Source organism: Pangasianodon hypophthalmus, chromosome 9 (assembly GCF_027358585.1).
Source record: "Pangasianodon hypophthalmus isolate fPanHyp1 chromosome 9, fPanHyp1.pri, whole genome shotgun sequence".
In the NCBI taxonomy this organism is placed as follows: Eukaryota; Metazoa; Chordata; class Actinopteri; order Siluriformes; family Pangasiidae; genus Pangasianodon; species Pangasianodon hypophthalmus.
Window position 1 is genome coordinate 23,311,382 of NC_069718.1, and position 121,436 is coordinate 23,432,817.

Here is a 121,436-nt window from a genome sequence, read left to right on the forward strand (position 1 = left end):
AGATTATCACAAAGAATGGGTTGTATTAGGGCATTTCCACTTAAATATGAATCTAGGGTTTTTTGTGGAACCTTGAAGAAACATCAGAAATTAAAAGGCAGTTAGAAGAAGAAGGTGATGGTCTGAACTTAAATTCCATAGCTGCCAGGATTCATGCGAACTGATAAGTTTTCTGTGGTTAGAAAACATTTGCCATATCAGTGAGAGTAGATGGTTCTCGGCCATGCTTATTGATTAAATGCACCAGACACACTAGCAAAGGATAGAGGTCAGGCTTGGACAAGATTAATTGTCTACCCTGGTTATGAACTGGTGGGGAGTGCACACCCTCTGCTGGTGATCAACTCAACAAAGGCATCCAGCACCAGACAGTGGAACACAAACTGTCTGAGGACATAATTAAATAAATGAATTTATTTTTTGTGTGCTTTGCAAAATTATTTTTATTTTTATGTTTGCAAGATTTACCAATGAATATATATATATATATATATATATATATATATATATATATATATATCAGATATCAGTTTTATGCAGATTATATATATATATATATATATATATATATATATATATATATATATATATAGAAATAGATATATATACTAAAATATATCACTGAATTTTTGAGGTTTTTTTTTTTTTTTAATATTATGAAAATGTGTGTAGCTTGTGTATTATAATTACACAATTGCTTGTGTAAACTGGCCTGTACATTATTAGAATAGATTATTATTACATACTGAGAGTCAAACCAATGCATCAATGCAAAAATAAAGTAAAAGCCAGACACACACACACACACACACACACATAAAACACATCAGACAATCAAATGAAATGTGCATTGTTTGTACAAGTTTTGATCTCTAACAACTCCAAAAAAGCTCTTCAAATTTAAAGTAAATTCAACAAAACAGAGTGTTTTTTTCAATCAGAAAAATAAAAACAACAAGTGCTATAACCCGTAATTATTTCCTGGGATGAAAGTGCAGCTTGTGGAAGTCTAGCAGTACAAAGAGCAGCTTGTGGCAAATTGACCTGAGCTCTGTTATCAGTCAGTAAAATAAAGGGATTGAACTATTAGCACCAAATGAGGTCGTGCACACAGTCATCCTCTCTGCCAAGCTATATGCTCATCTGCAGATAGAGATAAAGTCAAAGCATTACTGTTAAAATTGTAGGCTTATGCTTAATCTCAATGGCCTGCTGTTGGATGGTAACAATAGAGCTGGCGATTAGCAGGTGCCATTGTCAATAACGGTGTATAAAATTGGTTCTGAGAGATGGTATAAAATCCAAACAGTAGGCAGTGTTTACTGATAACGTCACGTCAGTGTCACTCTCATACCATGCAGCTGAACCAATAAAAAAACAACCAGGCACCAATCAGTTTTGCATTATTCAAATTTTGTTTTGTAGTTAGAATTATCATATGTAAAAAAGCACTACAAGGCCATAATATAAATTACTGGAAGATTATTGGATTATATTTAATGATTTTATCTATGAAACCTTATATTACATAAGGAGTCATATTTTGATGTAATAATATGTTGCAATAATTTTAGTGGGTGAAGACACAAAACAATCAGTTCATAACTATGCTTGAAAACTGTATTTAAAATTCATATGTTGTAAATAATTGTGGAGTGTGTTTGTGTGTGCGTTTCACTGCAAACCTGTTCAGGATAAAGCGATTATGGAAAAATAAATGCATGATAAATGGAATGCAAGTGAAAGGTCTGGGAGTGGCATGACACAATAGGCTTTAGAAATAAGATACACTGTGATTATTATGTGGTATTGCTTTGATGTACTGAGAGAAATGAGACCACAGCTGAGGATTTCTGCTGTTAATTGTTTTATATTTGGTTTTATATTTGCAAATTTAAAGCGCAACATATTGCTGTGTAATGGTATTCACAAAAGGACACCAGGACTCTGTTTCAGTACTGTTTCAGTTTAACATGCCCTTGTGATGATTTGTCATTGCCATTTCATTTCAATTCATTTCAATTTTATTTGTATAGTGCTTTTAACAACAGAAAATGCGACTCATTTATCTATCTTTTAGGAAAGCCGTGCATAAATGTTTGTGTAAGTCGAACTAAAAATTTTCGCCCTGAGTTACAAAGGTTTCTTTGTACTTTGTCTTCTTTGTACTTGTGTGCATATGTTGCGGAATGCCAATCACCCTTAAATTACCAGGCGCGTGCATAGCACAGCTGATTTGCATTTGGTGACACCCACAAAACTCCATAAAAGGCAAAGCTCACACAGCTGAAATGGCTAGTGAAAGGTAAAAATAGACTTTCTCAGAGGTAGAAGTGAAAGTTATGTTGACTCTCTGCCAATAAAAAAATATATTATTTTACAGCATAACAACATCTGAAAGGCCAAAGCCTAGAGCTGAATTACAGAAAAGGTGTTAGATGTACTATATATATATATTAGATTAGATGTACTATATATATATATATATATATATATGTATATATATAGCAGATATGAAGCTTTTAATGGTCTTAACAACAAATCGTTGGCCAGAAAATTAGCAAGAATGAAACAAATGCACTCCTGAGAGCTCGTGTGCCTCCATTTGCTCGTTTAATTTTGCTGCAGTGAACTGTTTGTTTGGGGAAAACCTAGAAACAGGGAAATTCACTTATATAGTCTTCTTGTACACAAAGTAAAATCATGATAATGACTAAATTCAATCTAACACGTCAAAATTTGGGTGTACAAAATTTTCAAAAAAATATCTTCTGGGATTTTTTTTTTCTTCCTTAAAAGATTAGTTATTTTTTGGTTCTCTGCCAAATCTGATGCAGCCCATAAAGGGCCACAAGGCTTAAACATTTAAAGAAATCAAAGGGAAAAGTTCTTTCTTTATCTATTTGCCTGTTCTCACTAATTTCCTGACCCATTTCTTTTGCCCAGGAATGTATTTCTATAATAAATATACACCAGTCAGCCATAACATTAAAACCACCTGCCTAATATTGTGTAGATCCCGTTGTGCCACCTTTAGAAGCAGATCCTTTAGATCCAGATCCTGTAAGTTGCGAGGTGGGGCCTCCACGGATCAGACTTGTTTGTCCGGTTGCATTATCCTGTGAAAGAAGCCACTGTCATTATGACGGGGTGTACTTGATCTGCAGCAATGTTTAGGTATATGGTATCTGTCAAAGTACCAGCTTGCCTTCTTCCCATAGTGCATCCTGGTGCCATCTCTTCCCCAGGTAAGTGACACACACACACCCGGCCGTCCACATGTATGATGTAAAAGAAAATGTGATTCATCAGACCAGGCCACCTTCTGCCATTGCTTCATGGTCCAGTTCTGGTGATCATGCCATTTTAGGCACTTTTGATGGTGGACAGAGGTCAGTATGGGCACTCTGACCGGTCTGCGGCTGCGATGCACTGTACATTCTGACACCTTTCTATCGTAGCCAGCATTAACTTTTTTAGCAATTTGTGCTACAGTAGCTCTTCTGTGGGATTGGACCAGGTGGTCTAGCCTTCACTCCCCACACGCATCAGTGAACCTTGGTTGGGTGCCGGGTCACTGGTTGTCCTTCCTTGGACCACCTTTGGTAGGTACTAACCACTGCATACCAGGAACACTCCACAAGACCTGCTGTTTTGAAGATGCTCTTTGTCCCTTGTCAAAGTGATTCAGATCGTTATGCTTGCCCGTTATTCCTGATTTAAACACATCAGCTTCGAGGACTGACTGTTCACTTCACTAATCAATGTTATTCACTTCACCTGTCAGTTGTTTTAATGTTTAATGATCAGTGTATACATGTCTAGATGTCTAGATAGATAGGTAAATATAGGTATATATACATGTACAATGTTGCCTGCCAAGACACTTCACTTCGAATTAAATATATATATATATATATATATATATATATATATATATATATATATATATATATATATATATATATTCAAAGTGAAGTGTTTTGGCAACATTGTACATGGCACACTCAGCACATTGCAGCTTGAGACATGCTAGATCAGTCATTTATTGGTCACTTCATGCTGGCTCAAATAAGGTGCTGCACAGCAATAAAAGAAAATGCTGTTTTATAACTGGGTTTTATAACTGGGTTTTATAAACGTTTTATTAAATGTGTGTGTAACTAAAAATGCATTGCAGTAACTCATTGCAATTTATATGAGTTAAAGCTGATTAACTGAGGTCTACATTTGTTAGTCTTCTTATGCGTGCTCAGGAGCGCGAGTATGTGGGGACATGAAAATTTTTTCCAAAATACGGGATTTTCACGAATACCAAATTTCTTGTGTAAATACTCCTATGAATGAATCACAAACAAACTCATTCGTATCCAGCTTGATGATTGTGGCCCAATTTATCAGAAATCTGGATGTAGATTAATATCCCTACTGAGCAAGCCAGAGGTGACAGTGGCAAGAAAAAACTCCCTGAGAGGAAGAAACCTTGAGAGGAACCAGACTCAAAAGGGAACCCATCTTATTCTGTGTGACACCGGATAGTGGGATTATAAATCATTACAGCATACAGTTGTAAAAGAGTAAAGGCGGTAGTAAGTGTGTTCAATATGTTCAGTATACACAATAAGTGAATAAGAGTCCTGGGATAATCACATGACAGTCTTTATGGTTACAGCAGAAGTTCTTAGATGCCACAACTTTACAGTATCCAGGTGATTATCCACTGAAGAAAGTGTGAGACTTGGACATTGCACTGTTTATGTAAAATTGCTTGTATTGAAAATGTAACAAAAATATATACTGTCCATCCTTATAGTTTACTTCTGTTCTACTGTTGATTTTCCGGCCAAGTATACTAAAACACATGAATCTTAGATTTGATCATGGAGTGGCATGCTACTCATTCAGCCCTCAAAGCTTCTGTATGGTGCTCCTACTGAGATGTCACATTAATGAAGTCTATGCTGGATGCTGGTCATATTTGTGTGTACTTTAGAACATCACCATTATATTTAATGACTCATATTTGTGTGTACTTTAGAACATCAGCATTATATTTAACGATTCTTACACTGTAATAATCTTTTCAGGCCTCATAATTTTATCCGTATCATTTAGATATCATAACTTGCAATAAAGTACTTGAAGATAGTTGCAAGGGGCAGCTGTTACAACTGATAACACTGTAAAGGGCCCATTTCACAAAAGTATGTAGGTACAGGGTAAAATGATTTTGGTAAGCCTTACAACCGATTGAAACACCTTTGTTGATGTAAATGTTGACATGCATGCTAGCATTGGTGATGAGTAGCTAGATAGACCGATCAGCCATAAAATTAAAACCACCTGCCTAATATTGTGTAGGTCCCCCTTGTGCCGCCAAAACAGCTCTGAGACGTCGAGGCATGGACTCCACAAGACCTCTGAAGGTGTGCTGTGGTATCTGGAACCAAGATATTAGCAGCAGATCCTTTAAGTCCTGTAAGTTGTGAGGTGGGGCCTCCATGGATCAGACTTGTTTTTCCAGCACATCCTACAGATGCTCGATTGAGATCTGGGGAATTTGGAGGCCAAATCAACATCTTAAACTCTGTGTCATGTTCCTCAAACCATTCCTGAACAATTTTTACAGTGTTGCAGGGTGCATTATTCTGCTGAAAGAGGCCACTACCATTAGGGAATACCACTGCCATGAAGGGGTTTACTTGGTCTGCAACAATGTTTAGGTAGGTTGTACGTGTCAAAGTAACGTCCACATGAATGCCAGGACCCGAGGTTTCCCAGCAGAACGTTGCCCAGAACATCACACTGCCTCCGCCAGCTTGCCTTCTTCCCACAGTGCATCCTGGTGCCATCTCTTCCCCAGGTAAGCGATGCACACGCAACCGACCGTCCACATGATGTAAAAGAAAACGTGATTCATCAGGCCAGGCCACCTTCTTCCATTGCTCCATGGTCCAGTTCTGATACTCACATGCCCATTGTAGGCACTTTCAGCAGTGGACAGAGGTCAGCATGGGCACTCTGACCGGTCTGCAGCTACACAGCCCCATACACAGCAAGCTGTGATGCACTGTGTGTCCTGACACCTTTCTATCACAGCCAGCATGAACTTTTTCAGCAGCTTGTGCTACAGTAGCTCTTCTATGGCATCAGACCAGACGGACCAGCCTTCGTTCCCCACATATCAATGAGCCTTGGGGGCCCACAACCCTGTTGCCACTTCACGGTTGTCCTTCCTTGGACCACTTTTTCTGGTACTAACCACTGCATACCGGGAACACCCCACAAGACCTGCCGTTTGTTAGATGCTCTGACCCAGTCGTCAAGCCATCACAATTGGTCACTTACGCTTTCCCATTTTTCCTGCATCCAACACATCAACTTCGAGAACTGACTGTTCACATACTGCCTAATATAACCCATCCCTTTACAGGTGGCATTGTAATGAGATAATCAGTTATTCACTTCACAAGTCAGTCATATGTCATGTCATGTCATGTTATGGCTGATCGGTGTATGTAGTTAATTGACAATTGAGTTAATGTATATTGCATTTATGTATTACATCAAACTGACTATATTGTTCATTTCCATTAATAGATTTACAAAATGATGAACTTGTGGATGGGTGAAATAGTCAATATAGATAAAACCTATATCACCAAGAGCATCCTCAGCATTAGCTAGTTGTATTTGGAGTTAAATGAGAGGTGAGTTAACACTTACAGTGAGCTTTATGAGAGTTATTGTTTGTTCTGTGTCATATGTAGTCCATAGTGAGGTAGCAGTAGGAATGTGAGAAGATCCTCATGAGGTACTTTGCAATCAAAGGAGCAACCAAATCATGAAAGCATGAATTCTCAGATATCTTTTATTTATGTAACGAACATACTTTCTCACAAATACAGACAGAGAGAGAGAGAAAGAGAGAGAGAGGGAATGAGAGAGAGAAGGGGGGGGGGGGGTATAAACTCGGTAGAATCGGAAAGGAGAGCTGCGCGCTGATTGGCCAGCAGGCTGCAGGGCGCGCGCGCGGATTGGAGCAGAAGCGCTCGAACGATCTGTTTGGAACTCAGGAGAGCAGCGCAGTGATGAGAGCCGGTATGAAAGAGCAGCGGCGCACCGGGGGATAACACTGATAACACCGAACACACACACTGATCACGGAGGACTGAGCACAGTTCAATGCACATCCCGACTACGTGCACAGAAGGAACACCCTAACGAGTGAGTACATCTCTCAGTGCATTTAGTGCATGTGTAGTAAGCCATGATTGTTGTATTGCATTCTGTGATGTGTGTGTCTTTGTACAAGAAAGTACAGGATGCACATTTAAATGCATGCATTTATTTATTGAGCTTGACTGTATTACACTCTCACCACAACCAACGAGTCTTTCTGTGACTCCTCAGTACAGGTGCATAACACTGCTGCAATAACACTGCATCAAATAACGGTTTCAGTGGAAACCAACTTCTGAGATATAAACCACTAAATATTATTTTGTGTGGATTTATATGAGTAGACTACATTACACATGTCCAGGCAGCTCTATGAAATAAAACTGTTATTGGTTTCCTAATAAAATGCATAAACATCTGGAATACAAATATCTTTTTTTTTTGCTTTCTTTCTTTTTTTTTTTTTTAAATTATGGAAAACCAGACATGATTTTTTCCCCCCTAATCTTTCCAGCAATCCTGGCCAACAGTCTCATTATGCTCTTTGTTAATATGGGTGGTGGTGTATGTTGAAAAAGGAAGAAATGGTATAATTTTAAATTGCATTTTACATAACATAATTTTTGTTATGACAATATTTCCTAATTGGAACTCAGGAGAGGAGCATATGTATTACACACACACACACACACACACATGTATTATTCTGCAGGAGTCAGGTTTGTATGCATGACAATTTTCAAGTCTGGTGTTGTGTGTAGCCAGAGATTGATTAGCTGATATGAAAAGGCTTTATAACCAGGTCAGATTTTATTACATTGGGTTTATCATAAATCAGGCACCTAAATTAGGTACCTCCACACCTACAGCGATGGAGGGATGAACTTGTTTATTTCTATTCTATCTATCTATCTATCTATCTATCTATCAACCTGTTTGTTTGTTTGTTTGGGGGATGGTGACTAAGTTCAGTGTCTTTGCACTTTCCGATGTTGACTGATTGCTAACAGAGAGATGGGCGGCGGAGGACACCGGGGTGAGCAGCTGGGGTCAGGAGAGAGCGGCTCATGCGCACAGTACACCTGGGAAGAAGTGCAGAAGCACAATCGCAGGGGTGATCAATGGCTGGTGATTGAGAGAAAAGTGTACAATGTGAGTGAGTGGACGAAAAGACACCCTGGAGGACGCAGAGTTCTAGCGCACTATGCTGGAGAGGACGCAACGGTAACTAGCCACCTCATCAGATATTCGTTTGGATTATGCATTAAATTAACCTTTTAAACAACTTATGCAATACTTTAAATAGCCATGGTGTGACTCTTTGACACAGCAAAGTCCTCACTGTTTAATTAACACTGTTAAGTTTGTGTTCACTTGCACCTAGGCCATTAAAACACGTTTTTCTAAATCATCTGAGATATTGATAGGCTAACAGTAGTATTTAGCAAGAAGATAAATATTGTTGCACTTTGTGGATACCTGAATGAACGTGCAGCTTTGTGCAGGATGCATTTACGGCCTTCCATCCGGATCAGCGATTCGTGCGGAAGTTCATGAAGCCGCTGCTGCTGGGAGAGTTGGCGCCTTCGGAGCCCAGTCAAGACCATGGCAAAAACGTATGGCTGCAACTACACACTACACAAATGTGTTTCCTTTACAGACATTATATGGAAAGGGGCATCAACTAAGGGGGAATGTAGCACCTTGCTTTTTGTGATTAGTGAAATTTGTTATCCATTTGTTTCAAATCAATTTATATTTGACAATTCAGTAGGGATGGCGCAATAGACAGTCACGTGATGCAAAGTGCTATCAGTAATTGCCATTAATCAATTTAGAAAGCTGATAAAAATAATAAACCTATATGGCTTTGTATGCTGTAGCATTACAATCACTTCACTGGAACTAAGAGGCCCGAACCTGTTCCAGCATGATAGTATGCCTGTGCAAATGCAAGGTCCATATTATGCCAAGGCTGGAGTGGAAGAACTCCACTTCAACCCCATTGAACACCTTTGGGATGAACTGGAACACCGACTGCGCACCAGGCCTCCTCACCCAACATCAGTGCCTGACCTCACTAATGCTCTTGTAGCTGAATGAGCTCAAATCCTCATAGCCATGCTCCAAAATCTAGTGCAAAGCCTTCCCAGAAGAGGTTATTGTAACAGCAAAGGGGGAATAGATCTGGAATAGGGTGTTCGAAAAGCACATCTGAGCATTATGGTCAGGTGTCCACAAAATTCTGACATATAGTGTATCTCTGTATGTCCTGATACATTATCAGTTACTGTTCACTGTTTCAGTTACTGACTGTATTAGTTTAGTTTTCCTAATGTTTATCACTCTGGATTCACTCGGACATAACTAACCTGTAGAGGACCTGCAGATAATAGGTCCAAGATAACACAAAGGATACAATTTCATGTCTATGGGATAGAATTTGATGCCTATATGTTACAAGTCGTTGGTAGAAATTACAAATCTGAACCAGATACAAATCTTTCTATATACTAGTACTGTATATGCAAATCTAGTATGTTATGCAATGTCAATTGCATTGACATAGACTTAAATGTCTCAAGTACTTTCCAACTTCTGAACCTCTGCATTACAAGTTGTCACTGATTTCCAGAGAGTTATTTAGATCACCTATGAAGAAAGAGAAAAAAAATTGTTATAATGTATTTTTAACTGCTTAGTAGATATAGATTTACAGACATAAAGACAACCTATTGACATTATGAGGGAAATAGCATTGATAGCACTCAAGAGTAAAGTATAGTACAAGTAGTAAATTAGTAAACATAAAATGAAATTAAAATAAAATAAAACACTAGTCAATTGTGGGCATCTGAGTTCTCATGTATACACAACAGGCCAGATAGTGCCTTCCTCTGAGTGTGTTACATTGCCCTGGGATGCAGCATGAGCAGCAGTTCAAAAAGATGCAGTGGCTGGCTTCGTGTTTCACGGAGTAAGCATTTGTTAACCTTCACCCGCTTGGTAGCTGTCATATAATGGGCAGAACTGGCTAGTGGGTGGGAATTGGCAAATTATCAAACTGGGAAGAAAATTAATAAAAAATAAAACACAAACGATTGAGAACTGGAATTTCCACCAGGCAGATGTATTTAAAATGTTTCCACTTGCCATAATTGCTAAATCAAACATTCCCAAAAATAATTGGTTAATGAGCAGAAAAAAGGTCTAAATTGGCTCCTATCCACATTTTGGACAGATTGACCAGATTGTAATAAGTGCTGTAACATCCACGTGCTGGAAGATCTTAGAAACAAAGCTGACTCAGAAGCATTTCTTCGCTTGCCCCTACAGAGGCACTGTCAGACCAGCTTGCACTGGGAAATACTAAATGAGGAATTTAACTGTTTGTCTAAAGCTGAAAGTTTGGCTGTGGGGTACAAACATACTAAAGGAATTAATTGGTAAAAATGTCTGTTGCCATAGAATCGGAATCTGGCCTGCCGGTTAGCCTGAACATAATGAAGGGAGTGATTGTGGTGGTATGAGGTGAGGTTTTTCTCTTGGTTCAGGCTTTGCCAGCGATTGGCTGTTAGGGTTTAAAATGCATGTGACTATGGCTGAGGTTACTTCGGGCCAAAATAATTCCTCTGTATCTACTGCCACCTGTTGCTTATTAATGGCAGTACATTTTGCCCCAGTTTGATGACTGAGGGTCATGTTACATTCTTTTACTCCACTGCAGCTTAAGCTTAAGGTCAGTAGCTCTTTCCATCTATCAGACAGGTTACAGATTTTTTTTTCTGTGAGTAATCTGCAAGGAAACATGTAAACACGAAAACTCCACATACTCCACGAGCCCTGGAGGTCCTCCACTCAGTTGTAGAACTATAGATACATACATAACCTTATGTAGTCTTAGGATAGTATATTTGACATACTTCACAATAATATATAATTATTAATTATACTATTTAATTATTAAAACTCAGTTCCTGTTGTTGTGGTTCTTGTCTCATCTATCTCAGGCTGCTTTAATGGAAGATTTCCGGGCCTTGCGTAAGCAGTTGGAGGCACAGGGCTTGTTCCGCACCAGCCCGCTGTTTTTTATCCTATACCTTGGACACATTCTGCTCTTGGAGGCCCTGTCTTTAGCACTCCTTTCGACATTTGGCAATGGCTGGATTATGACAATTCTAGTGTCTGTCATACTGGCCACTGCACAGGTACGATGGCTTCATTTTTAACATAGTCACCAGGATGGTGCTCATGGTAAACATGTTCTAGTAAATAGGGGAAACCAGGGATGGCTGTAACATTTTTTTTACATGGGTAAAAAAACCCATTTTATGGGTTATTTGTAACATAGCCCAGGGTTAAATGTAACATTATGAATGTTACATTTAACATTCATAACGTGTGTGTGTGTGTGTCTGTGTGTGTGTGTGTGTGTGTGTGTGGTTGAAAGTTAGAGAGTAATGTATTATCCATTATATACTATATAACGTGATTTTAATTGGCACAGCTTGTTCCTGATTGGAGAAATTAAGTGTTACAACTATCCCCTCTTACAACCATCCTGGTCTCCCATATAACCAAAGCATAGTGTGTTTGTGTATAATAATAAAGTCAGTCAAAAAGCACCAAATCATCTAACTCCTTAAAACAGGTAGTAGGCAACACAGACACTTGGAGAAAAATGAAATAAGGCATTAATAAAATATAGTTTTTCCAAAATCCCGGTTGGTAGCTGTGATATGATAAAGTGTGGCTGACTGGTGGAAGAGAATTGGCAGGTGACCAAATTGGGGGAAAATAAGGGAAAAAGTGGTACTGAGACCATATGTTGATGTGTGCTTTCTCTCCTTTGCCATACAGGCTCAGGCTGGCTGGCTTCAGCATGACTTTGGCCACCTGTCAGTTTTCAAAAATTCTACCTGGGATCACGTAGTGCACAAATTTGTCATTGGACACCTGAAGGTACCAGATCAAGATGCATACAACTACTTTTTACCAATAAAGATCATACACCGATGAGTCAATCCATTATCGCTATCTGCCTAATGTGCTGTTGGTCCTGCCAAAAAAGCTCTGACCCACCTAGGCATGGACTGTACAAGACCTCTGAAGGTGCCCTGTGGTATCTGGCACCAAGACATTAGCAGCAGATCCTTAAAGTCCTATAAGTTGCGAGGTGGAGCTGCACGGATCAGACTCATTGTACCCATTGTAGGCACTTTCAGCAGTGGACAAGGGTTGCTAGGGCACTCTGACTGGTCTGCGGCTATGCAGCCCCTATGCACTGCGTGTTGTGACACAGAAGCCCTTCTGTGGCTTTGGACTTAAGAGGACAGCCCCTGCCCTCGCGCGTTGATGAGTCTTGGGTGCCCCATCACCCTGTTGCTGGTTCCTGGTTTGTCCCTCTCGCATCATTGTCAGTAGGCTCTCACTGCTGAATAGGAGCACCCCATAAGCCTTGTCTTTTCGGAGATGCTCCAACCTAGTCATCTGGCCATAACGATTTAGCCACTGTCAATGTTGCTAAGGTTTCATGCTTGCCCATTTCTCCCACATCCAACACAACTATGAGAAGTGACCATTCACTTACCATCTAATATATCCCAGACCTTGATCTGCTCTGCTGTTATGAGATAATCAGTGTTATTCGCTTCATTTGCGAGTTGTCACAATGCTTTGACTCATCAGTGTATATTAAATTATACCTGTCGAAAACTTTCAAGATGTATGACTTTCTCCAGGAGTGCTCCAAACTATGTGTGCGTGTGTCTGTGTTTGTGAATATATAGGGGGCTTCTGCAAATTGGTGGAACCATCGCCACTTTCAGCACCATGCTAAGCCCAATGTGGTCAAGAAGGACCCTGACATCAACATGCTGAACATACTGGTCCTGGGAAACATCCTGCCTGTTGAGGTAAACTAAATGAATTCTGTGTTCACATATATGTCTTTACAGTAATTAATTAGCCTTCACATCTTCACGGATTTCACAGATTTTACACTGTGTATTTCATTTTTTGAAATTTTCTGTTTATCTATACTTTCTTTCTTTGTTACAGTATGGGACTAAAAAGTTGAAGCACTTGCCCTATAACCATCAGCACAAGTACTTCTTTTTGAGTATGTCATTCACTGCTATTTTCTTTAGACCAGTATAAACACAGAGATTGTTCAGAATAATGCAGTAGCTTTATGTTTAACATGTAAACCACCCCCTGTCCACATCTTGCTATTCTCTCTCTTACCCAGTTGGCCCTCCCCTGCTCATACCACTGTACTTTAACATGCACATTTTGCAAACGATGTATTTGCAACGGGATTGGGTGGTAAGTTGCCATGACAATGTCTTTTATTATTCATTATGCAATCAGCATTATGTGTAAACATACAATAGAACTACCTCTTGCTTATGTAAAGACCTACTTTTTAATATTATGTTTCTTTTTCTGTTGAGGATTTTGCATGGTATCTGTCCTACTATGCACGTTACCTCACGTGTTATGTTCCCTATTATGGAGTTCTGGGATCTTTCGTGCTTCTGACTTTTGTAAGGTAAGACTTCACCTGTCTTCTACATACCCCTTATTTTAGACATCATATTAGCATTCAGTGTATCACAATCATACACATGACAGAAAAAAATGCATTGTACTTTCTGTTACTGGTGTGATCTCCAGGTTTATGGAGAGTCACTGGTTTGTGTGGGTGACCCAGATGAACCACATTCCCATGGACATTGACTATGACAAAAATGATGACTGGCTCAGCATGCAGGTACATTTTTGGCTCAGTATTTAGGATCACTGGCTCCTAATCAGTGGGCAACTCAAGCTTTTGCAGAACTGTACTCTGTACACAATATTACTCAAACACCTGAAACTAGCGTTAATATTTGGGAATTTCTGTAAAGATTGTAGAGGACTGTGGACCATTCCAAAAATAGCCCCAAAGCATTAATGATGACGGACTGCAATTTTAAAAAAGATTTTTAGAAATAGATAGATAGATAGATAGATAGATTGAGAATACAGTGAGAAAGAAGTTTCAGAGAAAAAACACACAAGCCTCTCATGTGGCTGGGCTTAACAGTGGGCTTTACTCTCATTGGTCAGTGAGATTTGGATCGACAGCTTCCTGACTGCGAAGTAGAGACGCTCCTGAGAGCACATCTAGTTGTATGAGATTATCCAAACCTCAAATGTTAATTATGAACTAATATACTAAAAAATTAAGCAGTTTCTTTGTGTGAATCTATCTATCTATCTATCTATCTATCTATCTATCTATCTATCTAAAAATAGATGGGCCAAGCACAAAATGGCAAATTATTAAGCTTTTAATAGTTTTAACAACAAATCATTGGTCAGGAAATTAGCAAGAATTAAAATGATATAGCTTTTCTCTTTGATTTCTTTATATGTTTAAGCCTTGTGGCCCTTTATGGGCATCAGGTGTGGCAGAGAACCAAATAATGACTAATCTTTTAAGGAAAAAAAAAACGTCCCAGAAGACATTCTCGGAAAATTTTGCACACCCAGACATGAGTTAGATTTAATTTTACATCAAACATTTTAATCATTATCATCATTTTAACTTTGTGTACAAGAAGACTATATAAGTGAATTTCCCTGTTTCTAGCTTTTCCCCAAACAAACAGTTCACTGCAGCAAAAGGAAACCAGCAAATGGTGGCACAGGAGCTCTCAGGAGTGCATTTGTTTCAGTTCTTGCTCATTTTCTGACCAATGATTTGTTGCTAAGACCATTAAAAGCTTCATATTTGACATTTTGTGTATGTGTATATATATATATATATATATATATATATATATATATATATATATATATATATATGTCATATATATCACATTTTCCTTTGACAATGCATTGTTTGTTGTGAAAGTTGTGAAATCTTTCTACTCTGATTCCATTTAAAACCATTTAAAGTTCTATTATAGGATTTAATATATGCTTTTGTGGCTTTTTGTTTAGTTGAAAGCTACTTGTAATATTGAGCATTCAGCGTTCAATGATTGGTTCAGCGGCCATCTCAACTTCCAGATTGAGCACCAGTAAGTGAACTAGCATTGTAATGTTCATAGGTGCATGAATATTAGTAAGATATTTGTGTATGGTGCTCTTATATGATGTCTGTTCTGTTTTACTCCCCCCACCAGTCTCTTTCCCATGATGCCTCGCCATAACTATAGCCGTGCGGCTCCTCAAGTACGAAAACTTTGTGAGAAGTACGGAGTTAAGTATCAGGTCAAAGGCCTGTGGGAATCCTGGTGTGACATTGTCAGGTAGTTAATTTACCACTGCAGTTTATTTTTATATGCACACTGATTTAATACACACTCTAAAATACATGCTTGGTGCTTCAGGTCATGCTAACACTGAGATTTTATTCATATCCACTTCAGGTCTTTGAAGAAGTCTGGTGAGCTGTGGCTAGATGCCTACCTCCACAAATAATCATTATCTCACCTGTATTTCCTTCAACGATTGTTTAAAACCATGTCTACAGCGTAATCACAATTCAACAATATTCACATAGGGTTTTAATTCAATTGTTCTTGCCTTTAATTCACACTTTAATCTTCTCATTATCCAATGTCCTATATGCTGGAACTGATGTGTTATTTTGGTGCTTTATTTGTAAGTGAATTGGGACCACAAACCTCTCCTGGATGAAATTTTTTTCTTTCCATGCTGATGATAACATCAGACACAAATAAAATCAAATTACGGTGCTGGACTAAATCTAAATTCTACAAATGTTATAACGGTTTCTTATATTATAAATAGTTTTCTAATAATGCTTTTCTTTGTATTAACCAGTTTTTTAAAAGTAATTTACATTTGAAAACAGACATCTAATCACAGTAAAATTAGGTAGATAACACATTGAAATGCAATGTGAATTTTTGTAGAATTACTTATTAAATCTGAAACTGTTCCCCATTTTCTATGCTTCTTAAAGCTTGTCATTTATTTGATCTTTTTCATTTTTGGCAAATGTCTTCTTGTGAGCAACAATATTTAATCCTTGTTGTTTGAGACTGAGATCACGAAACGTAAAATGACCACAAAACATGATTACAAAACCAATATCATTATGATATATCAAAAAGGCCCTGTAATTTTTACAAGTGCAGGTACATTTGTGTATGTCATAGGCAAAATTGTGTTATATACGACCAATACTTATAATCTCTGTAATGTTTGCACACACCTGAGCATTGCTGTGTTAAACCTTTGGAGGGATGGTGATGGCATCTTAAGGGTTATCAAGTTGGTACCCACCTTTTTTTCCCTTTTCCACCCTCCTTCCACTGTTTCACTAATGATCCCTCTACAACTCCTAAGGGTTCAACAGCGAGACCAGTGACACCAGGTTCATTCCCTTTGATGCCTGGTGCCCAGGAGGGGTCCCACCTCTAGAGTCACTAACTACTCTTCACATGTAAGCCTCTTGCTCTCACAGGTGTCATCCACTGCATCTTTTCTGGGAACTATAAGCTATAATCTATGATGTCCATGAGGATCACAGTACAAGGTCTGGCCAGAGGTTTTATTGAAGCAATCTCAGCTGGGAAATAAAGCCTTCAGCGTCTTCCAATCCTGTGCTGGGCCCTGTTGCCCAGTCTCTGGTATAGATGTGAGGAGCTCGGAATGATTCTGGCTTTTTCTGACAAATAAAGAAGGTTAAAGAAGGTGGATTAGAGGAAGCAGAGGCAGGTATTGTGTAGACATGTGAGCACCTTGTTCTGCTGCCAGATGTATCAGCCATGTGTTAGACCTGTCTGGCAGCCGACCAGAATGTGTTTCAGTGTTGCTGGGGATAGGCAGAGTGGCAAATATAAAATAGGAGGATTGCAATAATTGCTACTTGGAATGACTTATTAACTCTGTACCTGCACCTTATTCTGTAAATAAATGTATTGATTTGAACCCCTTTGTAGTGTCAGGAGTGAGGCTTCTCTCACTACCTCCTTATAAACATACATGTGGCATCCAACTGAATAACAGTATATAATATAATGAATCATCTTTTTATTTTACTTTCTGGGGCATTGCATTTTAAATATTTTAACATGTGTATGATAGATTGTAAGCCTGGAAAATTGTGATAAGTAAAGAATAAAACACAAAGTGGCATCAAACCTTCCCCTTGTTTGTTATTTTCCTATGAAAGACCAATCACACTCAGCTTCCTGAATTTTGGACAAAGCGTCCTCACATTGAGTGATCCACAATGCGTCAATGAGTGGATGTGGACAACTCAGTAAAGTGTTATGGTAGGATGTTCGCTGCGTACAGGGAAGCTCCACTATTGCGATACAGATGAGGTAGCCCTCTACAATGCAGAGATAGACCCAGAGGTCATCAGTTTTGAGGTCTGATACTGAAAATGTAGCTGAAGCTGCTCTGAAACTTTGCTTCCATTACAAGTTGTCTAGCCACAAGGTGAAGAAGCTGTCCAGTGATAGCAAGTCATTGTGGCAGGCCAGTTTAGCTCTAAGTTCCTGCTTTCTCAGTTCCTCTCAAGACTCCTTGCCCTTACTCCTTGCTGCAACCAGCATCAGCTCATAGAAGGTACAAATCTAATCCAGTATATCCAAGTGATTATACACTGAATCAAAGGTGAGGCTTTGGCATAAACTGTTTTTGGACAGTTTAAATCTTTAGGGTATCCACGTGAAACCATTCACAGCAGCAGGAGGTAAGAAAATGAACAAGTGAAGAAAGCTCCAAGCAGAAAGAGAGTATCGGGATGAATCAGGTAGCTTGTTGTCATAGAAGTGGATATGGTTTTAACAAAGTAAACAGTACACTGGCAGAACTTGTGTCTCCTCTACAACTTTATTCAGTTATAGAGTGAGACTCACTCTGAATCAATATAAATCACCTCTTAGTCCATGTGGTCCAAACGAACACTTTAATTAAGTACAGGCGAGAGGAGCCACAACAGCAGACGTGTGTCAGGATCTGACAATGGCACATCAGGGAACAGGAGTCCATGTATAGCTCGACAGAGATAGTGGACTGATTATTAGATTTGCTCTTATCCTATAGTGGTCATTATAAAAGAGTGGCCATGATAATCAAAGTGCAAGCGGGGACTCCAGCAGGTCTAGCAACGACAGCATAACTAAAAGTGAAAGCCAGAAAGTAACACAGATATAAGGACACCTTGGGACATAGAGCATCCCACCACACTACTGTCAACAAACCTGATCTGTAGCTTTATCTAAGTGAAAAGCAAAATGTCTGACTAAACAAATACATTTTCAACCTAGACTTAAAGATTGAGATTGCGTATGAGTCCTGAACACTAATTGGAAGGTTGTTCCATAGTTGGGAGGATCTTGTGGCATCTTGCCACTGTGCCACGTTAAATCATGCTAATATTTTTAATGGTAGAATTTTTTGGCATGCTTCCTTTGGCATAATTTAGGCACAATTCCTGGAGCACATGTGTCATGTATTGGGAGTTTTTTTCTTCTGTCAGATATTGCTTTGAGAGATGGCTGTATTTACACTCGTATAAGGTGGCTACGGTGCATCCCAGGCCACTTCCTAACATGGTTTATTAGCGGATTGAAATCTGTTTCAAATGTGTTTGGCTGCATTTACACTTTTTTTTTATTTTATGTGGATAATCTCTATACAGACAGTAAGCTGATACTCAAAACACCTTAAATAAATATGTTTAAATGGGGTCAGTGATCAGGAGTGGTGGATCACCAGGATTATCTTTAGTGATATCTGCTGCCTTATATCATGCCATGTGATTTTGTTACTACTTACTTACTTACTACTTACCAGAGACTATGATGTATCTTGATAAAGGCTACTCATGCTATAGATTTATTTGTTCATAGAACAGGTTTTAGAAGAATACCTTAGTCCTTCTGTCTGGAAGAACTCCCCACAACCAAATATATATTCTCTTTATTCTCTTCATGTATTCTTAGATTACTCTGCAAAATTAACTTTTCTCACAAAATTTAACACCACTCTTAAAACATAGCCCATAATCATAATTTTGAACATTTTAAAAAATCCTCAAAATTTAAAACATTAACCATAATCCCATTTCCACTTTCCATTTGAAAATATCTAGCCATACTTCTAAATGTGCAAATTGTTTTTGCCTCAAGCAAGAGTTCATGTAACCTACTGAAGGCCACATAAGTTTATCTATATAATACTGACATCATACCTTGCGTACCTTACAACTGATAAGACTGCAATTGATTACTAGTGGGTGAAGCCTGTGCAAATGTGCAAAGTTTAAAACACATGGGAAGAAGGGGTTTCTTTATGACAAATTATAGTATGTTTTTGCATTAACAATAATATATTGAAAAAAAACAAATTATAGTTTAATTTTCCATCCTATGAAAGGCGGCACATGTGAAACATTGAGATCATTTTGCAAACAAGAAAACAAATGAAAGCATAAATAATCAAATATCTTTATAGCATTTATTTATTTATTTTTTAAAGGAAAATGGGAAAACAACAAAAACAGCTTTTTAATTTTTTTGTGAAATAGGAATATTACATCATTTTTAAAAAATTAAATATTGACTCCTTTTAATTGTTTCTACTTGTTTCATCACACAAAGTCTAGAAAATAAATGTACATGAATCCAAATATGAAAAAAAATGCCCAGTCACCCTGGAAGAACAAGTAGAGTAATGTACACTCCTGCGCAAAAAAAAAAAAAAAAAATGGGCCAAGTCCAAAATGGCAAATATGAAGCATTTAATGGTCTTAACAACAAATCATTGGTCAGGAAATGAGCAAGAATGAAACAGATGCACTCCTGAGAGCTCCTGTGCCAAAATTTGCTGGTTTCCTTTTGCTGCAGTGAACTGTTTGTTTGGGGAAAAGCTAGAAACAGGGAAATTCACTTATACAGTCTTCTTGCATGCATAAAAGATAAAATCATGATAATAATTAAAATATTTGATGTACAATTCAAACTAACACATGTCTGGGTGTACAAAATTTCCAAAAATATCTTCTGTTTTTTTTTTTTCTTAACCCTCCTATTATCCTCAAAATTACTAACATCTTTTATCCTTGTGGTCAATTTGACCCCAGAAATTTAAACCTCCAGAATATGATTTTTACCCAAGTTTGTGTGTCAAGTACTTTATGTTTATTTGTTGACTACGTAAATAGCCCTTTAAATAAAATATAGACCCTCACCCCACTTTATTCATCCAGAATACCGATTGCGTGACTATGGAAAAATACGCAAATCACCATAAAATCTCACTAATTGACCTACAATTGGAAAGAAAGATCTTTTTGGATTTTTAAAGGCTTTATATTATTTCTAAGTACAGATTTTTGTTTTATAACATTTGATTTATAACATTTGGAAAGAAGAAAAAATTCTGTTATCAAGGATAGTAACATGTATTATGTTCGGGGTCAATTTGACCCCAGGAAAAACCAAACACAATTTCAAACATTTTTATTTGTAAAACAGAAGGGGCCAACGAGCAGTCATGCATCGGCAGCTGTAGGTGGCCGTGACCTTGTCCAGATGATCAACCCCTCCCTTAGTCTTATTGTAATCCAAGAACATTTATGATTTCCTGTCTTCTCTGGTGCTCAGGACAGCATCTTTGTTCATGGTGCTCATCAGCAGGACATTTTTCCCTTTCTTGGGGCAATAGGAGATGACAGTGGCTCCGTCAGTGAAGGCAAAACATTGAAAATGTTACCTTCTTGTTCTTCATTGCAAGGAGCTCAGAGGGAAGCTCCAGCTTGTTTTTTTTTTTCTCATTGTCCCCTACATGGTAACCTTCCTTTTCAGCAGTTTTTCACCCAGGGTGTACGAAAAAAATTATCACATGTAATGTTATGACCATTCAGTCCTTCAGCCATGTCGAATACCACCCTCAGTGTATCTGGTGGGGCCTGGGACCATTTTGATGACATTAGCAGCGCTAAGTTTACCCTGCCGTTCAAGTGGGGTGAGGGACCACAATAACTTTGCATTTTTGGAAGGTAATGTGTCTGCTGGTGGTTGAGAGACAACAGGAAGGTCAATACTAAGAGTATCATTCTCATCAGAGGAGGATGCCTCATAATCAGGGTCCTCCTCAACATTATCCTCTGTCTCAGACACATTCTCCTCTATGTCACTTACACTGTCAAAGAACTGACAAAATGTCAGTTTTGCTAAACCTTTGCTAAAAGGTCATTTCAATTCATTTTCTATTTTTTTTTTTTTCATAAAAAGAGAGCCCACAGAGCACCAAGAGACATTTTAGAGAAGACTGCTGTGTAAGCTTTTATATGTTTGCTCCTCCCCTATATTGGGTGAACCATCAGTGTCCTCATGAGAACTGTGTTTACCCCTTCCCCATGTCATGTGACCTGTAAGTGGATCTCGCAATACTACAGGTATGGTTATGTTAGATTAGGGCCCTAAAGCAGAGGGAAGTTTTTTGAAGATTATAAAATTGTATGTTATAGTGACCCTCAATATGATCTAAAACAAATGTGTGTAAAATTTTGGTATTTCTTATAGGTTTTATGCAGCTAAAACAGCCTGGGGTCAAATTGACCCCAAGGAACACTGATGCTACAAAATGTGTACAGGACATTGAAAACATATCATGTTAATTTTATGTTTTCCCCGTTGTCCCCATTAAATTAGGAAAAGTCGTTAAATAAGAAGCAAAAAAAATGATGTCAGCCTTGTATTTAGAGACGTTAAACATTGAATGGGGTCAAATTGACCCCAAAGATAATAGGAAGGTTAACAGATTGGTCATTATTTGGTTCTCTGCCACACCTGATGCAGCCCATCAAGGGCCACAAAGCTTAAACATTTAAAGCAATCAAAGGGAAAAGCTTCTCATACTAACTTCCTTTATCTATTTGTTTAATTCTTGCTCATTTCCTGACCAATGATTTGTTGTTAAGGTGATTAACCCTCCTGTTGTGTTCGTTTCGGCTAACACTCATAGTGTTCGCGGTCATTTTTGACCAGGATCATTTCATTCCATTATAAATCCACAATAATACATATATTATCACCTAATGTTGTATTAGATCTTTTTATCAACTTCAGCTCTTGGAGAACATTACAAGTTTTGAACTTGTATTTGCTGTGTATGTACTGCAGGCCACATTTACCTGAGCTCATACCACTCGTTTTTTTAGGGAAAAAACATTACATAGATGAATTTTGAAACCAGTTATATTTTCTAAACTGTGGAACAAAATAACAACTTTTGTGTTCCTGGTCAAAACTGACCGGTATGATTTATTTATTGAAAACAAAAGCCCAAATGAACACAGGGAAAACTTAACTATATTACAAAATTAATGCTTGAACCATACACTGTATGAACACATTTACAATTTTCTCATGTAGCTCTGAAAAGACAGTGCCATAGTGTCATCCCAATGTTCCTCAGTTTTGTCCTCTCATTAGCATGTTGGGCAATATACTGAGGTCACTGCATGTTCTTTGCAAATATATACACCACATCTGTGGCACACAAAGCTTGTTTTTTTATCTCTTGGTGCACGCAGTTGGCACCTCTTTCTTTTGCCTCCTCCTTCTCTGGTTGGCGTGGATGTTGCTGCTTTTGCTTGCATGTCTCTCACCCATGCAGCAGAGGATGGCGTTCGTGGAAGGTGTCGGCACCCGTGAATGAGGGGCTCCACCATGCTTTTTCCAAGTTCTTCAAGGAACAGTCTCCTCTTGTAGTTTTTGCCCTCCTTCCAGCCTGGATTGATCTTGTCAGAAAAGTGGGAGGCAACTCAAGCTTGTTTTGTTTTTTGTTTTTTCTTATTGTTCCGACCATGGTCAGTTTTTTTTGGAGCAGCTCCTGATCCAGGGCATAGCTGGTGAAAAAATTATCACAGGTAATGTTGTGTCCTTGTAGCCCTGCTGTCATTTCTAGGACCACCCTCTTCCCCTGATTTTTCTCAGGAATACCATCAGCCGGTTTGCCTGTGTACACTTGCATGTTCCAGGCATAACTTGTCTTCGCATCACATGCTGCCCATATCTTTATACCATACTTAGATGGTTTGTTTGGCATATATTGCTTGAATGGGCACCGTCCCCTAAAACCGACTAGACACTCATCTACAGTGATGTGTGTGTGTGTGTATGTTGAGGTGTGGTAAGAGTGTAGAAATGTGCTTGAACTCTGTTTTATACACTAATTGTAGTCTTACCCATTCATTTCCAATGAGCGGTCATCACCGGGAACATCATGGGTGTATGCACGTTCCATAAAACACACAAATTTTTATAAAAATATTTCAAATTTATTTTATGTGTTCAAATGCCATGTGTGAACAAAGTCATGGAACCTCATGACAAACAGATGAAATTTACTGCACTTTTCTAGAGAGGAAACTTGTAAATCGGTCAGATTTGACCGGAACACAACAGGAGGGTTAAAAGCTTAATATTCTGCCATTTTGGGATTGGCCCTTTATATATATATATATATATATATATATATATATATATATATAGAGAGAGATAGAGAGAGAGAGAGAGAGATGGAGGAGAGGAGAGCAGTATTGGAAAGGAGAGCTGCGCGCTGATTGGTCAGCAGGCTGCAGGGCGCGCGCGCGGATTGGAGCAGAAGCGCTCGAACGATCTGTTTGGAACTCAGGAGAGCAGCGCAGTGATGAGAGCCGGTATGAAAGAGCAGCGGCGCACCGGGGGATAACACTGATAACACCGAACACACACACTGATCACGGAGGACTGAGCACAGTTCAATGCACATCCCGACTACGTGCACAGAAGGAACACCCTAACGAGTGAGTACATCTCTCAGTGCATTTAGTGCATGTGTAGTAAGCCATGATTGTTGTATTGCATTCTGTGATGTGTGTGTCTTTGTACAAGAAAGTACAGGATGCACATTTAAATGCATGCATTTATTTATTGAGCTTGACTGTATTACACTCTCACCACAACCAACGAGTCTTTCTCTGACTCCTCAGTACAGGTGCATAACACTGCTGCAATAACACTGCATCAAATAACGGTTTCAGTGGAAACCAGCTTCTGAGATATAAACCCACTTTCATTCAATACACTCCTGGGCCAAAAAAAAAAAAAAAAAAAAAGCCCAAACCTAAAATGGCAAAATATTAAGCTTTTAATGACCTTAACAACAAATCATTGGTCAGGAAATGAGCAAGAATTAAACAAATAGATAAAGGAGCTTAGTATGGGATAGCTTTGTGGCCCTTGATGAGCTGCATCAGATGTGGCAGAGAACCAAATAATGACTAATCTTTAAGAAAAAAAAATCCCAGAAGATATTTTTGGAAATTTTGTACACCCAGACATGTGTTAGTTTGAATTTGACATCAAACATTTGAATCATTATCATGATTTTAACTTTGCGTACAATAAGACTATAGAAGTGAATTTCCCTGTTTCTAGCTTTTCCCCAAACAAACAGTTTACTGCAGCAAAAGGAAACCAGCAAGTGGAGGCACAGGAGCTCTCAGGAGTGCATTTGTTTCATTCTTGCTCATTTCCTGACCAATGATTTGTTGTTAAGACCATTAAAAGCTTCATATTTACCATTTTGGGCTTAGCTCAATTTTGCTCAGGAGTTTATGTATATATATATATATATACCACAAGCCCCAAAATGGCAAATATGAAGCTTTTAATAGTCTTAACCACAGATCATTGGTCAGAAAAAAAAAAAAAATATATATATATATATATATATATATATATATATATATATATAAATACTGAGGTGTACAGTGGCACAACTCGTATTGTGTGCACCACACAACTCCAGTATCACATGCATGTTCCCTCCATGTGTGTGCTGCTTGCCTCTGGGTTCTCCAGTTTCCTCCCACCTCCCAAAAACCTGCATGTAACAGTTCATAAATGGCAATGCTAAACTATTGTGTGAATGTGTGTGCATGGTGCCCAGCAATGTACTGGCGTTTTAATCAGGGTGTATTCCCACCTCACGCAGTGTTCCCAGGATAGGCTGTAGGATAAAGCACTTACTGGTGAATGCATGAGTGATTTTAAATATTTTCATTATGACAATGGACCTCATTTATCAATCTTTTAGTAAAGTTGTGCGTAAATGTTTTCGTAGGCCACAACAACCTAAAACTTTTCTCCAGTTTTACAAGAGTACTCACATGTGTGTGTTGATGAATGCCAATCACCTGTATAGTGCAAAGCGTTTTCACGCTACAGCTCGTTTGCATTTAGTGACACCCACAAAACTCCATAAAAGGAAAAGCTCACCGAGAACTAAAAGCACAAAATGAGGATGAAATGATGAAAAGAAGTGGAAGTTATTTTGGCTCATATCTATGCCAATAGAAATATATAAGGTGCCTTTAGTGTCTTTAATACAACACTCAATTTTCATAAAAATATTGCAAGACAATTTTTCCATTGTTATTCTGAATAGTTAAACATTATTGAATACACCGATGATATTCACCTTAATATGCTGTTTACAAACTTTGTACCATTTTCTTTGGTTGGTTTTGTGGATTTTGACCCAAAAACTTAAAATGTTTTCTTGCAGCCATAAATGAGGTATTTCATAATTCAGGTCATTTTACCATTTATGTTGCACCTTTATCACAATATTGAACATTTTGTACGTGTCTGTGACATTGTCTAACCTGTCATAATGGGATAATCGCCTCTTTAAGACACCTGCCCTTTTACATGAGTGACATCACAACCACCATGTCGTTTTTCTTTTGATGGAGTGACAACAACTGCTGCATGCCCTGTTAAGTATCTACACTTTATATGTCTTGAATTTCATCATATTATGTTTGTAGCTGGATGTGGTCAAGCTTAAGCCCATCACGGTAAAATATCCAGTTACTTCATACAGTTTTAGAATATAAAAATGTATGTGTGAAACAGTGTGAGGTCATCTTTAACAATTCAATGTTTTGCTATCTGAAAGTCAACCATATGCTCATGAGACGCTAAAATGTCCACTCTGTCATCGTCCACCCTGTTATGTATCTTCCCCATGTATGCTTTCTCTTGCATTTAAAAAAAAAATAGTTGTTGTAATATATGTTATTTAATACAATTAAATAATGTAATTATGTAATCCACGTTATTAAAAAAAGAAAATAGAGATTATATAGATTTATTTCTTTTAGATCATCAGTTAAGTTTCGTTAAAGTCACTGGCATCTTCATCACTTGTTGTTTTGCTAAGCTAAACTAAAAAACTCCCATGCCCTACTGTATGTGGCATGAAATTCTGTCAGTGTACTGAAGAATATGTTGTAATCATTTCTATAACCTACAATACATTATAGGATCAAACTAAGTGAGAGAGAATTGCAGTAACTTATTGCAGTAAAATGCAGTAAAATTCTTTCAAGATTTGTTTGAGATTAAGATTTAATTGATTAAAATGTTCTTATGAAATGCCATTCATTACAACTCTTTCCTCATGTGTGTGTGTGTGTGTTTTTAATATGCCGTACTGTAGTGTAGTCATGGCTTTGTCCACCCTGTCCTGCCTACGTCCACCCTGTCATGTCCTTGTCCACCCTGCCGTGTCCTTGTCCACCCTGTCATCTTCATGTTTTATCAAAATAAACAAATCATTTCTATAAGTAAGTAAAACATTTTAAGTGATTATAAACAGCAAGGGGGCAAATCATATTATTTGACGTTTTGATCAAATATCTTTGCTGTTCGATTGTGTATAGGACAGAAAGTACAACTGGTGTGGATTTAGTAAAAAAAAAGTTAGTAAAAAAAAATTTAAAAAAATATATATATATATATTTTAGTAAATTTAATATTTCAAAATGATTTGAACAATACATAACTTAAACAATAACTATTGTGGTGACCAGTACTATTTTTCTGACCAAAGTTTTTTCTGTATTTGTTCATGACAGGGTAGACATATTTTGTAGTTTCTGCTTGTAGTCACAAAATAAAAAGTGTTTAGCTTGACGTGAATGTTTCTGGATCAGACTATAGTCTGATTAATATAATGAACCATCAAAGAAATGGAAAATCTGAATTTTTTTTTTTCCATGTTCTGAGATCCCAAAGGCACCCTATACTGACTTCGACCCCTATATATTATTTAGCAGCGTACATGAAACAGTGTACATCATAGCGTATATCAGTAACAGTACAAATAGCACAATACTAATAGCATACATCAGTAACACTACATGAAAAGGCTAAAACCAGGAGACCAATTGCAGACAAGGTGAAAATGGTTTGAGATCAAAACAGAAAAAAAAGATATGTACAATATCTGTGTTTAAAAGTCTTTGTGAGTGTCGCCCAGAGGTCTCTCACGCTAACGTGATCTTGAGTCTCTCCTGCACCTGTATACACAGATACCATGTTGGAAATGCAGGAGGGCGTATATTGTAAGGAAACCTGATATATTCAGTAAGTAGCTGATGTGGACACACAGCACACAAGTTAGTACATGGCACATTGAGACATACCAGATCGGTCACTTATCAGTCACTTCAGTGCTAGCTCTAAAGTCTTGCACAGCATTAAAAGAGATTCTGTGGCAAATGGAAGCAACCTATACGCCAGCTGAGACGTCCTCCTTTGATACAGCAGCATTTCTTTTGTCTTAATTGAATGACTGGTCTTATTTGTCTTAATTTATGGATTTGTGTTGGCTTGCTTTGTTTTCATTAATATATTTTTCCATATTTAATATTTCTTTAATTAAAGCCATTAATATGAAATGAATGGGTTTCATTAAATTTCATAAAATTTCATTAAATTTGTTTGTGCAATTGAAATAAATGAACTATTTAAACTTGGTGTGATACTGAAATTTCTTGCACAAATGCTCCTATTGAATAATTCATGAACATTTTTTTGTATCCAGCTTGATAAATGAGGCCCAGTGTTTGCTAATTTAGATTTTTTTTATTATATGAATATACTACATAATAAAGTTTTATTATGCTGCAGAAGTCAGGTTTCTACTCATTGTCTTTCATTTTCAGTGTTGTCATGTGTTGTGTGTTGCCAAACTGGATTAGCCAATATGAAAAGCCTTTATTATTTCCCAAACCAGGTCGGATTTTATAGGAGTGGGTTAGCTTAAATGACAATAGGGCTATTATAATTTATAAGTACACTTTGTATGTTATTAATGTAAAGTGTGGAACATAAAAAACAAGGAATAAAACAAATATTTTAAGCCCTACACCAACAGAAGAGAACACTGTGATGGAGTGAACTTGGAACTTGGATGAACTTGTTTCTTGTTTGTATCTATCTATCTATCTATCTATCTATCTATCTATCTATCTATCTATCGATCTATCTATCTATCTATTGATCTGTCTGTCTGGTTGATTGGGGGCAGGGGTATCTAACTTTTGTGCTTTTGTACCATCCTGCCTGAAAGTACCAATTTCCATTGAAATGGAAATAAAACTCACCCAGACAAACTGTAGAGCTGAAATGAAGGTGTTTGATGTTGCAGTAGTAAGAGTGAACCAGCAGTTTGGGTCAGAGCCTGCAGCGCGGTGCAGAGTGCAGGCAGAGTTATGGGCGGTGGAGAACACCAGGGCAAGCAGCTGGGGTCAGGAGAGAGCGGCTCATGCGCGCAGTACACCTGGGAAGAAGTGCAGAAACACGATCGCACGGGCGATCAGTGGCTGGTGATCGAGAGGAAAGTGTACAATGTGAGTGAGTGGACAAAGAGACATCCCGGAGGACACAGAGTTCTTGAGCATTACGCTGGAGAAGACGCAACGGTAACTAGCCACCTCATCGGATATTTTCCGTTCATTCATTTTCATTTACGTGGGTATCCCGGTGACCAGATACTCGTCTGAGGACAGGCCTGGCTACAGGGGGTGGGTCCTGGTAACCATAATCTGGGTACACTTAGTCTTTTTTGTACATTTTATACAGAAGGCCCTTCACTACAACACGGTCATTCCCCATGAAATGGTCAGATATGGTTAAATGGTTTGTCTTATGCTTTAGATGAACAGTTTAATCTACAATCTACTTATCTGCAAGTTTCAATGAATTTTTCAGCAAAAAAAAACATAGTATGAAATCACACAGCGAAATTTTCACTGTCAACAATTAACACCGTTCATGTTTGTTGTACGTAGGCCATATAAACTCATTTTTCTAACTCACTGGAGATACTGATATGAACACAGTAGCTACTAGCAAGATAAATATTGTTGCACTTTGTGGATACCTGAATGAAAGTGCAGCTTTGTGCAGGACGCATTTACGGCCTTCCATCCGGATCGGCGATTCGTGCGGAAGTTCATGAAGCCACTGCTGCTGGGAGAGTTGGCGCCCTCAGAGCCCAGTCAAGACCATGGCAAAAATGTACGGCTGCAACTACACACTACACAAATGTGTTTCCATTACAGATATATGGAAAATATATATATGGATATATGGATATATGGCATCATTCACAGTCAAGCCGATATTTAGGATATTTGGTAACCATTTGTTTCAAATCAATTTGACATTATTGTCATACGAGGCACACAGACATAGGCCTTGTCCAAATCCAATAAGACAAAAGCAGACTGGATTAGCATACTCCCCTGATCCCTGTGCAACTGTAAAGTGCTGGGCCACTGTTCCATGGTTTGCACTGTTGCTCTTAAATGCTAGGGTCAGGTATCGGCTGAAGTCTCCTCTCCAGCACTCAGATATATTGTCAGTTACTGTTCAATAACTGTTTCAGTTACTGAATAAGTTGGAATAAGTTAGTTATCTAACTTATCTATCTTAGTTATCTAATGTTTATCACTCAGCCATAACTAACCTGCAGACAATCTGCAGATAATAGGTCCAAGATAACATACAGACACAAAGGATTTTCTAATGTCTATGCGATACACGTGTTTGTTAGAAATTACAAATCTGAACCATTACTATATACTAGAGTCTAAAAAGATATTCAGCTGACATACAATTAAATGTATCAAGTTCTTATTGACCTCTGAACCTATATATTACAAGTTACCAGTGATTCCCACAGTACCATCCTTTTAACCCCAAGAGAATATGGTGCAGACAGTTCTTTCAATTATCTATGAAGAAAAGACAATACATATTTGTTATTACATATTTGTTATAATGTATTTTTCACAATTTGACAGCATGCTAGCCAATCTATCTATATATCTATATACAGTACTATGCAAAAGTCTTAGGCACTCTATTTTTTTCTGGAGAAACTTTGTTATAGATAGAATTGTTCTACATTATTGATTCAGTACAAAAACATTTTAGATTTCCAAACATTAGTTTTCCAGCAGAAAATTAAATGTTACAGAAAAATGTTTGTATGTCAGTAATGAAAGCAGCATATTACATAAGAGACACTTTTCACACACACACACACACACACACACACACAAAAAACATAATGAAAGCTGCTGGGTTTCGCTGCAAAAATAAGAAGCAAGTGTGACAGTCAAAGTTTCCAGAAGAACTGTGGCTGCTTCTGCAAGATGCTCAGTAACACTTACAGCTCATTTCCTTATAAAACTGCACTAATTGTACCTGAGACTACTATTTTTTTAAAGCAAAGTGTTGTCACACCAAATATTGTGTTTCCTTTATTACTGTTTACTGCTCTTAGTAGTTTTTTAAATGTAGAAACATTTAATTTCATTATTTTTGAAGGCATCTTTGCTCTACAGCATTTCTTTGCATGTGCCTAAAACTTTATATATATATATATAGGCATATATATAGGCTCTTATCCACATTTTAGACAGACCAGATTGTATTAATGCTACAGCATTAATATGCTGGAAGAAAAAAAAACCTGAATCAGTAGCAATTTTTGGTTTGCTCCGTTGAAGCACTGTCAGTTCATCAGGCCAGTCTGGGAAATACTTCATCAGGACTCTACAGGGTTGTCTAGCTGAAAGTTAAGCTGTGTGGATAGAAGCCCAGGAAAGTTATTAATCACTGAAAACTGTCTGTTGCTATAGAAACTGTTTGTGGCCTGCTGGCTTTTCTGAACATAATGAAGGCAGTCATTTAGGCAGTATCAGGTGAGGTTTTTCTTTTGGTTCAGACTCAGACAGCGACTGGCTGTTAGGGTGTACAATGCGTGTGACGCTGCTCAAGGTTACTTTAGTCCACTGGTCTTTTTTATCCCCACAATAATACATCTGTGTCTACTGCCACCTATTGCTTATTAGTGGCAGTACATTTTGGCCCAGTTTGTCTGACTGGGGGTCGTGTTACATTCTTTTATTTTAGCAGTTTAAGACAAACCAATAGTTCTTCCCATCCATCAGACACGTTACACTTAGATATTTCCTAGATGTCATAGATGATTTCATGTTTTCTTTATCACTTATCACTCATTGTGTTTCTAAACAATAAACACAGTTTTCATTATCTTATGATAGTATCTTTTACATCCTTCTCAGTATATTAAATAATATTGTATCTATCAGCCTCTTTTCCTCAAATTCCTATCAGTCTGACTAGGGTTGTAACCAGGACCAAAACAAGCAGCACATTGCAGAAATGTTGCACATTGCAGTTGATTCCAGCTAGACACTTTAATTATATATAATTGCACAATATGTTAGAACTGTTGGTTTCTGAAATTTATTTTCAAGTTTCTTAAAAATGACAGTGAATTGACTTCATATTCAAGAAGCACATAGAGTAGCAAAGATATAGAAGGTCCTTTGCTAGAATATACAGAGTATTTTCTTTATTTTCCTTTACATATTTATAAAAACTAGTCACAATAAACTGATTTTTCGTATTAAAGAACTATACAGTAGTGCTCTGGCCATTAATAAATCAACTATTTTATCTAGTCTAGTTGTAAATTATAGAACTGAGATGATCATAATTTTGTATATTAACACAAAAAATGGACATATGCAAAATGAACATTTTATTCTGGGTAAAAGATTCTGGGCTACATATGCTACAGTAATTAATAAATAATATGTTCAGTAATTATTTAAAAAAAAAAAAAAAGCAATGTTTATATGGTTTACATTTTAACTAAAACAGATAACCAGCAGTTTTGTTCTTCCTGCCAAGTGCCCTGTGGTTAGCACAAAACCCCACTTACACATGCCAAAAAAAAAAAAAAAACCTTCTAAGAATACTGAGGTCTGGAACTGTGTGTCCTTAAAGTTAGTTATGGCCATGTGTCTGACTCTTATCGCTTTTTTCTTTTCCTCAGGCTTCTTTAGTTGAAGATTTCCAGGCCTTGCGTAAGCAGTTGGAGGCACAGGGTTTATTCCGCACCAGTCCATTGTTTTTTATCCTATATCTTGGCCACATTCTGCTGTTGGAGGCCTTGCCTTTGGTACTGCTGTGGAAATTTGGCGATGGCTGGATTATTACAATTCTAACTGCTGTCCTACTGGCCACTGCACAGGTAGGACGCCTTCATCTTTAACTAACACCATGTTAACCACACAACCCTAACTTTGTACAGTACCTTCATCATTTTTGGCTGAATGGTGGTTTTCCCTGCCACTGTCACATTCTCCCTTTAGACTTAACGAGAATTAAAGAGACTGTGTTTGAGTTCCAAACACTAATTAGAAGGATTTGTTGGAAAGGCTTTGCCCCCAGGTATAGTCTTCATGACTCCAGGTGCTGATAAAGAACCTTTTGCTCAAAGTAGATGTAGTGGATCATAATAGACCGGAAGTTTGCTTAGGTACTGTGGGACGTGACCATTCAGTGTTTTGTAGGTCATTAGTAGTATTTTATAATCAATTGACATTGGACTTCTGATCGAAAGGTCGTGAGTTCAAATCCTAGCACTGATGAGCCCTTGAGCAAGACCCTTAACCCCAACTGCTCAGTTAAGATAAATGTAAATCGCTTTGGATAAGGGCGTCTGCCAAATGCCATAAATGTAAATGTAAACTTTCTGACTGTGGTAAGGACTACTGGCTGACACCTACTGGAACATTCAGACAGCAACGCATTACAGCAGTCCAACTAGAGTCATTCACACATTCCTCAAATTTATTAAGCTGGTGTCTGTATTCTTACTTTTTGCTGAAATGGTAGTTGTGTGTCATCAAACTTTATATGTATGTATAAAAAAGTCACCATTAACATTTACAAACTAATAATGGTCAGTCAAAGAAGACCTGAGCCAGGAAAGAGCTGTTCCTTTAACTCCAAAAAAATCTTCCAGCCCATCTAGAAGAATATTGTGATCTATGGTGTCAAAGGCTACACTGAAATTGAGCAACACAAGCAAGGAGACAGAACCTGCCAAGCAACTGAGCTGGCACGCTGTGCACAGAATACAGCTCCCCACCAACTGGTGACATCTCTGCCCATCTCTTTACCAGACTGCTCAAAACATATGGTCTCAAGTCTGATGATGCAATCACAAAATCAAAATCATTGACTTTCGGCCCAAGGTGCTCTAGTACCAAGGAACACTTATGAACACTTATGAGCTTTATGTTTGAAGTGTTTGTTATTGACAATCTGTGTCTTGCACAGAAGTCTAATAAAATGTCACTGCTCTGGTTCAGATCTGAGAGGCCATTCCTCCACATCATGCCCCTTCATCATTACCAGCATGAGCACTGACGTCCCCCAGGAGCACTATGGAGTGAGTAGAAGGTACAGTAGAAGGTACCTGCTCAATCTTCTCCAAGAAGGCACAATGCCCCAAACTGCTATTTGGTGCATATGAACAGTCAGATTTTCCTTCCTGAGACTCAATATCTCATAGAGGTAACCCTCTTGTCCATTAGGAAAAACTCTGAGGTTGGGAGCATCCCCACAAGCACCTGAGGGCTGCTGCCTTTGGGAACTCCAGAGGAGAGAGACCACTCACTGTGTTTGAAAAATATCCACAAGAATTGGGTACCAGAGAACTTACTGTGTGTGCTTAAGGCTGAAATCTAGTGCATAGCATTTCATCTCACACATCCAAACTCAGGTTATTTCCCTGCAAGTAAAGTAGCATTCCACCTCCTGAAAGCCTGTTTTGTCACATGCCTGCTGCCCAACTGGCATCGCACCTGAGACCAAGCCTTCATCTTCCAGGTGGTGAGCCCACAAGATGGTTCCACAGTCACCAGGTGCTCACCTATGACACCACTCCCAAGTCTAGCTTCAGGACTGTGTCCTGCAACACTAATCCTTGCAGGATACACTTTTTGCACCTTTCATGAGGGTCTTTAGGATCATTTTTTTCTGAGATCTCCCCTCATATCTGTTCATGAAGAGTGCATTAATCTAATGGTGACATTTTATTTCATATCTATCTTGTTGATATGTTACATTTGCCTTCTTTATACAGGGTGTCCCAAATGTTTACACACATAGGAGAAATTAACACTTTTTAGCAGAATGTAATATTATTGCCATTTCTTTGTAAACACACATCTCATCTCTCCCACTCATGATGAGCTCATGTTAACACACCTGGTGCTATGCATGTCCAGCTTCCCAATCAAGCCATGAGAATGATTTCAATACGTTCTTCTTTTGTCAAGGGCAGTTAAATTGTTAAATTCCCCTATGTATGGAGACTTTTGGGACACCCTATATTTATCCATATGACGAGTGTGACACTGTGAGCTAGCTGGGATGAAATGTTAATTTTAAATAATTTTTTAAATTTGCATTTAGTGTGTAGCTATTTTTTTTAAATATTTTTTCCTCAGAAGTGGTATAGACACCATATTTGGTGTGTGCTTTCTCTCCTTTCTCATGCAGGCACAGGCTGGCTGGCTTCAGCATGACCTTGGCCACCTGTCCGTCTTCAAAAATTCCACCTGGGATCACCTAGCACACAAATTTGTCATTGGACACCTGAAGGTACCAGATCCTACAGAGACTACTGTTTACCATGTAGATATACACTCGCTGACTACTTCATTAGGAACACCATACTAATACTGGGTAGTAGGAACCCCCTTTGCTTTCATGGCATGGATTCCTTTGAGATTTGTGTCCATGTTAACATGATTGTAACACATAATTGCTGGAGATTTGTCATGCTTCAAATCTCCTGCTCTACCACATCCTAAAGGACGGGGATTCAGATCTGTTGACTGGGGAGGCCATTTGTCCATTGAACTCATTGTCATATTCATGGAACCAGTTTGAGCTAACCTGTGCTTTGTGATATGGCACATTATCATGCTGGAAGTAGCCATTATAAGATGGGGAAATTTTGGACATAAAGGGAGGCAAAAGGTCAGCAGCAATGCTCAGGCTATGGCATACAAACAATGCTCATTTGGTATTACAGGGCCCAATGTATGCCAAGAAAACATTCCCCACCTGTTATACCAGCCCGAATTGTGGACACAAGCCAGGTTCGGTCCATGGATTCATGATGTTGATGCCAAATACTGACACTCCTATCAGCCTGTCACAGCAGAAATCGTGATTAATCATTCGGCAGTCCAGTTACATTGAGCCTGTGCCCACTGTAGCCTCAGATTCCTGTTATTTGCACAGGAATGAAACTTGATGTGGTCTTCTGCTGTTGTAGCTCATCCGCCCTAAGGTTTGACATTTTATACATTCTGGGATGCTTTTCTGCTCACCACATATGTAAAGAGTGTTTTTTGAGTTACCATAGCTTTGTTGTCAGCTTGAACCAGTCTGGCCATACTCCTCTGACCTCTTTCATCAAAAAGCATTTCCACCCACAGAACTGCTGCTCATGGGATGTTCTTCCACACCATTCTGTGCAAACTCTAGATACTGTTGTGGGTGAAAATCCCAGGAGATCACCAGTTCCTGAAATCAAACCAACCCAAAAAACATGCAGTGGTCAAAGTCACAGAGATCACATTGTGATGACTGATGTGAATATTAACTGAAGCTCTTGACCTGTATCTGTGTGAGTTTATGCACTGCACTGCTGCCACATGCTAATGATAATGCATGAAAATTGCGTGAATGACAGACGTACAGGTGTTCCTATAAAAGTGTCCAATGAGTGTATGTCTACAAGCATTAAAAATACTTTAAAACAGCAAATATATAACTTTTCTCTGTAGTGTATTGAACTGTGTATGTTTGATTATATAGGGGGCCTCTGCAAACTGGTGGAACCATCAACATTTTCAGCACCATTCTAAGCCCAATGTGCTCAGTAAGGACCCTGACCTCAACACACTGGAAATACTGGTACTGGGGAACATCCAGCCTGTCGAGGTAAACTCACTGTATCCTTGTATGATATAAAAGCTCTAATCTATTTTTTTAAATGTATTCATTCATTCATTCCATCCACCAGGGACAGATATATATTATCCTTGACAATTACTGCATGGATTTTAGACTGTATTGTTTTTGTATAATTCTTCCCTTCCTTTTTTGTTACAGTATGGGATTAAAAAGTTGAAGCACATGCCCTATAATCATCAGAACAAGTACTTCTTTTTGAGTATGTCATTCGTTGCTATTTTCTTCAGACTAGTATGATTGCATATATTGCTCAGAATAATTCATTATATTTATGTTCAGCTTTAATAACTTCCCCACCCCACCCTTCTCTTACCCAGTTGGCCCTCCCCTGCTCATACCAGTGTTCTTTAGTGTGCACATTTTTCGAACTCTGTGCTTGAAACGGGATTGGGTGGTAAGTTGCCATGACAAGTTTTTTCACTATTATTATATACTATCATATATTGCCCATAGATTTATTTTTTAATAATCCTTTTCTTTTTTTTGTTGAGGATTTTGTGTGGTATCTGTCCTACTATACACGTTTCTTCTCGTGTTATATTCCCTATTATGGATTGCTGGGAGCAGTATTGCTTCAGACTTTTGTAAGGTAAGATGTTTGTTAGGCTTTGACTTAGTCCTTATTTTAGACAGCATATTAGCATGAAGTGTATCACAATCATACACATGATGTGATATTCAGGTTTCTAGAGAGTCACTGGTATGTGTGGGTGACCCAGATGAACCACATTCCCATGGACATTGACTATGAAAAACATGATGACTGGCTCAGCATGCAGGTACATTTTTGGCTCAGTATCTAGGATCAATAGCTTCTTAACAATGGTCAACTCAAGCTTGTGCAGAACTGTATCGTGTACACAATATTATTCAGACACCTGAAACTAGAAGAATGGTAAAGTGAATACAGTCAACACTAAACTATCTGCCAAGAAAAATGTGTGTATATCTAAAATGATTAAAATATGCAATAAGTGATCATTTGACCTTAACCATTTGGGAATACTATCTTGCTATATTTTTTTCATACATTTAAATAACATAAACATAAAATGTTGTCTTAAACAGTGCATTTTTCCAGTGCATGTTTGGGAGGAATAAATATTATCTTCACTGTTATCTTCATCCCCACCATTAATATTTGGTAGCCTCCTTTGGAGAGAATATCAACACTGTGTCACTTCTTGTAATGTCTATAAAAGGTGTAGAGGATCTTTACCAAACAGCCCTAATGCATCAATGGTGTCTGAGAGTAATACATACAGTCCCCTCCGAAATTATTGGAACAGCAAGGCCAGTTTTTTTTGCTATACATTGAAGACATTGGGTTTTCAGATCAAAAGATGAAAATGAGACGATAGGTCAGAATTTCATCTTTCCTTTGCTAATATGTACATCTAGATGTGTTAAACAACTTTTGGTGGCAGACCACTCAATTTTTAGGTGAGAAACATTACTGGAACATGTGACTGACAGGAGTTTCTTGTTGCCAAGGTGTAGCTCTGAAAGTCTATTCTTGGTCTGAGCTCTGGGTTTCACCTGTGAAGACTGCATTTGTTGTTAAAAAGGATAAACCAACATGAAGACCAGAGAGCTGTCTATGGGAGAAAAGCAAGCCATTTTGAAGCGAAGAAAAGAGGGAAAATCAATCAGACCCATTGCACAAGCATTGGGCATAGCAACAATTTGGAATGTCCTGAAAAAGAAATAAACCACTGGTGTACTAACAACCAGACATCGAACAGGTCGGCCAAGAAAAACAGCAGCAGTTGATGACAAACATTGTGAGACCTGTGAAGAAAAACCCAAAAACAACAGTCAGTGACATAGTCAATAGGTATCACAATCCACCATTTGAAGAAGACTTAAAGAGTAGAAATATAGAGGCCATACCACAAGATGCAAACCACTCATCAGCAGTAAGAATCAGAAGGGCAGATTGGAATTCACAAAGAAATGAGCCACAAAATTTCTGGAACCAAGATTAACCTTTATCAAAGTGTTGGAAAGGCCAAAGTGTGGAGAAAGAAAGGATCTGCTCATGGTGCATGGTGGAGGTAGTGTCATGGCTTGGGCTTGCATAGCTGCTTCTGGAATGGGCTCACTGATCTTTATTGATGATGTAACTCATGACGTAACTCTCCAAGCAGAATAAATTCAGAAGGCGACAGAAACATTCTATCTACTAATTTACAGAGAAATGCATCCAATCTAATTGGGAGGATCTTCATCATGCAGCAAGATAATGACCTAAAACACACTGCCAACATAATAAAAGACTTCATCAGGGGAAGAAAGTGGAAGGCTTTAGACTGCCCAATTGAGCATGCATTTCACCTCCTGACGAGAAGAGAAGAGGGAGAAACTCCCAAAACACACAGATCACAAAAGAAGAATGCAACAGCTTGGTGATGTCAATGGGTTGCCGGCTTGATGCAGTTATTGCAAGCAAGGGGTATGCAACCAAACATTAAGTGTTATTTACTTTCAAACTATCTGTTCCTATACTTTTGCTCACCTAAAAATTGGGTGGTCTGCCAGAAATTCAGAAACAAATGTATAGGATCCATTATTATTATCGCCTACAGTTCTTTTTTAAACACATTCATTATTTAAGTATGTGTACCAGGGAAGTATGTTGAAGCACAGATTACTAAACCTATATATTTTTTTCTTTAGGATGTAATATGTGCTTTTGTGGCTTTTTGTTTAGTTGAAAGCTACTTGTAATGTTGAGCAGTCGTCCTTCAATGATTGGTTCACTGGCCACCTCAACTTCCAGATTGAGCACCAGTAAGTGGAATTATTTGTGTTTTGTCGTTATGTGCATAGGTGCATGAATTGAATATCAGGAACCTGCTTATGTATGGGGCTCTTATAATCTTTCTGTCTCCTCTCACCACAATCCCCTCACACCCCTCTCCCCCTCCCAGTGTCTTCCCTACAATGCCTCGCCATAACTATGTTCGTGTGGCTCCTCTACTTCGAGAGCTTTGTGAGAAGTATGGAGTTCAGTATCAGGTCAAAGGCCTGTGTGAGGCTATGTCTGACATTATTGGGTATGACTTTATTTTATATGCACGCTCATTCAATATACACTCTAAGATTACAATGTTTCTTCAAATGCTTTCACACCTGTTCTTTTAGTTGCTAACTCAGACACCTATTCATTCATTTGTGAAGTCAGAGCAAAATGTATACTTTTGGTGTGCTTGCTATTTGTGTTTCACATTGCACACACCTCAATTCAATTCAATTCACTTGTATTTGTATAGCACTTTTATCATCATTAACCTTTGGCTGTGGAACATGTAAGGCTGAAAACATTCTTGTAAAAATCTTTCATTCATTGGTCAGAAATATGAAAAAGGAAAAAAGTAAGCAAACCATTACCGAGGTTGTTCTAGGTCACACTCATCCTCTGGCCAGTCTAATCAACCTTAGTGACCCATGTGGCCCTGGCTGCCACAACTAGAAACTTCTGAAAGTTCAAAACGGCAAATTATTTATGGTGCAAGATAGGGCATTTGTGCTTATTCTTTCAATCCATCCTGAAACACCTTCCACTTGCCTCTTTTCAACCAGCACATAGACAGTGGCTGTGCACTTGCAAGAGTATGTCTGACCCCTTGCAAATATCCATGTGTGCTGGTGTTACCCCAGGGGCCATACCCATAATTTCAAGGTGTGTCGTCTGCCACAAACACTGGTTGCATAGTTTGAATACTCTGCACTGTCATCCATGATAGTGATGGGATAAAGCCGTTGAATTTGGCCAATCAAGTGCCAATGCATCCTGGCCCAAAGCCTCTGTCTTTACCCTGTCTTTACCATCTGTGAACCAGTAATAGCCACACACCTTTCTTTCCAAGGTTTTGATATATTGACTTTGAGCTCTCATTTTTCCATTTTCCTTTTATTTTCATGTTCCCAGCCCTGCTGGGAAGCAACTGTTGTTACTATTTCCACTTTGCAGTAAGAAAACCTCAGGGCATAATGTGAAGGAGAAAATGTGTGCAGGATTCTTGTCACCAACACTGAGATATGGTTTGGTAATACTAAGGCTAAGTTGTTGATATTCAGCCTTCACCAAAATGGTCTGTGATGCAGCATTTCCCAGTCTATGTATAGGCAGTGTATGACCAACCATAATTTTCAGACTGCTTCTAAGACTTCTGTCTTCTGTCTGAAAGGCTTACATAGCCTGCAAGTTGAGCTTCATGTCTATGAACTCCACAGCCTGTGCAGATTTTAAATGGCTTTCAGTCCTAGAGATTCCACAGATCAGAAGGAGCGTCTGGCTCGTCACTTGTTTTTGGGAGTGTCCAAACAGCAGCCGGTTAGGGGAGGATGCATAGTGTTCAGCATTGCAGGGGCAACTCTTACTCATTATATGAACAATCTTGGTCAGAGGTTTCCACACTAGTGATTGTGACCCCACATGGGGTTCCTTAATTTACAAATGGGGTTACAAGATAAAAGATGTCTGCATGATGTCATCTTCCAAGCAATATCCCAGGTTTTGGCATGATGTCATCCTCTGGGCAGTATCCAAGGTTTTGGCACCAGTGTGACAGTGACAGCTAAATGCTACTCAGGAACACAGCAGACTTGGGGAGAGATTTCACGAGCTTTATTGTAGACTCATGCTGCTTTGCACTTCCGCCTCGACAGGCTAACGTTCACTCACGCTTGTACGCACAAATACACACACATTATTATAACTTCACTCACAGTCTCAGACCATTGTTTAGGTCCAGTGTGAGGTCAGAGTGTGATCAGTGTGTTCTCACCTGCCAAATGAACTACACCAAGGGAGAAAACACCCCAGGGTTTGATCAACACCCCCAAACAGACCACACATTGCATATGTGATAGCACCTTTAGGAAGAAGTAGTGAGAAAATTAGTTGCACGTTTCAGATTGCATGAAATCAGACACATAATTCAAACCCTTTTAACACTGAGCACTAAGATTTTATTCATGTCTGCTTCAGGTCTTTGAGGAAGTCTGGTGAGCTGTGGCTAGATGCCTACCTCCACAAATGAGTCGCCCATTCGTCCTTCAATAACTGTTTAAAACTGTGTCTACAGTGTAATCACCATTCAACAAATGACATAGGACATCTGCCGTTAGTTCACTTTTTTAATATTCTCATTATCTCATTGTCCTATATGCTGGAAATGATGTGTTATTATGGTGCTTTAGTTGTAAAGTTCTCTCAAACCACATACCTCATCTGTACAAGAATAACTTTTACCTTTCCATGCTGCTGGTAACATCAGACACAAATAAATTGTAATGTTTTTAATGATTATTAAATCTTATATTTAAAAAAATAACAAAATGTTTTAATGATTATATGATGATGAAATGATAGTGATTAATATCATTTGAATTGCTTTGAATGACTTTTTACACTTTGAATTACTGAATAAATCTTAAGCTGCTCCTGCGCGTCTTCAAGTTTAGCATTCATGGTTTGTTTTTCAAATACCAGAAAGAAAATACTCAAAACTGACTACAATAGACTGCAAATGATTGATGTCCAGGTACAACATTAATCCTTGCTCTTAGAACCCAAGTTTACAAAAGTATTTATTATAAATTTACACAATTTTCCCCCCTTGATTTTTTTTTCTTATTTTTTCCTAACTGAAATGTAGAAGACAGAAATATATTTGTGGATACCCTGACACTCCAGTTTGCCAATGTAGAAAGCCAATGAAATACAGTATATAATAACAAAAATATCATTATAACACCAATATTTGCCTGTACATAAACAAATATGACTTCCCAAACAGAAATCATGCTTAAAAGGAGTAAAATATGTTTAAAATAATTTTGTATTAAAGATGTATTTTTTTAAAAATATTTAATCATTTAGTATCCAGCTAAAAAAACAATGTAAGGGATGTTTTTGAGCTGATGACGAGGGCCTGATATCTACCTATAAACACTTACGGTGTATCCAGAAGGTACCACTAAGTACATGTGTATTTAAGTATATCATAAGCAAAATGAGCAAATATAAAACTGATGGACAGTAATTGGTTCTCTGAATGAATCAGTATCTCTGTATTACTGGATTATTATCTCTGGATTATTTTGCACCCCCATGGAGTGTCAGGGATGAGGATTCTGTCACTGCCTCCTTATATACTGTACATACATGGCCTCCAGTTGAATAGGCTGTTTAGCTCTTACCATAAACATAAAGCTGTGACTGTTAGTAATCTCTGCTATACTCTATCACAAATATGATGATTCATCATCATCATAATTGCGAGAGTATTGTCAATAATATGACTCACAGTCGTAATATTGTCAATAATCATCATAATTGCGATATTGTCAATATTATGACTCACAGTCATTGCTGTACATTTTCCCATACGCATTTTGGAATCATCCAGTGACCAAATGACTGTGTGTGTACATACTATATACAGTACACAGTATCATTTTCACAGAAAACATCAACACCTTGCTGCGCATTACCTTAGTTACATGAAGCTAGTATTTGCTTGTGATACCAGCCTAAGAACCAGAACTAGTAATTCTCCAAATCTGGCATAATGCAAAATAAATAAATAAAAAATAATTTTAAAAAAAAATTGAAAATTATGTAACTATAAAACAATGAAACAAATATATTACATAATGAATTTGTCAGCTGAATTTATTATGTTCCTGCATCATTGTACATTCATTCATTTATCTGCGGTAACCTCTTTAACATGGTCAGGGTGGAACCTTAGAACACTGGGCACAAGGAGGGAATATACCCTGGATAGGACACCATGCACACACATTAGCACACACATTCACACCTAGGGGCACTTTAGCATAGCCAATCATCCTACTGGCATGTTTTCGGGAGGTGGGAGCAAACCGTCGTACCTGGAATAAACCCACATGGACACGGAAAGAACGTCTGAAACGCTGCACAGACATTAACCAGAGCTCAAGACCAAAACTGGGACCCTGGAGCAGTGAGGCTACCCCTGCATCATTCTTTCATCACAAAAATCAGCATCTGAACATTGCATCTGCAGACAGGATTATTGACTGTACAGTTACAAATAAGTAGCCTTTGAAAAACAAATATCCAGATTTAAAATGGCATTTAAATGTGGTGAAATGAGCATGAAATGCAGACTGAAGCACATTCATTTAAAACACTTGAAAATCAATCATGGACACCAGCATTAACAAATTCTGTCTTTGAATGCTCTCATACACACATTTTATACAGAAGCAAAGCTTAATATTTTCCCCATAATAAACAAGCATTAAGAAAAAATGTTATGAAGTAATTAAAACAGAAGCCTCTCTAAAAACAAAATAAATAGACAAATTAAATGTATACAAGCTTAGCATGTAGTCATATTGCTTATGAAGGTATGACAAGTGATACAATAAAGATAAAGCAGGGTGGTGCACTTTGTCAAAAAGCATTTCTGAAATTCACCCATGTTCTCCATTTATTGTTATTATGAGTCATTAATATTACAGAAGCATTATTGCATTTTGCATTGCTGATTGTTTGATTCATATTTTGAACAGAGCACAATCATTTGGAGGCAGAGGCGATTTTCTCCTTCTGTTTTCTCATGATCTCCTGCAGCTCCGAGTCTCCTTGGCTCCTCTGATGGACAGATAGAAGAGAAGTATTGACTTATGTGCCACTGATATAGGCTGTTTTATTATCCTACTGTGCTAATCTGATACTATTTTGGCATTTCTTTTATATTGGCTAAAACTGAGAGCTGAGCAGGAGAAGCTGGCGTTACATTGTGAAAAACTGGAACATTTAAGGACAGTTTAGTCAGTTAATAAATACATGAATGAATGAATGAATGAATGAATGAAACTAATTGTTTATACAATGACTGTCCAGTAGGGGCAATAAAAAGCAACATTAAGACAGCAAAATACTGCTGGAGTTTATACTGTAAACTGAGATTGTACACATACACATTGTGTTAAGTTATCAGGTGGTTGCTTTGGGTTATAAATGGCTGTTTTTTTGCCACTAGGCAAAGTGTGAATGATAACTGACCTCTAGCTGGGATTTTTGCACAGTGATCTGGCTGTAGACGCGCGAGCCTTCATACCCACATACTGCCTTCAGTTCTTCCTTATTCAGGGAAAACAACTGAGCACCACTCAGAATTCCCAAACAGTCCACCGTCCTGAGACACATGGAAAGCATTACACACATGCGCTCACATACAGGTTTATGCAAACAGGCGCTCACTAACAACTCCACGTAAATTACTCAGACACACTAAATAAACTAAGACGCAGAAGCAAATGGACTCACTGCTTGGAAAAGTACTTGGCTTGGAGCCAGGCAGTGACTTCAGCAGAGGATGAATTGAACGTGAGGGGAATGGCAGGACCAGCGTTGCGCTCCACTTTGAAGTTGCGTGTTGGTAGTTGGTTCTTACTGGAGGTGATCTTTTTCAGCAGCTCATCGTTCACTTCATCCATTTTTTGACTGCGGTCTAAGATAGAAAGAGAGGCAGACATGTAAAAGCCCTCCTGCAGTAGCCTGGCACCATAGATATGATACCAGATTCACACTGCATACATTTAAACATTACAGAATAACAATGAATAGCTCGAGTGGCTTGAGTGTTAATGTTCAATACATTCACCACACTTCTTATTGATTTGCAATCGCAAACTTTTCAGCTAGCTCTTAATTCCAGTTAGTGAACTAGTAAATAACTGTCTGTTTAAACGATTAATGTTTCTTAGGTAAACTCACAATCTTTTTCCCGTGGTGTTCTTGGCTTTTCAAAACTGTTTCCTCTCCCCAGAGGACTAGATGGAGTTGTACCTACAAATGACTACACAGACAGCCAGAGGATGTGAGATTTGTACAGGATTCCCAGCACAGTAAACATACATATTAATTGATGTGAGAGTTGAGAATGAATTACCGGGCTGTACATTGGGTCCACACTGTGAAGATCTTCTGGTGTAATGACAGCTAGGACGTTGGAAGGCACTAACCCCACTTGTCCACTCCTGTTCCTCAACTTCCACCACTGATTACCACTCTCAATTACCTTAACAAAGAATGTGATCAGTAAAACTCATTTCCAGCAGCTTACAACTAAATCTGGCATGATCATTTGCCATTCTCACCTCTAAAATCTCATCCTGAAGAACAGACAGCTCATTGACATTGTGAGCCACAAAGCTGTAGAGGACCCTGACATATTTCCGGGCAGAGGGAGTTGCTGTGAAGGAACTACAGACCATGGATGGTTTAAAAGCAACTTTTTAAGTCAACGATATGAGAAATATCGTTCTCACATTTAGCTAATTTAGATTTACAGATGATTGCTGCTGTAACATAATGGTTTTTCCAAAATGATTTATCAAGTGACAAATCAATATTTACCCACAGGTGTTTAATTTGAATAAATTTATAATTTATCCAAAATGTTTAATATGTAGTATACTTTAAATTCAGCTTCATGTAAATTCAGTCTATAAAATAAAATAAAACAAAACAAAACAATGAGTTTGATCCTGAGCTGGAATGACTGTCTGTGTGAGTTTCACCTTCTCTCCCCATGTCCACATGGGTTTCTTCCTGGTTCTCTGGTTTCCTCCCTTCCCACTTCAGCTTAGTCAATCCACCTACAGGCATGTTTTTGGAAGGTGGGAGGAAACCGGAGAACACGTAGAGAACTCTACATTTCTGATGCTAACATGTGAAACTCCACACAGAATAGTAACCCAAGCTCAGGATTTAACTGGGGACACTGGAGCTGTGAGGCAGCAATGCTACCCACTGTGTCACTCTAACATAAAGTAACATAGCATAACATAACATATAATACGTACATGTTTAAAATATGTTTAAAGATAACGTTTTAAAAGGCAAAGCTCACCCATTTGATGACAGTGAGGACTGTGATCCAAAAAACTGAAATAAAGGAAGAAAAGAGGGGAAAAAAAGATTTGTTCACAAAATTATGAAATGGACTATGAGACACTGTATATTATAGGCTGTTTCAAGAGACAGGTAGTAGTACTGTAGTTATCAGCAAAGTGATCTCTGATGTCTGACATTTCAGACTGATGTCAGAATTATAAAACTGATTAAAGTATGAAGTGACACTTTTCTGTGTAATCCCTTTCTCTATTTCTCACCTCTTCTGATGACAGAGAGGACACATCGGAGCACTCTGTTTCCCACGGTGACGTGCGAAACAATTCCAGTGGAGGCTCCCAGCCATTACGGAAACGTGGGATGTAGAGAGGAGCACACTGGTCCCTCAGCCATTCAGCTCTGTGAGGGAGAGAAGAGGGGAAGAGAAATGCTTCATAACTCGTTGAGCAGGAAGACATTACAGTGTGCTAAAAATTACAGAACGGTGGATGAAAAAAACAAATGCCAGTGAGTCTGAGAACAGCTGTTTCATGTCAGGGTTTCCCAGTAATGCCAGTCAGGAATTTAAAAAGGCAAGTTATGAAGAGTTCCACAATAATATACAGTCTTAAAAAGTTGAGCTAAAATGCCTTCCCATGCAGGACTTACTGTGTTAAAAACACTTTTGCCTTATAAACTTGTACTTAAATATAATTTCACACACTAGACATCTCCCTGGAGCTTTCCATGCATATCCAGTACTATGCAAAAAGTATGTCTTTTGAATTACTGTGTCAGTAGAAAAATAATGTTTTTTTAGATTTACAAACATTTATCTTCCACAAAATTAAGAACAAAGTATGTAACTAATACACTAACTAACTAATTAACTAAATAAAGAATCAGTTAATTTGTATGGAGAAATGTTTGCATGTTGTTAAAGTAACACAGTAAGACATTTTATAAAACATTAAAGTAACATCCATCCATCTCTGTACTGCTTATCCTACTCAGGGTTGCAGGGGAGCCTGGAGCCTATACCGGGGACTTGGGACACAAGGTGGGGGACAACCCATTGCAGGGCACAATCACACACATTCACACACTGTGAACAATTTAGAGATGCCAATCAGCCTACAATGCATGTCTTTGGACTTGGGGAGGAAACTGAAGTACCTAGAGGAAACCCTGAAGCACAAGGAGAACAGACAAACTCCATGCACACAGGGCTGAGGCAGAAATTAAACCCCCAACCCCAAAGGTGTGAGGAAAACATGCTAACCACTAAACCACCATGCAGCATCTAAGTAACTTATAAACATATACACTATATTGCCAAAAGTTTTGGGATGTCTGCCTTTACATGCACATGAACTTTAATGATATCCCATTCTTAATCCATAGGGCCCACCCTTTGCAGCTATAACAGCTTCAACTCTTCTGCAAAGGCTTTCCACAAGGTTTAGGAGTGTGTTTATGGGAATTTTTGATCATTCTTCTAGAAGCGCATTTGTGAGGTCAGGCACTGATGTTGGACGAGAAGGCCTGGCTCGCAGTCTCCGCTCTAATTCATCCCAAAGATGTTCTATCGGGTTGAGGTCAGGACTCTGTGCAGGCCAGTCAATTCCTCCACACCAATCTCGCTCATCCATGTCTTTATGGACCTTGCTTTGTGCACTGGTGCGCAGTCATGTTGGAACAGGAAGGGGCCATCCCCAAACTGTTCCCACAAAGTTGAGAGCATGAAATTGTCCAAAATGTCTTGGTATGCTGAAGCATTAAGAGTTCCTTTCACTGGAACTAAGGGGCCAAGCCCAACCCCTGAAAATCAAGAAAATTTCACGAATGGACTTATTGCACAGGTGGCAACCTATCACGGTACCACGCTTGAATTCACTGAGCTCCTGAGAGCGACCCATTCTTTCACAAATGTTTGTAGAAGCAGTCTGCATGCCTAGGTGCTTGATTTTATACATCTGTGGCCATGGAAGTGATTGGAACACCTGAATTCAATGATTTGGAGGGGTGTCTCAATACTTTTGGCAATATAGTGTATTATGTAATAGACCATTTTTTTCATTATAAAATATTTGTATTTGTTTTTTCTGGTAATATCTGCAGAAACAGAAACAGAAACACGTGTGTGGCAGGTTCTGCAAGATTACCAAATATTAATTTGGATTAGTTTATTACTATTCACTGAGCATTATATAATCATTTTTCTACATGTATATATTTGATTTCATTGTTTTAAAGGCATCTTTAATGATTTTTGCTTAACACAATTTCTTTACATGTACCAGACTTTTGCACAGTACGGTGTATAATAAAACGGCTCACAAAACACAGACATTTAACTACAATGCTCATTGTGTTTATTTTTGATGCAAAACTTTGCATGAACAAGAATTTGATAAGGTGAAGAGGGCCACTGTCACTGATAGTCACTGACCTCCCTGCTCAAATGTACCTGATGCAGCTCATTACCAGCTTTAGTAGATGCACTAGACCAGGGAAATCCTCAACCTGTGTTGCACTGCAATTCGCCCAGGGTACAAAGGATTGCTCTAACTTTAACAAACCCCAAGAAAACCAAAACATCCATTCTAGGTGAATATAGTGAGCAGTACCAATATTACCTGGGTCTTGTCCAGCCATCCCCCAGCAGTTCAAAAAGGGTCATCTCTTTAGGAGTCAGATGTCCTCTCAGAAAATCCACAGCTTCACGAGACAGGTGAGGAGAGATGACTGAGCGAGCCAGGTCAGGAGTACCACAGCTATGCAAGACCTGCGGCAACGCAGTTATGAGCTGTTGCCTATGTATTTGTAAGTGTGTACTTGTTTGCAATCCTTACCATCTCAAGAGGTCCAAACAGGAAGTGAACTAATTCTGCAGCATTAGGATTCTGAATGTGCTTCTTCAGTTTGGCCTGTAGATGGAGCACAAAGTGAACAAGCACATATGATTATTGCTGTTACTTTTCATTCTTCTCTGTTCATGCCTTAATCAAGTCCATACTGAGTCCATAACTAAGGATAGCTTTATCGACAAAATATAGAGTACATGACTGATGTCATATTGTCCAGTGATGGCCTGTACATCAGGTATAGTCATGATTTAGGATCATTATAAATGTAAATGTTTAAAATTACACTGAAGCTATAGACTTACAGTATTTTAAGCATCATCATTAATGAAATAAGAGGTTTACTGTGTTGTTTTGATGTGGAGTCAGTACAGGAATAAATGCCAGTGGAACATTTTATGTTTTTGTGTTTTCTTTATGTCCTGTTTAAAGTATGTCAGAGGTTGCTGGGAGGATTCGCAGAGTAAGTACTTCATTGTACTGTGTAACAGACTGTTTCCTGTACATATGACAATAAACTCTTGAATCTTTGAATCTAGATTAGTCTTAATGTTCCAGGGGTTTAAAGACGTTGGCCATTTTTAAATGTCACCTACAGCAAGTCCATACACTGACTTGGACTAGGAAAGGGCTTGTGCGTGTGTTTGTGTCTGAGGGTGTGACAGATCAAAGCAGGTTGTGTAATGAAACTCACCAGCAGATTGAAGGAGAGCTTCAGTTTCTGGAGACTGTCAATGAACTCTGCCTCAGATGGAGGTTTAGCTCTTAGTGTTAACATCCCCTCTGGACATAAACCATAAAGCAGCAGATTAAGGATTAACACTGTTGCCCAATAATATTAAACTATAATCAAATTAAAAAAAAAAAAAGAACCAAGGGTAGCAAGAATGACTGAATGCAAGAAGGGGATGGGGAACAGTAAATACCTGCTGGTCCTCTTTTCTTATTTTTTCTGCTCTTGTTACGCTGGTTGAGCTGGGCGAAGGCTTCTGTAGCTTTTTGTAGCCGCGCCACAAAAATCTCAATGTCATCCAGAGCACAGTTCAGGACTTGCTAAACAACAAACACACACCCACACAGTTAGAGATAACTGCAATTACATCATTAAACCTGGTCTGTGGTTACCATTCACCTGATGCGCTCAATGCTTGAGTGGTTTGTAGCCGTTTGCACGTGTGTGTGTGTGTGTGTGTGTGTGTGTCCCTTCTGATGTTACTCAGTGACAGGAGCACTCACCACTTCCTTCTCAATGCGCTGAGCTAATTTCTCATGGGATTCTGTGTCCTGCTGTACTGAACTTCGTCTCTGTACATCTGGCACACACACAGACAGGTGTGCATTAATGAAATTATGCAATGGATATGAGGTAGCACTGCATGTGTGTATAGCACTGCATGTGTCCCATATGTGCGTATGGCTCACTTTGCATGTCCACGCGCCCTTTCATCCCAGGGGAAAAATTTGTCTCTGAGGGTGGGATGATTGTCTCCCGATGCCGCTTCATTTTTTCCTGGTTCATCCTGCAACAGAAGACTTTGTGAGTGTGTTTAGTATTATGATTTTGGTATACGCACTGGAGCTCTCACTTTTAGTTAGTTCAATATATGAGAGGATTGATCTGTAGTCTAGTACCTGCAGTTTTTGTTACCTGTATGGTTTTTGGTACCTGTTCAAGACAGGAACCAAGAGGAACTAATGGTACTTGGGAGTGGAGCTAACAGCACTGTTCATTGATTACACTTACTGAGTCACAGACGCAGAAAACATATACAACACACAATCTTTTGGCTTACAGCTTGTGCCTTCTGTTTAATTTCTATACTGGCACAGTTGTCTAATTGTTAAAAAAAGGTGTTTCTTTCATGCTGGATTTGAAATAATTATGAAATAATGATGCAGACACTTTTACTGACATCACTGTGTCTGTTTCAGTCTTCTCTTAATTGGTGTATTATGAACTACAACTATCCAAGTACCTTTAGTTCCTGTTTTGTTCCTACTAAACTTATTTACTATATGGAATCATACACCAGTTTGTGTGTGTGGCAGGTATAGTTTGAACTTACTTTAGTGTTTGAGGTCTCATCTTCTTGCCGTTTTTATTGTCTCCCAAAGCACTGTCGATGTCAGCGTGCACTATTTCCGCCTGAAGTGATTAATAAGATTTATAATTGCACTGTGTGTTATGGATATATACACTTTCAATACAATACTGCTCTCTGGTACTGATATTTTATGATGATACTGTCTAAAAATGTCTGATAGTACAGAGAGTTATAAATAAGAGTCCATCAAACCAGGTCTCTTATGTTTTAAAAAACACACTTGCGTATACACGCATTAAGCACTGCTGAGCTCAATGAGTTTTTTAACTCACACTTCATGATGAAACATAATGCAATTCACAGGAACAATCTATATATGGGCAAAGGTACACATTATGTACACCACAAAGGTAAAACAAGCTAGAGCTAAGGAGCCTTTATTCTACATGGAAGCCTATGAGTGTTTGTGTGCCTCACCTCCACCTCATCACAATAGAAGAAGTGAATGTCTGGTCGGTGCTGCTCACTGTCCTGGCAGACTAACAGCAGGACAGATGGGTAACGCGTCTTATTCAGCACTGTCTGACTGTGATGAACTGTGGAGAGAGGGAAGTTCTCCAGCTCTTCCTGTTGAAAGGAGACAGAGGAATGATGGGAAATGTGTCAGAAAATAGCAAGAAGGTAGAGAGTAAAAGCTTGTAAAAGCAAGAGAAAAAAAGAGCACAGCTAGAAATAAAATTCAAGTGCAAGTGCCAGCGAACTAATGAAATTAATAACGATAATATATATTATATATTATATACTGCACTTTTGACCTTAATAAGGCTATTATACACTATATGGCCAAAAGTTTGTGGACACTTGAACATCACACCCATATGTGGTTCTTCCCCAAACTCTTGCCACAACATTGGAAGTGCACAATTGTATAGAATGTCTTTGTATGGTGTAGCTTTACAATTTCCCTTAACTGGGAACATGTTCCAGTATGACAATTTCCCTGTGCACAAATGAGGTCAGTTAAGACATGGTTTGTGACCTCTGGGATGAGCTGGAATGCCAGCTGTGCTCCAGACCTTCTCACAGACATCAGAGCCCGACTTCACTAATGCTCTTGTAGCTGAATGATCACAAATCCCCACAGCCACACTCCAAAATCTAATGAAAAGCCTTCCCTGAAGAGTGGCGCTTATTATAACAGTAAAGGGAGACTAAATCTGGATTGGGGTGTTCAAAAAGCACATACAGCGAATGTAAAAAGTCTACACACCCCTGTTAAAATGGCAGGTTTTTGTGATGTAAAATAATGAAACCAAGATAAATCATGTCAGAGGGTGTGCACACTTGTGCAATTAGGTTATTGTAAGTTTTTTATTTGTCTTTTTTCCCCTAAAATTTTTCTGATTGTTTTTCACTTAATTGTTATATGTTGTAAGTTCACATTGAGGGTGGAAAAAGTTCTGACATGATTTAATCTTGGTTTCACTTTTTTTTTTTTTTTTGCATCACAAAAACCTGCCATGGGGGGGCATGGTGGCTTAGTGGTTAGCACTGTTGTTTCGCACTTCCAGGGTTGGGGTTCGAACCTGTGTGTGCGGAGTCTGCATCCTTAGGAGTGTGTAGTCTTTTTATATCCATTGTATGGGTGAGCTGGTCAGGTGTCCACATACCTTTGGCCATAGTATAGTGTCAGTTAAAGCCTTAGATTAAAAAAAAGGAAAATTAAATGAATATAATCATCAATGCCATTAAAACTACACTGTAGTAGCATAAAAAGTATAGGAAGTATAGGAATATGCTGAACAAGCATTAGGCCTACTGCTTTTACACAGACAAAACAAAACATTAGTCACTAAATGGTAACAACATAAAAGGTGAGTAAATACAACAGTATAAAGTAAAAAAAAAAAAAAGCCACCGGGGTATCTACACCACAAGTCTCCACTATGAGCTAAATAAAATTCACCATGACCATTATTTTGTCTCGTTGCATGTTACTACTGCTATGGATTACAGAAATTCAAAAATTTCCCCCATTTCTCAAAATAAATATCAATCCTCCCATGCAAACTATAGGAGAGTTTTTCAAGGGCTGCTACCTGTCCTAAATCCGAAAGCCACTCAAAAATTGGAGGCCTTCTGGGAGATTTCCAGTTTTTTACAATCCCATGTCTGCCCAGCATGATGCAGCTCTGTATCCACTCTGATTCAGTTTTTTTAACATGACTTCAAGGCCGAGGGTGACCAAGAATGTATAAACTAGGACAGAGATCATACTGGGTCTGTGATATCTTTAAAATATAATCGTGCATCTCTCTCCAAAAGTACTGGATTTCAGAGCATTGCCATAAAACAGGAAATAGGTTACCCTCTTCTCTCTGGCATCGCCAACAATCAGAATTATCCTTAAAACCTGCTCTAAACAGCCTTCTGGGTGTCCAATAGAATCTGTGTAAGATTTTAAATTGTATAAGACATGTTCTAATATCTCTGGACATCAATTATAAATTCCCAGTGATCCTCCCCCATTCTTCATCTTCAAATGTGCATCCCAAATCTTTTTCCCAGATTATCTTGTCAGCAGAACTAATTTTTTGGCCCATCTGACTGATAAGTAAGGAGTAATATTTAGATGCCTCATGACCAGTACCTATAATATTCTGGATCATCTTGAGAGTGTTTCTACCCCGGGAGCATTATGAGGGTGAAGCAAAGATACATGTAAGCATATGTCTCATCTGTAGATATCTCCAGAACTGATCATTAGACAAGATGAATTTTTGCTTAAGTCTTACTACAACGTGACTTCTGAAACTAGCACTAAAAGTAAATTATATTTAAATAAATTAAAACTGTTATCTAAGCATTTACTGACAGAGTTAAGAGCTATGAAGGTCTATGAGGGCTAAAGGGCAATGTGGGCTGAGCTCTGAAATAAAACAGAGTCAAAGTGCAAGGCCACAATACACACCTCATTGCCCTATCCACTCTTAAAAGCTCAAAGCATAGATAATGAGTGAAATATGCCTTTTAATTTAGATGATAAAGAAATGCTTTTTGTAATCACATTAAGGTGCTAACAGAAATCAGGAGTGAGAAAGCAATTTAGACATATGGGCAACGCAGCAGTACTGCGTCAGAGCTAAAGTTAGATTATTGCCTATTATTGCACACACCCACACAGACACACCCACACAGACACACACACGCACACACATACAAAAAAGAAAACAACAACAACAACAAAAACCTTAATACGCTCACCATCGTGTCGCAGTCTAGGAGCTTGATGGCTTTGTCACTGACCTGCAGCAGCATTTCTTGGGTCCAGATTTTACCTTTAGACTCCAGAAGCATGAGTTTCTTTATCGCATCATCAACTGTGGCTATTGACTCAGTCTTGTCCATCATAAATGTGGACAGATGCTAAAAAGCATACAGTGTACAATGTTATTACACACTTAAAAAGATTCCCCCCACCCTTTATTGCAAGCATGGCTTCTGCATATTATTTCTAAATTTATACAAGCTGCAAATGTACATGTGACGTGATAAACCTCATCTTTCAAACAGCAAGCTTATTCTCAAACTGGCCTTGACCTTATAAATAAAGCAAAATAAACAATACAGATTCCACATGTTTGTGTTGACTGGATACTAAATACAGTGGAAGATAATACAGTGGGAAAAACAGTATGACAATAGCCATGCAAGTCAAGTCTCAACCTTTCCTAATTGTACCTACTAATTCTGTTCACATTCTGAGTGCAGGAAAACAGCCCTATTTGACCAATATCTAAGCTTAACTCTGATGGAACAATGTTTATTTAAAACATCCTCCATTATCAATAAAATCCCTGCTCATTGTGAATTCATTAAATGGCTAATTTAACCAAACACACTATCTGAATGTTAATCAAACCCTGCGCTAAGGCTGAAGACAGGCTTTGAAAGACAACCAAAACTCATTTTATGCCTAATGGTCCAAATAATGATAATGATAAGCAGCTAAAAAGTGCCAGACATGTAACTAACAAAGTAGTACTTCATCTAAAATTCTAATATTGCTTATAATGATTAAAAACTGGATTATGGATTATGCTTACAACAGTACACAACGTCATCACTTTTAAAATTCGGCTCCCTAATGACTATCTGAAACCATAGCCACAGCAGTGTCTAATGATCATTAGTCCAGAAGACAAGAATAAGCATAATCCATCAAACCATACGTAATGTGAGGTGATAAGGTCATTGTTCTGCTGAGCAGTTCTCTCAAGCTGTCTCGAAACAGAACTCAGTACCAATCATCTGAAATTAAGATGTAAGTGTACACATGGAAACCTAATATTGTCAGATTACCACTGTTTGCGCATGCTTATTTCACTAAGTGCACATGTACTGTATATGTACATAAAGAAAGAATTAAGTTACCCGACCCATTCATTGGAAAAGTGTGCGAGTCTTTATAAAACCCATAGAGTGATTCAGTGTGGTCACATTTGATAATTCTGCTAGCAAGCCAGTTACTGTAAGTGTTTTATTGCAATATGATATAAAAAAAAACTGCCCTGTGTTTAAACATTAACTAAATTTACAGGGTTACTGGAAAAACAGTGAGCATTATGCCTCCATTGTCCAGTTTAGCAAGAAAACAAAAGAGACAACAAGAAACAAAAGAGGGAACTGAATGAATGTATAGTATAATGTATAATGTATGAATGAATGTATAGAAAGACAAAAGTAGGGACAGGGAGGTGGTTGTCCTACCTGGACGTGGTACTGAGAAGTTTCTTGCATGATGAAGTTTGAGTTGGAGTATTTCTTGCGTTGTTCTGGTGTGGAAAATAAAAATGATTGTTAGAAATGGAGATATAAATCAGTTGCGACCCACTAACCACACACAGGACTGTAAACCAACAACCAAGCTGTAATACATTACTACAATTTAAACAACTGAATTAACAAAACGTACCAGCATAAAAAAAAAGAAGATATTTTAAAGTTAAGGCAATTTTAGATTTTAATCTTTAAGATTACGTTCGGAAGCTCTACCTAGACATGTTTTTTATTTATTGGATTTCCAGTATTCAAGTACTTAGTTAAAGCATTTTTGTGTGACAAGGATATAGATGTGTGATGTGGTTTCTTTCACTGGGAATTAAAACAGATTAATGAGTTTCTAAATATTCTAGTAAGTAAAAGTGATTAGACTTAGATTAGAGTAGTTTGTGTATACACGCAGAGACAGGAGACTAACCTTGATGCCACATTTCGGTGTAATTTTGTGAGTACAGACTAGTCACGAAACAGTAATAAGGAAGCAAGCTGGAAATAACACATGAATACACACAAACAGATAAAACAAACACACAGCTGTTCTCAAAAACACTGCCTCCATATACTAGTGAATTCACACTCAATTCCATAAACTCACAACATTCTCACAACATTGCACTCATCAACATATTACACTAGTACTTATACATGTTATCTATTACACTGACTGTCCATTCTATTCTTATATTTTGGTCAAGAAAGTGAATATTTCATTCAGATTATTTAAGTAATAAATATTCCTACCCATCTAACAGAAGTCAAATTCAATTCTCCAGCAAAAAATTCCACTCAGCAGCCTATGCCTCAACAGTGTGTCTGAACATTTCCTCCATTTTGACAAGTACTGACAGGACAACAGTACACTACAATTTTCATCAGGATCAAAGGCCAGACATTATATGATCTGCTCAGATTAAGTATTGGCTTCCTTCTCTTCTACAGTCATCTAGTGTTATCGATGTTTGCTTAACTGCAGCTGCCATAAATCCTTTTTAACTTACATTGTCTAAGGAAAAAAAAAAAAAGGCCATACACCCCTATCCCTAACCAATGAAATACAGGTATTTCAGAAAAAACATCTACTAATGAAAGTCCATGAATATACTGTAGAGTGTGTTTATGACAGCCTGAAATGAGCTTTCACAAGACATTGCTTCTGATCATGCAGGTTTATCAGTTGTCAAATATGTGTGGAGGGCTGGATAAACCGGTCAGATGTTACTGAGGCTGAATTCTGGAAAACAGCCAAAAATGATTAAAACTTCTTGTTTTGGCCAAAACTGAATTTTTCTGCCTTCGACACCTCTACTTTTAGAAACCATAAATATATTTCTGCAAAATGCATGGAAATGTTTTTATTTACATTTTAATCTTGGAACCAGTTCAACACACATGGTGGTAAAAACAGTCAGTCTGCCTTTATGTGTCTAAAACCTTGCTAGCTCAGTGTGCTTTCCTCACACCATGAATGTCAGGTTTTGAATAGTTACATACTGTAGCGATATTGACATAAAACTAATCAATTTGGTTTGTAATCAGATACCAGCTATCAGAATGTCAGTGATGCGCTCTGAGGTACACATTTTGTGCACTTTTCTAAGAGATTTGGCTAGCAAGTTTTTCTGGGCATCTTGGAGAATCAGTTTTGACAATCTGACCCTGACAGTTGCACTTACTTCTGTTTTTGCAGGCGAAACCTGACAGTCTTTATTATGCTTGTAAGTGTATTATGTAATTATATAAAATGTATTCCTATATATTAAAATGACATGCAAATGAAATCGATAAATAGCTGTTAGTTTTAGACAGTCAATGCCTTGGTGTCTTGGTGGAATTTGAATGGAATCTTTAAATGTGGTTTCTTCTTTTTTCAATTTAAAATGATACAACTTTACTTATAGTGGAGATATGTGCAAAAGAGAAACATATTTCAGTTTAGAAAAGCCTGTAGTTTTCAGAACTTCATATAGCAGAAAATGTTCGCATTTGACCATGTGAACAGTTTTCCCCAGCTGCCACACATATGAAGACTTCCTCAGGTATGGACATAACAGTTACACTATATGGCCAAACACTATATGGACACCTGTCCATCACACCCATATGTCCTTGATGAACATCCCATTCTTGATTTAGTCTCCCTTTACTGTTATAATAACCTCCACTCTTCTAGGAAGACTTTCCACTAGATTTTGGAGCGTGGCTGAGGAGCATTAGTGAGGTCAGGCACTGAGGTCTGGGGTGCAGTCAGTGTTCCAGTTCATCCCAAAGGTGTTCAGTGGGGTTGAGGTCAGGGCTCTGTGCAGGACACTTGAGTTTTCCACACTAAACTTGGCTAACCATGTCTCCATGGAGCTCGCTTTGTGCACAGGGGCATTGTCATGCTGGAACAGGTTTGGGCCTCTTAGTTCCAATGAAGGGAAATTGTAATGCTACAGCATACAAAGACATTCTCTAAACAGAAGAAATAAATCATTTAGGTTTAGAATATTTCTACTGGTTTATAGTAACAAAATAGAAATACTGTACATGGTGGACTGCAAGTCATAATAAGGCGTATAACAGTGAGCTACATTCTAATTTCAGTATATCAGTCACAGTCACATTAACTTGAGGCATTTCAAAGTAGTTATACTTTTACATAGTTATGACCTTTTTATGTCAGTGCCAAGCTATCTTTGCTTTTACTAGAAAGAACAGAGCAGCTGAGAAGTGCAGTGACCTGCTTCTCTCAGGTTAAGAGATCAGGGCTAATCATTACCATTATGTTAGCACATGTACCAATCAGCTAGCTTACAGGATACTGTATCTGACAAACACCCCCTCCCCATCTCCTCTTTCTCTCCGATCACAAAGGGACTTCTCTCACTTCGTGCTCTCCTCATCCATCCCTCACTTCAATGGCCCTCTGCTCCCTCTCTCTATTCAGGGAAACAGTAATGCTGCATGTTCAGTGGGGCTGAATGTAGCTACCTACAAGGAAGTAAAGCTGTACACATGACTTTTTCATGACTGATATTTATGGCAAATGTTTTACAGCTACTAGATCCACTTAAGTGACATATGGGCTGCACTAAAATCTGACATCCCCTGGCCATATTGGAGTTGTATACCTTTTTGTGATGATTTAGGTTCAAATAGACTTTGCTCATTTATTTTACTTATTTTAGTGACTCAATGCAGTGGTATTTTCATGATTAGATGTGGTTAGAGATTACATTAACATTTATCACCTAGCTGATATAAATTGCAACATTCTGGATATTTTAGTGGTAATATCACAGCTTTAGAGATTTGGATACAAGTGCAACAAACATTTTATCTTGATAGCCAAGAATCTAATATCCACAATCATAGTATATTTTATATGTATATATATATATATATATATATATATATATATATGTGTGTGTATATATATATTTATTTATTTATTTATTTATTTATTGAAAATTAGGTGAGGAGCCAAACATAACAGTATCAGAGATCATAAATGAGAAAACAGGCCAGAGGTCAATGACAGACAGATTGCCAAAGAGTTTAGAGTTTGAACACTCAAGCGCGGCAGCTATTTCCTTCTATGTCTATGCTGGCAATAAATTTGGCCAATCTGGTATTTAATTAGTTAGTCAGATAGATAGATAGATAGATAGATAGATATACAGATAGATAGATTGACATTTTGTTGATTTTATTATTTATATAATTCTTCAACTGTTCCACATATTATAGCTCATGTTCTTACTTGTTACTAAGTATGGCTGGGGTCTGTTTACACACTGGTAAAATAAGCCATAATATCTACCCAAGCTCAAAATACACTTCTTGAGTTCTCTCATGAGTAGACAGACCTGGTACCACACACCGTTACAAAAGCAGCTGTTACTCCTTTTTTGTTCTTCCTTTTAAAAGCAGGTGTGCAAGTCATTTGTAGGGTCTGTAATGTAATGTTAGAGATGTTCAGCACCCAGAAATGTCTAGATTCTCTTTGCCTACGTAGGAACAACAGTGTGCTAAATTTTTGGATCGTTTCTCTGTGACTTGGTCATGAACCGGCAGGATTGCTCAGGATGAACTACTGGTGTCCTGAAGTGACTACCACAGAACAGGTAACACTATCAGTCTCACCTCGTTGTTTCTCTCTCCACAGTATGATAATAGTGTTTTCTTCAGGGTCATTTTGTCTAACAGAACATCTTACAAACCTTACAGTATATCTACCTTCATAGGATTTTACAACTGCAAGACTTACCGAAGAAAAAAATTCCAGTCATATCTTAATTTTTAAACCTAGTGCATATAATCCAGGGAAAATCTTGTTACAAGGCCAGTACACCTGTTCTGACAGATCCTGTTGAAGCCTATCAGTTACAGGCATTGACTGCAGTGAAGTTTCCATGCCAACTTGCCACAGAGTGCCTGCTGGATATCGGAAATAAAGTGCCCATGTGCACAGTACCATCTGTTCAACACAGTCAGCCATGTCCAGCTAACCGACACCGACCAACACAAACACAATATGGCAGGTCCACCACATGGTCTCACACCATCCCACAGAGGCCAGCCTACAGCCTACATGGTCACACATTGCTGGCACAAACAAACACACATTTATGAAAAAAAAAATTTATAAAATGAAATAAGGAGAAGGTGAAGGGTAAGCTTACACGGTGTAAAATGACTGTTAAGGTTAGACTCATTTAGAACATGTCAGATTTGGGGTCAGTGCCTGTGAAATCAAAGTTGCAACTTCTCTCACTGTCACACTTCTCACGCTCTTGCTTTCTGAGAGCTCAGATAAGCCTGTATCTATAGAACAGGTAAGAGAAGCCTGCGGGTCAATTTGCATTGGCAGTCCGCGGTTATGCAAGAGTTGTGTGACAGTTTGAACTTTTGCATAGCAGAGCAAAGAGGACATTTGCCACAAAGCTGAAATAAAGTACATGATTCCTACACATCTAGAACAATCATTTAGCCCAAAACGTCACACAGTCTTTAAAACACGTCTGTTTCTCAATTCTTTGATAAAGTTTGTTTCCTTTGACGCTACAAAACTTGCAAAGCTGCAGATATAGCTTACTAGCAAGCTGCTAGAGAATTTATGTACAGGTCACGCTTGTGGTGCATCTGAAGTAACACATTAGATCTGTTTTTGAATATTTTCACTCGAAAGTCATCACAGTAAATCAGACAGAGAATAAGAGAGATTTATCATTCCAACCTTATTCTGACTTCAAGACATTAAGGTATGTAGATCTGACAAAGAATAGGAAGCCTTACAGCTGTAACTTTGCTATTTCATAATGTCTTTAATGTACACCAGTTCCTATAGGGAAGTACATAGATCATAATCATACCAGCCACAAGCATTGATCATATGTATGTATTGTAATTCTACAAACAAACACATGCAGGTATGTCCATACAATTACAGGCCACCTGCCGGCATAATGTGCAAGGTATCACTGACCATCTGTCACACAGAAACACATACTGTTCATTGTTGTTTTCTCTCTTTCTCTCTCTCTCTCTCCCTCTTTCTACATACAGCAGATTTATCATTCACTGACCTATATTTGTATATGATGTATTGTGGGCGTTTACCGCCAAAAAAAAAAAAAAAAAAAAAAAAAAAAAAAAAAAGAAAGAAAGAATGTGGCATTGTTCTAAGCCGCCCTAAATGGACACCTCCTTCTGCACATGCTCTCTCTCAAAGCCTCTTTTATAAACCTTACAAATACACCGTGCACACACGCATGCATTTTTCCAGCCACACACTCATTCCAGACACACCCAGGTTCGGACAGAGCAGGACTGTGCCTTACCTTTAAACAGGAAAACACACACACACAAAAACACACACACACACACACACACACACACACATTCATACATGTGTGTATGAGTAAATGATTGACATGGCAGATTTACTACAGGATCACAGGAATGAAGTGTACAATGGCAGATTTTCTAGTGGGAGTAAATTAGATCAACAAGAACAGCAGAACACTGTCTATGAAGTTCCTAAAAAATCCAGAATTTCAGAACTGCCAATATTCAGTTACGTTTATTTAAAAAAAAAAAATTCTGGCATTATTCATAGTATCAGCTCTGCACTTTTCACTTTGCTGGCACATTCATTTGATTAGCAAATGTCAATTGTCAGTTGTCATGGCTTGGCTTGGCGCAATCTCAATCTCAGTGAAGATAGGCTTATATCAGATGAAATTTCTCTGTGGTTTAAACTGCACACACTAACAAACAGTTTTTTAATGCTGAGCATAAAGATATTTTAGGTTTATAAATGCTTCTTTATATTATAAATTAATATATACATTAAATAAATATAAATTATAAATTAAATAAATGAACATATAACAAAGGCACATGATGCTCACGTCAAATATGATCACTAAAATTAAAACTAAAATTAAACGAGCACAGAAATGTTAATTAAGAACTAAGATCAAAGTAAGGTAGAGTGTTTCCAGTGCATAAATTTGTGTCAACAGTGGCCTGCAATGAATACAATGAATCCAGTGTTATAGGGAACAATTCAGTTGCCAGTTTGAATTTGTGGACTTGCCCAATGAACAATTAGACAATTAAAAATCTCTGACTTAAAGCTGCATTTTGTGAGTTTTTGTTGCAAGTGTAAATAAGAAGACAGCGAAAAATGTAGACAGTAAAGTATTAATACAAGTAATACAACCCTGATTTGTACAATACTACCAAAAAAAAAAAAAAAAAAAAAAAAAACCAAAAAAGTAGGATTTACATTGTGCACTTACCGAACAGGGCTTTGGCGCTGATCTTGCTGTCAGATCTGGCCACCCCACTGCAAAAAGTAGAAGATGATGATGGAGGATGATTCCTGCTCTTCATCGTTCAAGTTGGTTTTAATAAACAATACTTCCACTACCTAAATAATACACTTTCACAACACTAGACTGTCTGTTAATACTCTTAAAAGTAAGCACTGCAGTGCTTTGTGTTTGAGATTTCAATTCTGTGGCTTCACTGAGCACGACTGGCTAAGATTATCTACAGGTTCTCAGGGCATATGGAAGCAAGAGGAGGTGTGAGAGTGAGAGAGAGAGAGTGAGAGAGAGAGAGAGAGAGAGAGAGAGAGAGAGAGTCCAGTTTGAATGGCAAAGCAAACATTCCCTAACAGTGCCTCTCTGTCCACTGGGACCCTGTCACATGCACTAACACAAGTTGACATGCACACATACTCACGTCTGTTCAAACATCTCTTAGTTAGTAATTTTTGTATGTGTAAATCATTTGCATGTGTTTGTAAGTATATCATACTCACTTGGTCTGTTTCTCTGGAGGTTCCATGAGGTTCATGTTCTATGACATCCACCTGAGAAAGACAGAGCCGGAAAGGGTACACGAGAGAGAGGAGAGAAGAGAAGAGCTAATATGTTATTTACATAACATTTAAGTTTGGAAAGTTTAGTTCCTTACGTCAGTGCTAACAGGTACAAACATGACTCATATAAAAAGGCACAAAATCCTTATTCTTTATTGTATGATAGACATTACATCAGTGATGTAATGACAGTTATGCAACATTACTTCAAATGCATCATGTCTTCTAAGAGTGTTACATATTAAAGTGAAACATTAAAACAACTTTCACCTCATCTTAATATCATGTAATTCATTGACATTCTGACTTGCAACCAACAAAATGTAGGGCCTGAACTTCCACAAGCGTCATTGGAACTACAACTGTGTTCATGTGCTGTGGTCAGACGAGAACAAAATCTTAAGTTTTGGCAATAAACACCATTAGCATGTTTGGTGGCAAATAAAGTGAACTGCATGCAAGGAAAATCTGCCAACCCCACTGTAAAATATGGCTGTGCATCACTGATGCAGTGGGGCTTATTTGCAGCTGGTGGGACAGGGATCTTGTGAAGATTACAGTATCATGAATTCTGCTAAATACCATGATATCTTAGCACAAAATCTGGCTGATGAATATACATCAAAATCGGAACAGAAATAAATACAAAACACAAAGTAATGCAACTGCTATCTCATCCTCCACCTTTCAACCCTATATTTGAAAAGCTGTGGTCTGACATGAACCTGTAGCTCAAGATCCTTTACATGTGTTTCCAATCTTGTAAGAAGTGCTGTTTTTGTATTCAGGAGAGGCATCACCAAATATTTAATGTTAATTTTGAAGCCACTATTATGCAGAAAATATGCATTACTTTTTATGTTTGAAAAAGAAAAAGCTCAGTATGTTAAAATTAAACCTTACAGTGTTTCCAGACTTAAACCCCTATCACATATGTTATTCATTTTATATATTTATTTTTATTTATTTATTTATTTATTATAATTTTTAACAAATAGCTGAAAAATAACTTCATTTGTGCAAACTAATTTACTCCAAATGAACATATCAAAAATAGTGAAAGTAACTGGATACATACAGTGGATATGAAAAGTCTACACACCCCTGTTAAAACTGCAGGTTTCTGTGATGGGGAAAAAAATGAAACCAAGATGAATCATGTCAGATCTTTTTCCACCTTTAATGTGATACAGCAACCAACAAAATTCAAGTGAAATACAAACAGAAAAGCTTTAGGAGAAAAAAAAAAAAGAAAAAATGTACAATAACCTGGTTGCACAAGAGTGCACATCCTTTTATAACGGGGCATGTGACTGTGCTCAGACACAATCACATTGAAAGTCATTTTCAAAATTAATTATCATATACCTGTCATCAATGAAGGGATTCTGATTAACCCCAAATAAAGATCAGCTGTTTCTGAAGGATTTTCTTGACACCTTCTTGGTTTCATCGAAATGCTGAAGCTATGGTCTGCAGAGAGCTTAGAGAGCATGTACAGGATCTCATTGTGGAGATTACCAGGGAGGCTGCCAAGAGACCTACGGCAACATTAAAGGAGCTGCAGGAATATCTGGCAAGTACTGGTCACTCCCTGCATGTGACAACAATATTTCAAGGCAAATTATCACCCAAAGAACAACATACCCATGGAGAAGCATGGTGGTGGCAGCATCATGCTATGGGGCTGCTTCTCATCAGCTGGGACAATCTATTTTGGCATAAAACCTGCAGTCCTCTGTTAGGTAGCTGAAGATGAAGAAAATTTTCACCTTCCAGCATGATAAGAACTCAAAGCATAAATCCAAGTCAGCAAAGGAATAGCTTCAGAAGAAGATCAAAGTTTTGGAATGGCTCAGTCAGACCCCAGGTCTCAATCCTATCAAACACCTGTGGAATTGAAGAGGATTGTGCACAGGAGATCCCCTCACAATTTGATAGATTTGGAGTGTTTTTGCATGGAAGACTGGAATAAAATTGCCAAATCGAGATGTGCTAAGTTGGTAGACTCTTACCCAAAAAGACTGAGAATTTGGAGTGGCGTCAATCGGCTATCAGTCGGGTTATTATAGTATTAATAGGCTGCATATAAATGTCAATATAATCAACAGGTCGGGCCCATTAGTCACCTCAACCCAATTGTACCAAACCTGAAGGTTAGATTAAGCAGCCATTAAGTAAGCTTGAATGAAACCTAAAATAAAACAGAAATGTAATAAACCACTCACTGCTTAAAAACCATCTGAAATCAATGATCAGAGCTGAGAAGCAGGCATGGTCTAATAGCATTTGAATGAGCACACATTGATTGATATCCCTTTTTCTGAGATTGCCAGACTCCTGATACACTGCTCATATGCTCAACAGGTTAGGCTAGGTTAGCTCTCACTCGCTAGTTTGGTTTTGTCTTGCTAACTTGCTGAAACTCAAAGAAACCATTTTGGTTTCTACATAGAGACTGGAGGAATGAGTTAGTCATTTCCACTGAAAGTGGATTCGATTCTGTTTGAATACGTACTGTAGATTCAGATATTGTGAAGTTAACAGTTACTCATTTTGTGTGCGAACAAGACTAACAATAACCTGATTAGGAAATGATCACAGATTTACTTTCCCTGGGGCTTTAAAATCTCAAGCTCACATGCCATTCCAGTCCAAAGATAATGGGGATCCAAGCAGTCTGTGCTACTGACAAAAGCAAGAAAATCTTCTTATAATACAAAGCTGTTTTTCACAATGCAATTGAAGCTGAGACAGTATGACCTTCTTCAGTGAAAACAAAACACACACATGTACACACAGTGGTCAATGATTCACTAAGACTTGGCCTGGGGTTTGACAGAAAGAATAAAAGAATACCAGGAAATGTAACCAACACTGCAATGGGTACAGATACAACACAACAGGTAAGAGTTAACTTCTAATCAGCTCAAAACATGAGGAGTGTAGAGCACGACCAGCAGTAGAAAGAAAATCACTGCAGAGTTATCACTTAGGTTTATGCTCTAATATATTATCTATTATAATATATTAATCATCAAAGCCCTGAATTAGAAATGCAGGTGCATTTCCCATGCCTCTTTTACATATACATCTTGGAGTATTCCTGAGTTAACTTTCCAGGGTTTGCTAGCTGATTCCCACGTTCACATTCACAAATCATTCCCAGAACACAGCTGAGTCCAGCCTGTTCATACACGCATTAAAGTCTCAGAAACACATGATGGGACGTGTAACATTTTGAGCCTTTTGAGCCTTTTGGTGCTTTGTTCTGAACAATGGCGGCTTAAGATATGTCACCATGACAATAGCGCGATCAAATTACAACGCATTTTATAAATTAACAAACAATGACGTATGGGAAATACTAAGATCCACAGTAGTAACACAGTAATCCTGTAGTTGTTGTGCTATTTCTGAAGTTGCAGTTATTATAATAGATTGTATAATCCTTTAGATTATGTTGCCATTTAAATTTTAATCAGGTAATCTGTAACCTGTAACACAATACATTTTGCAAGTAACATTCTCTTCATTTAATTACTGCTGTGTAGGTAAGGCACAATTCCAAAAGTCAGCTTGACACAACCTAAAAATAAGCTTTTGCTAGCCTTTTAAACAACCTTTTTCTCTTATCTTGAGTGTGGAGGTGAAATGTTACAGATATCAGATGCAAACTCAGAGAAGCTAGAATGCAAATGAAACAATGATAATCTAGTCAGACAGGCACTTTACTGTTAAGGGTACACTCTGACTGTTTTGGAACTACGAACTGGACTTATTGAGCAAAGAAATAGACAGTAGCCCAAATAATTGTATTTAAAGACAGAATGGCTCAACAAAAGAAAGCTGTGTTAAACTTAGCTCTGAGGGCTAAGACTACTGAGACCCTGGTGCAGGTTTACCTTCCCTCATGAGTGCTCTGGTATTTTTGGTTAGTTCTACGGAACATTTTTATTAACAGTGATTTTTAAATCTGCCATGTTAAGGTTCCTCCCTTCCCTAAGTTGTTTTTTTTCCCCAGAGTGTTACTCCACCCTTTCTGTTTTTCATTCCTGATTTACAGTCGACTCTCTGTGGTATCATGGAACAACCTGTAGGGAGGGATATTCTCTGAGCGAAATGACAAAACACAGATTATGCATTAAGTGCCTGTCCTTCTCATATAACTAAGGGACTCATATGGGTTAATAGTTAATAGGTAATAGCAGTATAGTCTCAGGTACAGCTGGGCATATAAAATGAGCTATAAAAAAGCATTTCTATAAGACACTATAACTGTAAAACATTTGACTTTGTAACAGCCTGGTTTCAGAAATGTTTATATAGACAAATCTGTGCTGGGTTTTCAGGATTGCATTTTTAGCTTTGGGTTTTCATGCAACTACATTTCAACAACCCCTAAAGTTAGGCAGTGTAACAATTTAACCAGAGCTTAATTCTGGGTCTGGTTTCTCTGAAAGTGTAATTGCGTAATGCTTGTGGTAACTAGGTGCTGAGAGTAATCTGAACCCACTTTGCAGTATGTGTAATGTCACTGAAAATTAAGGGAGAAAGCTCAAAAAAATCACAAAAAAATAAATAAATTAGTGAGTCTATTTCATGACAACTCTGTGTCTTCTGTTAGCAAAATAACACTGATAGTCTGAACACAAAATCTTCTTGTCTGAGCTACTGATTTGTCCACCCTTTATGTAAGATTGCACCTGTTGTTACATGACAAACAACGGGATGTTTTTCTTTGGACCATGCTTATCTTTTCTGGCCTCTGATGACTAAAATTAGAGGGCTGCTTCCATTGTCCTGGAATGACCTGTAGAGCTAAGCAGATGAAGGCAATGAGATAAGACTGTGCCAAATGGTGGACCAGTGAATAGACGTGCAATTTGATAACCTGTCTCCACTAAGAGTGATTAAGTCAGTATCTGAAATGCAGTCACGCATGTGTACTTATGGGGCAAAGTCTACAATAAGCAATAATAAGAGGAAAACGAAAGTGTTCTAACATAAGGCTAATTCTTAAATTAGAACGTGTGTTAGACATTAACTGTGCATGCAAATCAAACTCTTACTGCTGGTTCACTAGTACATTAACCGATGAGAGGGATTCACCCATTGCATCTAATGGGCTGTGGTGGCTGAATAGTTAAGGCTCTAGGTTACTGATCGAAAGGTTGGGCCCTTGAGCAAGGCCCTTAACCACATCTGCTCCAGGGGCACCGTACCATTGCTGACCCTGCGCTCTGAGCCCACCTTCCTAGCAAGCTGGGATATGTGAAAAACTGCATTTCATTGGCTCTGTACTCGTACTCTGTGCAATGACAATTAAGTTGAATCAAATCTAATGATGTCATTCTGGTGTAATGGCTGGTCAGTTCTCACATGAATACTAAGAGATGGAAAATTCTGGAAAGAGGCCTACAGAACTGAGAGTAACAATACTAGGTTAGTCATCAAAGCCAACAAGACAATCAGGGTCCAAAGAACAGCATTCTAGTTCGTCATATGACAAATGCAATCTTATATCAGGAGTGGATAAAAAAAAAATGAACATGTAGCCTAGGTTACACAACCAGAGAAAACCACACAACACTGTGAGGGATCCTCCCCTCCCTCCCTTTTCCGCAGGTTTTCATTTGGTATGTATGATTAAACATGACGCACTTAATGGTGTCGCAATGCACCTTGATGCTATAACTTTAGCGCTATCCTACGCACATCAAGGTATGATCTTGCTGACAGCAGAACAGTTTTGACTAGGTGGATAAATGAGTGTGTATAGATCAGACCCAGGAACATGCAAATATGTGGAATCACTAACAAAACCGAGCAGAATAAAGTGGAGCACAAAACTTTCATATAATTCTCCTCCTAGCACAACATGCATTCACCTCACAGTTAACAATCATCAAGACAAAATTAAGGCACTATCCAGACTCAAATAATGACGAAACTTTCGTCAACCAAAACAAAAGACTGGGAAGTATATTGGAGCTGTTTCTTGCCTGGTATTTGTCCACCTCTGTATGTAATGTCACTACAATCAACACACATTTTTAATTACATAAAATGATCAAAATTAAGAAAATAAAACTCCACTAAACAGCATGCATGGAGTACCATTTTATTCTTGCATTCATTTTGAATCAATAGCCACACTAGCATTGGTAAATATACTCCAGGGCAGGTCTGGTAAGTCATTCTGGTGTTTAATAATTTACCACACTCCTGGGCACAAAAATGGGCCAAGAGCAAAATGGCAAATATTAAGCTCTCAATGGTCTTAACAACAAATCATTGGTCAGAAAATGAGCAAGAAGTAAAGAAATGCACTCCTGAGAGCTCCTGTGCCACCATTTGCTCGATTACCTTTGCTGCAGTGAACTGTTTGTTTGGGGAAAAGCTAGAAACAGGGAAATTCACTTATATAGTCTTCTTGTACACAAAGGTAAAATCATGATAATGATCCAAATGTTTGATGTCAAAGTCAAACTAACACATGTCTGGGTGTACAAAATTTTCCAAAAATATCTTCTGGGATGTTTTCTTCTTAAAAGATTAGTCATTATTTGGTTCTCTGCCACATCTGATGCAGCCCAGCAAGGGCCACAAACCTATCCCATACTAAGCTCCTTTATCTATTTGTTTAATTCTTGCTAATTTCCTCACCAATGATTTGTTGTTAAGACCATTAAAATCTTAATATTTTGCCATTTTGAGCTTGGCCCATTTTTTTTTTTTTTGCCCAGGAGTGTACATGGTCATATCAGTCAGCTTAAAAAGCCACAAACAAATGTGTGTCCACACCACTCCACTTCATGCACTTAAGTTCAATTTGTAAGCCTCGCAAAACAAAGGAGCAGGTCGTAATAATGGTCTTTTACTTCATGTGCAGTGAAAATAAAGAAGCCTTTCATGAACGAATAACACAGACCAGTTGGAAACCACAATGGCCAACTAAAGAGCTTCATGTTGCCCTATCAGTAACGCTGATGACTCTGGATCGAAAGCAGGTTTGTCTGTACTGATGAAACCAGCCGAGAGAATGTATGACAACAGACCAAGAGGAAGTGCAGGTCATATATTTATCTGTTTACCCCTCAGTCCCAGCAAGTCCAGATAAAAACAAAATCCCCAGTGTTAAAGAAACACTTTAATTTTTTTTTTTTTTTATAAAGGTCTAGCTGGACACAAACACTGGCAGAGATCATGCAACACAACATGTGGGATTTTACTGTGTAGGTCACTTGATGAGCTTCAAAACCAATAGGACGAAAAACAAAAGTCTCAAAGTGAAACTGCCAAAATGTGAATAAATAATGGCTACAAGAAACAGAATCCACTAAACTCATACCACAAACCCTGCTGTTACATTGTTAAAACTGAGCAGGAATGGGCTAGTGATGAAATCATCCAAGAAGAAAACCTGAGATAAGAAGAAAAATTGAGAAATTCTTCTTTAGGTAACAAAATATTGTAGACATAGTCATTTCAAGTCTAACCATCCAGTTACAATAGTTGCTTCCGGGAAAGTGTGTCCTGCTTAAGTAGTGTTCGGTAATGATGCGCTCACCATGGTGTTGAATTTTACACTGACTCTGTTTAGAATAGTACCATCTCATGTGTCACGCTCCCCGGTTTATCCAGTTTAGGCCATGTCTCAAATCCGGCACTGTGTACACTACATACTTTATTTTGCAGGGTACTAACAAACACTAACTTTTGCACTATACAGCAGAAAAGGGCAATTTTTAAATTCAAAAAGTTTACCCTAAAACTTCTGCTCTTAATTGCATCTGAAGCACTGTTCTCATTTTGAACTGCAGTGCTCTTTAATGGCTCCTCCCCATCCACTATCTAGAGCTATTTCTCAAATAACTTACTGCATGTATTTTTAGTGCAAATGCTGCATTCACACTGGAAAATCAGACAAGGCGTTCACTCCTGGGCAAAAAAAAAAAAAAAAAAAAAAAAAAAAAAAAGGGGCCAAACCCAAAAATGGCAAAATATTAAGATTTCAATGGTATTAACTAGAAAAATCATTGGTGAGGAAATGAGCAAGAATTACACAAATAGATAAAGGAAGTTAGTATGTGAGCTTTTCCCTTTGATTGCTTTAAATGTTTAAGCCTTGTGGCCCTTGATGAGCTGCATCAGATGTGGCAGAGAACCAAACAATGACTAATCTTTAAGAAAAAAACATCTCAGAAGATATTTTTGGAAAATTTTGTACACCCAGACGTGTGTTAGTTTGAATTTTACATCAAACATTTGAATCATTATCATGATTTTAACTTTGCGTACAATAAGACTATATAAGTGAATTTCCCTGTTTCTAGCTTTTCCCCAAACAAACAGTTCACTGCAGCAAAAGGAAACCAGCAAATGGTGGCACAGGAGCTCTCAGGAGTGCATTTGTTTCAGTTCTTGCTCATTTTATGACCAATGATTTGTTGTTAAGACCATTAAAAGCTTAATATTCGCCAATTTGCACTTGGCCTGTTTTTTTTGCCCAGGAGTGTAGTAAATTATTTAAACACAAGAATGACTAGAACTGCTGAAAAACGAAGAGTGGAACACTGGTCACTTTTTTGCATTCAGTGGTCTCAGGTTCTCTATATAGCGAGAGGGGACGAACCATCATAGTGCCCTGTAGTTTTACCATTTCTAAATAGCTAGAGTTAACCCTTTTAAATTTAAACTGAAGCTGCTCTGAAACATTTTAATCATGTGAGTTATACACAGCAATTTGTCATGTAGTGCAAAAAAACCCTTATATTTGAGAAAATTGAAGTACTGAATAGTAAAGTACATATTGTACAATAGTGCATAGAGTGCAATTTGAAACATAGCCAAAGACTAGTGTTCCATGTTTCATATGGTGGTTCTAGGACATCATTCAGTTATTTGTTATACTACATAGCGAATTTCTCCATGTGAACAGCACAGAACACACTACTCACCAGGTTTACGCTGTATGATTTTCAGCCCTATTTTGCCATTTTGCAGATTTACAAAAATCAAAAGTCAGACAATCAGAAATCAGAAAGAATTCTCTGGTTGTGAGCTGAGTTTGGCAGTCTTAGAACATATAATGTGGCGTTATGTGCTCACCCAACAACCGATTTGGTGCCTTTGTGAATAAAGACAGCTGTTCTGGCAATGTCCGAATTTTTTAATTAAAATCTCAATCTCAGACCTGCTACAGCACTCATCTAAAAGCCACCAATAGAAGGACGGCAGAGGATTATGTGAAAATCTAAACAGCTACAAATACAGAAGTGGGAATTGTGAAACATAAAGGAAACATGTTAAATAGAATAATAGGATAAAACTTCCTTATTAGCTCAAGCTCACTTTGTAGAATATTTCTGTTTAAGCAACCCCATTTTCTTGATGACCCAGATCATGCTGACTGTCGACGTAAGCAGAATATAATAATTTTCTTTAATCACAGGTCTATCGTAAGAGGATCTTCATTGCATAATCTGATAAGGAGAACACATTATTGCACAGTCTGTTATAGAATTTTATTTGGATCATGTCATGCAGTGTTATAAGTGATAATCTTAAAAGATTGCTGTAATTGCACAGTCTAAGCCCAGCCTTAAAATAGCTATGCATATGTACATTTGAGACACAGCTTTATTGATAACAGAGGTTGTAAATGCCTTGGTTTTAGATGAACACATTTGTAATCGTTTCCTTGTAAAACTTTTGGTATATAATAGCGATGGGAATTCTGTCTCTTTTGAGTGAGTCAGATCATTTTGCTCATCTCACCAATAAGAGTCGACTCTTTCGGCTCCCAAACAGCTCACTGCCATTTTTTCTTTTTCCCCCCTAACTATAGCTGAATAGGTTTAAATAAGTGAAATCTTAGTCTACCCTATAATTAGCAAAAAAACAATCCAGCATTTTAAGAAATACAAGTACAAGCATCCCTACATGAATGTTATCATTCCTGCTGTGTATTGTGCTTCATTAAGAAGATTTACTTCATTTATTCTTTTAAGTGATGGTCTCCTCTAATACTCTGAGTACATATAGTACACTCCTGGGCAAAAAAAAAAAAGGTCAAACCCAAAATGTCAAATATGAAGCTTTTAATGGTCTTAATAACAAATCATTGGTCAGAAAACTAGCAAGAATTAAACAAATGCAGATAACCAAATAATGATTAACCAAAGATAAAATCATGATCATGATTAAAACATTTGATGTAAAATTGAAACTAACACACGTCTGGGCGTACAAAATTTTCCAAAAATATCTTCTGAGATTTTTTTTTTAAAGATTAGTCATTATTTGGTCAAGGGCCACAAGGCTTAAACATTTAAAGAAATCAAAGGGAAAAGCTTCCCATAATAACTTCCTTTATCTACTTGTTTAATTCTTGCTCATTTCCTGACCAATGATTTGCTGTTAAGATCATTAAAAGCTTAATATTTTGCCGTTTTGGGTTTGGCCCATTTTTTAAAATTCCCAAGGAGTGTGTATCTTCTACATTACAGGAGACCCTGTAATAAAGCCTCGTACACACAGGTGAGAGTCAAACACATGGCTCATCCTCATCTAATAAACAGTTCAGAAGAACTGGTTTTGAAGAAAAAAAAAACTATCTAAAGAGAAAAAAAAAGAAAAAAAGGGGAAAAATTCGGCTCGCATTCGTGCGTCGGTTCTCAATGTTCTTCTAGAAGAGCCGATTCACAGAGTCGACTCTAAGAACCGACTCATTCACAAACGACACATTACCAGTGTACAGTAAAGTTGCGTGTGTAGCTTAGAGAGGAGAGAAGTAACATAATAACTTGATGAAGAGTAACACTTACAGCTAGACAGCTAGCTTCATCATGTTTTAAAGCTTTAAATCCACTTAAAATACGAATCATGGTGGAACACTGTGGTTTAGTTTACAAAAAAAAAGCAGCAAGTGACTGGAAGACGGACTAACAAACAAACAAACAAACAAATTCAAGGCTCTTTCGCAATAGAAATAATGAATAGTCTTACCCGGTAAGAGCGAATAGATCTCCAGTCCACTGTTGACTCTCAGTCCAAAGCACTCACACACACACACACACACTCACACACAGCAGGTGATTAAGGTGCCATTGCAGCGGACAGACTGTGAGCTGAGGCGCGCGGATGTGGACCTGAACACGGTGTGGCGCGTGCTGAACAGTAGCCAAGGAGACGCAGCACCGGCACTCACGCGGAAAACAGCGAGTGAGCATCAGCGACAGGTGCTGGGCTGAGAGCTCGCGCGGTGGGAGGGGCGATGGGGTCTGATTGACAGGTGAGCTGTGCGGCTCTACCTGCATGCACGCAAGAGGACTCACCTGGAGGAAGGGGGAGGAGGAAGAAGAGGAGGGGAGGAGGAAGAAGAGGAGGAGAACTTACAATAACAACACATGGGTCTGTCGACTGCAAAAGTACAAACTAACGTGAGCTACGAGTTGTGTAACAGCCTTGTACACTTTCTTGTTTTGTCTTACCATGTCAGGGTAACTATCCAGGGACTTGACCTGTGTTTCATTATCTCAAAATACACTTTTCAAGATTTTTTTTTTTTTATTCAGGCTTAACAGTTCATTAGAAATAATCATCGCTGTCTTGGATAAAATTAAGCCATTTGTGATGATTTTTATTTACTTTTTTTTTAAAGGGTGCCTAATAAAGAGATCTAATCAATGTAAAAAAATGGAGAGTAAATTTCAATAGTTGCTTATTGTTTACTTGTAGGATTTCCATCTGGCCACCTATCAGAGCAGCCTGTTTCAGCCAGGTGTGTAATTCAGTATGGTCAGGGAGAGGCAGCTTTACAGAATGAGAAAGGAGCAACATGGTGGAACACAGCCCTGGTTTGGATATCACTGGCTGCCAAGCATGACTTCAGCCCAAAAGCCTCTGTCCTCCCTTTGGTAATGACAACAAAAAGCACTTTGATTTCATTCCCTTTTTTTTTTTTTTTTAGTTTCTCTTAAAACATACATACACAAAGATCATCATGCCTAACAAGCACAGATGTCTCTCCTTTCTGTAACAGACAACATATGCATTCTTTCCAATCCTTTTCCATCACTCTGGTTTTCACTTTCACATGCAAAATGCTCTGAGGTGCTGTAAAATTATACAAAAATCAGTCCGCTTATTCATTTCAAAAGACCTGTTTTGACAGAACATGTTTTGACAGACCTGTTTTTACCAGCCATTAAGTTTTAGTGTTTGTTCAAAAGAAGCCAAGTGCAATAATTATTACTTAACTATTACTTACAGGTATTATACGTACAGTTATAATCCTACCATGACATTTTATAATGATGGTTTTACATTACACAATAAACTTTAAAACTGATTAATCTAATTGTAAACTCAAATTGATCCTTGTAAAGTTAAAATGTACCAGTGAACTACTAAGAGATTGAAATGGTGTTGGCTGGGGCATTGGCAAAAAGATCTTTTTTGTGTTTGAGACCTGTCATCTAACATGAATAAAGAGTAAGGCTGCAAGAGACATGTCTTCATCTCAATTCAAATAGACACACTCCCTCTACTGGACAAACTTAAAATAATAAAATACCTTGGCAACATGGAACAATGGCAACATGCTTCCATCTTCAAATGTTAGTAAAAACATTTCTGTACTAAAACTATGTAATAATATAGCTTAGAAATGACATACATGATTATAAACACAGAACTTTATGAGAGATTGATGTTTTGACCTGCATTTGGTGGCCAGCTTGTAGATCTGAAAGTGCAAATGTTTAAATACTAATGTGTTAAATATAGATGTAGTGCATGCAGTCAGCTCCAGAATTATTGACACCCTTGGTAAAGAAAAAGTTTATGAAAGCAGTGGTTCATTCGTTCAATCTCACGTTTAATTGAGACACATTTTTTATAAGAAAAAAAAAATATATATATAAAAACCCTTATCAAATAATAGATTTTTAACAAAAACATGTGTCACTGTGTGACTGCATTATTTCCTCATTACAATATGTATGTAGTCAGTCTGGTGTAGTTCCATTACAGGTGCAAGCCTGATATTTTTACATGTATGCAGCAGGTATAGAGGTCCTAATAAATGGGAGGAAATCACTTAAACAATAAACCATATTATTACAATTACAGCTTGATGTGTACTGTGGTTTGTTTCAACATTCGTTTCCTAACCTCTTGCCACATTTGTAAAATTCTACAAAAAATACAAATAACCAGACTGATTTTGTTAATGTCTATTTCCTATTCAGTGTGGTTGCAAAATGTAGAAAAATGTAGGTAACTGCATTTTGTCAGTTTTAATTTCTCTTATCCTACTTCAAGCCAGTGCTTTTGCTGAGACAGAGGATCTGCACTGATGCATTATGGAACATGTAGTCCATACGTCAAGTGAAGTGCAGCTGTAGACGTGGATTTATACCATCAGGACAAGACCCTTGTGTGTCATGAGTAAACGCTGAAAAATAAAAGAAAGAGCGAGAAAACTTTAAAAGGTAATAATTAATTATCTTCAGTTCAAGCAAACAAGTGAACATGTAATTTCAAACTGCTAAAATAATCTATGTACAACAATACACTCTTTTACTTTTTTAATGCCCAAACAACTAAAAATTCCCTAGGAGCATCTCTACACATTTTATCCTTATTAAAAGTGGCATGATCTCTGCTCTAAAAATGAATATGCTCATATTGTCTTCCTGCCAGTCTAACTACCACCACTAGCTAACTAACACTTACACTAATGCAAACATTACCTAACACTACAACACTAACACGACCTATCACTAGTAATGGCAAGATACAGGTTTTTAAAGCATTGAAGCATTCTAGCCAGATGTGGTGTAAAATGGTTCCTTTCTCAAAGCTTTAGTTGCACTCTAGACGCTCCTAGAGGTCAAAAGAATATAGTCTTGTGTAGCATGTAACACTGCACTGCGTGTATAACTGCCAATTATACCAACTGTTATAAGCAATATCAAATAAAGGAATTCTTGAATGTGTACTGCTATGTTTTTTTTGGGTTTTTGGGTTAATGTGGTGTCGGAGATTGAGACTGAATATACTTGTACATTGAGACTGAATATACTTGTACATTGTCAGACAAAGTGTTTATGTAAGTGAGAAGATGGTGAGTGAAATCTATAAGGAACATGCAATTAATCTCAGCATTAATTAACAGCAGTAACAATTAAAATGCAAGTTTACATACATATACCTTATTGGGAGATATTATTGGCAAATGACACTGCTCCAAATAAGCAGTGAGGTAACAAGGTTATGGTGCAATAAGTTAACAGTGTACAGGGAAAGGAAAAAGTGGAATAAATAATAATTATGCAGTTATTTGAGATAAACAGAATACAGGTAGAGGTAAGCAGCATGATGCATGCAATATGATGCAGTGGATACATACAGTGGATGAAAAATGCAGATGTGCACGTAGCAATAATGTGCAAATAACAGTCTGATATAAATAATAGTAATAATAATAATGACATATAGTGCAGTGAAGTGCAAGTACTTGCAAAGAATTGCAGATAACAGTTGTGTCTAATGCTAATGTTTAGTTATTAGGTGGAGCCTGGCAGTTAACATTTGCAAGCTGAGTTCAGCATTAGTACAGCTGTAGTGAAAAAGCTGTTCATGAGTCTTTTGTGCGACAACGCAGACTTCTGTAGCGTTTTCCTGATGGGAGACGCACAATCAGTCCATGGTGGGGATGGGAGGTGTCCTTGATAATACCTCTCACTCTCCGCAAGCAACGCTCTCGATAAATGTCTGAAATGTTGGGCAACTGTGTTCCAATGATGTGTTGGGCAGTTTTCACTACCCGCTGTAGTGCCTTCTGGTCAGACACTGTGCAGATGTTGTACCATGCTGTGATGCAAATTGTATGGAGTATTCTGACAACTAGAAGGCTACTCGAAAATCTCCACCAAAACCGAATGCATCCATAAACAAGGCTTCAATTCACCATCGAAGACATTATTACAGGAAAACAACACAAGCATTGATATTGAGCTTCATCAGAAAGCACCCTGCCTTCTCGACATGCACTGCGAAGCTCCAATACCCTAGCCCACTTAGATAACTGGCAAGTTAACTGCTAATAAATTAGCTCATGTGTCACAGGTAGACACAAGGGGGATCTCAGCATCTTGAATCTTGATTTGTACCATCATCATCAAGTTTTCAGCTTTTTTTTAAGACTAGCTAAACCTTAAAACATACCATACTGATAAAGACCATTTTGTTCATCCTTAACATCAGATAAGTTACTAGCTAATTAGCTTAGCACAGAGACTTCAATATCCTGGCTCCGTGAGATTCTCAAATCTCAGATCTGATTGGTCCAAAGCCATAGAACTGGTATAGTGAGATCAATATCTACGCTTTTATGTAACACTTCCCAAATCAGTTTTTCACAAAAGTACTAATCTCCGCTTTGAATAGAAAAATTTTAATTTTGTGCTGTGTTAACGATCTTCACCTAAACAACTAAACTATATAAAACTGAATTTATATGCAGCCATCCAGGAGGAGTTAACCATGCTATCAAAATCAGATTTGTGAGTTAAGGGGCTATTCGAGATACTGTGATGAGGATCTGAACCTTAACCAGCTTTTATCCATCAATCCAAATCATGAGATTAGAAATGATGATTTCTGTAAGAAGGTTGGGCCTGTATCATTTAATGGGATTGGGCTTGCCAAAACCAGGACTAGAGAGCCATGATTTTCATAATTTTCTTTTATTCCCATATTTTATCTTGCCTTTGTGATGAACTCGGTTGTGACATGGCCAAAGAAAAATATTTGAAAGATATCAACCCAGAGAGAATGAAGTGTGAGTGTGAGGAGCAAGCACAGTGAAGAATCCAACTTCTCAGATAACACTGACTGATAGAGCAGCAAAAGCTGGCTTTGGCAGCATCGTCATTTAAATTCACATGAATATTTAAGCACTGACAGCTCTTAGGCCTCTTTAGACTTGAGTGTCCTCGAGCGATCCAAGATAAGGTAAGTGCAACACAACATGATTGTCCAAGTACTTCCTGATAAAGCAAAAACTACACAAACTGTGGCTCAACAGTAGAATCACATACCTGTGAATGGGACTGGGCAATAGATTTCAGTAATATAATAATTCCTTAGTTTTTAATACTATATTATTTAAGTACATTAGAATGGGTTTTTTTCTACTCCTTTTGAAGCGACGCTCCACAGAAATAAAATAAAACAAATTATTTAGATGTCCTCAGAATTATTTAAAAGTAAAAAAAAAAATCTAAACGCTGCTTAAATGATAAATATTCACCCCCCAAAATCAATACTTACAGCTTTGTCTCAGATATCTATATAAGCTTTTATCTATATAAGCTTTTTGATTTTGGCATTTTCTGTCATTCCTCAATGCAAACTTTCTCCAACTCTTCCAAATTACATGGAGAACATTCATAGACAGCAATTTTCAGGTCATACCACAGATTTTCAATTGGATTTATGTCTGGGCTTTGACTCGGCCACTCCAGAACACAAACCTTCTTTTTTAAGCCGCTCCTTTATCGTTTTTTTTTTTTCCCTGTGCTTCGGCTTATTGTCCTGTTGGGATTTAAATTTTCTCCCTAGTCACAGATGTCTGGCTGATTGGACCAGGTTCTCCTCAAGAACTTGCTTGTATTTGTCTCCATCCATGTTGCCAAGCTTTTCAGTTCCTCCTGCTGAAAAGCAACCCCAGAGCATGATGCTACCACCACCGTGCTTGATAGTAGAAATGGTGTTACCTGGGCGTTGGGCTGTCTTTGGTCTGTGCCAAACAAAACACTTTTCTTTTAGATCAAATGGCTCACAAGGGCTTTTTTTCCCAAAGGTTCTCATATTTTGTCACATGCCTTCTAGCAAACTCCAGGCATGCCTTTATGTTAGCCTTTCTCAGAACTGTCTTCCTTCTGGCCAGTCTCCCATAGAAGCTAGATCTGTGAGGAGCTGATGACATTGTTGAGGTCTGTACAGGTTCTCCTATTTCAGCCAGTGAGCTCTGTAACACCTTCAGTGTTGTAGCTGGCCTCTTGGACACTTCTCTGACAATTGCCCTTCTTGCCTGTGCGCTCAATTTGGAAGGATAACCTGATCTTTGTAGTGTCTGGATGCCATATTTTTTCCACTTTGCTATAATGGATTTCACAGTGCTCTTAGAAAGGTTCAAAGCTTTGCACTTCTTTTTATAATCTTTTTTCTTCCTGACAACTTCATCTCGGAACTTCACAAGCAGTTCCTTGGCCTTTATGACAGCAAAATCAGGACTTTTATTGTGCAACCAAACAGCTGGACACAGGTGGATTTGAAATTAACATAGTTCTCAAGACAATTAAATACTAGTCCTAATTTAGATTGTTAAAAGAAAGGGGGGTGAATGTTTATCAGTTAAGCAGTTTTTTAGAGTTTTTATTTGTAACTAATTTTGACGACATCCAAATAATTAATTTTAATTTATTTCTATAGAAACAATACATTTAAATTTGATATTGTAATATAGCAAATAGAGAAATAATCACCGTGAATTTGAATTTCTAGCATTTAATCCTTCTGCTTTAAAAGAGTCTTTGCATTTCAGTTGTGTACCTAATCATATATTGGTTATTGGGTACCAGTTTGAATATCTATGTTGATGCCTATATTGAATTCTAATATATATACATACATACATACATATATATATATATATATATATATATATATATATATATATATATATATATATATATTTAGTTTATATAGCTTCAACCTTAATTTATATAGTTTCAGCAGACAGGCTATAGGTGTAACACAGTCCGGCTGGTTGGGAGTGGTTCTATGGCGTCAAGCCCAACACAAAAGCATATTTAATGCGTATAAGGACAAAGAATCTGCCACACCAGGGCTGTGCTGCAGATAAAATGTCAAGACTCATGAATGACTGGCATATAAATAATTTACACCAAAGTCCAAAGCTTAGAAAACAAGCTGAATTCATTCATCCCCATAAACAATGGGTAAAAATAGAAAGGGCAGGAGCAATGATGCAATCTGTGTAAAAAGAAATCAGACTATCAAGTAGTACTGATGTCTGATCTTTTGTGTTTGTCATCTGGAAATCGTGTGCACTTATTAGTGAACTGTATAAACCCTATTCTTCATTTATAAACCTGTCTCAATAAACCTGAGCATGGTGAGATCAGCATTGAGGCCTCAACTCTGTAACACTTTTTCAGTTAAACTGAAGGCTGCATGGTGACAGGTCATGCATTCTAAAAAAAAACGTCTTAATTTGGCAAATTAAAAAAGCTATGTCAGTATTTATGTAGGCAATTCTAGGTAGGTAGTTCTCTGTATTCAGACTTAACCTGAGTTCATGGCCAGCCCATTAATTTCACCCATGTGCAGTTCATGCTTCTGAGGTTGCCAGATTCTTCTTGTGTATCTTTTCTTACTTTTGCCACAGGAGCTTGTTCAGGCATGGAGCTATGGAGGGATTGAGGGTGTGAAGCTGTAAAAGTGAACATTTGACACAGTCCTCAAGGCTTCATTACATTTCGACTGTGCTGAACACGGTGCTTTCACTGATGGGTTTCATGCACGTTGCTGCAAGCCTATGAAGCAGCACTTGATACACCACATCCTATTATTTGTACAGTGAACTACAAATAGCCTCATATTTTCTACTGACAGTGGCATAAAGAGTTAAGCCTGAGTGAAGGAGTTCACGTGAGTGCTGATCAAGCAATCTTCTGTTATGGTTACAGTTTACTGGGAGTAGACCTAATTGGAGTTCCTTTTTTTGCAATAAACAATGTGGAATATAAAATTCAGTCCTCAAGATAAGTATTGTCTCTGATTAATACCGTCTCCTCCAAGCTTCCACGTGTACACCAAATAAAAAATGTGTGGCCTCTACAGGGCAAGATTTTACCATCCTGCTTAAAACGATGTCATTCATGTTAATCCGGTCTTATCTGCAGCACAGGAGTTGTGTCGCTGTGTCTTTGTCCCTATACTCATTAAATGTCAAGTATAATGCTGTACCATCTGACCCCTAAAGTCTAACCTGGTGAAGCGTGCAAGGGCTCCAAAGCCGGCAACTGCAGAGAGGCCATAGACACAGAGCAGGATGGCGTTAATGATGACATCAGCTCTCAGCACATATGACTGCCACACCAGGAAGTACACTGAGAGCAGAAGTGTGGCTCCTGTGATGAGCAGACTTGCACCTACATATCTCTCGCTCTCCTGCAGGTTGCCTCTCACTCCTGAGTGAGATATAAAGAGGTGTAGCCATAAATTAATAAGACACACAGTGAAAAAAATACAACATCCATGGGTAAATTAAATAAATTAAAATAAAATAAATTAATCAGGTCGAGCAGCTTAGGCAGATCTAACTTACCCCAGTAGACTCTCAAGATCTCGAAAGCAGCCATCAGCAGGAGCAAGCACACATCTAGCGCCAAATAACTGTCAGGGTAACTTAGCACCTGACCTGCATCACACAACGTTTCACGTGCATTTATTTGGTAAATGCTTTTATTCAAAGTAGCATGAGGCTTGGGGTGAGTGGCAGAACACAGGGGATCAACAAACACAGCAAATATTTTCTATGAATGCATAAAATCTTAAAGGTGCTTCGGTCGTCCGTCTACAACAGACCCTACAACACTTTTTCCTGATTTAAGAAATGGATCCAAGTAGAACCTTAAATATCCCTCAGAACCCTTAATTATCCAACAATCCCTTAAAGAACCCCTTTCTCTAAGAGTGTAATCACAAAACAGAAACCTAGGAGTGGTACAACCTTCTAAACAAATGCTGTCCCATTCTTTCATTATGTTTTTCTGCTGCTAATTATTTATTCAGGTATGTATGTACTTACTTTTGTAGATGATCATACAGAGGCTGGAAAGGAAGTAGAAGAAGCTGTAGAATGCAGAGGCGTAGAGCAGAATTTGGAGAAGCACAGAGGAAAGCTGAGGTCTCAGGTCAAGGCTAAATAACTTCTTTTATTTATTTTATTAATATAGCATATTTAGGAAAGGTTAACAAATCAGGCTTGTTTTTAAAGGTACACATTACACATTTTACCTCGTAAAAATTCCCTGTTTATGTGAGTATGTTGTTACGTAATAAGATCCTCTGTATATCTTTTGTCCCAAAATATTAATGTTGCAAATACTACATTAATATCCTCTATGTTATGGTTCCAGCGTAACTAACAGAAGAATATTTAGGTGCATTATAAAAAAGGATACAACACTGGCAGTTCTGTCTGAGGACAATAAAATGGAGACAGAAATTAAAAATTGTTATAGTTAGTTGTATGGATTGTGATAAGTATTGTGCATACAGGATTTTAAAAGGGAAAACTGGCTTGAGTCAATTCTATCTACATTGCTGACTTACTGAATGTCTTCCACAGATCTTAACTAGGCAACAAACTAACGATGGTATACAATTGCACGTGGTTAAGTTGTTGGACTATAGAGCAGAAGGTTGTAGGTTCAAATCCCAACACGGCCAAGCTGTGAGCAAGGGCCTTAACTACTCAGTTTTATAAATGAGATAAATATAAGCTGCTCTGGATAAAGGTGTCCGCAAATGCCGTCACCTGCACTGTCGTGTGTGTGTGTTTGCTGAATTTGTGCTGAAACATTTTGCTCTTGTCACACTACTGGAACCTCACGCAGCCCTGTGTATCCCAGTGTTCCTACTGGCTTTGAGAGAAAGTTTCGTAAATGTTTATAACAGACTTTTACAGCTATTTCAGACTCTTTATGTGCAACTGTCTTGCTATTTCTAAAGGTCATTAACTGTATGATGAACAAAAAAAAAACAAAAAAACATGAAAATATACAGGAAATCATATCAATCATATCTTTTAAGGAGATTAGAAATAATCATTTAGAAATCATATATTTTAGGGAGATTAAGAAATAATCTTTTATAGGAATCATATCTTTTAGGGAGATTAGTTTAGTTTATTCATTTATAAAGCACATTTAAAAACAACTAAAGTTGAAATCAAAGTGCTGTACAAGTTGTATAAAGCAAATCTATACACAAAAATATTTAATAATACAAAATACCAAGAGACAAAAATGGACATTTGCAAGGCTCAGACTGAATTAGAAGAGAGAGAATAAAAGTGAGTCTTCAAGGAGGATTTGAACATAGCAATAGAGGAGGATGATCTTATATGAAAAGGGAGACTATTCCAAAGCCTGGGAGCAGCCACTGAGAAAGCACAGTCACCCTTGGTTTTGGAACGTGAACGTGGTACTGAAAGGAGTAATTGACTTGATGAGCGAAGAGATCTTGGGGCAGTGTACAGACTAAGGAGATCACATATGTATGGTATAGCAAGCTCATGCAAAGCTTTAAAAACACGCTTCCTAGTGACAGTCAAAAGTCTGGCTGCTGCATTTTGCACCATTTGCAGGCGATCTAGAGCGGTTTTAGGCAAGATTAGAAATAATCTTTTATAGAAATCATGTCTTTTATCTTTTTTCTAGGCTAAAGACAATAGGAAAGTCTGAAAACAATAGATTTATAACCTTAGCAACCTCAGCAGTCTATATCACTTTTTAAAACAGAATAACCATATTTTTTTGCAAAACATTTGCCCATTCTTTTTCCAGTTTTTTTTTTCCAATTTGTGTAATAAACACTGTATGATGAAAAACAAACAAACAAACAAAAAAAAACAATAAATGTACAGCAGATCATATCAATCATATCTTTTAAGGTGATTAGAAATAATCTTGTATAGAAACTCTAGAGTCTAAAAACAATAGATTTATAACCATAGTATCTTGAGTCTAATATTAATTTTTAAAAAAGAATAATCAGACTTTTTGCAAAACATTTGCTGATAATCCATCCCTTGTCCAGTTTTTTTCCCCCAACCTGCTAATAAACATATTAATATTTCCCCTTCACTTTACAGCTGTATGCAAGATGACAACATCTGTATGACAAAAAAAAAGTTTTATTTCTGTTTTTAATTTGTTTTGGGCTTTAGGGAAACTTCTGTTGGGTATTTAAAGGATCAATGTTGGCTTTACCTTCTAAATTTTTTAAATAAATAAACAACTAACTAAGCTAACTGAATCTAAATACTGATGTGTCTGCTTTGTTGTTGATTCATTTATAGCACACTGAAAAAAAGCTAACGTTAGCTATGCAATAGTTTCCTACTAAAAATGAGAAACTTAACGTTCAGTATTGAGTACAGAATAAATATAACAGGAAACACTGGAACAAATAATATAACCCCGTCTTCAAAAAAACATTCAAACATTATTTTTTACTACAAATAAACTCTTTCGAAATGGTATTTGTTCGTATCTATGGTAACCATAGTAATTACCCGGTCGTCTCGTCGCCATCTTGGATGTTCACTCCTTCTGCTTTGTGTTGTTATGGATTTAAGAGTCTTTAGCGCCTCCTGGTGAACAGGAGTATAAGTGTTTCATTAAGGGGAAAGAGTTTGCATCACATATTTTGAACTCCAGTGTAAAAGTTTATTCAGAAGTCATTAATAGACTGTCTAGTTAAAATAAAAATTTAAATCATAATAATAAATAAATAAATAAATAAATAAATAACTGACTCCAAAAACCTCTTAGAGGTAAAATAAATGAAACTGCATCACAGCTCTGGAGTTTCTGTGCATGTTTTTCCCACGTCACCGGGGTTTCCTCCAGGTTTTCCAGTTTCCTCTTGCTTCTGCGTGGACTGACAACTCCTGGTGAATGAGTGGGCAGATGGATGTGTGTGTGTGTGTGTCACAGAAGATGAATAAAAGAATGTTGATTAACTCTAAGAAATAGAGCTTGTTGCTGCAGTAGTAAAACACTACACTTCATATATTCAGATTTAATCGATACAGACATTTGGCTACATTATTTACACTCCCAGGGGAAAAAAAATGGGCCAAGCCCAAAATGGGGAATTTTAAGCTTTTAATGGTCTTAACAACAAATCAATGGTCAGAAAATGAGCAAGGATGAAACAATTGCATGATTTTACCTTTGTGTACAAGAAGACTATATAAGTGAATTTCCTTGTTTCTAGCTTTTCCCCAAACAAACAGTTCACTGCAGCAAAAGGAAACCAGCAAATGGTGGCAAATGCACCCTGAGAGCTCCTGTGCCACCATTTGCTCAATTACTTTTGCTGCAGTGAACTGTTTGTTTGGGGAAAAGCTAGAAACAGGGAAATTCACTTCAGTGAATACAGTCTTCTTGTATGCAAAGGTAAAATCATGATAATTATTAAAATGTTTGATGTACAATTCAAACTAACACATGTCTGAGCGTGCAAAATTTCCCAAAAATATCTTCTCGGATTATTGTTTTTAAAGATTAGTCATTATTTGGTTCTCTGCCACACCTGATGCAGCTCATCAAGGGCCACAAGACTTAAACATTTTAAGAAATCAAAGGGAAAAGCTCACATACTAACTTCCTTTATCTATTTGTTTAATTCTTGCTCATTTCCTGACCAATGATTTGTTGTTAAGACCATTAAAAGCTTCATATTTTGCCATTTTTGGCCAAGGAGTGTAGAGTTTTATTCTTCCACATTTGTATGTTCTTGATAATGAAATTTGGTGATACCATTCCTACACCATAAAATCAAGTACTTTCTGTGCACAGTGATTACATGATGCATCAGATACTGAGTAAATAAGACCTGCCACCTTGTAATCATATAAGAGATTAGGAAATGTTCCATGAGTGAAATAGGAACTAGATAAAGAACTAAATGTCCTGGAATCGATAAAATAGGGAAGGTGAGAAGCTGAAAAATAAAAAAAAAGGAAATTATAAATGAAGTATAAATGAAGGAGTTTTTAATTGATATTTTGAGACTTTAAAAGATAATTAAATATATTTTAAACTCAATCTATATTTAATTTTTTATATTTATACATTTTTTCAGTTTCAGGACATTAATAACGTTAGCAAAACATAATACCATCACTATTGTAATACATATTTCTGCGGTCTGTGCAGATGAAAATAAAACACTGGGTTACACTGAGTTTAGAATTAGAGAATTTTAAAATTTAAAATTGTTTTATTAGTTTGTAAATGGTTAAATAGTTTCTAAATGGTCTTGCCCCGAATAATTCGAAGCCTATATACCTGCTAGATTTTTATATATTATTTTTAATTTATGCTCATTACATATTATTTTCTCAGTAACACTGTGTGTTAATCTATTTTTTGTCTTAAGAAAAGGAAATATAATGTCTTAAGAAAGAAATATATCATATCTTTTCTTATTTTGTATTGTAATCTATGTTTATTACAACTTTTCTTTTTTGTAATTTGTTATAATTATTCTGTAAAGCCTTTTGTAAAGTCTGGTAGAGACTATAAAATTATTTTAGTTTTTTTTCTTCTACTTATTAATGTTAATCTCCTACTTCTATTATTATATTATTGCTTTTATAACAACAAGAAGAACAAGAACAAGAAAAAGGATGCTTATTTTATTATTATTATTATTATTATTATTATTATTACCCCTACACTTATAAACGTTTACACAGACACACACACACACACACACACACACATTCGTAAATGGTTGGAATGCAGGCTGAGATAACTGTGACAGTGCTGTGAGGAAGCACACCTGTTGAAAAAGGGAAAGAGGGAGAGATAAAGATGAATATGTGAGGCGGAGCCGCCATCGCATCAGAGTGTGTGTGTGTGTGTGTCTCATCAGGGAGACACATGCTCAGTGTCAGTAACAAACCCACTCTGTGTGCCTCACTCAGTCTGCACTATTAACAGCAATGCATAGAATGAAGGGTTTGTAAACTAATAATCAGAGACGTTTTGTATTATTTCTGTTATTATTTCACGTTAGTTTTCTGAATGGCGTTGCTCATAACAGATGTGAAAATTGCATTCTAACTTCAAACATTTTGTCTGCACTCTTGGAAAATCTACAATGTCTATGAGTTCCTTTAAGGTTCTAGGTAGAACCCTACAACAGTGTTTCCCTATCAGTAGAACGAGTTTAGGAATCCAAACCCCTTAATTATCCAATCAACCCTAAAACAACCCTTGAAGAACATTTTTTCTTCTAAAAGTGTAGTAAAATGGCTCACGACATACTTTTACGTTATGTACAGAATAATTACTGAATCAGTGGGGTTTGCATTAGGCTTCCATTTTCAAATCAAACTCTCAGAACACACACACACACACACACACACACACATAACACTGAAAGCAGTTGTATTGTGAAGCACTAACAGTAGCCTATAGGATTGCGTGTATTCAGGCGCGTGTAGATTGGATATACATGCAAACAGAGATGAAGTGCATTAACATGGCCAGATGTTTCATTGTCCTCCAAGGCTTCGATTTGTCTTTCTCTTGCCTGCGTCCCTCTAAACAATCCCCACTGTGTTAATGAAATAACTGGTGCGTTGTTTAGGTTAAACAGAGGAGAGAGAGAGAGAGAGAAAGAGAGAGAGAGAGAGAGAGAGAGATGCTCCAGCTGTGAGGATAAAGACAACAAAACACCATCTCACAAGAGTGGGGGGAGAGAAGGCACACAGCATTATTGTGTGTAAAGAGGTCGCAGATAAAGAGAGGAGAAATACATCATTCAGCTCCTACAGTATTCACTGCATGCATTACACCTCATCCATTCACCATCACTCACCCAAATCCTGTCACACCCCCAAACACACGACAAACATCCTACACAACACCTCAGCTACACTTCTGAGATGGTCAGACATATTGTCAAACAGTAGATAAAACATTCTGTCCTTAAATGATGCATTCAATCGTTTATGCAAATAATAGTTCTTATATAGAAGAAAATATATAAATCCATCTTGAAAATGACTGATTGATTATTTTAAAACAGGGAAAGATTTAGCAAGTTTTTAGACTAAAATGTGTCTAAAAATATTGTATTTGTTTGATTAACAAAAATACTTTACATTTTACTTTAAAATGGTTCAGTGAAAAACTAGAGAAGATTCAGATAGCTGTTAAACTCTGAACTCTGAATCCTCCACACTTCACACTTCAAATGTTCAGGATCTAGGCTCTCACTAAGTGAAAACTGATCCCACTGGATTTTATAGTGATTTTGGAACATCATGTCCCAAATACTGGAATGTGTCAAATGTCAAAAGTGTTACGAGACCTCATGCATTCATTATAGGCACTAGTTTTACACTTTCCTTCTTTAGGGCAACGTTTCAATTCCCATCTGCTTACAATCTCCACATGCTGCATATTTTCACCTCCGAACCCTAGCTTTATAGATTTACTATCCAATGGTGTTGTGTCTAATATACAACACCATGCAGAAAGACTTAGGCACCTTAAGTTGTTTTCCATACAAATTTTTTTTTACAGATGTTTGTTTCGTGACATCTGCATTAATGAGTCAGTACAAAAAACTTTTAGATTTCCAAACATTACTTTTCGAACAAACCAAAAAAATTAAATGTTACAGAAAAATGTTTGTATGTCAGTAGAGTATGTAACATATTACAGGATAGACCACTTTTCAGACAAAAAACTAATGAAGGCTGTTCTGTGAAAACAGAAGTGTGTGTGACAGAGTCTGGAGAGGAACTGTGACAGATTCTCCATAATGCTCAGAAAATCCTAACAGCTAATTTCCTTATAAAACTGCACAAACTGTACCTGCGATTGCTGATGCATTTTTAAATAGCAAAGGATTGTCATATTAAATACTGATTTTTTTTAATTACTTTTAGCTTTTTGCAGTCTGTTTCTTTAAGTACAAAGGTTAATTTCACTATTTTTGAAAGTGTCTTTGCTGTACATCATTTCTTTACACGTGCATAAGTCTTGTGCACAGTATATTTATGTGTATATGTGTGATGCATGTTTATATATGCGCTATAGGCATATGTAATATATATATGTGTGATGCATGCTTATATATGCGCTATAGGCATATGTAATATTATATATATGTGATGCATGTTTATATATGCGCTATAGGCTTATGTAATATTATATATATATGTGATGAATGTTTATATATGCGCTATAGGCATATGTAATATTATATATATGTGATGCATGTTTATATATGCGCTATAGGCTTATGTAATATTATATATATATGTGATGAATGTTTATATATGCGCTATAGGCTTATGTAATATTATATATATGTGTGATGCATGTTTATATATGCGCTATAGGCTTATGTAATATTATATATATGTGTGATGAATGTTTATATATGCGCTATAGGCATATGTAATATTATATATATGTGATGCATGTTTATATATGCGCTATAGGCTTATGTAATATTATATATGTGTGATGCATGTTTATATATGCGCTATAGGCTTATGTAATATTATATATGTGTGATGCATGTTTATATATGCGCTATAGGCTTATGTAATATTTTATATATATATATGTGATGCATGTTTATATATGCGCTATAGGCTTATATAATATTATATATATATATATGTGATGAATGTTTATATATGCGCTATAGGCATATGTAATATTATATATGTGTGATGAATGTTTATATATGCGCTATAGGCTTATGCAATATTATATATGTGTGATGAATGTTTATATATGCGCTATAGGCTTATGCAATATTATATATGTGTGATGCATGTTTATATATGCGCTATAGGCTTATGCAATATTATATATGTGTGATGAATGTTTATATATGCGCTATAGGCTTATGTAATATTATATATGTGTAATGCATGTTTATATATGCGCTATAGGCTTATGTAATATTATATATGTTTGATGCATGTTTATATATGCGCTATAGGCTTATGTAATATTATATATGTGTGATGAATGTTTATATATGCGCTATAGGCTTATGTAATATTATATATATGTGATGAATGTTTACATATGCGCTATAGGTTTATGTAATATTATATATGTGTGATGCATGTTTATATATGCGCTATAGGCTTATGTAATATTATATGTGTGTGATGCATGTTTATATATGCGCTATAGGCTTATGTAATATTATATATGTGTGATGAATGTTTACATATGTGCTATAGGTTTATGTAATATTATATATGTGTGATGCATGTTTATATATGCGCTATAGGCTAATGCAATATTTTATATGTGTGATGCATGTTTATATATGCGCTATAGGCTTATGTAATATTATATATGTGTGATGAATGTTTATATATGCGCTATAGGCTTATGCAATATTATATATGTGTGATGCATGTTTATATATGCGCTATAGGCTTATGTAATATTATATATGTGTGATGCATGTTTATATATGCGCTATAGGCTTATGCAATATTAAATATGTGTGATGAATGTTTATATATGCGCTATAGGCTTATGCAATATTATATATGTGTGATGCATGTTTACATATGCGCTATAGGCTTATGCAATATTATATATGTGTGATGCATGTTTACATATGCGCTATAGGTTTATGCAATATTATATATATGTGATGCATGTTTATATATGCGCTATAGGCTTATGCAATATTATATATGTGTGATGAATGTTTATATATGCGCTATAGGCTTATGCAATATTATATATATGTGATGAATGTTTATATATGCGCTATAGGCTTATGTAATATTATATATGTGTGATGCATGTTTATATATGCGCTATAGGCTTATGTAATATTATATATGTGTGATGAATGTTTATATATGCGCTATAGGCTTATGTAATATTATATATGTGTGATGAATGTTTATATATGCGCTATAGGCTTATGTAATATTATATATGTGTGATGAATGTTTATATATGCGCTATAGGCTTATGTAATATTATATATGTGTGATGAATGTTTATATATGCGCTATAGGCTTATGCAATATTACATATGTGTCATGAATGTTTATATATGCGCTATAGGCTTATGCAATATTATATATGTGTGATGAATGTTTATTTATGCGCTATAGGCTTATGCAATATTATATATATGTGATGCATGTTTATATATGCGCTATAGGCTTATGTAATATTATATATGTGTGATGCATGTTTATATATGCGCTATAGGCTTATGTAATATTATATATGTGTGATGAATGTTTATATATGCGCTATAGGCTTATGTAATATTATATATGTGTGATGAATGTTTATATATGCGCTATAGGCTTATGCAATATTACATATGTGTCATGAATGTTTATATATGCGCTATAGGCTTATGTAATATTATATATGTGTGATGAATGTTTATATATGCGCTATAGGCTTATGCAATATTACATATGTGTCATGAATGTTTATATATGCGCTATAGGCTTATGCAATATTACATATGTGTCATGAATGTTTATATATGCGCTATAGGCTTATGCAATATTATATATGTGTGATGAATGTTTATATATGCGCTATAGGCTTATGTAATATTATATATGTGTGATGCATGTTTATATATGCGCTATAGGCTTATGTAATATTATATATGTGTGATGAATGTTTATATATGCGCTATAGGCTTATGTAATATTATATATGTGTGATGAATGTTTATATATGCGCTATAGGCTTATGCAATATTACATATGTGTCATGAATGTTTATATATGCGCTATAGGCTTATGCAATATTATATATGTGTGATGAATGTTTATTTATGCGCTATAGGCTTATGCAATATTATATATATGTGATGCATGTTTATATATGCGCTATAGGCTTATGCAATATTATGTATGTGTGATGAATGTTTATATATGCGCTATAGGCATATGCAATATTATATATGTGTGATGAATGTTTATATATGCGCTATAGGCTTATGTAATATTATATATGTGTGATGAATGTTTACATATGCGCTATAGGTTTATGTAATATTATATATGTGTGATGAATGTTTACATATGTGCTATGGGCTTATGTAATATTATATATGTGTGACGCATGTTTACATATGCGCTATAGGTTTATGTAATATTATATATGTGTGATGAATGTTTACATATGCGCTATAGGCTTATGCAATATTTTATATGTGAGACGCATGTTTATATATGCGCTATAGGCTTATGCAATATTATATATGTGTGATGAATGTTTATATATGCGCTATAGGCTTATGCAATATTACATATGTGTGATGCATGTTTATATATGCGCTATAGGCTTATTTAATATTATATATGTGTGATGCATGTTTATATATGCGCTATAGGCTTATGCAATATTAAATATGTGTGATGAATGTTTATATATGCGCTATAGGCTTATGCAATATTACATATGTGTGATGCATGTTTATATCTGAGCTCTATGTAATACTGTGTCTCCATGGACTAGTGAAATTTGTGTTATTTATTAGTGTTAAGCTGCACATCCTGCGAGGTGTGTTAGTAGTGAGTGTTAATCGCTGGCCTCTGGCTCGCGCATCCTCCGTGCTTCCGTGCTGTTGCTCCGTCGAGGCGAGCGCACGCGCGAGGCAGGGAGTCAGACCGGGGCAGGGAGTCAGTAGAGTTCAGGGTAATGTAAAGCGATTCGGACTCGTTAAATGGCTTTCCTAGAGGAGAAACGTTATAATTAGGCTTATAAGTTAAAATATTGTTAGGTAATATTTAATACTTTTTTGTTGTTGTTGTTGTTGTTGTTTTTGGAAACGTCGGGTCTTCAGTAGGCTACACAGCTGGAGTCACATGAACACCTGACCTCAGGACTGCTCAGGACCTGCTGCTTTTAGAGAAGAGAAGAGGAGTGAAAAAGAGAGAAGAGAAGAGAAGAGAAGAGAAGAGAAGAGGAGTGCTGAGAAGAGAAGAGAGGAGAAGAGAAGAGGAGTGAAAAAGAGTGAAGAGAAGAGGAGTGCTGAGAAGAGAAGAGAAGAGAAGAGAACAGGAGTGAAAAAGAGAGAAGAGAAGAGAAGAGAAGAGGAGTGAAAAAGAGTGAAGAGAAGAGGAGTGCAGAGAAGAGAAGAGGAGCGAAAAAGAGTGCAGAGAAGAGAAGAGGAGTGAAAAAGAGCGCAGAGAAGAGAAGAGAAGAGAAGAGGAGTGAAAAAGAGTGCAGAGAAGAGAAGAGAAGAGAAGAGGAGTGAAAAAGAGTGCAGAGAAGAGAAGAGAAGAGAAGAGGAGTGAAAAAGAGTGCAGAGAAGAGAAGAGGAGTGAAAAAGAGTGCAGAGAAGAGAAGAGAAGAGAAGAGAAGAGGAGTGAAAAAGAGTGCAGAGAAGAGAAGAGAAGAGAAGAGGAGTGCTGAGAAGAGAAGAGAAGAGAAGAGAAGAAGTGCTGCAGGTTCGGCTCACGCTGAAGTGATTAATTATAAGGGAAAATCTTCATCAGGAGAGAAGTGTTGTGTCGCTCCCTGGGCGAAGGCTTTTCTCAGTGAGGAAGGGCGACAGCAGCGCTGGGTAGAGGCACCCAGAGGAGGAGGAGGAGAAGAAGAAGAAGTAAAAGAAGGAGCAGAAGGAGTGCATGGCTGGGTGAGACGCGGAGAGCCCGGTCCGGCCTCAGCGCTACATGGAGGAGTTCAGCCGCAGATAAGCATGGACGTGGTCGATGAAACGGAGGCTTTACAGAGGTTCTTTGAAGGTAAGTGGCTTAATCTCAAGAGTCTGTCCTCCAGATTCTGTCCTATATGAGCAAGTAAATACATCAGTAAAGAAATAAATGGGACTGACTAACTCTCCGACATGACACCTGTTGAAAGAACTAAATGAAAATAAATAAAACAACAGTTTTAAAATCGAACGAAAGAAATTCAGGCCAAATTCCCTTCTAAATATAATTCGTTTCATGCATTTATATTTTCGTTATCTCTGTTATTTTCATTTGTTTTGAGAGTTTGTTTATATATATATATATATATATATATATATATATATATATATATATATATATATATATATGTGTGTGTGTGTGTGTGTGTGTGTGTGTGATTTAAATTTTTAATAAACACTATTTTTAACTTTTAAGAAAAAGTTCTGGAGCATTATTTGGGGAAAATGCTTTTGGCTAATTAATGTGAAGCATATAAATCCTGAAATTCCTTGCATTTGTTTTGTGTGTATTCATGACATTTAGCTCATTTAGTATCATTAAGTGTCACTCACATGAAATGATGCATGGGAGATTGTGGGGAATGTGGTGTAGATAGTGATGTTTGGGCATTTTTGAGGGTGTTGGGGAGTTAGTGAAGGTGTCTGTGGTTTAGAAGTGGTATTTGGGAATTGGCTTGGGGAAGTTATTGAGAGTGTTTGAGATTTGATGGGGTTTGGGGAAGATATTGAAGGTGTTTGAGCGTTGGTGGGGTTTGCAGAAGTTATTGAGGGTATTGGAGAGTTGGTGGGATTTGGGGAAGTTATCGAGGATGCTTAGGAGTTGGTGGAGTTTGGGGAAATTATTAAGGGAGTTTGAGAGTTGGTGAGGTTTGGGGAAGTTACTGAGGGTGTTTAGGAGTTGGAGGGGTTTGGGGAAATTATTTAGTGTGATTGAGAGTTGATGGGGTTTGGGGAAGTTATCGAGGGTGTTTGAGAGTTGGTGGGGTTTGGGGAAATTACTGAGGGTGTTTGAGAGTTCTTGGGGTTTGGGGAAATTATTAGGGATGTTTGAGAGTTGGTGGGGTTTGGGGAAATTATTAGGGATGTTTGAGAGTTGGTGGGGTTCGGAGAAATTATTAGGGATGTTTGAGAGTTGGTGGGGTTTGGGGAAGTTATTAGGGATGTTTGAGAGTTGATGGAGTTTGGGGAAACTATTGAGGGTGTTTAGGAGTTGGTGGGGTTTGGGGAAATTATTAGGGATGTTTGAGAGTTTATGGGGTTTGGGGAAATTATTAGGGATGTTTGAGAGTTGATGGGGTTTGGGGATAGTTATTGAGGGTGTTTGGTGTTACTGGTGGTGAGGATTGTTGTTACTGTGATGTGTCGTGGGTTTTTTGGAGAGATTAAGAGAGAGATGACGTGATATTACTTTATTAAATTATATAAGAATTAAGAAATTGCTTCAAATTAATTGTCAAAGTATCACAATAATGTTCTAATTGACCATGAAACAATTGACTCTTTTAATGACTGCTTAAAATGTAAGTAGACATAACATATTCTAACTATGTTAACAAATGCACTTCTAGTATTACATTACATCAGTGTAAAAAAAATATGCTTTATGCTTAAGGCAACAAAGATACAATCCATTTCATTTAGCTCTTCATATCTGTTTTTCTGTAACATGCAGATCGTGTCCACCATGTTTTTGGATGAGGGCAATGATACATGATAAAGGGCTTTTGTGTTGATTTACGGTATTTCCCTATGATAATGTGTCATGCTGGGAGTACAGGTGTGATGGGGTGTTTATTGGATGGTGGTCTACCATAAACACAGATGATGGGCTCTGGCTCTGGGGTTCATGGCTGTCAAGTGCTGCTCTTGACTTTCATGTGTTTACATTCCTCCATTGGGAGTGAGAGAGATGTGTTGGCTCTGGGCTACACTGCAGCTCTGGAGGTACAACTAACAGGGCATTATGCATGTTTTCCCTTTAACTCAGTTTGGTTTATTTACATAATTACTGTTAAACTATGACTTTCATGATGGCCTTGACTTATGATTGTATTCGTCAACAGATTTTTGTCTACTCTTGGAAGACAGATGTTTTATCTTTGTAAATGATTGCTTTGTCTGGCTAACAGAGATACTAATACGTAGATTTTAAGTGTGAGATGTCTTACTACTAAACAAGTATTGGATATTATTTTGGGTCAGCTTAGGTCCATTTTTTTGATCCTTTGTTATGCTAAGCATTTATCTGTGTATGTTTCAGTTATAGAATGTAATTGTATGTGTGTGTGTGTGTTTGTGTGTGTGTGTTTGTTAGGCAGTGTTATTTGAAAGAACTCAGGACAGCTATTGTGGTGTTCTGGCAGACAAAGGACAAAAGAAGAAGTGAAAAGCTGTTTGTTGATAAAACTGATGTGACCCCCAGCTGAAAGAGACTCGATCTTATTTTACTCAGTGTAAATCCACTGGGCAAAGTTATTACACTGTTACTTGTAGAACTTGTGAATGGATTGACATGTTTAAAACTTTTTGATAAGCAAATATCATCCAATTCACTGGTAAGAAATAAATAGAGCTTGTTTACGAGATGAACTTAAATATATGTCCTCTTTAAAAAATTAAAATTCAAATAGCATTAAGGATGAATCAGAATTCAAGTTTAATTTATTTTATTGAGAATTATTGAGACATATAACTGTAGGCATGTCAGTCAAAAACTGCCTCTATACTAGCACTGTATTTGTACAGTCGGGGTACGTGTTTACGTTAAGCCCCCAGATTAAAAAAAATACATGAAATAAAACCATTCACATTGATTTATGCCATTAAAATGCTTGTTTGTGCCCATTTGAGATATTATAGCATTGTATGTATATATATATATATATATATATATATATATATATATATATATATATATATATATATATATATATATATATGTATAAAAGTCAAAGGCAAATATTGACGTTACTGTAAACTGAATGCATAACGTAAAAAAAAACTCAAACAGATACAAGCTAAAATGCAAAAATACATGCAAAAATACTAACAGTAGACCTTTATGTAGTACATTACAAGTAGAAGCAAATAGTAACACACACTGGGAGGAGATATGCGATTAAGTCAAAATAAAAAAGCAGTTTTTCAGTGGAGTGTTCTCTTGTTTACTTTTACTTTAAAAGCAACCAAGTCTATGTATTCAGGTCTCGGGACAGAATGGTTTTAAGAGGCTTATTGGGTTATGTATACTCTCCTCCTAATGGACTGAACCATTCCAAGCATACCTTAGTGACCTATGAGAAACAGAACGAGGTGAGAGTAATGGTTTTCTCTCCATCCACTTAGGTTTTGCAGTCATTCCCTCGCTCAGAAGCCATTAGAGTGACAGTGTGCAGACAATGTGAGGGAGATAGAAAACAGCCTTATAGACACACTCACACACACATAGACATACACATGCACACATGCAGGTACTTATGAAAGCAAACACACATAGGAGTATTCGGATCGGGGTGGAGTAGGGCCACCGAACAGTTAATACACACATTTGTATAAAATACACAAACTTATTGACACATTCATTTAGAAGGATATGGTAGAATGAAGAGAAACAAATGCTTGCTAAAATATGTACATGCTATCTATCGCATATGCAGAGGCAAACATACAGCAGGGAGTATCAAACGATAGTAGAGCAAATCAGTCAATAGCATAGTGTAGGAGTTGATGTTTTGGAAGGAGGCCCATCTGTGTGCTTTATATCACTGTTTAACTTTAGTCTGGACAGACTCACCTCGTCAACACCCTGCCTGTAGTCCAACAGGACTGTTTGTCCTTCACAGGAGGAGTTTTTCTCTGACTTCATTCTGGAGCATTTTAAAATAAGGTTCTAACTCAAAGATTGGGAAAGGTTGGGTATTCCACAGGTACATTTCTGATTGGCCCAACAAAAATGATACCATGCCAGTACCCAGTTCATAAATCCGGCCAGTTTTGGGGTCGGTAAACAATCTGTGCTGCATTTTACAGCCACCTTTCAGAAAATCCATAAATGGCTTAGTTTATGCCGGGCTTCACCTTGTCCCAATAAGTCATTGAGTGTTGCTGGAGGGAGGGTACATGCAGGTGGTTTCTAGGGTTTGAGAATGGTGTGGGAAAAGTTTGGCTGCGGCACACGTTCTCGCCCCTTTAACAGCATTGCCGTTACTGGAATGCATTGTTTTTGACCAATGAGGCATATAATTTGATTAGTAAACAGTTAAGCACTATTACAGGTTTTATCTGGCTCTGAAGTTTCCTTCATGTTTGTCGTTAATAGTAGTATTATAGAAGCATTTACTGACAAAATGTCATGTCCTACCAAGATTAATTTTAATCTCTCTCTCTCTCTCTCTCTCTCTCTCTCTCTATATATATATATATATATATATATATATATATATATATATATACAAGTAGTTTATTTTTTCATAGTCATTCTTTGCATTGGTTTTGAATGTGTTTGCGGTGACCCTCAGCTAGTCAAGCATAGGATAGAAAAGTGTCTATGTGCATAGCCTAACTACTAATCTGAGCTGGAGATGTTTATGAGACAGGATAGAAATGATCAGTGTTACAATGGGGCTTATGCCTTTGTACTCTAGTCTGAGTGTTTAGTTCAATTCTTGCATTGCATTCTTCACATATTCTTTTCCCTTTCAGACAATTTCATTGTCTGTTTCTCAATCTAACTCTCATTGTCTTTGCATCTCTCCCTTAAACTTCAGCCTTTCTCTTTGTCTCCATGTCTCTCTCAGTGTCTGAGGTGGGTAGGTAAGCTGCTCAGGTTGGATGGTGTACTCAGTGCTGGTGGGCGACAAGAGCTGTGTGTGGTGGCCTGGTACAGCCCTGTCTCATGACTGGGATCTAATCCCCCTTTACCACACATACACACACACACACACACACACACACACACACACACACAAGGGATCTCGACCCCAAATGTTAGCACTGTGGTCTTATGAGGAAAGCTGTGTGTGAAGTTTTTTGGGGGAAAGATGTGACAGACAAGTGTGTATGTATGTGTCACTTTCCAGCTCATCGTCAGCTGTAGGTGTGTTGATTGACAACAGCTCGCGATGCTGTGGCTACAAGCAGGTACACATGATCTCCTTCTTCTTGTGGCTTATGCTCTATGTGTATCTATCATGCATTTTTATTTAGTAATGAACTCTTTGTGTCCAATGTACTCTGTGTTTTCATGAGCAGGTCTGCATATTATTCCAAGTTTGTCAGATATGTTTTGGACCTTGTACACATGACCACATTTTAAAGCTGTTTTAGTGTAAATATTTATCATCTTAGTCTAAGATAATGTGAATGGTGATATGTGTTGGTTTGTCAGATGAAACATTCTTCAGAAGTCTGAAGTCCTGCAGACTGAGCAGGAACATCTGAAGTCAGAAACCTGACAATATCCAGAAAAGTTTGAAACCTGTAAATATAAGTTTGAGAAATGGTCAGACCGAAGTGTATGTTCTAGAGAATTATAGACAAGTCCTTACAGTTATTAAGGGATTTTCAGGCTGAAGACTGTTGCATGAAGTTCAGGCTTAGCAAACGTTTTTTCAGTTTGGCAGTAAGAGGTGCTTTGTTACTAGTTGGGTAAAGGTTATTTCTCCTTATAACAATCCTTTTAATAAGTATGTAGGCATTATTATTATTATTATTATTATTATTATTATTATTGTTATTATTATTATTATTATTATTATTGTTTATATGTGTGTATGCAAGAGTGCTTCCCTGTTCAAGAAAGAAATTGCATGTTGGGAAGTGTTCGATATTTACTGTTTGATAATGATACGGACTTTGCTCGATCATTCTGTGCTCTGGTGTGAATTAGGAATTAATGATTAACACACACACACACACACACACACACAGACCCAAACACTGCCTATTGTAATACTGTTTGACTAGTTGTATATGGGTTTTCCATGGAGCATGTTGACCCTACAATTATTTCTATTTTGTTTGTGCATTAGCATTTTGTGTGAATGAAGTAGAAATTAATATTAATGAATAAAGAGAGAAATTAAAAAAAAAAGAATGGAATCAAAGATATTAGAGGAGTAAGTACAGCAGATGGAAAAAGGGAAGATGAAAAGAATATATGCTTTTTATGTTGTTGACAAAGAGTATGAAAAAGAATAACAAAGTTAGTGATGAGCATTACAGTTTTTCTGCTCTTTCATATTGAGTAACATAGTACACTTTAAATATCAAAGACTATTAGAAAATTTACTTAAAAATATACTGAGAACATCTGGATGAGAATTACAGTTGTGCATGTTCGGCATAGTTTTCCAACTGCGTGAGTTTCTAGTGGACAATGCACAGGCGATTCTAAATGAGTTCTGAGATGAGCACCACACAAACACACACACACATACACACACACACACACACACACACACCAGCTCTGTTTCTGTTTATCTTTCGTTGTTATCCACCAGACAACTCCAGCATTGAGGTGCTGTCCTGATCCCCCAACCCCCAATCTAACCCTCCAACAGAGAAAAGGCCTGCGTGTGTGTGTTTGTGTGTGTAAAAGTGTACTGACAATCAGGCCTCTGTTTGCATATCACCACAGCTGGACACATCCGCATAAAGCCAAAAGCAGTCTCAGTAACTCATACGCCAGTTAAACAACTGACGTAGCCACAAGACTTTTACTGGTTGAGATTTAAGCGCAAAGTTTACCTGAGCAGATGTTAAGTGGAAAATGGGCCAGATTTCCAGATTTTTATCACAGCCTTTGTCATGTTATCATGGTGTGATGTTTGCAACTAAAATTTCAGTGTCAAGGTGAAAAGTATAAATATGTTCCTATTGCCATAGTAGATCAGTAAGTAAAAGACAAAATCTAGGTTCTTCTATATCCTGAAGTTAGTTGTTAGAGCTTTATCAAACCAGTTTTTTTTTTCCAATATATTTCATATAGCTTTGCCACACATTTTTGTTTTTGTGTCACATACACACAAGAACATCATTCACATTCGTCCAGAACATTCTTGTCAGGCAAGATGTCAAGAACGGTAGCTGGTTACCTGTTATATATTTTGTTATGTTCTCTATTTTCCCTCACTTCCACCATTCCTTCTTTATCTCCACACCAGAACATCTCTGTTGGTTCACCCTCCTTCTTGGGCTGAAACCCCCGCCTGCTCTCTCCCAGGCGTTATCAGTGCTGCCAGGGCAGATTTACTGGTTGTGATGGGTGGGGTGAACATCTGGGTCTTATTAAAGTGCAGTCATCCCTCTCCTGCCCTCTCTACTCACTGGCACACATTTAGCACCATGTTACCAACCAGGGTTACCACAGTAATACCTTTATCACTGCTTTCTGTATGGGAACTCATGCAGATGACTAAGCTGTGTGCTGTGTTGATGGTAATGTAGAAACTTCCTGGCAGAACACCGCAAACAACCATAACATAAGGTTTTATTGGGTTCCTTTTTCCCATAAGGAAGAGTAAGACACATCAACAATTCATGAGCAAGTCATGGTCGAGAACCTCTGTATGATTGCTCTGTGTCCATGATGAGCTTATTTATTCCCAGTAAGTTTCATTCCTGTGTGAAAAAGATCTGTTCTGTACTGTTCTGTTGATGTCATGAGAGATGACGCAGGTTCAAGAATGTAGCCTTGACTCACTCTGGACCTATTGAGAAATAATGAAGTTCCATTTAAAAGTTAGGATGGGGGGCAAGGGGGCAATGAGAGGACAGAAAAAAAAAGGAAGACAGGCAAACTGAGTTTTTCCCAACACTAACACTAAAATTCTTTGCATACCAAACTGGGTAGCTGCTTAATCTATCAAAGAGGAGAGTGCTGGGGTTTAGGGGATGCCTGCCCACCCACTCCATACCATCCCCCTGACCTTCAGTCTACCCCTCCCTCCATCCCTCTCTCTTTCCATTCTTCCATCTCTCCTCTACTACCTTTGTGTTACATTCTTGTTCTTCATTTCTTCATTAAATATATTGGAGAATCACTCATTAATTTCAGTGGCACTAACAGAAAAGTGGGTGGAAATTGTGCGTGAAGTTTTGTCTTGAGGACTTTTTTTTGTGTAAAGGTGGGAGAAGTTAGAAAGAGGGGAAAAAAGAGGTAAATAATGATCATGCTGACATGAATATGAGTATAAGCCAAATGTGGTGAATTATGATTCACTGTTGGAAATGTCTGACAAACCAATTAGATGGAGTGAGTCAACAAACGCTCTTTGTCAAACTGATATCACTACATACCTTACTGATGTCCTACACACGAATCCACCCACCATTTTTTGCCCAGATCAATTTTGCAGAATTTCCATAAGAAGAGATGCAAGGACATGCGCAAAACACATCAGATCAGTAAACTTTGCACAAGGAATTTTATATGGTAGCCAACATTGAAAATGCATTATAACATTATAAACATTGAAACTCTATCAAATTTCCTAAATACATGTGATGTGCAAAAGACAAAAATCTTCTTCTCTTCTCTTCTCTTCAATATCAGGTCATGATATTAACAGCTCTTTGGAGCCAACAAACATCGACACCAGTATCCTGGAGGAATACATCAGCAAAGAGGACGACAGCACAGATATGTGAGTCTTAAGCACCTCACACACACACACACACACACACACACACACACGCACTGCATACTGTGAAATCACCTTAATCTTACACAGTTAACTGAGACCATTACAAATGAATTTAGCTCCCTGTATAAACACACACTACAACTGATATGATCCAGTATCTAGGTACATGCTCTTTCTCAAACTCGGCACTCTCACAAATTTTTAATACTATGTGTGTTTACTTTGACACTGCGTCACACTGTATATTTTGGCTGTTGGCTTATTTGCGTAATGATTGCATTGGCATTCATAAAAATGTTTCCTTCAAACTCTCCCACAGCTGTTTTTCCGAAGTCCACAGCGGCCCAGGGCCTAACTACTCCTCCCCCCAGGCCGGAGCGTCCTCCTCTGGGGGGGTGGTGTGTGGCGTGAGCCCCCCTATCTCCCAGCGCCAGGGCAGTACCCAGTCTGTACCCACATCGTGCCAGAACCCCTATCCCCCTCCACCCCCACTCGGTCTTCTCAGACACAGCCATCCCTGCCAGAGCCACCACCATCACCAGCCAGTCCCACATCCCCACATCAAACCTGAGCACTGTGCTCACTACGCAGCCGGGTGAGACAGAGAGAGAAAGAGTGAGTGAGTGAGTGAGTGAAAGAGAAAAATTGCATCAGAAGTTTAGACACCAAATATATTATTTAAACAAAGTTTGATAAGAGGAAGGAGAGAGAAAGGACAGAGAGGCTGAGTAGTTTGAAGCCTCGAGGACCCTATTATTATGGACTCTAACATAAATTATTATTATGGACTCTAACATGCCTAAAATCATATTCTATGGTTTTAAGCTTACTTATCAGTGGATTCAGACCGCAGACAATAGGCCAAAGGATAATGAACAGCAAATAGGATTCTGAACAGGATTTAAAGTTAGCTATTGTAGCAAAGAACTCCTGTGTTCTTTCTGATTGTCATAGCCACACCTACAAGCTGCAATGCCAATAGAAGACTTTCCCCACCCAGTTTGCAAAATGACCTGAACTAAACTTCAACAAATAAAGCTCAAACAAATCTCAGACAGGGTGCGAAGGGAGTCAACCATGAGCAATCTGTGAAGAATAAGACAACTGGATCTGTACCAATAATCTCTTATGAAGTATGTCAGTATCGAATGATGTATTGCATTTTCACAATCATTAACTGGATTTTGTAACATGGAAAAAATAGGAACAGCAGGTATGGTTGTGCAAAAAGATCCATGATTAATATTTTTTTTTTCTTTTGCTTTGGTACTCTGCAAAATGCACTTTATTGCCATGTTTGTTTTTTTTAAATGCTGTGCCTTACAACCTCCTTCTATTGCAGAACATTACCTGAGTCTCCACCAGACTCTAGCTCAGAGCCCTACTCCCCCCAGCAGGTGAATGGTAAGTTCCAACAACTAAAAGGGTTTCCTGTGGAGCACTAGGAGAGATTTGAACATTTGAATTAATCAGTAATGGGGCTAACTCTTTTATAGACAGTGATAACTGTTTTACAAATAAATAACAATTCTGAAATAACAATGACAACTGCAAATAAATAAGAAATATTATCTCATCAGGTGTCATAGAAAAATACACTGTACTTATTGCATAGCTATGGTATAAGACAACTGAGAAAAGAAGACAGACATAAGCCAAATGACCAAATATTCTGCTTAGTCATGAATGGGGAATCCGTGCATGCAGTTATACTCACAGAAATAGCAGGTTGATAATAATGATAATGTTTGCGGGGGATCCAGAGACCAAAAAGAGCTGGAAAAGTGATAACAAGTGGGGGAAATCCCTGAGGGATAGCTAAGTATTTCTAAATCTATTAGAAACCACACACACAAACAGTTGTTCTGGACCATTTTTAAAAATAGCAAATGTGGCTTATTTTTTATAGTCCGCCAAGCCAAAAAAAATTCTGTTGCTCTCTGAACACCTGTGTTGGTCTTTCTCACCGAGGAGAAAGGTGTGGAATATTTTAATCTCTCTGGCAGAAATCCAGTTTAACAATGTACCATTAGCCAAGTGGGATAAAACTGAGATAAGCTGATGTACTGTTACTTTTATTTTACAGTAGCATTGGAGTTCTAATTCTGACAGTAAATATATTGTTGTACAATGTTGATTTTATGTATCACATAGTGTCAGATAATACTGGATATCTTAATTTTTGTCATTCTTTTCACAGACTCACACATGCTTCGGACCATGACGCCTGAGAATATGTGTCACATGACCACTCCGCCACCCCTGCCACCTCATAGCCACTATCCCAACTTACATCGGGACATGTACCTGAAACCCGAGCCTATGATTTCGCAGTACCCGATTGGTCCAGCCAGCAGCGGGGGTGGTGATCTGCAACAGGGTCAGATGCTCCATCAACTGCTACAGCATCCACAAGGACAAGAGTGAGACATTGAAAGAGACAGAGATATATATTGGCATACAATCCAAAAAATATGTTACAGCAGAGGAAAGGACATAAAAATTGAATAAAGTGGACTAATTTTCTGTGTGTGTGTGTGTTAAAGTGGTATACCTGTTCACCAAGCAAAGAAGAGAAAGCACTCAGATTCTCCTAACAGCACTCTCAATGCTCAGATACTAAGCGGCATTATCAAGCAAGAACCAGGTACACACACGTCTCCCATATGCCACATGTTCTGCTCACCTTATGAAGCCTTTAAACAAGCTGTTTTTATTGCTTTTGTGTGATTAAGGTTTGATGCAGGATGCTGAGAACTCGTATTTGGACCCAAACTACCAATGCATAAAATGGCAGCCACACCAACAGAACAAATGGACTCCATTGTATGATGCCAATGGAAAAGAACTGTGGGTGAAATCCTTGCTTTACAGAAATGTAACACCATAACCTTCTACATGCTTTTGGAATTACATATGTTATTCTGTGCTGAAATACAGAGATAGCAGGAATGAAATAAGAACGTGTGTATGTGCGTAGTGGGTTTATATTAGATGGATGGATTTAATGGGGTGAGGACGATACTAAAGGCAAACGAGTGAGGGAGAAAGAGAGAGAGGATGGAGAGGACTGGGAATTCCATTGAGGTGAGCTGTGTGTAGGAGTAAGAGTAAAAGTAGTTTCGGCTGACTGGAGAAAGGCGGAGAAGGGCAGCAGACAGAAAAAAGAAGGAAAAAAAGAGGAGAGATGATATAAATACAACATTGATAAAGGAACATTTTTTAGAGTAACTGATTGCACATATCAACATTCCACATAATCAGAGAATAGTATACCAGTAAAGAGTGCTGTAAGAAAACAAGACAATTAAAAGAAACCAATTTAGGTAATCTGGTGACAAAAACTCTCCTCTTGTTATATGTACTTGAATTCATTTCTCGATGCCTCTTCTATCTCTCTAGCCCGATGCCCACATACAGAGTGGATGCCGACAAAGGTTTTAATTTTTCTTTGGCTGACGATGCGTTCGTGTGTCAGAAAAAGAACCACTTCCAGGTCACTGTGTACATTGGCATGTTGGGAGATCCCAAATATGTGAAGACCAGCGAAGGGCTGCAACCAATTGAATGCTTCTACCTAAAACTTAATGGAGTCAAGGTGAGGAGAGATGAAGAACTACTCTAAAAAGCCAATGGCTGTTTATTGCTTTGAGTACATTGAGCTAAGTGTCATACTGTATGTGTTGTAGTGATGTAAATGGTTGTAATCATGAACTAATAAGTAATTAATTCATTGTATAAATAAAAAGGTTTACTTCTTAGACAAATAATTGTTTAGGTTAATTATATATTGATAACCTGAAAAAAATAATCTGTTCCAAAAATATCCTGACTCTACAGTTAGAAGCCATGAACCAGACCATCAATGTGGAACAGTCTCAGTCTGACCGCAGCAAGAGGCCATTTAAACCTGTACTGTGAGTTTCCTGTTACAATACCATGCCTACAATACAGCAGGAGATATTTCTTGTTACAAGGTCTCTTTTTTATCCTTTATTGAAGTAAATTTCTTACAATTACTGGTGTTTGTATGGTTTTTAAATACATCCCTTCTACAGGAAGCAAATATGTAACGGTAAATCACACAGTCAGTACCTTGCCGCAGTAATGTGGCCTTAAGTTAGAATAGTTGTTGAGATGGAGTAGAAGACTGAAGTGCATATTGCTGTTGTTTTCTGTAGGGTTACTTTGCCCCCAGAACAAGTAACCAAGGTAACAGTGGGTCGGCTGCATTTCAGTGAGACTACAGCCAATAATATGAGGAAGAAGGGCAAGCCAAACCCTGACCAGAGGTATAAATTACACCTACACACACACACACACACACACACACGTTTACACCTAATCATGTACATTCACTCACATACCACAGTATGTCACCCTGCTGCACACATGCTTCAACTCAATGCTATAGCCAGGACAGTCAGTCAGCAAAACTAGCATGACTGAGTGAGGCCTATGACTTAGCTGTGTTTGTGTGTGTATAGGTACTTCATGTTGGTGGTGGCTCTCCAGGCTCAATCACACAGTCAGAGCCATACGGTGGCAGCTCAGGTGTCTGAGAGGATCATCGTCAGGGTAACCGCTGTCAGTCTGGCTGTGTCTGTCTGACCAACCTCCTCTTCCCAGTGTCTGTCTCTTTGTGTCAGTTACCTTACCCTGATCACTTACCTTTGTCCCATGTGGTTTCTCCATGCTGACACCACACTGTACTTTTTTATTATTAATATTTTTAGTTTGTGTTTCTCACAAACTGTTTCTTCTCATTCATTCATCTTCAGTAAGTGAATGGGATACCAGTCACACACCACTTACATGTTTTAATTAGTATGCTGACCAGGAAAATCCATCATTCTGTTATTCTTTGTTTTATTTATTTTATTATTAATCTATCTGAAAATGTAAAACTTCATCACAGTCTGCAGCTATTGATGTAGAACCACTACATCAACAACTTTGCACTGATATAAATCCCACATCAGGAAAGCATAACTGTTCAAATTCAATTCAAACTGATCAGACTTACTAACCAACAGAAATGATGGGGGCTGTTGTGTTTATCTTTCACACTGTTAACCCAAACCCAAAATAACACACACATTTAAATATCCAATATTCTTGTCCAACCATCAACTTCAATAAAGTTGAACCTTTTAATTTTTTTTTTATTTTTTATAAGCTCACCTAACAACCTGCATACTTTTAGAGTATTAATTCCATCATCATACATAGACTATATAGCCAAAGGTTTATGGTCACCTGACCAGCATACCCCTGTATGGGCCTTCCCCAAACTGTTATTCTGCACACAGTTGTATAGAAACTCTTTATAAGATGGAGCATTACAATTTCCCTGAACTATTATATGCTTGTTGAGAATACTTTCCCAAATTCTTAACTCTCTCTGTTTCAGGTGTGCTTTATCATAGCTGATCCAATGCTCTGACCCCAGCTTCCTAACAAGCTGGGATATGTGAAGAAAGTATTTCACCATACTGTAATGTATATATACAAATAAAAGCTTCTTCTTCTTCTTCTTTTTCTGGGAAGGCTTTCCACTAGATTTTGAGTGTGGCTGTGGGAATTAGTGCTCATTCAGCCACAAGAGCATAAGTGAGATCAGGCACTGATGTTAGGTGAGGAGGTCTGGGGTGCAGTTGGTGTTCAGTTCATCCCAAAGGTGTTCAGTGGGGTTGAGGTCAGGGCTCTGTGGAAACCATATCTTCATGGAGCTCGCTTTGTGCACAGGGGTATTGCCGTGCTGGAACAGGTTTGGGCTTCTTAGCTCTAGTGAAAGGAAATTGTAATACTTCAGCATACAAAGACATCTTGTACAATTGTGTGCTTCCAACTGTGTGGTAACATACATATCTGGGAAGGCCCCCATATGGGTGTGATGGTCAGGTGTCGACAAACCTTTGGCTGTATAGTGTATCAAAAGAACCCAATTCACCAAACAAAGAACAATATATCAAGTTAAAATAGCCTCCGGTCTCAAATGCACTCACTTTTAAAAGTGTTTAGCTAATTTGTTCACAAACTTTAGTCTTTCAGTTACTATTATTGTTTAATTTAAGAAGTTTCAATTATGAAATTGTTTGATGTATGCATATGTCTTGAAAAAGTGTTGTGATGTAAATGTGTAGCTTATAGTTAACAAAATATATACTCTAACAGTGCCTGTATCAAAATGTTTATTTCAATCATGTCAGTTAAGTATCACTCTTTCTCTGTCTCTCTTTCTCTCACTCTTTCTCTCTCTCTCTCACACACACACACACACACACACACATGCACACACATCTCTCTCTCTGACAGGCGTCTAATCCAGGTCAGTTTGAGAGTGACAGTGAGGTATTGTGGCAAAGAGGTCAGTTGCCTGATTCAGTGTACCACCATGGCCGAGTGGGCATCAACACTGATCGACCTGATGAAGCTCTGGTTGTCCATGGCAACCTGAAGGTCATGGGTTCCCTGGTACATCCATCTGACATCCGCGCCAAGGAGAATGTGAAAGAGGTATGTGTTTTTATGCACAAACTCATGGCCTCAATTTTCTAATTTAATACTTAGCACCATCTCATCCTGAGTGCCTTATTGTAGGTGGACACCACAGACAACCTAAAACGAATCTCTCAGATGCGGCTGGTGCATTACCAGTACAAGCCTGAGTTTGCTGCCACTGTGGGCATTGAGAACACTGCAGAGACTGGTAATTGCTTATACTCTGTAAAACTCTCTGTGCATGTTTACTGATGTTTTTTCTAATGCAGATGTATATCTACACCTTAACCATAACTCCTTATGCAAATAGTATTTCATACGTCTAATACAGCTACTGTGAACATGTGTGTATGCCAGGAGTCATAGCCCAGGAGGTCCAGCAGATCCTTCCAGAAGCTGTGAAAGATGGCGGAGATGTAGTTTGTGCCAACGGAGAGACCATTCCTAATTTACTGGTAGTCAACAAGGTATTTAAACAGAAAAATTATTCATTATTCATTCATATTTACATAAACAAGTACATTCATATGCTGCTGTGTATAGAATAGAGGTGTAGGATTAAGTCCTTTGTCTGTTTCTGTCTAAAAAACTATGGTTTTAACAGGGTGGTAGATTAAGTCCTGCAATTTTGTACTTAGTCCTACAGTGGGGTCCAAAAGTCTGTGACCACTAGTGAGGATACTTCTATTTTGCATTCTTTTCTAATTTAATACAAACATTTTCATAATAAATTATATTATCACTAAATACTTGAGTGAAATATAGAATCTTAGAAATATTTATGTGAATTTCAGAATTTTCTTAGTATTTGGTACACCCCCTGTTGCTTTAATGACAAAATTTCTGTAAAAATTGATGATCTATGTTAGATCAAATTCATCTGAGCACATGCTTCAATGGAGGAGATAAGAATCATCAGGAAAATCTGACCTTTGTACAAAGGAGTTAACATGGTCAATATGAGAAATATGCTTAAATTTGAATAGTGACAGAAATAGTGCAGAAAATACTGCTCATGTTCGTTCTTTGCTTTAAATGTTTCAAAATTCTAAAATGTTTATACCCCACTGTATATTCAGGTAGAACATTTCAGTGACAAATACACACTGAATGTTGTATGTGTGTGTTTCCCATAGGATCGCATTTTTATGGAGAATGTCGGAGCAGTGAAAGAGTTGTGTAAACTGACCGATAATCTGGAAACTCGAATCAATGAGCTTGAACGGTGGAGTCGCAAACTTGCAAAACTACGACGCCTTGACAGCATGAAGAGTACTGTCAGTGGGGGTACAATTAGGTGTGTGTGTGTGTGTCTATGTGTGTATACAATCAGCACATGGCTTTAGGCATTTAATCCAAGTTCTGAAAGAAAATGTCTGAGTGTGTTTGTGTTGGTATGAGAATAAGCACAGTTTCTTTTTATTTCAGCCTAACAGGAAGTTACTTTAGCAGAACAGGAAGTGGTCCACTTAAGAAAAAAGCAGCCAAAACAGGAAATAAGGTATGAAGCTTCCTGTAACAGTTGACCTATCCAGAGAATTACAAATAATTAGGTGTTATGTAGGATAAGATGGAGTGTAGTCTAGGGGAATTCATGTCCAACCCACAGCACAGGTGAGTAGGCATGTTTAGTAGCTAGATAAAATATAACACACTATGTTGTTCATTACTAATTAATAAAAAATTAAAATCAGCAGCTAAATTATCAAGATGTTTTTCCATTACTTTTTCCATTACTTTTTACTTTACTGTATTACAAAGCATATGAGTGAAGTGACATTTGTTATTCATAAGCCAATGAGCTTTAAGAGAGCAGTGGTTTCTATCAAGGAGTGTGTGGACTGTGTAAGGATGCAGCTAGACTTTATCCAGCTTTAGTGAACTGTTCAGTGGAAGGGTTCGAAAGTTATCCACAAGGCTGCAGACAGTAACGGCACCTATTTGAGATGCAAAATGAAATGCTATAGAACAAGAGGGAGGTTAAACGCTTTGGTTTTTATTTGCAGAGTGCAGTTCCAGAGCAGGGCTGTTTGAGTCACAGGTTCCTGCAGGGTACCATACTGGCCCTGGTCATCATCATGGCCTTCAGGTGAAAGAGGAGAATGTCCTTCTAATGATAATGAGATAAATGTAAAATGTAATGTCCTGTTACTTCTGTAATTCACACTGGATGCCAGATGCCATAAATGTAAATTAACTGTAATAACAGGAACAGCCAAAATGAACACTTTGTCTTAACTTCCTCTCTCTCTTTTCTTTCCCTAGCGTCATCTCAATGTCCATACTGTATGTGCTAAACATGCATCAGCACAGCACCATGGCTGAGGCGGAGAGGTATGTATATGTCAGAGCTTGACTACTATGCTTAAAAAAATAAAGGTTATAGATGCAGGGAATCATTTGGAATTCATCTTTAATTCTTGATTTTGTGTGTGGTCCAAAAAAAGTACAGGTGTATTTGCCCTACTGAACACATTGCCTCTTGTGAACCAGTGGAGCGTTTATTAACATCTAGAAATTGCAAAAAGATGATCATGTGTTAGTTATTTACCTAAAATAGTACTTAGGTTAAATAACCAGATTATTTAGATTTACTACATTTGGTTGTACTTTATATAAGCCTGGTGATTATGTAGTGCAAAACATCTGTTGTTCTGGTACATCAGAAAAGATTTTGCCCTATCGTTAGGAGAGCACGAGTTTGAATTCTGACTCTGCAACAGCCATCTGTGGTGAGGTGTCAAGAGAGATTCAAAATTGGCATACTCTTTTGCCCCTGTCACTCACATCAGCACTAGCCAATCATGGGTGCATGTTAGCTCATGTATGCAGAAGAGGGCAAATAGCACTTTCTGTGATGCAGCTCTAGCAGCAGTTCAAAAAGATGCAGTAGCTGGCTTTACTTATCTTGGCGGAAGCATGTGTTTGCGCTAACCCTATGGTCATATGATAGAGAAGAGCTAGCTGGTGGGTGGGAATTGGCAAGTTCAAATCACATTTACTTTACTTTTTTCCTTTCTCATCTTCTTGAATGTATAAATATGCATAAATTAGATTTTCTGTCCTCTCTCATTCCCTTAGTATTTCTCTCTCATTTGTAGTGCTATGTCCTCCTGTGTTTTCTCCATCTCCTGGATGCGCTTCTTCACTGCCACTGTCACTTTCTGTCCATCCATGTGTTTATGGTATGCTTTCTGTTTTTCCTTCCATTTTCCTGTTTTCCTGCGTCCTTTTTCCAATACAGACTTGGGTATTCCCAGGCTTATTCCTTCTCAGAGCTATCAGATAATCAGTTTATTAGTTATGATACAGTATATACAAACATCAAAAATACATATTTTTCACCACAGATTCAGTCATATTGCAAGCATTAAAGGAAAGCGTATTGAGCATCTTTGGTTAACTGGGCTTTCTAAGGAGCAACTGTGGCCCTGTTCACACCTGGTAGTAGTATCCGTCTCGAGTGATCCAATCGCAGGTGTACAGTGAAACTCATAACCATTCACACCTGGCATTATGAGTGCATCTCTAGTGACCACTTGCATTCAGATTTCATATATCATTTCCGCTGGAGGAAGGTGTTGCACACATTCAATACGGCAGCCTTCTGCTTCATTTGTTTTCACACAGAATTGTCCCGCAAAATTCTATTTTATGTACATTTTCAGGCTGTTTCAAACAATTCGCTCACATGGTGTGCTAATGGAACTTATAAATGAATAGCAGATGAGAAAAGCAGCCGCTTTCATTTCTGTGCAGCAGAAGTACAGCAGAGAGTTATTATCAGTGGATAGCAGAGAGATATTATCTGTTCAGCTCAATTTCCAGTCTCACAATGATTACGTATCTTCTGCCTAGGGCAATCACACAGTCGATTAGGTGGCCATTCGTTGATGTTAGTGACACATTGAGATAAATTTATGTTCACATTACAAATGTTATATGTCAATATGTGTCCCAGACCACCACTTCCGGACACATTTGACCCTGTTCACACCTGTACTTAGCTCTGTCCACTTACGATCCAATCACCCAGGACACATGTTAATTGCAGGTGTGAACGGGGCCTTTGATACACCACTTTGATGGCCCAATTCCTGACTATTCATGGCTGGATGTCAAAGAGAGTATAGCTTGTTTGGCAAATGTTTTGAAAAGATGTTGTGGCTGGTTGTAAAGAAGAGGTTTAGCCTATAGCCTCCTGAGTCGGAAGCCATTGTGTGATGACTCACCTACAATTAAACTGGATTTACCTACAATTAAACTGGGAGAAAACTGGACACAAAACGAACCAAAAGGTCTCCCTGGTTGATTTATTGATTTTGTATTCCACAAAATGATATTTATTCATATGACACAGATCCACTGCTTGAATCAGCCAGAATGTTTTTTCCTGTACCATGTATGTACACAATATGTAACATATAGGACATGCTGTATTCTTTACAGATAACTGAGTGACTCCTCTCTTTCTTTCTCTGTCACTCAGGACTCACTCTGCTCTTGGCTCATCTAGTAAAGCAGTTTATTCACCCCCCATCTCTACAATCTCTTCAGGTGCCAAATAATTACAGTATATGTTCAATTTTAGATATATACAATGTAAGGTATATATTTAAGCCATGAGTTGAAAGATTATTCTTTTGAAAAAAAAAAAATGCCTGTAACTGTCTCACATAGACGTAGGCACCACCACTTCAACTGTGCCTAATCATTTCATCTGCTGCCCTCCAACACCTGCCGTGAACAACCAATCAGCGACTGTCAGCCTGCAGCCAAGCACCAACCAATCCATGTCAGGTAAAGCAAGGCCATCCCACTTTCTAAAGCTGTAAAAAAAAAAAAAAAAAAAAAACAAATGACTGAATTCTGAATATCTGTTCCAAATACCCATCTGTCTATAAATACAGGGTATTTAATTGTATTTCAGTGTAACAGAATGAATAAATGAGAGTGATTGACATGGATCCCACACCCCGGCTTTGCCCTTGGTGGAAGTGTAGTGCTGTATTCAGCATGTCTGTAGCCCAGGCTTGTTCTCTGAATTACACTAAACCGCTTGTGTAATGAGGAAACTCATTCATGCTTTCACGCCATCAGTCTTCTTTCATTACATATTCTCTATATAATTAGCTCCTACACAAAAGCATCATTCTCAAAAAGGCTGAAAACATTCATTATCAGTGTATGCCATGGTATGCTTAATTTTTCTGTGTTTCTTTCTCTCCCTCTTTCTTCTTCACTCTCTTTACTCTTAGACTCCAGTAGTCCTGCTCCCACCATGGTCAGTATAAATAGGAAGGCAAAGTCTCGTGGGCTGGATAAAGACAGCAGGAGTAGAAACAGGCTGAGTCACACTTCATCCCCTCTCTCCCTCAGCAAGTCCAAGAAAATCCCTCTACCCTCAGATATGGACACGGGAGGCAACAGTAACCGTCTGCCCGGGCCACGCAGGCAACGCAGCACACACACTCAGGGTATCTTTGTTTTATAGTTAGGCACACATATAGACACATGCAGGCATGCACACACAAACACACACACAAACACACACACACAAACATATATTATTATAATACATCTGTCTTTGTACAAACAGTTATTCCATTTAATGACATTAGTGGTCTCAAGCTGCTTTTTCACCCACAGTTGGACATTTCCTGCCATCCCTAAATGAACTTTACATTGTCGAAACTAATCAGGAATTGAAGACACTGAACTGTGCCTCATCACACAGTTGCAGGTATTTACATACATTTGTCTTCATTCATTTTATACTCTGTTTCAAACCCTGACAGTTACTGCCTAATCATGTTTAATATGTCCACACTGCAATATTTTAAACCTAGTCAATTTTGTCTAGTATTTCCTATTATAAGATTACAATAAACCAAATATAAGAATATTATACTTGCCAATAGAACAAGACTATTTCAAGCTTGAAATAGTCTTATATTTGGTTTATTGTAATATTAGCTAAATATGACTATATTCAGGGTGGATCTACTTGCCAAGACATCATTTATTGCAGTGAAGCATCAATCCTGTGGTTATTCAGTGCATTGGTATGTTTTACCAGTGTTTTTAGATATTATTAACAACAGTCTCTCTCCATTCCTGCATATTTCTTCTGTCCATAGCTACACTTTATTTCTGCACGGGAGTCAAAATTCATCTATGAATCACATCACTCTACATATGAGGTCAGTGCATTTAGCTGTTTAAATTAGTGCTATTTTTTTACTAGTCCAACAGTAATTCAAAAAAGTAGTCAACTTGTCATATTTTGCGTAGTTAAAACTAAAACTTTTTCAGGACATCACTATTTTTAGGCTGGTTTATTTGTGGAACAAAAAACACAGCAAACTGCACTTCAGTTAACAGCCACGCACACAGGCTACAGATGAAATATCCAGCTGCATGCTTTTTAAGGCTACACTCTTGTTGACGAACATGTATAAATGTGCAAAATAATAACTGTTTATCATATTACCAATTTTTAAAATGCACTGTTCTGGACGAGCGTGCAATTCCAACATATTCAACACCAGACTCAGTAGCGTCCAAAAACAAGTAGTTCAGCCTCTTTGAGCTGGCATGCACTACTGATCTGTCACTAAACTCACTGAGTGGAATTGAATACTGACGTGCAACCCGTGGCTCTGAAAGCGCTCTTTCATACAGCGCTGGTCACAAAGGAATTCACTATGCCACAGTAAAAGTATTTTATTTAAATTTTATTTAGCATTAAACGACAACAAAAATAACTGTAGGAGAAGAGGGATTTAAAAATACCTCTCCGCTTCATGCAAATTGATATTAGAGTGTTAATGGTCTAATAAAGCAAAAGAAATAAAAATTAAAAAAAATTTTAAAAAGACTTTTCCCAGCATAGTCGTGTTCAGTTGACTGTAGAATTGGCTTCATTTGGTCTGTAATATTTTCAGACTAACAAAGTACATTTAGCCTGCTATCTTTACCTTACTGTCCTTACTGTCTGCTTCACTGTTTTTTTCTTTCCACTGATTATTAGACAGCATCCCACAGCTGTAACTAGTGAATATATTAGTCTTATAGTCTATGCAACCCCTACTGTGTGCAGAGCCTAGCACACTCACAGATGTTTGCTCTTTCGTTTAGGTTCTCTGAAATTGTGTGGGTGCGGCAGTGTAGTGTCACTAGAGGGCGTCTTTGCCCAAACCACACAGAGACTGATTTTTCTGTAAGCAAAGGTGCCTTCACAAAGGTAAAAGATTGTTGATTTTCCTTTGATGTGTATTAAATATAAAATTCTATTGAATTTCTCTTTTTAAAAATATTTTTAAAAATATTTTACTTTTTAGGGGACCAGTCACCTGTGGTCCGTTCCACTGGCATCAGTCCAACATGTCGCCTACCATTTCCGGGTTTCCATCTATGTAAGTACACATTATATAATCCCTGTCTCTGTCACCCTGGGTACTTTGATGAAACATGCTGCTGACCCACTCTTCCATTTCCACAGGGTGAGATGGACTGCTCTGGGTCTGAAGAACAGAAGATGCAGGACACTACCCCATTCACTGATTACTATTTTCTCATCCAAAGCAGATGCACTTAAAGGGGAGTGTCTAAAACACCAAATACTGGTTTTCTCCCATACACCCTTTGAACCATTTTCATGACTGCTATTTTCATTTGCGAATTTGTAGCATGGGAACTTCTCTTCAGGAAGTGTTTTACAATAACAGAATGTGATAGAAACTCCACTGTCAAAACAAATATGCTCTTTTACCTCTAAGAAATATCTGACTCCATGACAGGATTACCCCTGCCCCACTGACACTGCATACACTAATAATTAAAAAAAAAAAAAGTACTATACTACTTTCCTTGTCCCAAGGGTACATCTTTTGAACCTTTAGTGTGTATCATTCACCTGATAATGTGAATATGATTACCTTTAAACATGTTTTATGTTACAGAATTAAAGACCACTATTGTATCTTTAAGAATAAAAACTATAAAAGATTACATGCATCATCCCAGGTATGAGATACATACTAGATGAACAAAAGATGTGTACCCCATTGACAATGAAAAGTTTGGTTGAATACCTTCTTTGCTTAGAGTGCAAATCTTTGTATAATACGCTCCCGGGAAAAAAAAAAAAAGGGCCAAGCCCAAAATGGCAAAATATTAAGCTTTTAATGGTCTTAACAATAAATCATTGGTCAGGAAATTAGGAGGTCTGTTTATTTGCTTATTGACTAATCTTTTAAGAAAAAAAACATCCCAGAAGATATTTTTGGAAAATTTTGTATGCCCAGACATGTGTTAGTTTGAATTTTTCATAAAAAGATTTAATCATTATCATGATTTTACCTTTGCGTACAATAAGACTATATAAGTGAATTTCCCTGTTTCTAGCTTTTCCCCAAACAAACAGTTCACTGCAGCAAAAGGAAACCAGCAAATGGAGGCACAGGAGCTCTCAGGAGTGCATTTGTTTCATTCTTGCTCATTTTCTTGTTAGGACATTGGCTTGTCAACATGGGCTTGGCTTGGGCTGGTTTTTTTTTTGCCCAGGAGGGTATGCTCATGATTTGCACTCCTATCTTAACTGTAAGTCCATACAACGTAGAAGAAAATCACACTGGATGATTTTTTAATCATGATTTAACTCTGTATTTGGAATGCGATACTCACCATCTCAAAAGGTATATTTCTTTTTTGTGTGTGTGATGCTTGTGTTTGATACATTGCAGTCAGTGACTTGGTACAATTCTTGTTAAAGAAACGAAATTAGGTACAATATATATATATCGAAAATATCATAAGGTGAAAGCATCACGTGGTACCATATCTAGATCTTGAAGATGTCAGTCTCTGAGCCGCTGAAGCCATACTATTATAGTATAGAATGAATCACTGGACCTTAAAGGAAATCACTGGATTTAATAAAAAACTGGAACACACTGGAACAAGCCCACTCAATGTCTACTGTCTCAGAAACACTGGATTATAATGGTATATGGTTTAATTATGACATAGTTATTTCTTTGTTAAAAGAAAGGAACATATTTCCTTCATTTTCTAAAAAAAAATGCAACTGTGTTCAAATGGGTAAATTAAATAGTTGTCAATATAATTGTAAAAATTGTTTTTTTTTCATTGTTTTACTACTTGTAAGTGTTATTACTTTCTTTAGATTTCTCATCCATTTATAAACACATTTGTGGATGTAACCACCTTTTCCTGACTTTCTGTTTAATTTTTTTTCAATCCCTTTATCATTTTAGCAACTTTCCATTCCAAACTTGTGTTTTTCTGAAAAAAAAAAAAAAAAAATCGTGCATGTAGCACAAAGACAAAGCATCTTCTATCTTTATGTAAACCTTTTAATTCAGCACTATTTTTTATCTAGATTTTTGCTCTTGTTTTTTTTTATGCTCTTAGGATTAATGTATAAATAACGTGTACTACAGATTCTAAAGATATGTATGCAATATTTTCAAGCAATAAACTAAGCCATAGTAGACCGTCAAGGGATAAGTATGAAATAAATCCTGAAGCATGCAAATGATGCCTATTGGATGACCACAATGAAATGGCACTATGAATATGTGATGACAAATGTATTTTTCTAATCCTGGATATTTACTTAACTAACAGAATGTCTGAAAAGTAATCAATAGTGATCATTTTCAACTGTAATAAGAGAGGGAACGGTGCAGATTATTGATAAAAACCATTGGGAGTTTTACAGTAGCAGTTTTACTGTCCAGTGCTCTTACCGGTAAATACAATAGGCAGCTTCAGACTATGCACTGTAAATAATATTATATTCTAATGTCTTCATGTACACTCAACTGCTTCTAATGTTCTAGTGAGAATGCAGTGTGATTGTTTTTTTAGTAACAGAGTTGTGTAGTAATCAACATTCATTATGTCCATTACTTTTTGTCTCTTTTTTTTCTACCCATAATTTTAATGTTGTAATAATATGTAACTTAAATTCAGTATATTAATTATAGTCACACTGGATTTGTGTCTATAGTGATTATAAACTCTCAGATATACAAAAGTATTGTTGTTTTTATTTCTTGTTATTTCATCATTAGTACAATTAAAACAAGTCCATCTATCATGTGTGTGTGTGTATATATATATATATATATATATATATATATATATATATATATATATATATATATATATATATATATCTTGTGGCTTAAAGCCCAGTGTGCACTAAAGTGTAACCAAAATTGCTTGTTTGAGCACTTCTTACTCATATCCATTTGGCCTTTTTAAAATTTTGAAATCCTTTAGTTTTGTCACTCGTTTCATGACCACTTTAATTATTTGCATTCTTATGATGAAAGTGTACTGACTCTGTGTAATGAATGCATGCAAATATGATTAAATGTTTCTGAAATTGTTTATTTATTTGTGCATTAATATTCTGTATGTGTGTATTAGTATTCTGCAATGATTTATCCTTTACATCCTTAACTGAGATTACACATAGATCTGTCCCATATTTTAGCTTGACTGCTGTATTCAAAATACAACAATAACAGCCAAACCACTTAAATAACCTAAGATCTAGAAAACTTAAACTAAAAATCAGAATATAATCTAATTGTTTAATAATCTAAATTTGTTATGTTCTACTGACAGATAATTTGTATGTACTTTTTATACATATACACTGTATGGCCAAAAGTATTTGCACCCCTGACCATCACACCCATATGTCGTTCTTCCCCAAACTGGTGCCACAAAGTTGGAAGCACACAATTGTATGCTGTAACATTACAATTTCCCTTCATTGGAAATAAGAGGCCCAAACCTGTTCCAGCATGACAATGCCCCTTTGCACAAAGCAAGCTCCAAGATATGGTTTGCTAAGGTTGGAGTGGAAGAACTCAAGTGTCCTGCACAAAGCCCTGACCTCAACCCCACTGAACACCTTTGGGATGAACTGAAATGCCAACTGTGCCCCAGATCATTTGAGACATTGTGAAAATGATTCAATTATAAACAATATATATACTAAATTTAACTGTCTCAATGTACTTGTATTCGCCCTATATCAGGAATGCATTCATCCAAGCCAAGATGCCTTAATTTTGTCAGTACTAACAGCAGTAATAGCAAAATAGGAGAAGAGCTGTTAATACGAATGTACTGTACAGTTTAACTTGGTGCAACTGAT

The 121,436-nt window shown here is 37.5% G+C and overlaps 5 protein-coding genes across 12 annotated transcripts; 3 read left to right on the forward strand and 2 right to left on the reverse strand.

The window, feature by feature from the left end:
* Positions 1–7,067: 7,067 nt before the first annotated feature.
* On the forward strand, positions 7,068–17,352 carry LOC113529790 (fatty acid desaturase 2). The gene is made up of 13 exons (XM_026919251.3): positions 7,068–7,227; positions 8,193–8,406; positions 8,688–8,798; positions 11,193–11,390; positions 12,043–12,144; positions 12,972–13,097; positions 13,243–13,303; positions 13,433–13,509; positions 13,638–13,735; positions 13,861–13,957; positions 15,175–15,254; positions 15,360–15,485; positions 15,606–17,352. Exons 2-13 carry the CDS (start codon positions 8,197–8,199, stop codon positions 15,655–15,657), a joined length of 1,338 nt encoding a protein of 445 aa, XP_026775052.1. The 5' UTR covers positions 7,068–7,227; positions 8,193–8,196; the 3' UTR covers positions 15,658–17,352.
* A 6,510-nt stretch (positions 17,353–23,862) lies between these two features.
* On the forward strand, positions 23,863–41,915 carry LOC113529791 (fatty acid desaturase 2). Its single transcript, XM_034307156.2, has 13 exons — positions 23,863–24,013; positions 28,714–28,987; positions 29,475–29,585; positions 32,443–32,640; positions 34,962–35,063; positions 36,291–36,416; positions 36,588–36,648; positions 36,767–36,843; positions 36,941–37,038; positions 37,132–37,228; positions 39,163–39,242; positions 39,383–39,508; positions 41,446–41,915. The coding sequence occupies exons 2-13, from the start codon at positions 28,778–28,780 to the stop codon at positions 41,495–41,497; spliced, it is 1,338 nt and encodes a 445-aa protein (XP_034163047.1). The 5' UTR covers positions 23,863–24,013; positions 28,714–28,777; the 3' UTR covers positions 41,498–41,915.
* Positions 41,916–43,116: 1,201 nt separating this feature from the next.
* On the reverse strand, positions 43,117–74,723 carry eps8l2 (EPS8 like 2). 3 transcript variants are annotated; one of them, XM_026919249.3, is made up of 21 exons: positions 74,493–74,723; positions 63,420–63,470; positions 62,893–62,939; positions 56,033–56,097; positions 54,527–54,688; positions 51,740–51,889; positions 51,284–51,363; positions 50,640–50,737; positions 50,454–50,530; positions 50,144–50,270; positions 49,912–50,000; positions 49,206–49,280; positions 48,990–49,138; positions 46,632–46,770; positions 46,370–46,404; positions 45,615–45,720; positions 45,407–45,535; positions 45,232–45,313; positions 44,782–44,965; positions 44,518–44,650; positions 43,117–44,103 (listed from the first exon to the last, which is right to left on the reverse strand). In XM_026919249.3, the coding sequence occupies exons 2-21, from the start codon at positions 63,452–63,454 to the stop codon at positions 44,029–44,031; spliced, it is 2,037 nt and encodes a 678-aa protein (XP_026775050.1). In that variant the 5' UTR covers positions 63,455–63,470; positions 74,493–74,723; the 3' UTR covers positions 43,117–44,028. The 3 variants fall into 3 exon arrangements, with proteins under 3 accessions (XP_026775050.1, XP_026775051.1, XP_026775049.3); XM_026919250.3 differs by lacking the exons at positions 62,893–62,939; positions 63,420–63,470; positions 74,493–74,723 and adding exons at positions 56,523–56,590; positions 56,846–57,036; XM_026919248.3 differs by lacking the exons at positions 63,420–63,470; positions 74,493–74,723 and having other exon boundaries at positions 62,893–63,159.
* A 1,929-nt stretch (positions 74,724–76,652) lies between these two features.
* LOC113529792 (transmembrane protein 80) lies at positions 76,653–85,948 on the reverse strand. The gene is made up of 6 exons (XM_026919254.3): positions 85,888–85,948; positions 83,771–83,787; positions 83,395–83,488; positions 82,912–83,004; positions 82,573–82,774; positions 76,653–76,944 (listed from the first exon to the last, which is right to left on the reverse strand). The coding sequence occupies exons 1-6, from the start codon at positions 85,904–85,906 to the stop codon at positions 76,932–76,934; spliced, it is 438 nt and encodes a 145-aa protein (XP_026775055.1). The 5' UTR covers positions 85,907–85,948; the 3' UTR covers positions 76,653–76,931.
* An 8,679-nt stretch (positions 85,949–94,627) lies between these two features.
* myrf (myelin regulatory factor) lies at positions 94,628–119,571 on the forward strand. Of its 6 annotated transcripts, XM_026918611.3 has the most exons (28): positions 94,975–95,115; positions 100,163–100,223; positions 103,639–103,729; positions 104,049–104,324; positions 105,072–105,133; positions 105,930–106,152; positions 106,276–106,376; positions 106,465–106,579; positions 107,132–107,327; positions 107,570–107,646; positions 107,911–108,021; positions 108,217–108,316; positions 110,048–110,248; positions 110,333–110,441; positions 110,591–110,700; positions 111,370–111,530; positions 111,662–111,734; positions 112,240–112,322; positions 112,499–112,567; positions 113,335–113,418; positions 114,723–114,790; positions 114,914–115,033; positions 115,492–115,710; positions 115,883–115,976; positions 116,374–116,436; positions 117,374–117,479; positions 117,577–117,651; positions 117,738–119,571. In XM_026918611.3, the coding sequence occupies exons 2-28, from the start codon at positions 100,205–100,207 to the stop codon at positions 117,831–117,833; spliced, it is 3,102 nt and encodes a 1,033-aa protein (XP_026774412.2). In that variant the 5' UTR covers positions 94,975–95,115; positions 100,163–100,204; the 3' UTR covers positions 117,834–119,571. The 6 variants fall into 6 exon arrangements, with proteins under 6 accessions (XP_026774414.2, XP_026774415.2, XP_026774413.2 ...); XM_026918613.3 differs by lacking the exon at positions 100,163–100,223 and having other exon boundaries at positions 94,628–95,115; XM_026918614.3 differs by lacking the exon at positions 100,163–100,223 and having other exon boundaries at positions 94,936–95,115; positions 108,217–108,307.
* Positions 119,572–121,436: the final 1,865 nt, after the last annotated feature.

Excerpts from the sequence above, each read along its gene's own strand:
- LOC113529790 (XM_026919251.3), top strand. The coding sequence starts at position 8,197 with ATGGGCGGCGGAGGACACCGGGGTGAGCAGCTGGGGTCAGGAGAGAGC. Across the intron at positions 13,510-13,637 it reads ATTTGCAACGGGATTGGGTG|GATTTTGCATGGTATCTGTC; the intron begins GTAAGTTGCCAT and ends TTTTCTGTTGAG. Across the intron at positions 15,486-15,605 it reads TCCTGGTGTGACATTGTCAG|GTCTTTGAAGAAGTCTGGTG; the intron begins GTAGTTAATTTA and ends TATCCACTTCAG.
- LOC113529791 (XM_034307156.2), top strand. The coding sequence starts at position 28,778 with ATGGGCGGTGGAGAACACCAGGGCAAGCAGCTGGGGTCAGGAGAGAGC. Across the intron at positions 28,988-29,474 it reads ACGCTGGAGAAGACGCAACG|GACGCATTTACGGCCTTCCA; the intron begins GTAACTAGCCAC and ends AGCTTTGTGCAG. Across the intron at positions 29,586-32,442 it reads GTCAAGACCATGGCAAAAAT|GCTTCTTTAGTTGAAGATTT; the intron begins GTACGGCTGCAA and ends TCTTTTCCTCAG.
- eps8l2 (XM_026919248.3), bottom strand. The coding sequence starts at position 62,986 with ATGAAGAGCAGGAATCATCCTCCATCATCATCTTCTACTTTTTGCAGT. Across the intron at positions 51,890-54,526 it reads TCCTAGACTGCGACACGATG|GAAGAGCTGGAGAACTTCCC; the intron begins GTGAGCGTATTA and ends TCCTTTCAACAG. Across the intron at positions 50,531-50,639 it reads AGGGCGCGTGGACATGCAAA|ATGTACAGAGACGAAGTTCA; the intron begins GTGAGCCATACG and ends TGTGTGTGCCAG.
- LOC113529792 (XM_026919254.3), bottom strand. Across the intron at positions 83,005-83,394 it reads CTGTATGATCATCTACAAAA|GTCAGGTGCTAAGTTACCCT; the intron begins GTAAGTACATAC and ends TGTGTGATGCAG. Across the intron at positions 82,775-82,911 it reads GATCTTGAGAGTCTACTGGG|GAGTGAGAGGCAACCTGCAG; the intron begins GTAAGTTAGATC and ends TATCTCACTCAG.
- myrf (XM_026918613.3), top strand. The coding sequence starts at position 95,070 with ATGGACGTGGTCGATGAAACGGAGGCTTTACAGAGGTTCTTTGAAG. Across the intron at positions 103,730-104,048 it reads GAGGACGACAGCACAGATAT|CTGTTTTTCCGAAGTCCACA; the intron begins GTGAGTCTTAAG and ends ACTCTCCCACAG. Across the intron at positions 113,419-114,722 it reads TGTCCATCCATGTGTTTATG|GACTCACTCTGCTCTTGGCT; the intron begins GTATGCTTTCTG and ends TCTGTCACTCAG.